Source organism: Paramisgurnus dabryanus, chromosome 7 (genome assembly GCF_030506205.2).
Source record: "Paramisgurnus dabryanus chromosome 7, PD_genome_1.1, whole genome shotgun sequence".
In the NCBI taxonomy this organism is placed as follows: domain Eukaryota; kingdom Metazoa; phylum Chordata; class Actinopteri; order Cypriniformes; family Cobitidae; genus Paramisgurnus; species Paramisgurnus dabryanus.
Genome location: NC_133343.1, coordinates 48,120,058 through 48,264,236, shown reverse-complemented (window position 1 = coordinate 48,264,236; position 144,179 = coordinate 48,120,058). Strand labels below are relative to the sequence as shown.

Here is a 144,179-nt window from a genome sequence, read left to right as displayed (position 1 = left end):
GTGTGAGACCAAAGTAATTTTCTTGTGGACTGAATAAAGTCTATGATTTGCATTTTTTTTACAACAACACCCAGCACCGTGTTTTATTATTGACGTGATTTTTATTTAAGCTTCTGTATAATTGTGAATTGGACTGGATTGAACTTGAAAGCGCGACGCGCATATCCGATAGCGCACGTGCACAGGCAGAACTTATACGACTTCATGTTCGCATCTTTTTGGCTTAATCGGACAAATGCTCATATTTCAAAATAGCTGTCTTTTTGATTTTTATAGTAAACATTTGGTTACTGTACGTCTTAAACGAATAAACATTGTATTGCATTTGATCTTACAATAAGCATAATCTGTCTCTGTCATTAAAGTTAATTAAATATAAAAAAAGAAAATGTTTGTATCTTCGTAAATAAAGATTAATCCACATTTACTTAAAACATTTTTTTTTTGCCAAACATCCTTTGTGTTGAGCTCTGCTATTTGAAATAAGTTTATCATGGAGTTTAGATTTCATGATCTTTTGCTTAAAGGGAAAGTTCACACAAATTTACAATTCTGAAAAATTTTGTTCTAAACCTGCATGAATTTTTTTTTTCTGATGAACACAAAAGAAGATATTTTGATAAATGATGGTAAGTACACAGCTGACTATAACCATTGACTTCCATAGTTGGAATAAAAACAACATGATGGAATTTAATGGATATACCATTAATTGTGTGCTTACCATCATTTATCAAAATATCTTATTTTGTGTTTATCAAAATAAAATATACTTATACAGGTTTAGAACATAAGAGTGAGTAAATGATGACAGAACTTTCATTTTTGGGTGAATCCCTTTAACAGAAATACAGCAGAAATTTTTAAAATTCACCCTTATTATGTTTAGATCAGGGGTGTCAAACATGCGGCCCGCGGGTGCACAACTCTGACCAAACTCTCTGCCCCTCACCAGGGGCTTCACGGGTGCTGCGAGCAAATCACTCCACCCACGTAGCAGTGCTTCGTCTTCTGAGAATATAGTTCCCAGTATGTATACTATTAAAAGATAGCTGTGTCTCATATGACCTTGTTTTTTGTACACGGTGTGACTATACAAAATCACAACACATAAATAAGAAAATATTCGCGTTATTTTGTCACTTATTGGGAGCAGTATGCTAGCTAAAGCCATTCACTTACAGTCTTTGTGCTAAGCTAAGCTAGCGGGGGCTCCGCACGCACGAAGATGAGAAAGGTATGTATGGACTTATCTAATCCTGGGGGATATGGTGAATAAGCTAAATTCCCAAAACCTGGGCGTGTTCCTTTAAAGGAATAGTCTACTCATTTTCAATATTAAAATATGTTATTACCTTAACTAAGAAGAGTTGATACATCCCTCTATCATCTGTGTGCGTGGACGTAAGCGCTGGAATGCGCTGCGACACTTCGATAGCATTTAGCTTAGCCCCATTCATGCAATGGTACCACTCAGAGATAAAGTTAGAAGTGACCAAACACATAAACGTTTTTCCTATTTAAGACGAGTAGTTATACGAGCAAGTTTGGTGGTACAAAATAAAACGTAGCGCTTTTCTAAGCGGATTTAATAGGGGAAATATATTGTATGGCGGAACAGCACTTTTGGGAGTACTTCAACTCGCCTGAAAAATCCGCTCCCCTTCTCCCTCTCATAATGGGAAAGGGAGGGTGTTACTGCGCCGAGTCGAAGTACTCCCAAAAGTGCTGTTCCGCCATACAATATAGTTCCTCTTTTAAATCCGCTTAGAAAAGCGCTACGTTTTCTTTTGTACCACCAAACTTGCTTGTATAACTACTCGTCTTAAATAGGAAAAACGTTGATGTGTTTGGTCACTTCTAACTTTATCCCTGAGTGGTACCATTGAATTAATGGGGCTAAGCTAAATGCTATCGAAGTGTCGCAGCGCGCTCCAGCGCTTACGTGCACACACACAGATGATAGAGGGATGTATTTGTCTGGAAAGAGCATCCAAGAAATACACAACTAACTGTCTCACAACTATGCAGATGTGTCCCAATATGAACAAAAAAATCTCTTTCAGTAGAGAGGTCACTACATTCACATACCTCACATTTAAATGTAACTGAATTCAAAGCAGTCTGTGTAGGTTGCGATGAATGCGCTTTATAGACATGGGTGTGGAGTCCAGTCCACGTCCTGAATGTGCATGGACAATTTACATATATGCATTGATATTGTTGGCCTCTCACATAATGATGATGTAGTTTATAATGTTTAAGTAATTTGTACCTTGTTCTCTCTCTGGTGGGACAATGTTTGCACTGCCACATACACGTCACTGAAAGAAAAAGAACAAACGGTTAGCATATTACTTTTTACGTGCTATATTTCTCCAATAATAATATCTGGTCCTCAAAGTCTCCCTCGTTTTAAAGGAAACTACAACGTTAACAGTCTTTAGTATGGGTATGTCAAATATTGCTTTAACTTAGGCTGCATCCAAATAACCACACTTGCGGTCTTTGCACTTGACCACTTACATGACGTATTTCCTGCATTTTGCCCAAGTGTTCTAGAAGGCGTTAAGATCACAAGTGTGCATGTAAAAATGATTCACCCAATAGGACACACTTACCAAGTGTTAAAATGTCAATCGAGGTAGTGTCAGCAATTTGCACCAAAACGTATTAGTTTTTAATTTAGAGGTCACTACATTCACATAAATCACATTTAAATGCATGCAGTAAGTAGGGGTGTGCCGGTTTCAGAATTGGTGATGACGGTTATGAGGTGAGTCAAATGTGACGGTCGTAACATAACCGTCGGTGGGGGAGCGTTTTGCTCGTTTAAATGCTCGTGGATTGACGCGAAAGTGTCGTTTTACCTAAAATCATGAATGTGATGCCAAGTGTGTTTTAAACAGTAATGACTTTGAGCAATTTAACGGAAAGCAATGAAATATTTAAAAACACACTGTTGCCAGAAGACTGCGCTGACACTCTCTACCCAGCATAAATTAATCCTCTATCTATTATCTATTATTTTAATAATCTTCAGAGAAACAGATGTGTGCCATGGGCTTTTTATGTCTATAATTGTGTCTATCTCTGTCACTACACAGACCAGAACAGCACAAAAACAATGTGGATTAAAAAGCGTCTTGAAGAGGTTTTGCTCATAAATGCATGTAAAATAAAGTAATGTGAACTTGAGATTTTTATACTGTTATTAAACTGCACAGTATGCGCTGCAAACGCAGTCGGTGTAAAAGCACAATGGCCACGCAGGAAAACACTCTCTGCATACGCGCTGCTCAGTGCTCACGCTTGCGATGTGAAACCGGCGTATGTATAAACTAGACACTGATAGGCTACTTGCTCTACGTTTATTTAAAATTAACAGCAAGACAACTAGCAGTGAATGTGCTTTCAGGAGAGTTAGTAGATTAGCATGAGAGGATTTGAACTTGAAAAGCGGAGTGTACCGACGCCTTTCCGCGGTTAAAACAACATTCCTTCTCATGGTCATTCATGTTTATTTGATGCTATAAATTAACAAGAAGGAAGAGATGATTTGAAAGGTGAGACTGTGTTTAATGTGTTTAATCTTAAAAGAAACCGAAAAGTAACCTGGTCTGTCCCGTATGTCAGCGCGTTGGCATGACTCGTACTCGCTCCCTCCCCTGGTAGTAACTCCTCCTTTATTTTTTGGTACATTATCGGAAATAATCGGTAAAGCTAATCTTTCTTTTAGAAATCTGATTAAACTAAAGACTCTTCGGAGATATAAAGGATGTAATACTACTCTACATGTACTCCAGATTAACATCAGAAATGCAAAAACAGCGAGTGTTATGTGAGCCTTAATGTTGTTTTAATGTTATAAAAGCAGTTACAGATGTTTTACAAAATACATAATGTTTGCACCAATTAAATGTGGAACACTTTCCGTTTTACTACCAAAATATGTAAAATCCATTTATTAACACACAGTTAAAAGTTTCCACGACATCTCGCGAGGTTTGGGCAAAAGTTTCATATTATATATATATATATATATATATATATATATATTCAGAAGATGATGCATGACGGGATACCCTTAGCCTTGAATACCGCTTCGAAGCGGTACTGTGGGTTTAGTGTGCGATGAGGGCACTGCATTTTGTCAGTTTTAAGACATGGGACAGTCCTGCGCACTTACTTCATGTCGCGTGAACGCGCTCTCCAGTGGCCAAGACCGCAAGTGTGGGTATTTGGGCGCAACCTTACTCGTTCACATGCGTATTAATAATGAAACCGTGTATTTGCGCCTGCACGGCAGATTAACAACACTGGACCATATACGACCAAATTTTGATACCATCAAACCGCCTCCCTGTTTTACCCCGGTATACGGTTTTACCGCCAAAATTATAAAATTTTGACGTAAGGCTCAGACAGCGTCACCAAACTGTTGGCTTGTGTCTAAACCCTTCAGAAACTAAATACCAAACACTAAAACTGAAAGAATAACAAAATAACATGCACAACAATATTAACTTTGTTTTATTAGCAACAAATATAACAGGAAAAAGTGCAAATACAACTGTCAAACAGAATTAAATTAACATAAACATCCAGAAATAAATTAAATTAAAATACACCGCCCGAAAAACTGTAATAACAAAGAGCAGCTTATGAAAAAATTGCAGATAGACCAACACAGCATAAACATCCGTATTATAAAATTATTGCAAAGCAATAGTCCAAAACAAAAACTAGGAACGAATGGCAAGTGGCATCAAATCTAGTCAAGATTTTTCGCTAGAAAAACCAGCATGTTTACTTTGTCTGGCTTTAAAAGGGCACGTTGTGGACCGACAACTTTACCTGCGGTGCTGAAAACCCGCTCCGATGGTGTGCTTGTGGCACAGACGCACAGGTACTTTCGTGCCACTCGCGACATCTGAGGAAAACGCCAGGCAGCATTTTTCCACCAGAGAAGTGGGTCCTCGTCTCCTTGAGTAACTGGCTCCAAACAGTAGGCTGTTATTTCAGCTTCGACTCAGTCCTCTACAGTGCCTGTGCCGACGGGACCTGCCATTGCATCGGGGTTTTTTTGCAGCATACTTCCCAGAGTCATCTTTTTTCATGGGGGTTCGGGTTGCGCCTCTTCCTCTTCCACTCTGATGGCCACTGGACCTGCTGCCTCTAAGCTCACGATCTCAGCCTGTAATTCAGCCTTGGTCTCAGCCAATGAGTTGTCATCCGTCTCGTATCCTCCACGGTAACGAGGGTCGAGGAAAGTGCATTTTCGCATTATTTTGCGCACTGAATCGGATTCATACTTGGCCTCCAGCTTTGTTAGAATTCCAGTTTTTATGGACTTTGTTAGCTGGAGGTCATTTTCGGACACAGCCAAACATTGTCCCTGCAGAGCTGTAGTATGGGGAGGATACAGGAACTGGTCACATAATTTTCTCCTGACAAAATATCTGTGAAATCACCGACGGGTTTTAGTGCCTCGTGAACAGCTTTTAAGACGTCAGTGTCCTGCCAGGTCAGGGACAGGTTGCTCCTTCTGTCATCAGACAGGACGTGTCTGATCGCTTGGGCCTGCTCGAGGATGCGCTCCACCATTGCCAGTTTGGAGCCCCAGCGAGTTGCGCAGTCCTGCCGATGGATGGATGAATTAATGAATGAATAAACGATTAAATGAATGAATAGGCTTAAATAAACTAATTTATTCGTTTAACGAATGAATGAATTAATTGGCCTAAACGAATGAATAAGCCTAAATAAACGAATGAATGAATAAATAGGCCTAAATAAACGAATTAATGCATAAATAAGTCCATTAATGTATATTATTCCATTTGGTCAAATTTTCATGCCCTTCCTTTTTTTAAATCCCTTATGCACATCAAGCCTGCATTTATTTGAAAAAAAAACAACAGAAAAAAATAAAATTTAAAAAAAATGTTTTTCTATTTTAATATAGCCTACTTTTAATTATAATTTATTTATATGATGAAAGCGTATACACTACCGGTCAAAAGTTTGGGGACACTCACTCATTCTTTATTTATATTTTTCCCGTATTACAGAATAATAATTAACTCGTCAAAATTACGGCATAACACAAATGTAGCTGTGAGAATTATGTTGGTGACTAAAAGCATAAAAATAAATCAAAACTCTGTTATATGTTATTATCGGATTAATTTAAAAGAGTATAGAATGAGTTAATATTTAATCTGGGCTCTTATTGGCTGCTTTTTCTTCAATATTCAATGTAAGCCATCTATTTAAAAAATGTTATTTTAAAATAAAATTTTAGTTTTCTAATAACAGAAATTAATCTGTTTGGCACAGGTATATTTTTGTCTACAAAAGTAATTTCAAGCATTTAATAAACCTTCAGATTAAGTGATTTTTAAGCTCATAGTTAACATTTTAGTCAAGTGACCCTAAACTTTTGAACGGTAGTGTATATATTCCCTTTTTACATTCAAGCACCTGCCCCTGAGGAATTCTCTGAACGTTTTATGCTTACCGTTATGAGACTATGTTCTGGGAGCAGGGCCGGATTATCCAATGGGCATTATGGGCACATGCCCAGGGGCCCACGCGCAGTCAGGGCCCAAGCGACGGGAGAAAATAAAATGTAAAATCTAATTGTTAATTATTTAGATTAATTTTTTAAGCGCAAATAATCCCGCGCTGAATCGAGCGGACTGTGGGTGGCAGTAGTCTTCATAGTTTAAGTTCGGAATGAGTGAGAAAAGCAGCAGTGCACATCAGTTGATTTATCAGACAATCCATTACTTTTCTTAATTTATCCTGAATATGTGAATGTCCTGTAAATGACGCGAATCAGTGCTGCTCTGACAGCCTGGTAAAGTAATCATTTGTATAAGAAATCATTTGTACTGCGTATGTGTCGAACGGAGCCGTCCGCGCTTGTCCGTGGTTTGGAAGCTGCGCGGGAATGCGCGCGCGACAAAGACAGACGGGGAAAGTTTGTCGTATTTGCCCAGATTGCCCTTGCTCCTCTGCATCTGTGCGCAACAATGAAAAACACATCGCCAACAGACAGACAGGTAGGCAGGAGCTCTTCACACAGGTCGTATTCCAGCTGTGTTTTTCTTGACTTGTGGGGAAGTCAGTGGAGATCAAATGACATAACTACCAGTACCTCAGTTTTACAGCTCATTATCCAAAAGACAATAAGTTGTCTTGCTAACATGACTCATAATACATTTTCTAAAGTGTAGATTAGGGCTGTCACTTTTGAGAAAAATCAAAGTCGAACGGATTTCGAATATCATGCAATGTATCCGAATATATTCGAATATCTAGGCGCCGCCCCCCCCCACACGCATCAAAAATCCACCGTAATGGAGATTCAATCACAAAATTATTAACAGTGACAGTCATACACAGGGTTGTCTGGATTACTTTTTAACCTAATGTTTGAAACCGCAGGTTAACAACTTATGAATAACAAACTTATATATATATATATATATATATATATATAAATGATTTAGAACAGTTACAAACAATAACGTGACAACTTAAATAGCAGCAGGAGTATATAGGCAGACGCAAACAGATTTCGCGCCCGCAGATTTCGGCAGAAAACTCCGCGGAATTCCGCGGATTTAATGCCCATCATTGACAAGCACACATATCTCGCGCTTGAGCGTGTTTGTGACCAGAACTGTCATTGACAACAAGCACACATACAAAGCCTATCCCGCGCGTTTGTGAGCCGTCATTCACAAGTACATTAACCCTGCGCGTGCTGTTTGCTTGCCTGTTTTCAATGATAGAGAGCACAAACCCTTTGATACTTGAGATGAAATTAAATTTACCGCTGAGTTAAGCAGTTCTCACTTGACTCTGTCGTCTATGTGACGCGCGACAGTCAGCACATGATCATTTAAAATCCGTTTACAAGACAAATGCTGTTGTTGTTTAATATAAAGTTTACATTGCGTTGTAAAAATGATAAAATTATCTTCATACATGCTAATTTCATAATGCGAACGTATTAACACAAGCTTTTTATTCTGCTATAATATTTAACACTATAAACAATGTCATTTTATATACAAACTATAATTCTATCTTGACATGCACATGAGGTTCATTTTAGTCCAATTTGATTCCCTCTCTTGCGCACAGTTGCCGTCGTCGGTCTCACTCTCAGCCTCCTTCCTATTACGAGGTGTTACTGTAAAAAATGCGCTACACATGGCATAAAAAAAACGGATGGTTTATTTATAGTTCGAATACGGATATTTCACGTCATGTTCGAATGCATATTCGAATATCGAATAAAAAGTGACAGCCCTAGTGTAGATAAGCTAGTAACAGGTTTTAGTTTAAAGTTCAATACTTTTTGAAACTTTGTTTCAGTTGCTTTATTTTTATTTTGTCAATCTATCTGTATTTCCCCCCCACTTTTTTGCAGCATTTTTCCTGTGAAATTAACAATATAGCAGCAACCCTCCTTTTTTAGTTTAGTGTATAGATGTGTTATTTTAACACCAAAAGAATTTAAAAAATGTACTACCACGTGCAAAATAAACAAACACATTATTAATGAAACTGTACCCTCTCCTTGGCGCAGCATTTATTCTAAATATATGTGAAACTAGTAGAACAGAAAACATCCACATTGTTGGCAGTATCATTTGCTGTCTTCTGTTCTTGTGATGAACAGTTTGTGTGAACTGATTATTTTGTATTTTGTTGAAATCTGTTGAGTATGAAACTGTTGGGTGTGTGAAGGAATTAAAATAAGGAAGTCAATATATTTAATCTTTTGTTTAAAAAAGAATTAGTCCTAAGAGTAATGCCCTTTTGTCACTTGAGCATCTGCCCCCTGTGCAGATCTCTGTGCAGGTCCCTGCCTGCAACAAAAATATCTACATGTATTGATATTGTCCTACAGGTAGTGATCACCAGCTGTTATGTGTCAGTGTAAATCCTGTAAAAGTAGAGGTGTTTCTAACAAAAAGAACCATATAATATATACATATATATATATATATATATATTATAATTTGATTGTGTGCATGGGGGGCCTGTCTGGGAGTCCCAAGTCCACTTGCTTCTTGTGAAGTTCATGCTTACGTTGCCAGCTGTGTGAAAAAGCCCCGACAATATTACGGCATAGTCCGAGGGCGCGGTCTGTTTTTTGCCTCTGATCATGCAATGCATTTGTGACAGCCAAGTTTAGATTGTGACCGAAGCAGTTAAGCCACGGCCAATGCAGGGACCTGATTGCGGCAGAAATGTTAGCAGCGTTGTCAGTGGTTATGGCTGAAAGTTTTTTTCGTCAAGTCCCCATTCCTGAAGTGCAGCTCTGAGCGCAGCAGCAAGATTGTCCGCCGTATGACTCTCAGGAAAATATGTAGTTTGGAGGCATTTGGATTCAAGTTTCCAGTCAGGTGTAATTGTGTGGACAGTCAGGGACATATATGGTGTCATGTTGTGTCAAGGAATAACTGTCTGCCGCTGACAGCGGCACTTGAACATTGTCTTTAACTTTACTATATAAATGTGGGACGGCTGTTTGTGAGAAGTATTTCCGTCCAGGCAGCTCTTACGGGGCATCTAGGACCTTTACCATGTCCTTAAAGGACTTTTTTTCCACTGTGTGGAAAGAGACCATTTCCTTCGCCAAGTATTTTGTCACTGCATCAGTACAGGTTTTCCAACGGACACTGTCCCTTTTGTACTTTGTTGTTTTCGTGAAGGCCCCCATTATCGTCGGCTGCGTGCTGGCGGTGTATGAAGATGTTGTTGGTCCTGCATCGGGAGGCTTTGAAATTGTTGCACTGGGTGAACTCTGGTCCATCCTCGCAGCAGTGAGTGGATGGTGGTTTCATATATGCGACCTTAGGTTCGAGGTATTTCCATCTCTCGCCGTCACCTTTTTATTGCACAATTTGCAAATTGCCTCGTGAGTATTTAGGGCCTCTCCCTTCTCGTTCGGTCGAAACCCGAAATACTGCCAAATTGCAGAAGTTGTGTTTTTTTTGGAGACGAGGTCACTTGGTGCGCGACTCGCCATCTTTCCCCTGCTCTCTTTCTCATCCACGCTGTCACGTGATGACAACCATGCATACGCGTTTTTAGGCATTGAATAAATTATATTTAATATTTAATCCTTGTCTGCTATATAAGTGAATTTTTATGACGGTATGACGGTATTGAAACTGTCACCGTTGCTATTTTTAGATCCCGCGTTATACGATATTACCGTAATACCGCCCAAGCCTACAATTGATTAATCTCTGTGTCCCTGCTTCCCTCTAGGACCTACATTACAGTTCAAGATTTTTTAACTTGTAAATAATTAAGCAAATCACGATTTTCTTACCGCAAGCTTGTCTCTCCACTTCACATCTCAAAACAAACCCCCCGCACTTGTCAATCACCTCTCTCGAACAACCACTCAAATTCCATCAAACCCCAGTGAGGGCGGTACTTAACTCACACGAACCAATAGAACAATAAAACACCTAACTTGTTGGTTGTATGCCACGTTTTCCACATGTACATTTCAATCAAACTTGTAATATGCACAAACTAAATAAAACCGAATACATTCAGATAATCAATGATTAAAAAGTTATATTAACTCCATAAATACATTAACTTACCATGTATTTCATGAGGTACACCTCTCAAAGCATGGGGACAGAACTTGTTCGAAATTGACTTACCTGTAGAAATAAAATAATTGAAATAAATACATTTCGGATTAATTTTTGGCTACAAAAAGATAAACACTTTTAAAATGTTAAAACATAAGCAATATTTATGTTGGAAATAAGCATTTAAGTATCAGTAGTTACACATAACAGACGTTACTCAACTTAGTCCAGAAGATCTTTTTTTTTATGAAAAAACAACCCAATACTATATCAACGCAAATAGAGATAATGAATTCCACAACTGACCAGTGAAAATGTATTATCAAGGAAACGAAAAAAAACAACACACACAAATTATATTAGGTCTAGAAAAAACAATTGCACTGAGAAACGTTTCACAAGGGCCAATGACTATATCACTCACCAAGATAAATTAAATTAACGATATTAATATATGTATTACTTACACGTGGATGATGGAGGATGGGAAACATGCAGCTAGTCATCCGTGTCTGTTGTATCCGACTCCTGAATCAAAGTCAGCGTCACGTCCACGCTTCAAGGGAGCCGTGCAATGCATTCTGGTAGCATCGCGAGAAGCGGAGCATCGATTCGCCCGCTCATTCTCATGTTAGTTGAATTAGATTAATCAAACTACCCATATTCAAATGAGTAGCGGCCGTCTCGTTTCCCGCCTCTCAAAATCTGACGAAAATCTTTCAAACTGACCTTTGTGGATCTGAAATGATGACAGATTCAGCAACTGCGTGGCCTATTTTTCGTCTAAAATGTCTTTAAAAACACGTTTCGATGAACCATTTTCGTAAAATACGATATTGTATACTCCGAACGAGCCGCCATTATGCTTTTGAAATTCAGGAGAGTACCTGGACCCACGTGACGCGTTCGTCCAATCAGCTGCCGGTCAAGGACGTAGTATAGACGGTCGTTGTTTTGATTAATCCACTTCTCATTGCATTGATCTGTATGTTAATAATTCATCTGATTTTACTTTTAATCACGTTTTACAGACAAGAATGAATCATTTAAAGAAGATAAACACCATTCATTCATGTAATTTAAGCAAACTCCTAATTTGCAAATCCAACACATGCCCAAGTTTATTTTTTGAGTGTATGGCACCTCCAACCCAAAATAGAGGAGGTAATTTCCAACGTAACCCAAGGGGACGTGGTAGGGGGATGCCACAGGGCAGAGGACAAAATAATCAAGGAACTTTTCAAAATAATGGTTTAGGGTGCTGGAGATGTGGGGAAATGGGTCATTTGAGAAGGGATTGCCCCCAAAACCTATATTCGCAATAGGGGTGTTCGGAGAGTCCCATTACACAACAGGTGGCTTTATCAAAAAATGACTGGAAAGAACCAAAATTAATTTGCAAAATAAACGGGGTACAAATTGAGTGTTTAATTGATACTGGGGCTACATGTAGCTCCATAGACCCAAAATTGGTTCCTGGGGTTATAGCCTCACCATCATCTGTTAGAACAGTGGGATTCTCTGGAAAATCTATGGAAATGAGTCTGTCAGAACCAAATTAAATGCCACAATCAAAACTACTGCTCAGGGGTTAACTTTACAATGCCTTAACCAAATTTCCAGTAAAGAAATGACCCCTCTCACCAGCCCTGAGGTGTATTGGATAGGGAAATTAGGCAAAATGCTTGAGGTTGCTAGAGTAAAGACTAAAGATTTTCAGGGAAGAAAACCAAGATTTGAGGGACATTGTACAATGAAATATTGCATGGGGGACAAAATAAAGAATATGAACAAAGGTTTAAGTTAGGAGAAGAGGTTAAAGTGGAAAGTGATGGAATATTAATATGTGATGCAGGAGTGGCTGTTAGGATTAACAGTCAGAGACTGAAGCATTTTGAAATGTCAGGAAGTCATCCTCACGTAACCGTGTGGGTGTGGGGAGAACATAGGGCCAGGGACCTGGGACCCTATGTAAAGAAGTCTTATTCTGCAAAATGGGTAGAAGGAGACGATGGAATGTTGGAAGACAGGGAACTAGGTTGGTATTTAGTGCCATTAGTTATGGCAGAGGTAGGCACACAGCAAAAGCAGATAATAATGCAAGACAACAGTACAAAAGAGCAAGTCATTGAAATGCTGCCAAAAAGTTTGTGGGCTGAAGGAGAGTTTGATGTGGGGTTGATGACAAATGTGCAACCTGTGGTTATTGAGATTAAAGCAGGAAGCAAGAAACCATACAGAAAGCAGTACAGAATGTCAGAGGAGGCAAGAGAAGGAATAAGACCAGTAATTTAAGGCTTGTTGGCTGCAGACGTTTTGACAGAGAGTCAGTCGGAATGTAATACGCCCATCTTGCCTGTGAAAAAACCTAATGGGAAGTGGAGATTAGTGCATGATCTGAGAGCAGTGAATGAGATAATCAAGCCTGTTGAAGCAGTGGTACCAAATCCTTGTTATTTTGAATAACATTGATCCTAGTAAAAAAATGGTTTAGTACTATTGATTTAACTTCAGCATTTTTTACTATTCCTTTAAGCAGTGCAAGCAAAGACCTGTTTGCGTTTACATTTGAAGGAAGGAAATACAGTTACAACCGTTTGCCACAAGGGCTCGGTTTGTCACCTCATATATTTTACCAACTACTGCAGGACAACCTGGTAATAAATAAAGATGACAGAGGTGTGTGTTTACAATATGTTGATGACATTTTGGTAGCGCACGATACCAAAGATGGTTGCATAGAACTGACCAAAGCTGTACTTGAGGAGCTAGATAGGCTAGGAATGAAAGTGTCAAAGGAAAAACTTATGGTAGCAGAGTCAAGTGTGCAATACCTATGGGGAGTAATTTCTGAGGGACAAAAAGAGATTTGTGACAAACATCACAGAACTATGCTTAACTATCCAAGGCCAAACACAGTTAAACAAATGATGGCTTTTTTAGGGGCCACATGCTATTGCAGTGAATTTATACCAGAATATGCCAACAAAGTGAAATCACTAAGAGAAATGATGAAAGCTACAGGAGTAAAAAATCTCTCTGGGGTGCTGGTCTGGTCTGAAAAAGAACACAGAGATTTTGAGGAAGTGAAGAAGGCTGTAGCAATGGTAGGGAAATTAGGGATGCCCGACTATGGAAAAACATTTCTAGTGGATGTGGCAGTGTTTAAAGGAGAGTTGGCAACAGCAGTTTTACACCAAAAACAAGGCACTGTAGACAGACCTTTAGCCTGGTATTCCACATATTTAGAGGATATGCTGGATTCAAGTGTGTGTGAAAAGGGACTAGAAGCATTGCATTGGGCATACAAAAAGGCTTCTCAAATTGCTTTAAGTGCTGACATAGAGTTGAGGTCAACTCATGAAGGTGTAGGCATTTTGGAGCAGGAAAGATTTAATTTGTCACCCAGCAGGCGGATGAGATACTGGATGCTGTTGGAAAAGGGTAATCTTAAAGTCAGAACAATAAAGACAAAAAATGCAGCAGAAACATTGTTGTATTGCAGAGAGGGCACACCGCATAGCTGTATGACAGAAGGCCTCAAAGATATGAAGCTTAGACCAAATTTAGGATATGAGGAAGATCCCAGTTATAAACATCTGTTTGTAGATGGCTCATGTTACAAAAATGAAATGGGTCACAGCTGCATGGGCTACAGTGTGATTTTAGGTGACACAGCAGATGACACCTTTAAAGTTTTGAGGAGGGTAAAAGTTTCAGACGGACATATGTCTGCCCAACGTGCAGAATTATTGGCTTTGATTGAGGCATGTGAAATAGGAAAGGGTTTAGAAATTAATGTATACACTGATTCTGCTTATAGTCATGGAGTCACACAGTATTTTGGTGGAATATGGAGGGAAAATGGATTCAAAAGAAGCAATGGTCACCCAATCAAACATTTAAAAGAAATAACAAAGTTGTTTGATGTGATAAAACTGCCTTCTAAAGTGAATATCATTAAATGCACTGCACACACAAAAGGTGACACATTCATAGAGAAAGGAAACCACAGAGCAGATCAGGAAGCGAAACTTGCAGCTGCTGTCACAGACACAGATACAGCAGCTACAAATATGATTCTCACAAGATCAGGCAGAGAGACGAATAATGAACAACTAACAATCACAGCTGATATTTCTCTTGCAGATATCAAAGAAGTGCAGGATGTTGCATCCCACATTGAAAAAATTGAATGGCAGAACAGAGGAGTAATTAATACACAGGGACTATGGACGACAGAACAACAGCAGTTAGTCATTCCATGTAAACTGAAGAAAATGGTAATGCTAAACGCACACGGTAGTGAACATTGTGCGAGGGGGGAGATGATAGACAGAATTTTGAGACAACAAGGCTTTTGGTTTTCTAACATGCAGGCTAAAGTTAGCCAGTTTTTGTCAGAATGCAGTATATGTATGACTAGGAATGTGAAGTCGTCAGTGCACCCTGTGCGCCTATATCCAAGTGTGGAAGGGCAATTCGTACATCTAGTCATGGATTTTGTGGATATGATTCATCCAGTGAAGGGTCGGAGGTATTTATTAGTTTTTGTGTGCAAATTCTCTCGTTGGACCGAAGCATTTCCCGTTAGGAAGCAGAGTGCAGAGGCAGTGGCCGATGCATTAATGAGGGATGTGATCCCAAGATTTGGTCTTCCTAAGGTGTTGCAGTCTGACAATGGTCCTGGATTCCAAGCTAACCTACTGAAAAAGGCATTGAATAGAGTAGGGATTACTCAGAAATTTGGCTCTGTGTATCACCCACAGTCTCAAGGAGCAGTGGAGAGACAAAATGCCATCCCCTTAAGGGAAAAATAATAAATATATGCGCGCACACAAAGCTAAATTGGGTACTAGCTTTGCAAATAGCACTCATGGCCATGAGATCTAGTACAAATAGAGAAAGACGTCTAACCCCCCATGAAATGGTGACAGGAAGACCGATGTTTAGAGCTAAACAAAAAGATTTTAGCCTAGAACATACAGAGGATTTAAAAACTGAACTGAATGAATATATTTGTGCACTGATGAGAAATCACAAAGCTATTTTACAGATTGAAAGCAGACCAAGGCTGACCCCAGGAGAAGAAGAAACTCTCTCACCTTTTCCTGTGGGAACGTGTGTATACATCAAAGTTTACCAACGTAAGTGGGATGACCCGATACGGGAAGGCCCGTATGAGGTTACTGAAGCCAGTCCCACTGCAGTAAAGGTAAAGGGATCCAATTTGTGGTACCACAACACCCACTGTATACGGGCCCCAGGTGCTGCCCCTGAATCAGGTGAGACCACTACACCTGCAAACCAATAAACGTACTTAACAAATGAGCTCTGAGGCTTTCTTCATAGACCCAAGTGTTTGGCAGTTTTCTGTTACCCCATATGATGATGGTGAGATCCGGGGAGTATTGCCAGTGAAAAAACGAATCCAGTGTGAAAGAGCATTTAAGGAGGACCCAAGTATCATTGCCGTAGGTTGCACACACATAAAACAATATCCAAAGAGATACCCTCACTGCAATGATGTGCTATATTTGTTCTTTCACCCAGAACATTTTCCTACAGGTGGAGGAGACCCAAAGTGACTGGTAAAAAACAGAAATTAAGATTTATTCCTAAACCTTTTGAGTACAGAGCGTGGAAAGGGTGGGGGCTGTCCACCCATACCAAAGCATTAGCGAGGGCAGAAGGCCTGGGTGGTCAGCAAGATAAATGTGGGAACATACCAAGAAAAATGAAATGTATTGCTATTATTGTTTTGTGTTTCTGTGTGGTTGCCATATTCATTAGCATGATGACAGAAGACAGGATGCAGAAAGGGGAAAGCCCCACAGTCAGGGCCGGCGTCAAGGGGGGGCATTCGCGGGCAGTGCCCCTCCAAACAGGTTGTTGTGCCCCCCTACAAAGTTTTTATTAATTGAATATATATCACAGTGTTTCCCACAGGATTTTGAGATACTGCGGGGGCGATGACGTCACACGCTGATTAGCATATATGTGACGTCATTGTGTCGTGTTTTACTCTTTGATCTGTCATATTATATTGCATTTTAACACAACTAGGTTGCTATTTTTACATAGTTTCTGTTCTGTTGTCTATAAAATAGTGACTAAACAGGACCCAGTAACGACCCACGACTCAGTAACTCTTTGTTGAATCCAATCAGCTCTTTCTTAAACTGCTGCTAAAAACGCGACCTTATCTGAAAAAAATCATCATACGTTTACATTGAGGCTGTACTGGTGTTGCTCTTCTCATCAGTGTTGTTGTGTTATGAGCGCTTTTTTATTTGAAATACGAGTGGTATTTTATTGTATAGCGCAGACAAATTGTTGCAAATTCAGAAATATGAGAGAATACACAGTTGCTGTTACTACAGAACACGTGCATGGGCATGCCACATAATAGGTAGGGAGAGAGCTCGGACACAGACTCACATCAGAACGGGTATATGTGGGAAACACTATGCTAACCTTTTGTTAAGTCACTCTCATGATGAACTTAATCAGCCACCGACTTCTCTGTCAGTAACATCCGTGACTGTTGACGTTTACGCGAAAAAGAGAAAGTACACGGAGGAACACAGAGTTAAATACTTTTCACTGTTATGTGAGAGAGGCGTGCAGGCTCAGCAAAGAGAGGGGAGGGGGAGGGGGACGGGGGCGCGCGCTGTTGCGCTGCACACAACAAGAGAGGGAGGATGGAGGTGCGCTGAGCGCTCGCTGCAATGAATTAAGCCGTTTTAAATAGTAAAATTAAAATGGAAATGGAAATCATGAAAAATCTATTTGTGGCGGCCAGTGTTGATTCTGTGGCGGCCCGCCACAGATAAATGAATATATGGGAAACACTGTATCCAGAATAATTAAAATAAATTAAACATTGAATGTTTCATGACTTGTAATGTAATAAAATGAGGAAAATATAGTTGATATATGTTTTCTTTAATTAAAATAGCCCAGTTTCTCTGATTGGATGTATTGCCGCGTCTCACCCGTCTTACGTCTTTAGCATATTTGTGACTTGATACTAGCAACGTGTTTTTTCGCGGCATTTTATGGATCGTGTAAAATACGGATATTAGAACATTTAGAACGAACCAGCACCGCCTGCTTCATCTGACTTCATGCAAACACAGACTGGCTCAAACTCAGAGATTAGAGGTCGAGGTGGAATTTACAAATCTACTGGACACTGTTTTAAGGAAGTTAAATGTTCGTGCACGCCGTCTTCAGCTATTCTAAAGGTAAGTTAGCGTTGTTTTAAATTACGTAAGCTTAAATGTGAAGTGTGGATATAGACCATTAACAGCATTACGACGTGATTATGGTAAAGCGGCTTTTTTCAAGTTAGGACGCGGTGTGCGCTGCGCTATGCGCCCCATTCATTTCAATGGCTTGTGCCGCGCGAGGGCGGTTTGTTGTTGCGTCGAGCAAAGCGCGAGCGCAGCGGAGCTCAGCTTGCGCTCACGCCGCGGTCGAAGTTCCATAGTTTTGAGCATCGTTTGTGGTCTTTTGCACTTTATACGGGAAATGAGCTGACAGTCTGTACCAGTTGTATGAGTGTGTGCTTGCACTGTTTTTGTTGTTTTAATGTCTTGTTTTTGCAAGTTATTGTTGCTATTGCGTGCCCCCCTTTGGAAGCCAAATGCCCCCCTGTTAGTTATGGTCTGGCGCTGGCTCTGCCCACAGTAGTGAAAGACAATGAGTCAGACATAAAGATGAACATGCAGTTAAACAACACAATCAAAGAGATGGAAGCTAAAGTGAAAATAGATACGGGTGTTGTCATTAGGAAAAAAAGATCATTAACCAGGACCGAAAGGGGGGACCCACTATTAATAATTACAGAAGGGGAAACTATAGTATTTCAGGTAGATTTCTGTCGTGGAGTGAATTGTGTAGGATGGGATCAAACAGCATTAGTATAGAGTGTCAAATATATATGTGAAACTACTCAAACACAACGTAGCGGGACAATAGAAACTACAGAGAAGGATCTAAAAAGTAAATGCACAGGTGGAGGGAAGACAGGAGTAGAATGGTCAACCTCAAATAGATTATGGAGAAAAATATCCACAGCCTACTGGAAAAATAAGAATGGTAAGATTCTTATTAATAGAATGACCATTATCAAAGGCAAAACTAATTCAAACTGTAAAAAAGGAGAATGCAACCCATTAATAATTACCATAAAAGATGCTGACATAAAAGATACAGGGAAATATGTGTTGGGAGCATATCTGACAGGATCTGATCCTCTAGGACAGGGGTCCCCAACCTTTTTTCACCACGGACCGGTTTCAGCTTTAAAAAAATTTTGCGGACCGGGGATGAGATTGGGGGGGGGGCTTGGGGTCGCTGAGTTGCTGTTCAAACGTGCTGAAAATCCTCCTTTTCGAAATTTACCTTTTAAACGGAAGTAAAGCTAACAACCATGCATGAGGAAAATTAATAATTGCTTTATTTAGGCTATAGTATATTTTCTATAGACGTGTAAAACCATATTTTGGCGGATTGTTTTTTACTTTCATTGTTTTTAATAGTTTGCCTGCCCTTTTAGTCTTAATAATTAATGGAACCTAAACGAACTTGTCTTGCTGTTCTCGAAGGCAGCTCGAATCTTGGTCGGGCTCGAGACCCAATTCCAAGTAACAGAAGAGAAGAAAAATGCAGTGAAGGAGGAGAGATGCCAGAAGAATTGCGGCTGGGCACGGAGACTCACCATGAATAATGATGATTGACAAGTTTAGGTTCTGTGAGGATTAGCAGGACAGATGAACCCAAGAGCAGACGATGTCGGGGAAAAACAGAAAACACTTTATTTATTTACAAAACACAAAGACCCACTAGGGGGTATGAAACATGAAACACGAAATACTTGACAGATAACACTTCACTTGACTGGGTAACTAGACTCTTAATATACACGCAACACGAGAACTCGACACAACACAACACAATGATCCTGCACAGAACTAAAGATACACTGACATTAAATAGAATAAACCAAACAAGATAACGAGCAGGGAACAGGTGATGGGAATAAGGAATAATTAACAATAAGCAGGCGGACGAGGGGGCGGGGACAAATGACAAGACACCGGGGGCACATGCCAAACACCAAAAACAAGGCATGAACCTCCACACAAGGCCAGGGACTGCCAGAACTCTGCCACCATGACAAAATACAAATTTAACAAGACTTCAAGGCAGAGTCCTGACAGGTTCCTTTCAAACCTACGTTAAAAGTGTAGCCGTTAAAATATTATTAGCCTAATAGTTTATTTTTATCATGGTGCTACGATTGATGGATAATTCTGAAGTTGTTATAAAGAAGAATAAAATAATTACTTTTCAGTCATTTGCGCTGTCACACATTTGAACGTCTCCGCATATGTACATCATTGCAACGTACATTTGCAAATGATTCATAAAGTCATACCTCCGCAATTCTTTGATCGATTGTGTTTTAGAAGTACTGTATGCTCAAACTCTAATGACAGCAATGTGATCACTGATGCGCTGGTAGAGAGAGGCGGAGAAAAAGAGAGAGAGCGCGGCTCTGTTCAAAAGTGGAAATGATTGATGTTATTTGAAGTCGGCTCTTACAGTACAAAATACCCGATTAAGCTATTACGTGGCTATTATACACATTTTTACGGGGCGTTCTTGCGACCCGGTGGCAACTTGTCCACGACCCAGTACTGGGCCGCGACCCGGTGGTTGGGGACCTCTGCTCTAGGATATTTCTGGATTAATGTAAACACGAAAGAAAATAGATCACAATATAGTGTTGGTGAAGGCATGGGAGCCAGGAGGGCCCGTAGTGCAAATCCTTAATGTCACCACAGTATCAGAAAAGTTAGCTATTGAAACAGGATTCATTGATAAAAATGAGTGGTTTGAGTGGGTGATGTATACTGCACGGCCGACAGGAGTATCTAATTGTGTGGCTTGTGCAACCGCAAGGCCAAGTCTAGCCACTTCCCCATTTAGGTTAAACACTAGAAATGACAGGCAAGGCCTGCAGTGTATGATTAAGGCATTTAAGGGGGTAAATGATAATAACTGTACTACTGTGTATAATTTGTTTCCCAAAACTGGACTAGCACTTCCACCCAATGTACATGCATATAAGGGCAATTATGTGTGTTTCTTGAGAACTACAGGTGACAAAGATGTAAACAATTTTGAAGAAGGGTGGTGTCAACACAAGATTGATGTAACAAAAGGAAGTGACTCATTCAAAGCTGACACTAACACTACACTAAGCCCTTAGCTCCTCGTGGGTGCATAGGCCATTGACAAATATCCTCCATTTCACTCTGTTTATAGCTTTTCGCTCAAGCTCTCCCCAGTTGAGCCCACACTTTAACATTTCTGCCTCTACACTTCTTCTCCAGTTGTTCCTGGGGCGACCTTGTTTCCTTTTCCCTTGGGGGTTCCATTTCAGGGCTTGTCGAGTGATGTTTGTGGCAGGCTGTCTTATGGTGTGTCCAATCCAACTCCACTACCTCTTTTGGATTTGTAAGTCTATGGGGTCTTGGCTTGTCCTTTTCCATAGGTCCACATTGCTGACTTTGTCTTTCCACCAGATGTTTAATATCCTTCTGAGGCAGGTGTTGATGAATGTTTGTAGCCTGTGTGTTGTGCGTTTTGTTGTTCTCCATGTTTCGGATCCGTACAGCATTACCTGTTTTACGTTGGAGTTGAAGATGCATATCTTAGTATTGGTGGAGATGTTTTTTGAGCTCAAGATCTTTCTGAGCATGTTAAACACCACTCTGGCCTTGTTAATCCTGCTTCTGATATCTGCCTCTGTCCCTCCGTTGGTGTCCACTACACTGCCTAGGTAGGTGAAGGCTTCTACCTCCTTTAGGGGAGTGCTGTTCATGTAAATGGGATGTCTATTTTTAGAGTGGATCTTAATCACTTGTGTTTTTGTTCTATTAGGAGTGAGCCCAAGTTTTATTGCAGTTTGTGAAAGTTTGTCTGTCTTCTCTTGCATTTGTGTCTGTGTATGTGAGAGGAGAACTATATCATCCGCAAATTACAGATCATCCAGCTGCTCCCACATTGTCCACTGAATTCCATTTCTCTTCCCCTCAGTTGTTTCCCTCATGGTCCAATCAATTGCAAGAAGGAAGAGGAATGGTGAGAGAAGACATCCCTGTTTGACACCCTTCTTGACCTCGAAGCAGGGCCGGGTCTACGGGGGGGCTGATTTTCCTTCTGCCCCTCAAAAAATGTCCAGCCAACCATAAAATAACGGAGTCTATTTAAACAAAAAGCGTCCTCTGTTGGCAAACGCTAGTGTCTACGGCTTCCGCCAACTATTGTCTAATTAGCTTATTCAACCTTTACAGGTCTTTTCAGCAGTATTTAACTCACAGCAAAAGTACTACTGTTCTCTATGACGGTAACTAAAAAAAAACGCATCTTTAAAATATATATCAGAAACAATGCAATTTAGGATTACATAAACGTAATAACACAAGCCATATTAAAATGAAACTTATTTTTATAGTAAAACATGCCCAAACTAGCCCCTTATCCTTTCTTAGACTCACCACATTATTTATTCATGCAAATACAACAGCCAATGGCAAGTCTCCAGCAGCATTTAATATGTTCGTTTTAGACGTAGTTCTGTTTATTCAAATTGGAATATGCAGTTTGGTTGTGGCATACTATATAGTAGATATAAATGATGTAAGATGGTTATACAGTAAATATACAGCATTGTAACAGCTAAGCATCGTGTGCAGTTTTAAGCAAATTTTTGCGGTTCTGTCATCGTCATTCATCAGCTCATTCAGCTCGCGTTTGAAAAAACTTCACACGCAAAAATCTACAGACTTTTAAGTTCAGGAGGAGCTGTCACTCCGCAAGGTCGTTGTAAGGTAAACGTTGTATTTTATAATGTTGTGTTGTGTTAGTAGTAGTTGTCTAATTTGCTGTGTTATGAACAAAGCAGTGTGATTTATCTTTGGTCTCGTCGCAAATCACACTTACAGTATTTTAGGGCTTGTGCTTTTGTCTGGTGCTGTTAAAGGATAACCTTTGACGAACTTGTCATGCATGTCAAATTGTTTTCATGATGTTTCAAAATAGATTATTGTGTTGTGCTTTGTTGTGATATTTGAGGTTGCTGCAGCTGTCACGGTGGGTAAATACACTGCTCTCTCTGTGTCTCGTGTATGGTGTTTACTCACCTGTGATGTCATGTGCTCGTTATCCCGATTCCCTTCACCTGTGTTGATTGTCTCACTCCAGCTGCTCATCATTACAGACTCTCCATATAAACTCACTCTGCTCTCTGTTCCTCGTCAGATCCTCACTCTTTGTTTGGCCTCCGTGTCTTTGGATTGTTTGTACAGCGCGTGTGGATTGTTTCGTGTCGTCTTCGTGTTGGATGTTCCGGTCTCTATTCAGGATTATTTTCCACTTCAGACCTACACCACCAACGACCACCACAACCACCATCACCCGCTTTACCACCGTAGTCCTTCGTGCACCATTACCATCATCTGGACATTGTGTTTGCTTAAATCCTTGTGTTTGTCTACATTATATAAATAAACCTGTGTTATTTTCCTGCATCTGCTTCCAGCGTGTTCTATCGTTACAGAAGGATCTGACCAGAAATGGAAGCAGCGGGAAATTACTCCCCATCTCCTCTCGAGGAATTTCTCCAGCGGGCGGTTCAGAGGATGGACCTTCAGGATAAGGTTATAGAGGAGATGGGTCGAGCAGTCCAAGTAATGGTGACGAAGGTGTCCGAGCTGACCCTACAACAACAACAACAACTACCTCCCACTGCGCCTCCCACACCCCCAGCTACATCTTCTTCACCAGAGGGCGCCTCCCAGTCGGAGCCCAGACTTCCCATTCCGGATAAATACGCGGGTGAGCCGAGTTTTTGCCGCACATTTTTGTCTCACTGCTCTCTCCACTTTGCTTTACAACCCAGAACCTTTTCCAGCGAGCAAACCAAGGTGGCGTTCGTGCTCTCTCTCCTGACTGGGAAGGCTGCCCTCTGGGGGACGGCGGTGTGGGAGAACCGTGACAACTGCTGTTCTTCGTTCTCCGCCCTATCTGACGAGATGAAGAGGGTTTTTGATCGCTCCGTCGCCGGGAAGGAAGCCGCGAGACGCCTCTCAGAGCTCCGTCAGGAGGATAAGACTGTGTCGGATTACGCGATCGAGTTTCGCACCCTGGCGGCGGAGTGTAGGTGGAACGAAGAAGCGCAGTGGGACCATTTCCTGCATGGGCTGGCTGACCGCATCCAGCAAGAGATCCATGTGGTGGACTTACCCACGTCCCTGAATGCTCTCATCGACCTGGCCATCAGGGTCGACGCCCGACTCAGCCAAGCAGCACGCCGGAGAGCTACCACGCCGTTACCCGTAAGACTGGATCATCTCCAAACCAGCCAGAGCGGTGCGGTCAGCCCCTCCAATGATCTCGAGCCCATGCAGGTGGGTCGAGCTCGGCTTTCCCGGGAGGAGAAGCTCCGGCGGAGGTCCCTTGGACTGTGCTTATACTGCGGTAAAGCCGGGCATCAGATCCATCAGTGCCCGGTAAAAGACCAAGCCCGATAGTAAATCCGAGGCTACTATCGGGCGGGATCTCCTCCATGAAGACCTCATCAACATCTACGCTCCTCCCGGTGAAACTACGGTGGTGCACTCATTCTCACGACTGTCACGCACTTTTGGATTCGGGAGCTGAGGGGAGTTTCATCGATCACGCCACGGCACGTAAGCTTCAGATACCACTCACTCAGCTTACTCACCAGATTGCACCGTTTGCACTTAATGGACACAAGCTTCCTACCATCACCCACATCACGGAACCGGTCTCCCTCATCACATCGGGCAATCACCATGAGAACATTTCTTTCTACGTCACTGACTCCCCTCTCTCACCCATTGTTCTCGGACACACCTGGCTTCATCAGCATAATCCGAAGATCGACTGGCGTCTTGGGACTGTTATCAGCTGGAGTGAGGGGTGTCACAAGTCTTGTCTTTTGTCTGCGTGTCTAACCGTTTCTGAGTCTGTGTTTCAGGGGGAAGCAGTGGATTTATCTAACGTGCCCGCAGAGTACCATGACCTGAAGGAGGTGTTCAGTAAGTCGCGGGCTGATTCTCTACCTCCTCACCGTCCCTATGACTGTGCTATAGAGTTACTTCCCGGTACTTTTCCGCCTAAAGGCAAGTTATACTCTTTATCTGTTCCTGAGATGAAGGCCATGGAGAAATATATTTCTGATTCTCTAGCAACGGGGTTCATTCGTCCTTCCTCTTCTCCAGCGGGGGCGGGGTTCTTTTTTGTGGGGAAGAAGGATGGATCCTTGCGACCTTGCATTGATAACCGAGGGTTGAACAACATTACGGTAAAGAATACGTATCCTTTGCCGTTAATGTCTTCAGCTTTCGAGAGGTTGCAAGGAGTGTCCGTCTTCACTAAATTGGACTTACGTAATGCTTATCATTTGGTCCGCATCAGGGAGGGGGATGAATGGAAGACTGCTTTTAACACCCCTCGTGGCCATTTTGAGTACTGCGTCATGCCTTTCGGATTGACGAACTCGCCAGCGGTCTTCCAAGCACTCGTTAATGACGTGTTGCGAGACATGATAGATCAGTTCATATATGTCTACCTGGATGACATATTGATTTTTTCGTCGTCTCTCCAGGAACATGTGCAACACGTACGACGAGTGCTTCTGCGGTTGCTAGAGAATGGGCTTTTTGTCAAGGCGGAGAAATGCGTTTTTCATGCACAGTCTGTTTCTTTTTTAGGGCACATCATTTCGACTGAGGGTGTCCGCATGGATCCTGATAAGGTTAAGGCTGTGGTGAATTGGCCATCCCCAGATTCTCGCAAGACCCTGCAGAGATTTCTGGGGTTCGCCAATTTCTATAGGCGTTTCATTCGCAATTTCAGCCAACTAGCCGCTCCTCTGACTGCCTTGACCTCCCCTAGTACTGCGTTCAGGTGGTCAGACGCAGCCGAGGCTGCGTTTGCCAAAATCAAGAGCTGCTTTGTTTCAGCTCCCATTCTCGTGTCCCCTGATCGCACACGTCAGTTCATAGTGGAGGTCGATGCATCAGAGGTGGGGGTAGGAGCAGTGCTTTCCCAGCGCACACCCTCAGACGGAAAGGTTCATCCCTGCGCGTTTTTGTCTCATCGGTTATTTCCGGCGGAAAGTAATTATGACATTGGTAACAGAGAGTTATTGGCAGTCAAACTGGCTTTGGAGGAATGGCGCCACTGGTTAGAAGGTTCGGGTGTACCTTTTATCGTTTGGACCGACCACAAGAACCTCGAATACATTAAAACTGCCAAAAGACTTAACTCCAGGCAGGCTCGGTGGGTTTTATTTTTCGGACGTTTCGATTTTACTCTTTCATACCGTCCGGGTTCCAAAAACATCAAACCCGATGCTTTGTCTCGACTTTTTGAGCGTTCCGATCGCACTTCTACTCCCGAGCGTATTTTACCGGAGACTCTATTCATCTCCGCGCTCACATGGGAGGTCGAATCGAGGGTTTTGACAGCCTTAGAAGGGGTAACGCCCCCGTCTCGTTGCCCACCGAACCGCTTATTTGTGCCGGAGAAGTTACGGTCCAACGTAATCCAGTGGGGTCATTGTTCCAAGGTAGCTTGTCATCCAGGGGTGAGTCGCACTAAGTTTTTAGTCAAACAACGATTCTGGTGGCCAGGTATGGCTCGTGACATTCACGATTTTGTTTTGGCTTGCTCGGTCTGCGCCACTGGTAAGACTTCCAATCGCCCTCCTGACGGGTTACTTTTACCGCTGCCAGTCCCTTCGAGACCCTGGTCCCACATTGCGCTAGATGTTATTACCGCCCTCCCACCCTCCCTGGGGAATACGGTGATTTTAACCGTAGTGGACCGATTCTCGAAGGCGACTCATTTCATCCCCTTGCCCAAATTACCATCAGCCAAGGAGACAGCGGTTACTGTCGTAGACCACGTCTTCCGGTTACATGGCCTTCCGACAGACGTGGTCTCCGACAGGGGTCCCCAATTTGTGTCAAAATTTTGGAGAGAATTTTGTAAGTTGTTAGGAGCGACTGTTAGTCTGTCCTCCGGGTTTCATCCCCAGAGCAATGGTCAGACTGAGCGAGCCAACCAAGATGTTGAAAGAGTGTTACGATGTTTGGCCTCCAAGAATCCTTCGTCCTGGAGCCAACATCTCTCTATGGTGGAGTACGCACACAATTCGTTGCCAGTGTCATCTACGGGCCTATCTCCGTTTGAATGTAGTCTAGGTTACCAGCCACCTAATTTTCCCAGTATGGAATCCGAGATTGCGGTTCAATTCAATTCAATTCAATTCAATTTTATTTATATAGCGCTTTTCACAAAAGTCAATTGTTTCAAAGCAGCTTTACATAAATAGAAGCAGTGAAAAGCACAGAAAACGACAGATAGCACAACAAAATACATGATAGCATGAGCAGTTAAATTTGCTGCGGCTATGACTCAATATTATAATTGCACGTATTACTAAAGCAACGTATAGAAGAGGAAGCTAGGTAAAGCCCAAAAAGGCTGCCTCCCCGGGGTGAAAAACCCCCTAGGAGAAAAAAAAAACCCCGGGCTTTTATCCGAGGAAAAATAAGTCCTAGGAGGGAAAAACCCTTGGGAGAACGGAAATGGAGATTTAGCGGAGATTAAGCGGTTCTGCCGGTGATCGTTGGTCAGGTATCAGCTGGGCATAACGTTGAAGGACAGCCAGTAGATCAGAGGTGTGCCAACTTTCACATCTACCGGGACTGGGTCTGTTTGTCTCGTCCTCGGGTCGAGGACGAGACAGGGAGAGAAAAACAAAATCGTATTAGCGTAGCGGCCATTCATATGTATTGAAGTGTCACACAGTGATGTGGTTTAACTCAGCTTAGTTCCAGACAGACTAAATATTGCGGCATAATTATGTTATCCACAGTTGAGGATTTAGCAAATTGGGGGCCCAATGCGAGGGTATATATGGTAAATAAGGGTCACCTTCCGATCTTTAAGAGAAAATGAAACCTGACGACCCGTTTGACTAAGGCCTAAAGCCCCACTGTCGTCGTTAATGCAGGTTCAGTGGCAAACGGGTCTATATTGTATACCATTTACAGGACCAGGAGAAAACGCCAAAAACATCGCAACCCGACCATACGTGTTAACCCGTTTGACTAAGGCCGGAAGCCCCACTGTCGTCGTTAATGCAGGTTCAGTGGCAAACGGGTCTGTATGGCATACTATTCATAAGACTTACGATAGCGCCAAAATCGCAACCCGACCATACGTGCCAACCCGTTTGACTAAGGCTGGAGGCCCCACTGTCGTCGTTAATGCAGGTTCAGTGGCAAACGGGTCTGTATGGCATACTATTCACAAGACACACGAAAGCGCGAAAAACGCAACCCGACCATACATACCAACCCGTTTGACTAAGGCTGGAGGCCCCACTGTCGTCGTTAATGCAGGTTCAGTGGCAAACGGGTCAGTATGGCATACTATTCATAAGACTTACGATAGCGACAAAATCGCAACCCGACCATACGTGCCAACCCGTTTGACTAAGGCTGGAGGCCCCACTGTCGTCGTTAATGCAGGTTCAGTGGCAAACGGGTATGTATGGCATACTATTCACAAGACACACGAAAGCGCGAAAAACGCAACCCGACCATACATACCAACCCGTTTGACTAAGGCTGGAGGCCCCACTGTCGTCGTTAATGCAGGTTCAGTGGCAAACGGGTCTGTATGGCATACTATTCACAAGACACACGAAAGCACCAAAATCGCAACCCGACCATACGTGCCAAACCGTTTGACTAAGGCCGGAAGCCCCACTGTCGTCGTTAATGCAGGTTCAGTGGCAAACGGTGGCAAACTATTTAATGCAATTCATTTTAAGTGTTCATGCAGAAAAGGTTTTTATTTATTTATTTGGTTGGTCTGTGTTATGACCGTGAGTGCTTTGTTCCGTGCAAATAACTATTGCGAGTTAAGAACCTTTACTAGACAAATTATGCGAATGCTTTGTTGAAGAGAAAAGTTTTAAGTCTAGATTTAAAATGATCGACTGTGTCTGATTCTCGGACATCGGTTGGTAAATCATTCCAGAGCTTAGGGGCTAAGTAGGAAAAGGATCTTCCACTTTTAGACACTTTTGATAGTCTAGGGATAATCAATAGGCCAGAATTTTGCGACCGTAGTGTGCGTGATGGATTGTATTCTGATAGTAATTCTCTAAGATATGAGGGTGCTAAGCCATTTAAAGCTTTGTAGGTTATTAGTGATATTGTAAATTGTATGCGATATTTAACTGGTAGCCAGTGTAAAGATGCCAGAATTGGGCTTATGTGGTCATACTTCTTAGATCGAGTAAGTACCCTTGCAGAAGCGTTTTGAACTAGCTGAAGCTTGTTGACCTGATTTGAATGGCATCCCCCGAGTAGCGAGTTACAATAGTCTATTCTAGAGGTCATAAAAGCATGAATAAGCTTCTCTGCGTCAGATGTAGACAGTATATGGCGTATTTTTGAGATATTTCTAAGATGGAAGAATGCTGTGCGGCAGACGTTGGCGATATGACTATCAAAGGATAAGTTGCTGTCGAACATCACACCTAAGTTCCTAACCGTGGAAGAAGGCACCACAGTACAGCCATCTATGTGCAATTTGTAATCTGACATATTATGTTTGTAGCGATTTGGTTCAATAATAAGTACCTCTGTCTTATTGGAGTTGAGCTTAAGAAAGTTATGTGCCATCCAGTCACTAACATCGCTAATGCAGTCTTTTAGCCTAGAAAACGTGTGTGTTTCGCTGGGATGCGAGGAGATGTAAAGCTGGGTATCATCCGCATAGCAGTGAAAACTTATGTTATGTTTCCTGATAATGTCTCCTAGGGGTAACATGTATAACGAGAACAGGATAGGACCTAAAACTGATCCCTGCGGTACACCGTATTTAACCAGGGAGTGATATGACTCTTCCTCATTTACATAAACAAAGTGATAGCGATTGGTTAGATATGACCTAAACCAGGCTAGCGCCTGACCACTGATACCAACATAGTTTTCTAGTCTATTGAGTAGGATTCTGTGGTCTATTGTGTCAAATGCTGCACTAAGGTCTAGTAATATAAGAATTGAGATTTCACCACGATCGGATGTTAATAGGAGGTCATTTGTAACTCTAAGCAACGCTGTCTCTGTGCTATGGTGGGGCCTGAATCCTGATTGGAACTTTTCATATGTACTATTATTTGTCAAGAATATGCGTAACTGGCTTGCCACTACCTTTTCTAATATTTTCGAAAGAAAAGGGAGATTTGAGATTGGTCTAAAGTTATTAAGTTCTCCTTGGTCAAGCTGTGGTTTTTTAATCAGCGGTTTAATAACTGCTAGTTTGAAAGCTGTTGGAACGTATCCTATTTCTAGCGATGAGTTAAAGATATTTAGAACCGGGGTTGACACTACAGGGAATACTTCTTTAAGTAGTTTTGTGGGAACGGGGTCTAATATACAGGACGATGATTTGGATGATGTGACTAGTTTAGAGAGCTCATCTATTGTAGTAGGTTTAAATGAATCAAGATGTTCGTATGGTAGTCTAGTGTTAAGTGAACTAATGGGTAGAGTGGTGGCTGCCTGGGTAGCTACGATGTTTTCCCTAATAGCCGAAATTTTGTTAGAAAAGAAGTTCATGAAGTCGTTACTATTGTGTTGAAGTTTACTATTGGTTTCTGTTTGTTCTTTGTTTCTAATCAGTTTCGCAACTGTGCTAAAGAGGAAACGAGGGTTATTATGATTCTCATTTATAAGCTTGCTAAGATATGTAGATCTGGCGGTTTTAATAGCCTGTCTGTAGTGTTTAACACTCTGTTTCCATGCTGCGCGCCATACTTCTAACTTTGTGCTTCTATAATTTCTTTCCATTTTTCTAGCTGCCTTTTTAAGGGCTGCTGTGTGATGGTCATACCATGGAGCTGGCGGTTTTTCTTTGAATCTCTTTTTTCGAATGGGAGCAACGGCATCCAATGTGTTAGAACAGACATTGTTTAGGTTTTCTATTTCAATATCTAGATCGTCACAGTTATCTGCTACATGTTTCATTTGGGACAGGTCTGGAAGAGTGCTAATAAAGCTATCTTTAGTGGTGGAAATTATTGTTCTGGCTAGTCGGTAGCATGTTGTAGATTGAGTGATCCTATCTAGAAGTACAGTGTATGACACAAGGTAATGGTCAGAAACTGCATCACTCTGAGGTGATATTTCGACGTCATTAATATTGAGTCCGAGTGACAGAATTAAGTCTAATGTGTGATTACGAGTATGCATTGGCCCTGTCACGTTTTGTCTAATATTGAGAGAATTTAGAACATCTATAAACGCACGTCCTAATGCGTCTTTTGGGTTGTCCACATGGACATTAAAATCACCAACAATAAGAGCTTTATCTACAGTGACTACAAGCTCAGATAGGAAATCTGCTATTTCATTAAGGAAATCTGCATGGTGGCCCGGTGGTCTATAGATTGTCGCTAAAGCAAAAGAAAGCGGTTTGTGGTTACGATCAGTTATTTCCATATTTAACAACATTACTTCAAATGATTTAAATTTTAGCTCAGATTTTTGGTTTACTTTAAACATTCTGTTGTATATTGTAGCTACACCACCCCCTCTCCCCTTTAATCGAGGTTCGTGTTTATAATAATAGTCTTGTGGGGTGGATTCATTTAAACTAATGTAGTCGTCTGCTTTAAGCCAGGTTTCTGTTAAACAGAGTACATCTAAGTTTTGGTCTGTAATTATTTCATTGACAATAGGTTCTTTATTGGTAAGCGATCTAATGTTAAGAAGGCCGAATTTTAAGATTCGAGATTCATCTGTTAATGTATTGTTTTCTAATTTGATTTGAATCAGATTTGTACCAGATGTAACAAGCGGTGCCCTGTATTTATTTGTTCGGGGAACAGATACAGTTGAAATGTGCTGATATTTCGGTAAGATTGACTCGAAGTGCTGGGATATAAGTGGTCTTGACATATCACGGCAGCTAACAGATGGACGGTTAAGCCGATCCGTCTGTTTCCTGACCTGGGCCCTGGATAGTCAGACTATATCAGAATTAAGACTATTGATCAGATTTTTAGTGAGTATAGCACTTCCTTTCGATGACGGATGAAGGCCATCTCGGGTTAGGAGGAATGGTCTTCCCCAGAAATGCTTCCAATTGTCTATAAACCCTACGTTATGCTGAGGGCACCACTTTGACATCCATCCATTGAGAGACACTAATCTACTATGTGTTTCATCTCCCCGGTAGGCGGGGAGGGGACCAGAGCATATTACATTGTCTGACATTGTTTTTGCAATTTCACACATCTCCTTAATATTATCTTTGGTGATTTCCGACTGGCGGAGCCTAGTGTCATTCGTGCCGGCGTGAATAACAATCTTAGAAAACTTCCGCTTAGCATTAGCCAGCACTTTAAGTTTGGATCTAATGTCAGACGTTCTGGCTCCCGGTATACAGTCGACTATGGTGTTTGGTGCCTCAATGTTAGTGTTCCTGAGTATAGAATCTCCAATGACCAGGGCACTTTTAAAAGGTGTTTCAGCTGGTATAGTCCTTAGGGGATCGAATCTGTTAGAAATTGTCGTTACGTTATGGGTCTTAGAAGGACGCCTTATATGACTATGCCGCCTAACAGTCACCCAGTTTGACCGCCGACTTGACTCTGATGACGGAACCGAGCCATGTGTATTTTGATAAACACTATGCGCGCTCGATACAGTATTTGTAATATTTATATTAGCATCTGATGTCGGAACCGAGCCATTAGTCTTTTCGCTCGATAGATTATTTGCGACAGTAACATTAGCGGTTTTGCTATCCTCAACTAGCGTTCGGATGCGCGATTCTAGTTCAGCAACCTTCTCAGTTAACCTTAATACTTCAATACACTTAGTGCATGTAAACCCCTCTATGCTAACAGCAGAAGCTAAACTATACATGTGGCAAGTAGTACATGTTACAATAACAAGCGGAGTCTTACCGCTTTCATGCTGGGCGATGGCGTCTTCGTTTACCCGAACGCGGTCCCCGGAGCTGCATCGCGTGGGGTGTTCGGGTGTGACACGCCTCGGTCGCCTGCGAACGTCTGGGGTCAGGGTGATGTTTGGCTTGCTGAATCTGCGAAGGCCGGGCAGCGGTTCCTCCACAGCTTCCCGATCGCTTTCATGTCGTTCACGGTCCGTGAAGCTGCATCGCGTGGAATGCATGTTTGTTGCTCGCTTGTGGACGTCGGAAGGCAGGGTGAAGTGGGCGCTGTACCTCGCCTTGGATCTGCTAAAACCGGGAAACAACTCCTCCACAGCTTCCCGCTCAGGTGAGGATAGGTCAGAAAAGCATATATCAGATGAATCCGCCATTAGATCGGAAAATGCTAGCTTCAGCCTCCACCGTGAGGATGCTAGCGGGCTATATGCTAACTGTTTATTAGTGATAAATAGTTTCACGTGGTAGTACTGCTCAATAATCGTCACGGTAAAGTATTCCTATGTAAAACTAATAAGTTATATTATATAAATAGGAATAAGATGGTAAAAAAAGCTTTTAGATGATGAACTCGACGGAGCTACGATGCACGATCTGTTCAGCGTGACGTCACCACTGATGTGAGCTCACGCCTATGTCCAGAGGTGTCACCGCACCTGGACTAGAGCTCGTGAGGCTCTACTCCGGGTGGGGGCGCGCACCAAGGCTAAAGCCGATCGCCACCGGTCTAAGCCTCCCGTATACGTCGTCGGTCAAAAAGTGTGGCTTTCTACTCAGAACATTCCGATGCGTTCCGTCTCGAACAAACTTGCTCCCAAATTTATTGGCCCATTCGCTGTTGCCAAGATTATTAACCCGGTAACAGTTCGCCTTAACCTCCCTCCTGCGTACAGGAGAATTCATCCTGCGTTTCACATTTCTAAGATTAAACCAGTTTTTCGTTCACGACTTAACCCGCCAGTCCCGGTTCCCCCCCCGCCTCGTCTCGTAGCAGGGGAACCCACCTATTCGGTGAATCATATTCTGGACTCTAGGCGGAGGGGACGCGGATTTCAGTACTTGGTGGACTGGGAAGGTTACGGTCCGGAGGAGAGAAGTTGGGTGCCTGCTCGGGACATACTGGATCACTCCCTTATTGATGATTACCATCAACAGGTACAGCAGGCTAGGAACGTCAGGTGACGTCCTAGGGGAGGGGGTACTGTCACGGTGGGTAAATACACTGCTCTCTCTGTGTCTCGTGTATGGTGTTTACTCACCTGTGATGTCATGTGCTCGTTATCCCGATTCCCTTCACCTGTGTTGATTGTCTCACTCCAGCTGCTCATCATTACAGACTCTCCATATAAACTCACTCTGCTCTCTGTTCCTCGTCAGATCCTCACTCTTTGTTTGGCCTCCGTGTCTTTGGATTGTTTGTACAGCGCGTGTGGATTGTTTCGTGTCGTCTTCGTGTTGGATGTTCCGGTCTCTATTCAGGATTATTTTCCACTTCAGACCTACACCACCAACGACCACCACAACCACCATCACCCGCTTTACCACCGTAGTCCTTCGTGCACCATTACCATCATCTGGACATTGTGTTTGCTTAAATCCTTGTGTTTGTCTACATTATATAAATAAACCTGTGTTATTTTCCTGCATCTGCTTCCAGCGTGTTCTATCGTTACAGCAGCAGCATGATAGGGTCAAGAATTAATGAACATATTTCTTATCACATATGACAATGAAAATGCATTATTTTAAATGAAGAAAATGTTTGAGAAGTGGAAATAAAGTCCTAACAAGTGTTTATTTAGAATAAAGGCATATGTTGGATAGGGTAGGTATAAGAATGGCTTTAATTTATCTAAAAGTGAAATAATAGATTAAATGCAGTGTACACATTAATAAAAAATAGCTAAATGTACAGCTTTGCATTCATATCACCTGCTTGCCTGATTTCATTAACTGTGACTTAGTGTGTAAAACTACATTAAGTGTAATCATTATAACATAAATCATTATAAATCTAATCGCATCTAAGGACATATTAATGGCCCTTTATTATAAAACATATGCTAAATAATATCGGATTGAAACATCCATAATTTTAGTGTATGAATCATTTTAGTCGAGAAATGGCTGCCCACCCAAAAATCCTGACTGCCCCCCCAGTCCAGCAAGCCTAGTACCGGGCCTGCCTCGAAGCTTTGGGAAAGCTGGCCTGCATGCATAACTTTACATACAGTGCCATCATACGAGTTCTTAATAAGGTTTATGATCTTGGTGGGGATTCCATAGTATTCCATTAGTTGCCATAGTGTTGTCCGGTCTAAGCTATCAAATGCTTTTTCAAAGTCAATGAAGTTCATACGTGTTCCATTCAATAGACTGTTCAATGATAATGCGTAGTGTTGCTATGTGATCTGTGCATGAGCGGTCTTTCCTGAATCCTGCTTGCTGGTCCCGGAGCTTCTTGTCTACAAATTCCTGAAGGCGATTGAGGATGACCCGATTAAAGACCTTACTGGGCACTGAAAGTAATGTAATCCCTCTGTAGTTGTTGCACTTCCTTAGGTCACCCTTTTTTGGTAGTTTCACTATGTGCCCCTCTGCCCATTCTGTGGGTGTCTTCTCCTCCTCCCAAATTCTCCCAAAGAGGCTGTAGAGCATGTCTGTAGATGTATTTATATCAGTTTTAAGGGCTTCAGGTGGAATATTGTCAGGGCCAGCAGCCTTGCTGGTTTTCAGTTGTTTGATTGCTGCTCTTATTTCAATTTTAGTTGGTCTGTCACACTTGATGTTTAATAGTATCCTGGTTATAGGAATGTGTGGCCTTTCTGCTAGTGGTGGTCTGTTAAGAACCTCTTGGAAGTGCTCTACCCATCTGTTGAGCTGCTCTTCCGTGGTTGAAAGCAAAGCTGAGTGGTTTGTTAACCATAACACAAGCAGGGCTGATGTGTGATGGTTGTGTGGAGATATGAAACTGAGACCAAATTTAAAAATAAATTGGAAGGGAACATGTACTCTTGTACAACTAATTATGCCATTTCAGATGTTTACTATACCAGACTGGGAGCAAATTGCAACAGAAACAAGTAAGAGAGTAAAGAGAAATTTATCAGGTGGATCATTTGATAACAGACTATACATTGATGCTATTGGGGTACCAAGAGGGGTTCCAGATGAATACAAAGCTAGAAATCAAATTGCTGCAGGGTTTGAGTCAATCATTTTTTGGTGGTCAACCATAAACAAAAATGTAGACTGGATTAATTATTTATATTACAATCAACAAAGTTTTGTGAACTATACAAGAGACGTCGTAAAAGGAATAGCCGAGCAATTGGGTCCGACTTCACTTATGGCACAACAAAACCGCCTGGTGCTATAGACATGTTGCTAGCGGAGAAAGGAGGCGTGTGCAAGATGGTGCTTGGGTTTTGCTGTACGTTCATTCCTAATAATACCGCGCCCGATGGCAGTATAACTCACGCCCTAGAAGGGTTGACCGCACTATCAAATGAACTGGCTGAAAACTCTGGGGTAGATGATCCTTTCACTTCCATGTTAGAAAAGTGGTTTGGTAAATGGAGTGGGTTGATTTCATCTATGTTGTTGTCAATAGGTGTAATGATTGCTATTTTGGCTTTGTGTGGATGTTGTTGCATACCATGTATAAGGGGTCTCATCGAGAAAACAATTGATAAAGGTATGACCAAAATAATGTACCAACGGGTCAAACAGGAGGAAATTGAGAATAAAATTGAGGAGCAAAATGAGGATGATAGTTATGTGTGAGGGCCCTACAAATGAGGAGGTGCTAGTGGAACCTCGCCCCTCACACGACCCTCTACGGCTAAAGTGGGCTGCCTGGGTTGAAGAGGATTTGCATGCTTACACAATTTTACACATACACATATAGGAATGTAATTAACAATGTTTAGCTCACTAGTGATTTGCATAAAATACTCACAATGAGATTACACAAATGTTAATTCATGATATAGAAATGTTTATACTGGCCAGCCTGCAAGCTTTGATATTTTGATGTTTCATTTTATCTTTAAGGATGTTTTTTTTAAATCTATGTTTTTTGATGTGTGGTTTTTCACTTTTAATAGATAAGAGTAATGCAAGAATGCAGGGGCCTGTGCCCTATTAATGGACACAAGTAGAGAAGCTTTGTAACCGGAGGAGGTACAACATCCTTTCGGGAGACAGGAGTTAGTTGCTTGCAAACATATGATTGTACTATTGCATTAATAAGGTAGTGTTGAAAACTTGAGTTTCCAAAGGGGGGGAGAATGTGAGAGAATTTGGAAGATTCATATTGCATTTATATTCTGTATTTGTTTTATTATCATATGGTTTTATATACTGAGTGTTTTCATATTTTAAAAGTTGAATATTAATGTGTCTTCTGTCACCTGAATAGAATTGTTTTGCTGTTAAGTTTTGGTTAATCAAAAGGACACTGAGTCCATTGCCCTTTTGAACTAAGTTCATTGCAAGTGCATCGTTAAGTTTCCAAGAAAAGTGCAGTTGCATTGAAACAAAAATAACTTACTCTGTAGCAACGAAGCAAACCTAATTGCTGATTGGTGGAAACTAAAAGGTTGAAAACTAAAAACCTGACAATTGGTCAGCTCAAATTAGCAAAAGTGACAGACACGGAATTAGTAGCTGATGCTATGGAAAACACCGAGTCTGGTTTTTAAAAGGTGATAAAAAACAGGAAATCTGTGCGTTGCAAGCTTGCAGTGAAACTATAAGAATAGGAGTTGTGGTTTTGGAGAGGGCAGTTCAGCTGTCATATCTGTTTGATGATCATCAGGCTGAGCCAGTATTGTGTTTATGCTGTCTAGATACAATTCTTTAATAAAACAAATTATTTTACATATCTCTCTACTGCATCCATTATTCCATCTGGAAAATCCACGACAAAACGAGCTGCTTTGTGTACGTTGTTGATGTGTGTGTGCTGTTGTTAGCAGCCAACTCACCGTGAGTGCACCGAGGAGAACGGCGGATGTGGATTTACATCGGGGTGAAGAGGAAAGCATCTGGCCTACGGAGGAAAACAAAGGAAAAGGATCGTCAACATTGTGAGTACTCAGCATCTAAATTAATGTGCTATTGTGAAATGCTGTTTCAACGTGCATTGTGAGCCTTAGTGGGCGAGACTACGGCCCCACCACGGAGTAAGGCGGTGGGCGAGCCGGGGCATAAAAATTCGGAGAGGATTAAAGGGCCACAGCAGCGACGCTTGTACCGCCAGCCTGCAATACCATTTTCCATCAGCCCGAAGACAGTCGGAAGAAGTGGGGCTGCGACTTTATTGATTCACGTAGAAGAGTGGCGAGTGCTGTGGGTGAGTCTGAGACTTTGTTGTGAGGATACACTTTAAACTTATTGCAGTGATGCTGTGTGGTGTTTGCAGTAGCCCCCTTTACTGAACTTGTCGTGAGACAACGAGAGGCCGTGAGGCTGGCAATTTACTTACTGTATATGCTGTGTGTGTGACTCTTGCATTGGAGCTTCAGCGGAGTACTGGCTCTGTCACCCTTGGACGTGGCCGATTCGGTGGAACGGTGGTGAAGCATCTTGGAACATCAGATTACTGAGTAAAGCACCCTTTTACGGAGTACGTTGTGTGGATGTTGCACTGTTGTGTACAGGGAAGCATAGATCGATACCACCTGTCACCGAGCCTCTACAAAGGTGCGCCCCTGTCCAGTTCTCGGGAGTCGAAGTGAACAAGAGGAGAGGGCAGCGTTCGGCTCGGCGTGGCAGTGTTGGATTTCCCCCGCTGACAGTATCATCGGCGTGTGGGAAGGACGTACCGCGACGCTTCGCCATCATAAAGGTTGGAGAAATATTTATCTACCGACTGAGTGCAAAGACCGTAAGTCCACCATCCCCGCATTGGGGCCACCATTCAAAGTATTCGTTGAATCATGGAATGTGAATATTGTCTGAAGAAACCTAAGAGATAGTGTGACTAAGACAATTACCCTGTTACAGTGATGAAGAGTTACCAGTGACCAAGTGTGAGCCCCAGTGTTGAGATTAACCCCCTGTGTTACAGCTACCAGCCTACAGCGGGAGAAAGAGAACCAGAGCCTGTTACTGTGAGATACTTACCTGTGGGCGGCCACCCGTGAGTAGTGTGAGCCCCAGTGTTGAGATTAACCCCCTGTGTTACAGCTACAAGCCTACAGCAGGAGAAAGAGAACCAGAGCCTGTTACTGTGAGATACTTATCTGTGTGCGGCCACCCGTAAGTAGTGTGAGCCCCATTGTTGAGATTAACCCCCTGTGTTACAGCTACAAGCCTACAGCGGGAGAAAGAGAACCAGAGCCTGTTACTGTGAGATACTTATCTGTGTGTGGCCACCCGTGAGTAGTGTGAGCCCCAGTGTTGAGATGAACCCCCTGTGTTACAGCTACAAGCCTACAGTGGGAGAAAGAGAACCAGAGCCTGTTACTGTGAGATACTTACCTGTGTGCAGCCACCCGTGAGTAGTGTAAGCCCCAGTGTTGAGATTAACCCCTGTGTTGCAGCTACACGCCTACAGCAGGAGAGAGAGAATCAGAGCCTGTTACTGTGAGATACTTATCTGTGTGCGGCCACCCGGGAGTAGTGTGAGCCCCAGTGTTTGGATCAACCCCCTGTGCTATAGCTATCAACCTAAAGCAGGAGAAAGAGAGAGTAGCAGAGCCTGCGATCAGGAGATACTCGCCTGTGTGGTTACCAGTAAGTAGTGGGAGCCCTGGTATTTGAACATTGAACTGTTTGGTGTTTCTTTCTGCCTCCAGGAGAAAAGGAGGGCGCCACGGGATCAACAAAACAAGGCGGAAGAGCCTTACCTGCTTGCCTTCCCCCTCCCCCTCAGTGTCTTGGATCCCGGACACCTGGCCCCTTGGTCCCCTCCCCCCTTTTTACGTATCACAGCCCACCTGGAGGGCAGAACAGAGGCCTTTTAGTTTTAATCTTCCCCTTTCCCACCCCTATACCTCTTTTTAAATAATTTAAATAAAGTTATATTTTTTATACTTACCTGTACTTGTGTTGTCTGGTCATTGGGTTGGCTTTGGGACCTCCTCGAGGTGGAAACTAGAGGAAGGGGTGCGGCTTGTTAGATCAGTGGTCCGCCCCGACCTGTGACAGATTTTGGGGTATTCGGCAGGATTCCACCTCGAGTTGAGCGACCAAGGTCTCCCAATGGCCGACAACGAAGTGCCTGAGGCCCCACCCTAAGCCATGCCAGTAGGCAACCCCTGGATGCAGAAATATGGAGGAGCAGAATCTGAGGTATGCCTGTCAGAGTGGAAAGCCCAACTTGAATATTACGCTGACCTCCAAGGATTAAATGCTGCCCAACGGTTACAGTTTGTATTGAACTCGCTAGAAGTGGAAGCACGGCGAGAAGTCCAGGCCGACCCGGAAGCCGTCCGAGCCACCGCCCAAATGATCTTGCAGTTCCTCTCCGAGCAATATGGCAATCACACCCCTGTTGCTGTCCTCCGTGCACAGTTCTTTAACTGTAAGCAAGGCCCCCGTCAACCCATTCGAGCATACGCACTGCGGCTACGGGAGCAGTTTACTCGACTGCAGGGTCGGCAAGATCATGGATTAGGAGATGGAGAAACCCTGTTACGAGACCAGTTCCTGCTAGGGATGAAAGAAGGCCCTGTGAGACAAAGTATAAGAGTACAGTTTCGGAGAGATCACGAGCTCACCTTCGAAGAGTTGAACCAGGAGGCAGTGGCGTTGGAGAGGGACGAGGCTGAGGTGAGAAAGCCCCCGGTGTGTGCGGCCGTGAGTGAAAGCTAAAGTGAAAATAGATACGAGTGTTGTCATTAGGAAAAAAAAGATCATTAACCAGGACCGAAAGGGGGGACCCACTATTAATAATTACAGAAGGGGAAACTATAGTATTTCAGGTAGATTTCTGTCGTGTAGTGAATTGTGTAGGATGGGATCAAACAGCATTAGTATGGAGTGTCAAATATATATGTGAAACTACTCAAACACAACGTAGCCGGACAATAGAAACTACAGAGAAGGATCTAAAAAATAAATGCACAGGTGGATGGAAGACAGGAGTAGAATGGTCAACCTCAAATAGATCATGGAGAAAAATATCCACAGCCTACTGGAAAAATAAGAATGGTAAGAGTCTTATTGATAGAATGACCATTATCAAAGGCAAAACTAATTCAAACTGTAAAAAAGGAGAATGCAACCCATTAATAATTACCATACAAGATGCTGACATAAAAGATACAGGGAAATATGTGTTGGGAGCATATCTGACAGGATCTGATCCTCTAGGATATTTCTGGATTAATGTAAACACGAAAGAAAATAGATCACAATATAGTGTTGGTGAAGGCAGTGAGTCATGGGAGCCAGGAGGGCCCGTAGTGCAAATCCTTAATGTCACCACAGTATCAGAAAAGTTAGCTATTGAAACAGGATTCATTGATAAAAATTAGTGGTTTGAGTGGGTGATGTATACTGCACGGCAGACAGGAGTATCTAATTGTGTGGCTTGTGCAACCGCAAGGCCAAGTCTAGCCACTTCCCCATTTAGGTTAAACACTAGAAATGACAGGCAAGGCCTGCAGTGTATGATTAAGGCATTTAAGGGGGTAAATGATAATAACTGTACTACTGTGTATAATTTGTTTCCAAAAACTGGACTAGCACTTCCACCCAATGTACATGCATATAAGGGCAATTATACGTGTTTCTTGAGAACTACAGGTGACAAAGATGTAAACAATTTTGAAGAAGGATGGTGTCAACACAAGATTGATGTAACAAAAGGAAGTGACTCATTCAAAGCTGAGTGGTTTGTTAACCATAACACAAGCAGGGCTGATGTGTGGTGGCTGTGTGGAGATATGAAACTGAGACCAAATTTAAAAATAAATTGGAAGGGAACATGTACTCTTGTACAACTAATTATGCCATTTCAGATGTTTACTATACCAGAGTGGGAGCAAATTGCAACAGAAACAAGTAAGAGAGTAAAGAGAAATTTACCAGGTGGATCATTTGATAACAGAGTATACATTGATGCTATTGGGGTACCAAGAGGGGTTGCAGATGAATACAAAGCTAGAAATCAAATTGCTGCAGGGTTTGAGTCAATCATTTTTTGGTGGTCAACCATAAACAAAAATGTAGACTGGATTAATTATTTATATTACAATCAACAAAGTTTTGTGAACTATACAAGAGACGCCGTAAAAGGAATAGCCGAGCAATTGGGTCCGACTTCACTTATGGCACAACAAAACCGCCTGGCGCTAAACATGTTGCTAGCGGAGAAAGGAGGCATCTGCAAGATGGTGCTTGGGTTTTGCTGTGCGTTCATTCCTAATAATACTGCGCCCGATGGCAGTATAACTCACGCCCTAGAAGGGTTGACCCCCCATATCATATGAACTGGCTGAAAACTCTATGGTAGATGATCCTTTCACTTCCATGTTAGAAAAGTGGTTTGGTAAATGGAGCACCTTGAAGGGCGCGAATGGCCTAGACATCCCCTACATCGGCTATCGGCTGGCAGACCTAGAAATCCATGGAGTGGTTGTCCCTCAGAAGGGAGTGATTATCGTCCAGGACCACTGTCTAGGTACACACAGGGCCCTGTTGGGAATGAATGTCCTCTCGGAGTGCTGGGAGAAATTGTTCCAAACCAGGCCCGTCCAAAGGATACCGCCGGCCGAGCAATCCAAGTGGGAACGAGTGGTGGCTGACTGCCGCCGGGTGCACATGACCAAGGTCCGGAGGGACTGTGAAGAGGTAGGCCGAGTGGCCTGTCGATATGCGCTATCTGTGCCGGCCCGGAGCGAGGCCGTTGTATGGGCGAGGGTCCCGCCACGAGAAGGGAGCCCCGAAGACTGGGTGTTAGTAGAGCCTCATGTGGATTGCCAGCAGGTAGAAGTGGCCCGGGGTCTGGCAGTGGTCCGACGAGGACGGGTCCCCGTAAGGATCCGAAATGAGATCCCCTACGCTGTATACTTGTATCGACACCAAAGATTGGCCCGGTTGACGACGGTCGCACCCCAGCAAGTGCGTGAAGGGAGAGACGTGAGTTTCCGGCATGTGTGTCCCACAGTCGTTGAGGTGGCTCTCACCCAGGCCGAGTCGCCACCCAGGGTTATGGAAGGAGGTATGCCTGGCCATCTTGCGGGTGAGTCCCTACAAGGGGAAGAGCTAGAACAAACACAGAAATTGCAGGCATTATTGAAGAGATGGCAGCATGTATTTTCAGCCCACGATGAGGATTATGGGTGCACCAAAGTGGTGGAACATAACATCCATTTACATCATTTACATCTCCTCGCATCCCAGCGAAACACACACGTTTTCTAAGCTAAAAGAAAACAGTCTTTTTTTCTAAGCTAAAAGACTGCATTAGCGATGTTAGTGACTGGATGGCACATAACTTTCTTAAGCTCAACTCCAATAAGACAGAGGTACTTATTATTGAACCAAATCGCTACAAACATAATATGTCAGATTACAAATTGCACATAGATGGCTGTACTGTGGTGCCATCTTCCACGGTTAGGAACTTAGGTGTGATGTTCGACAGCAACTTATCCTTTGATAGTCATATCGCCAACGTCTGCCGCACAGCATTCTTCCATCTTAGAAATATCTCAAAAATACGCCATATACTGTCTACATCTGACGCAGAGAAGCTTATTCATGCTTTTATGACCTCTAGAATAGACTATTGTAACTCGCTACTCGGGAGATGCCATTCAAATCAGGTCAACAAGCTTCAGCTAGTTCAAAACGCTTCTGCAAGGGTACTTACTCGCCCTAAGAAGTATGACCACATAAGCCCAATTCTGGCATCTTTACACTGGCTACCAGTTAAATATCGCATCCAATTTAAAATATCACTAATCACCTACAAAGCTTTAAATGGCTTAGCACCCTCATATCTTAGAGAATTACTATCAGAATACAATCCATCACGCACACTACGGTCGCAAAATTCTGGCCTATTGATTATCCCTAGACTATCAAAAGTGTCTAAAAGTGGAAGATCCTTTTCCTACTTAGCCCCTAAGCTCTGGAATGATTTACCAACCGATGTCCGAGAATCAGACACAGTCGATCATTTTAAATCTAGGCTTAAAACTTTTCTCTTCAACAAAGCATTCGCATAATTTGTCTAGTAAAGGTTCTTAACTCACAATAGTTATTTTCACGGAACAAAGCACTCACGGTCATAACACAGACCAACCAAATAAATAAATAAAAACCTTTTCTGCATGAACACTTAAAATGAATTGCATTAAATAGTTTGCCACCGTTTGCCACTGAACCTGCATTAACGACGACAGTGGGGCTTCCGGCCTTAGTCAAACGGTTTGGCACGTATGGTTGGGTTGCGATGTTGGTGCTTTCGTGTGTCTTGTGAATAGTATGCCATACATACCCGTTTGCCACTGAACCTGCATTAACGACGACAGTGGGGCCTCCAGTCTTAGTCAAACGGGTTGGTATGTATGGTCGGGTTGCGTTTTTCGCGCTTTCGTGTGTCTTGTGAATAGTATGCCATACAGACCCGTTTGCCACTGAACCTGCATTAACGACGACAGTGGGGCCTCCAGCCTTAGTCAAATGGGTTGGTATGTATGGGCGAGTTGCGTTTTTCGCGCTTTCGTGTGTCTTGTGAATAGTATGCCATACATACCCGTTTGCCACTGAACCTGCATTAACGACGACAGTGGGGCCTTCAGCCTTAGTCAAACGGGTTGGGACGTATGGTCGGGTTGCGATTTTGGCGCTATCGTAAGTCTCATGAATAGTATGCCATACAGACCCGTTTGCCACTGAACCTGCATTAACGACGACAGTGGGGCCTCCAGCCTTAGTCAAACGGGTTGGTATGTATGGTCGGGTTGCGTTTTTCGCGCTTTCGTGTGTCTTGTGAATAGTATGCCATACAGACCCGTTTGCCACTGAACCTGCATTAACGACGACAGTGGGGCCTCCAGCCTTAGTCAAACGGGTTGGTATGTATGGGCGGGTTGCGTTTTTCACGCTTTCTGGGGGCTTGTGAATAGTATGCCATACAGTCCCGTTTGCCACTGAACCTGCATTAACGACGACAGTGGGGCTTCCGGCCTTAGTCAAACGGGTTAGCACGTATGGTCGGGTTGCGATGTTTTTTGGCGTTTTCTCCTGGTCCTGTAAATGGTATACAATATAGACCCGTTTGCCACTGAACCTGCATTAACGACGACAGTGGGGCTTTAGGCCTTAGTCAAACGGGTCGTGAGGTTTCATTTTCTCTTAAAGATCGGAAGGTGACCCTTATTTACCATATATACCCTCGCATTGGGCCCCCAATTTGCTAAATCCACACTGTATACTGAGGTGCGTACATTACTACAGGGCATGCTTGACCAAGGTATTGTACGAGAGAGTAGCAGCCCATGGGCTGCACCCATAGTGCTGGTCCAAAAGAAGACAGGGGCATGGAGATTCTGTGTTGATTATCGTAAATTGAATCATGTGACAAAGAAAGATGCTTTCCCTCTACCCAGGATTGGAGATTCTCTGGCTAGCCTTACCCAGTCGGCATGGTATTCTACCTTGGACTTGGCGAGCGGGTATTGGCAGGTGCAGGTGGCTGAAGTGGACCGAGAGAAGACCGCATTCACGACCCCTTTCGGATTATTCGAGTGGGATCGGATGCCCTTCGGCCTTTGCAACGCTCCCGCCACCTTCCAACGCCTGATGCAGCGGTGTCTGGGAGGTCAGTTAATGGAGTCAGTGTTGGTCTATCTAGATGATGTGATTGTCTACTCCCCAGATTTTGAATCCCACCTTCAGCACCTGGAAAGGGTTTTTCAAGCCATGGAGAAGTACGGGCTAAAGTTACAGCCGGACAAGTGCCACCTGCTGCGTCGAGAGGTCAAGTTCTTGGGTCATGTAGTCAGCGCCGCCAGAGTGTCAGTGGACCCAGAAAAGGTGTCCGCGGTAAGGGACTGGGTTGCCCCGAAGACGGTGAGACAAGTTCGTTCCTTCCTGGGCTTTGTGGGGTATTACAGGCACTTCATAAATAACTTCTCAAAAATTGCCAAGCCCCTAAACCAGCTACTGGCCGGTACAGGCCGCCCTCGGGGTCGTGGGTCCCCCGCTATAGAGTGGAGCCCGGACTGTGAAGCTGCATTTCGGGTGCTTAAACAAGAGCTGTTGCAGGCTCCCATGCTAGCGTATGCTGACTTTACGAAACGATTTGTTCTGTACACAGATGCCAGCAACCTCGGCCTAGGGGCGGTATTGGCCCAGCAGCAGGACGGAGCAGAGAGGGTCATCGCTTATGCTAGCCGGAGCCTCCACCCGGCTGAAAGGAATGACGCCAACTACAGTTCCTTCAAATTAGAGCTGCTAGCGTTGAAATGGGCACTGAGTGAGAAGTTCAAAGATTACCTCTGGGGCACTAAGGTAACTGTAATTACTGATAACAACCCACTTGTACATCTACAGACGGCGAAATTAGGGGCCGTGGAACAGCGCTGGGTGGCCCAGCTGGCAAATTTCGACAATCAGTTACAGTATCGGCCGGGGCGAGAGCACACCAACGCCGACGTGCTGTCAAGACTCCCCGAAGAGGATGGCCCTGGGGAGACGAGCAGAGCAGGAATGGGAGGAGACGGAAGAGGATGTATGGTGGGCGTGGTGGATGTACCAGGAGGCCAGCAGGAGGCGGTGCCCGTGAGTTGGAGATGGGACCCCCGCCGCTGGAAGGAACGACAGCTACAGAGTCAGGAGGTGAGCCAGGTCTGTAAGTGGCTGGAACAGGGCCGATGGCCAACGCGGGAGGAGAGACGAGCCCAGACCGACATGGGACGGAAGCTGTTGGGGCAGTGGGACAAACTGCGGTTACGAGAAGGAGTGCTGTGTAGGAGCAGCAGAGACCCGGGACTGGGCGAGGAAGTCTGCCAGATTGTGGTACCAGAAGATCAGGTACGTGCACTAATTATGGCATATCATGACCAGCTAGGACATTTCTATTGGCCAGGGTTAGAGGCATCAGTGAACGCCTTTATTCAGGCATGTCCTCGGTGCACATTGTTCAAGTCTAGGCGAGAGGCCAGAGCACCAATGGTCCCCATACATGCAAAGGCCCCCCTTCATATCATGGCAATGGATTTTCTGACATTGGGTCGACCTATGGACCGTAATCAAAATATTTTTGTGGTCACTGACCTGTTCACGAAATATGCTTGGGCTGTCCCCACTCTAGATCAGAAGGCGAAAACCACGGCCCTATGGAGGACCGTTTTCCAGACGTTTGGATGCCCGGAGTTCTTACACTTGGATCAGGGGGCAAATTTCAAGTCGCGGGTGATCAAAGAGCTGTGTCAGATATATGGCTGTACCAAGACCCACACCACGTCATATCATCCCCAAGGAAATGGAAGTTGCGAGAGATTCAACCAGACCCTGTTGGGGTTGCTGGGGACCCTGGACCAACGACGGCAAGACGAGTGGGTGAGTGCCTTACCTAACCTCCTTCAGGCATACAATAACAGTGTGCATAGCACCACGGGGTACGCCCCTACTTACCTGATGTTTGGCAGACACGTAAGGATGCCCACGGACCTGATGCTGGGGGTGACAGCAGGAGAGGAAAACGGGAGCTTGTCCGAGGGGGTGGGACGGAACCACCAGCGCCTACATTTTGCTTACGAGCAGGTGACGAAGCGGATACAGACAACCGGAGCCAAGAACAAGAGGTTGTACGACCAAACGGCCTGTGATGCCCCCCTGCTACCAGGAGAGAGGGTTCTGGTAAGGGATAACCGGCGACAAGGAAAAGGGAAGTTAAGCGATCGCTGGGAGAACACCCCGTATGTGGTCCACACGCAGCAACGACCAGGACAGCTGGTGTACAAGATCCTGCCGGAAGGGAGGCCGGGGCCCGACCGAGTGGTCCATCGCAATAGGATCCGCCCATGTCCAAACTACCCCAGACCAGTAGGGGAAGCCCCCAAGGAACCAGCGCCAGCAGCCCCCTGGGTCGAATGGTGGGCTGTGATCCCGGGAGGTCCAGCAGCTGCACCAGTTCAGGAGGCTCCGAGGGCACTAGAGGACGTTGTGCCAGCTCGAGCCGAGCCTGACTCTCCCCCGAGACGGTCGCAGAGAGAGAACTGGGGCCGGCCCCCTGCCCGTTACGGTGAGTGGATAGCCAGGAGGCGTTCTCGATACTAGAACGCTTTTGTGGGGTAGGATGTCACCTGGTGACGATTTCAAGGGGCGGACCTGTTTGATAGGGAAGATTAGTTCCGCCCGGGAGGTTTCCCACCCGGACGATGAAACGGAAACACCGGAACTTCCGGTAAGCGCCGCGAGGCGAATCAAGCGTAATCTAACACAGGTGTGAGTAATGAACATAGCGATCAGTGATTGGGGGATACATAGAAGAAGAGGGATATATAAAGGAGCTGTAAAGACAAAGAAGCAGTTCAGTTTGTCAGTTGCTCAGTGGGCCGTTCTTTCCGTTGTTGTTGTTGCTCTGCTTTGCAGTCCGGTCAGCGCAGGAGTTCGCTGTGAAGTCGAAAACGGCTGGGATTACGTTGCTGGTTCGCTCTGGTGTCGTCGAAGGGAAGAACTGGGCTGAGTCACGCTGGTAAGAGAAGGATTTTACAGTTGCTGGAATTAAGAGTGAGAGGAAGAGAAAGACACAGGCTGAGTATATGATGCATTGAAGGCTCTGTGGGAAACGAGCCGCTTTGTGTACGTTGTTGATGTGTGTGTGCTGTTGTAAGCAGCCGACTCACCGTGAGTGCACCAAGGAGAACGGCGGATGTGGATTTACATCGGGGTGAAGAGGAAAGCATCTGCCCTACGGAGGTAAACAAAGGAAAAGGATCGTCAATATTGTGAGTACTCAGCATCTAAATTAATGTGCTATTGTGAAATGCTGTTTCAAAGTTCATTGTGAGCCTTAGTGGGCGAGACAACGGCCCCACCACGAAGTAAGATGGTGGGCGAGCCGGGGCATAACAATTCGGAGAGGATTAAAGGGCCACAGCAGCGACGCTTGTACCGCCAGCCTGCAATACCATTTTCCATCAGCCCGAAGACAGTCGGATGAAGTGGGGCTGCGACTTTATTGATTCACGTAGAAGAGTGACGAGTGCTGTGGGTGAGTCTGAGACTTGGTTGTGAGGATACACTTTAAACTTATTGCAGTGATGCTGTGTGGTGTTTGCAGTAGCCCCCTTTACTGAACTTGTCGTGAGACAACGAGAGGCCGTGAGGCTCGCAATTTACTTACTGTATATGCTGTGTGTGTGACTCTTGCGTTGGAGCTTCAGCGAAGTACTGGCTCTGTCACCCTTGGACGTGGCCGATTCGGTGGAACAGTGGTGAAGCATCTTGGAACATCAGATTACTGTGAGTAAAGCACCCTTTTACGGAGTACGTTGTGTGGATGTTGCACTGTTGTGTACAGGGAAGCATAGATCGATACCACCTGTCACGGAGCCTCTACAAAGGTGCGCCCCTGTCCAGTTCTCGGGAGTCGAAGTGAACAAGAGGAGAGGGCAGCGTTCAGCTCGGCGTGGCAGTGTTGGATTTCCCCCGCTGACAGTATCATCGGCGTGTGGGAAGGACGTACCGCGACACTTCGCCATCATAAAGGTTGGAAAAATATTTATCCACCGACTGAGGCAAACACCGTAAGTCCACCATCCCCGCATCGGGGCCACCGTTGAAATATTCGTTGAATGCATGGAATGTGAATATTGTCTGAAGAAACCTAAGAGATAGTGTGACTAAGACAATTACCCTGCTACAGTGGTGAAGAGTTACCAGTGTTGACCAAGTGTAAGCCCCAGTGTTGAGATTAACCCCCTGTGTTACAGCTACCAGCCTACAGCGGGGGAAAGAGAACCAGAGCCTGTTACTGTAAGATACTTACCTGTGTGCGGCCACCCGTGAGTAGTGTGAGCCCCAGTGTTGAGATTAACCCCCTGTGTTACAGCTACAAGCCTACAGCGGGAGAAAGAGAACCAGAGCCTGTTACTGTGAGATACTTATCTGTGTGCGGCCACCCATGAGTATTGTGAGCCTCAGTGTTGAGATTAACCCCCTGTGTTACAGCTACAAGCCCACAGCGGGAGAAAGAGAACCAGATCCTGTTACTGTGAGATACTTACCTGTGGGCGGCCACTAGGGATGGGCACACCTTTCAATCTATTACATAACAGAGCGAGGCCAGAGACAAACGTGCTCATAATCGGGAGTAATATGGAATAATGTGTGCATCTTTGAATAACGTCTCGGTTACGTATGTAACCCTCGTTCCCTGAAGGAAGGGAACGGAGACGTCACGTCGTGACCGACGAATTGGGAACTGCTCCGCGGGTGACCTATCTACTTCGAGAAACTATAAAAACGCCAATGAACTTGGCATGCAGGTATTTGCATAATGCCGGCGCCGCCCCGCCAGGTGCGTATATAAGCCGCAGGTGCACAATACCAAATTAGCTATATTATTGCTGAGAAGCCGAGCAACAGTGCCCGGCCTGAAAACAGCAACGGAACAGCAAACTGTGGCGACGGGACGTGACGTCTCCTTTCCCTTCCTTCAGGGAACCAGGGTTACATACGTAACCGAGACGTTCCCTTTCAGTCGGTCACTCTGACCTGTTCCCTAACCCACGATAGTGAAGCAGCGAACTGGGGAAGCGTCTAAACTGATCGGAGCTAGAACACTGCGGAAGCCATCCCCTAAGAAGGTTGAATGAATGACAAACATATATGAAACAACCGAAGGTTGCTCATAAAAAGTCTCTGAACAAAACATAGTATGCAGAGAGATGCAGAGCAGGCTCTGCTAAGGAAAAACGTGGAGGATTAGAACCCCACGGAGTATACACACAAATGAACCCCACGTAGGGGACAAATGTGGACGCCGAGCCTACACAGGTTTACAGAGAATACATCAGTGATAGGTTGACAGCGGATGCTCCGCAACATCGGCTATCATGGCGGTGGAGGAGAGACAAAAACAGTTTTTGAAACGTTTTTTGCCCGACGGCCTTCCATAATGGTGCAAATGTACAGCACCAAAATAGAGGCTCCAAGCCGACACACGAGCCGACCCTCGGCATTCTTAACTAGTTAGTAGAAAGAACCCGAGTGGAAACCGGCTCGACACGAACACTATAGAATCTAGTGAACGTATTAGGTGTCGCCCAGCCTGCAGCTCTACAAATATCTGTTAGCGAGGAACCGCAAGCCAGTGCCCAAGATGATGCCACACTGCGTGTAGAGTGAGCACGTAAATTAAATGGACAAGGCACATTCTGCTTTTGATATGCAAGGGCTATAGTATCCACAATCCAATGGGACATCCTCTGCTTGGTGACAGCTTTCCCTTTCTGCTGACCACCGTAACACACAAAGAGCTGATCTGAGGTCCTAAAACTTTGCGTCCTGTCTATATACACACGTAGTGCACGAACAGGGCATAACAAAGCCATGGCTGGGTCTGCCTCCTCCAAAGGCAGCGCTTGCAGGTTCACCACCTGATCTCTGAAAGGAGTGGTGGGAACTTTGGGCACAAAGCCGGGCCGGGGTCTCAGTGTTACGCTGGATGCAGCCGGCCCGAACTGAAGGCACGAATCGTCGACCGAAAATGCATGAATATCCCCTATCCTCTTAACAGAAGCCAAAGCAAGGAGAGTTAATGTTTTCATAGTAAGAAATTTAACACTCACACTATGCAGAGGCTCAAATGGGGCTTCCTGGAGTGATTTCAGCACCAAGGACAGGTCCCAAGGAGGAATAGAGGGAGGACGCGAAGGATTCAGTCTTCGAGCGCCTCTAAGAAATCTAATGACCAGGTCGTGCTGACCCACTGTCCTACCGTTTACGGGTGAATGGTGAGCTGATATCGCAGCGATATCGACTTTAATAGTGGATGGTGACAGCCTATTCTCCAAACGACGCTGGAGATACAAAAGCACAACACTTATCGGGCATTCTCGGGGGTTTTCACTTTGGGAAGAACACCAGTCGACAAACAGGTTCCATTTAAGCGCGTAAGCCTGTCTCGTAGATGGCGCTCGCGCAGCAGCAATAGTGTTAGATACCTCTTGCGGTAAATCACTCACATCCTCCGTGCCCCGTCCAGAGACCACACATGGAGGTTCCACAGGTCGGTGCGCGGGTGCCATAATGTGCCCTCTTGTTGAGAAAGAAGGTCCTTCCTCAGGGGAATCTTCCAAGGAGGGGCTGTCGCGAGGAGAGAGTTCTGGAAACCAACTCCTGGTTGTCCAATACGGTGCCACCAACAGCACGCTCTCCTCGTCCTCCCGGATTTTGCATAGGGTTTGCGCAATGAGGCTCACCGGAGGGAACGCGTATTTGCGCATGTTTCGCGGCCAGCTGTGTGCCAATGCATCCACGCCGAGCGAGTCGTCGGCTAGTGAATAGAATAGGCGACAATGGGTCGTTTCTGGGGAAGCAAACAGAACTATCTGCGCTTTGCCGAAACGTCTCCAAATCTGCTGAACCCCAATGGGGTGGAGCCGCCATTCGCCGGGATGCGCAGCCCGAGAGAGCGCATCCGCCTCTACGTTGAGCGTGCCCGGGATGTAAATGGCACGAAGAGACCTCAAATTCTTCTGACTCCAAGTGAGGAGATGACGGGCGAGATGCGACAGGTGACGCGAGCGTAAACCGCCTTGACGATTGATGTACGCCACGGTCGCAGTGTTGTCTGTGCAAACTAATACATCTTTCCCCCGTAATTCGTTGCTGAAACGGACGAGCGCAAGATATACAGCCCACATTTCCCGGCAGTTTATGTGCCAATGCAGCTGGGGTGTCGTCCAGACCCCCGAAGCCGCAAGCCCATCGTACGTGGCCCCCCACCCCGTGTCTGAAGCATCTGTGGATACTATTGCATGCCTGGAGACCTGTCTCAGAGGCACACCGGCTCGGAGAAACGCACGGTCTGACCACGGAGTGAAAGTGCGACGACACGCAGGTGTAATGATAACACAGTGAATGCCGCGCAGCCACGCTCTCCTCGGGACTCGGTCGTGTAGCCAATGCTGAAGCGGTCGCATATGCAGCAGTCCGAGTGGTGTCACAGCTGCAGCTGCTGCCATATGCCCCAAAAGCTTCTGAAAATGTTTCAGCGGGACCGCGCTCTTGCTCTTGAATGTATTCAGGCAAGTCAGAATCGACTGTACACGCGCTTCTGTTAAACGAGCTGTCAAATCGACCGAGTCCAGTTCCATCCCGAGAAAAGAGATTCTCTGCACGGGGCAAAGCTTGCTCTTTTCCCAGTTGACCCGAAGACCCAAACGAGCGAGGTGTTCTAGAGTTAAATCTCTGTGCTCGCACAGCGTCTGACGTGTTTGAGCTATTATGAGCCAATTGTCTAGATACGCGAGAATACGCACATCTTTCTCTCTCAGGGGTTTTAAAGCCCCCTCCACTACTTTGGTGAATACACGGGGCGACAGAGAGAGCCCGAATGGGAGGACTTTGTACTGGTATGCTCGCCCCTCGAACGCAAAGCGGAGAAACGGCCTGTGCCGGGGGAGAATCGATACGTGAAAGTACGCGTCCTTCAGGTCGATGGATGCGAACCAAACGAATGCATGGAAATATGCGTTTGGCCGTCAGCATCTTGAACGGCATTCTGTGAAGTGCACGGTTCAGTGAACGCAGGTCCAGGATCGGTCGCAAGCCGCCGCTTTTCTTGGGTACAATAAAGTAAGGGCTGTAAAACCCCGACCTCATCTCGGCTGGAGGGACCGGCTCGATCGCGTCCTTCGCCAATAGGACACCGATCTCCGCACGGAGGACGTGCGCATCGGCAGCTCTCACCGCAGTGAAACGAACGTCGGAGAATTTGGGGGGACGCCGGGCAAATTGGATCGCATAGCCGAGACGAATCGTGCGTAAAAGCCAACGCGGCGGGCTGGGAAGCTGTACCCACGCCCCCAGACACCGTGCGAGAGGGACTAAAGGCACGATCGGTGTACCCGCGGCGGGCGCAACGGAGGTGATCGCCGGTGTGTGCGTATTGGCCGCACCGACAGCAGTGTTGTGTGTGAACACACTCACCTGTGTCCGTTGCTGGGTGGGTGAGTAAGGGAGGCTCTGACACCTCACACCACTCGATGCACCCTCTGGCGAAGGAAGACGATGGGTTATGAGCCCATAGTTGTCTCCTACCGTCTGAGAAGTTGGAGAGCGCGGAGGGGTTATGAGCCCGTGCGTTGCTCTTGTTCTCCTCTGATGAGTCGGAGAACGAGGGGGGGTTATGAGCCCGCTGAAGACCTAGAGATGGAAGTGGAATTCGCTCTTTTTGTGAAATTGTGGGTGCCGACTGAAAAGTCGGCGGAACAGAAAAATGAAACAAAAGATTCCCCAACCGGCCCTCCTCCGGTGGGGGGAGTGGTGCCTTCACCATCTCCCAAAGAGCGATCCCCTCCATCTCTAGGTCGCCCGTCTCAGGGCCGCTTCGATCTCCTCTTTCCACCCTTCGAAGCGGGCTGAGCGGGCGGGGCGGGCTGCTGACGACCGGTTTCTCGCTTCTTAGAAGAGCCTCGGCGAGGAGCAGGCTGAGGTGCCGACGTGGACGGGGCAGGCGCAGGACGCTTCCGACGTGGCATGATCTGAGCGATGGCCTCAGTCTGCTTCTTGGCCGCGGAGAATTGCTGGGCAAACTCCTCGACCGTCTCGCCGAACAGGCCGGTCTGGGAAACCGGAGCATTCAGGAGCCGGGTCTTATCAGCATCCTTCATGTCCGCCAGACACAGCCAGAGATGGCGTTCCTGGACTACCAGGACGCCAGATCAGTAGCCGCACGCAGTTCGGAGAACTCCGCCGAGTCGTGACCTCCCGCATGCAGGTCCCTCAGAGCCTTAGCCTGGTGAACCTGCAGCAATGCCATGGCATGCAGGGCAGAGGCTGCCTCCCCACAAGCCTTGTAAGCAGCACTGGACACCGCCGAAGACTGCTTACAGGCCCGTGAGGGGAGAGTAGGCTGGGCCCGCCAGGAGGAAGCGACACCGGCCGGACACAACTGCATCGCGACCGGCCGCTCCACTGACGGGATACCAGTGTACCCTCTGGCATCTCCACCCTCGAGAGAGGTGAGGGGCGAGGGCTGATACGGCCAGTTCCGGGCAGAAAACGGGGTTTTCCACGACCGTGTCAGCTCCTCATGCACCTCGGGGAAGAAGGGCACCGGGGGCAAGGACTGAGAAGCCCTGGCACCCCCAAAGTACCAATCATCGAGGCGGGACGGTTCAGGTGGGGGAGGTTCAGTCCACTCCAAGCCGACCGCCGCCGCCGCCCGAGCGAGCATGGCTGCCATCTCGGGGTCGAACCCAGGACCCGCAACCCGACCCGAAGGCGGGAGCGGATCTGGATCGACGTCCGAGGCTGACAACCCCCCCTCCGACGTTACGGTGGACATCGCATCCGGTGGAGGCTCGACAGAGCGCGAAGACACCGTAGAACACGGGCCGCTCGTCTCCATCGGGACCTCCGCTGGCAACGGATCAGGGCGCTGGGAGCTGCTGGACGAACCAGCGAACCGACCCAGCACCGTTATACGGAGGTCATCCTTCGCAAGTTTGGTAGCTGCGCCCTTAGCAGCACCAGACTTGGAAGGCGGGCGCCGTTCCCGGAGAAACGACACCCGTCTCCGCAAATCCGCCATAGTCATGCCCTCACAGATGGAGCATGAACTATCACGCAACGCTGCCTCTGCGTGCTGGAGCCCCAGACACGAAAGACAACGCTCGTGGCCATCCCGGGGAGCGATGAACACACCGCATCCAGAAACTGAGCACGGGCGGAATGCCATCTTTAAAAAGACGCACCCGACCGTGACACGAAAGAGTGGCTGTCTTTAAAAAGACACAAAGCTCAAACGTGCTGCTCTTTTAGAAATCACTCTTTGTGCAAGCTGGGAAACACACAGGAGAGGCAACGCACTCACTCGAACTCAAATCCTAAGAGAAAGAGATAGTGAGAGAAAAAAAGGGTGGAGAAACACTGCGAGCCTCCGCTGAGGTGTCTTCGCCCAACCAAATTCATCAAGCTGAGATTTTCCTCCAAGAGCAGGGATCTACGAAGATCAAAACGCTTCTCGAGAGCAGATGTCTGCCGGCTTCGAAGCAATAAAAGCTAATTTGGTATTGTGCACCTGCGGCTTATATACGCACCTGGCGGGGCGGCGCCGGCATTATGCAAATACCTGCATGCCAAGTTCATTGGCGTTTTTATAGTTTCTCGAAGTAGATAGGTCACCCGCGGAGCGGTTCCCAATTCGTCGGTCACGACGTGACGTCGTAGTGACCGACTGAAAGGGAACTGTAAGTATACATTTCTTTTAAATATATTTTGTCATATAAAGTTTTCAGACATGGCCTAATAATGCTTTTTTCACTTTAATTGCTCATTTAGACTTATTGTGCGTGTGACAGCGTTTTTGACGCATTTACCTCAGAGATTATTTTAGCAATATTGCTTTTTTCCGGTAATAATAATACAATTTATATTTCAATCCTGTTTCATTGTCTGTTTATTCATTTCATTATGCTGTTATGTTAATGTGAGGATATTTATTTGCCATATAAAACGTGCCGTTATATGAATACTTTTGTATAATATTCAAATATATGCGGAATAATGTGTGCATCTTTGAATTCATACAGTTGCCTATTTTTTGTCATAAAGTTTTGAAAAATAATAACATTGTGAGGATTTATTTCCATATGAGACGCTTTTTGTCGTTGAATACTCTCGTTTATTATTTGGAAATCATATACATAGGAAATATATAATGTGGAAGGGTAGACTTGCAAAGTTACTCTGCTTATTTTTATTTATGATATATGTGGAGATAAATAAAGCATTGCAAAACTGCTGATTTGATCCATTCAGATCCTGACCACCAGGCTAGAGATTTTAAACATCCTTAATCCACATTTACTAGTCTGTCAAATAATATCTAAAATATATTGTTTTGTGAAAAAAAATGATGCTTTGTTCTATTGTTTATGCGGAAAAGTGTTCACAGAAAGTGTCAATCACATGAACGTTTTATATGCAGAATAAGCGGTCAGCAGCGCACTGCAACGGGTGCTTGACGGATTCGCCGCACACATACGCAAACGCACTGCATACGCAGTATTTGTGAAACAGGAGTTAGATAAAAAAAATGCATTCAATTAATTGATAACAAATTAACGTGATCGACGAAATTCTTAACAATCAATTATCGATCGTCGATTAATTATGCCCATCCCTAGCGGCCACCCGTGAGTAGTGTGAGCCCCAGTGTTGAGATTAACCAGAGGTGGGTAGAGTACCCAAAATCTGTACTCAAGTAAAAGTACAAGTACTTATACAAATTTGAACTCCAGTAAAAGTAAAAGTATCAAATCTAATTATTTACTTGAGTAAGAGTAAAAAAGTATTAGATGAAAAAACTACTCAAGTAGTTAGTTACTCGTTACTTCCGATCTGATAGAGAAGTAGCGCAAAAGCACTGATTTTCAGACTACTTGGATGGTTTTCACATACCTCTCCTTAAAAGTCTCATTGTTCTGCTTATATACAAGTAAAGCAGCCTATCTCAGTCCTGCAATGGGTACATTTTCACATAACATGACACAGATGTTTTCTGAAGGTTAACTGTGTATTAATTTTCATGTTCACAACACAAACTTGTGAGCGTCTGCCTTTAAACATGCAAACAGTAAACAAAAAATAACGTGTGTGTCTGTTTGTTATCATGTTTCTTATATGAATTGGTTATTTTCATTGCCATTAAAGTGCAATTACTGAACATAAACACGAGCTTAATAAAAATTATCATTTTAGAATTTCATATGGAACTTATCTGTTTGTGCAAATCAACTCTACATGTATTATAATATATAATACATGTTTCTTTAAAATCAAACTTTATTCTTTTATTTTTATTCATTCATTCTTTAGGAAGGATTTAAATAAAATACAATCCCGTTTTTCTTTGAATGTATTTTCTACACATTAGTGAGGTGTCCGGATTTGTGTATAAATGCAAGACGTCCTTACATTATGCTGTTCAGTTTGTTTAGTTGTGGGGTAATGATTTGGAAATGTGCAGATGAACGTGCTGTTTGTATGGTTTAACTTACACTAGGTTTTGTCATCGCTTGCACAAGAGTGCATATGGCAAAAGATCTCGGACAGTGTGTGAAATGACCATTAATAGTGTTCAAATAGACATTACTGACACTTACTTCAGGTTGGATCTTGAATTCCTGTACACTGAGATGTCAGCTCGTTCATTGAACAAAGCATGCATTGCATTATGAAACGATTCTTTTTGACCTCTTGGAGTGAAAACATAGACCGAACTTGAAGCCACGCATGATCTGCCTCCGATATCTCGCACAACGCACACGCGCCCTCATCTGCTTCTCCTATAATCATCTATGCGTGATTGCGTGCTAAAGGGTGACGCAGCCTGTCTCGCAAAACTTTCGAACACACCCTATAAAGTTTAAATATATATATATATATATATAAATTAATTATTACCATTTGAAAGTAGCGCAGTAACGCCACCAAATGTAGCGAAGTAAAAGTACAGTTTTTTCACTAGAAATGTACTTGAGTAAGAGTAAAAAGTACCCATCCTTAAATTTACTCTAAAAGTACTAGTTACCCAAAAAATGTACTCAAGTAAATGTAACGAAGTAAATGTAATTCGTTACTACCCACCTCTGAGATTAACCCCCTGTGTTACAGCTATAAGCCTACAGCGGGAGAAAGAGAACCAGAGCCTGTTACTGTGAGATACTTATCTGTGTGCGGCCACCCGTGAGTAGTGTGAGCCCCAGTGTTGAGATTAACCCCCTGTGTTACAGCAACAAGCCTACAGCGGGAGAAAGAGAACCAGAGCCTTTTACTGTGAGATACTTATCTGTGTGCGGCCACCCGTGAGTAGTATGAGCCCCAGTGTTGAGATCAACCCCCTGTGCTATAGCTATCAACCTAAAGCAATAGAAAGAGAGAGAAGCAGAGCCTGCGACCAGGAGATACTCGCCTATGTGGTTACCAGTGAGTAGTGTGAGCCCTGGTATATGAACATTGAACTGTTTGGTGTTTCTTTCTGCCTCCAGGAGAAAAGGAGGGCGCCACGGGATCAACACAACAAGGCGGAAGAGCCTTACCTGCTTGCCTTCCCCCTCCCCCTCAGTGTCTTGGATCCCGGACACCTGGCCCCTTGGTTCCCTCCCCCCTTTTTACGTATCACGGCCCACCTGGAGGGCAGAACAGAGGCCTTTTAGTTTTAATCTTCCCCTTTCCCACCCCTATACCTCTTAATTTAATTAAAGTTATATTTTTTATACTTACCTGTACTTGTGTTGTCTGGTCATTGGGTTGGCTTTGGGACCTCCTAAAGGTGGAAACTAGAGGAAGGGAAGTGGCTTGTTAGATCAGTGGTCCGCCCCGACCTGTGACAATTATAATATTATAATATGCCTAAAACAGTTGTCCTTGGGTTTCATGTTACGAGACAGTCGACCTTTGAAATGTAATGAAGCCCGCAGCAGACAGTTTGCCGTGGAGCGCGCCCTAATTTAAATGTAACAATGTCACAAAAGTGGTATCACGTTTTTATGTGTGGGCACGTATTGCAAGAGGTCGCTGATTGACACGTGAGTGAAACGTATCACAAGGGTCAGCAGATTCACTCTCCCCACCACCATTCTGTAAGTTACATCCTCAAAGGTAAGTAATGAATACGCATTCTATCAGCATGCTAACGGAACCCGATTAATAAAGTTGCTTAGTGCTGTAACCCATAAGCCATAATTCGTTAATTATTTATCACCAACATTATATTCACCACCGCATTTAACGTTAGCTGCAATTGGCAGCAATCTGCTAATCGAGGTCAGAGTGATATGATAAGTTGAAAACTTTCTTGATTTCAAATTCACATCACTGCAGCAGAATCAAAATGATGTACGTACAATAAAACTTATAGCGGTAAAATCATATAAGTTACACGCAAATTTGTTTTTATTGTTGCATTGAATCTGTAGTAGGGCTGAGCGATATAGAATAAAGGCATATATAGCTGATTTTTCACACGTCTATTATTAATGGCCCGCGGTAAATCTCACTGCCACCACTCACTCATACTCCCACAATGCACTGTAACAGCTGGCACAGGCTCAAGGGCAGGAATGTAGTCATTTGAGCGCAAAATAAACTAATATATATATATATATGTCGTGCTGTATCGTGTTTGAAAATATGAAACACACATGAAGTGTTGATGACATTACTGTTCATGCTTAGGCCAAATTACAAACATTTTTTGTAACACTTTAATAATGCAGTTAAGTGTTTGCAGTCACTTTGGTTGTTAAATGATTGTTTTATATTCTACTTGTAAGATGCCATGAGGGTCAACTATAACAACATGCGCGAGCTGCAAAGCAGCTATTGGTGTGGCCACCAAGACCTGCAAATATTGCCAGTCAGTACAGCCAAGAAAGCAAAGACTGGCAAAAAAAACTTCTGAAATTTGAGGCCAGGAAGGAGACGTGGTTGAAAAACAAAAACAAAAACCAAACCACCTCTCATGTTATTGACGAGGCATCTGTTTTGGTATGTGTTTAACATCTGTAGTTATTATTTAAATAATTACAGCACACAATGTTTCAGACATTTATAATTGCTTATATTTGTATATATAATACATATCTTTATTTTCAGGTCGAAAAGTTAAACACATTGGGGTACAAGGCCATAGTCTTCATTGGAAAAAAAATGAAGAAGCAAAAAACTTGGTCCGCACAAGTCATCCAGCCAAAATGGCAGCTGTCAGAGAATTCTCAAAAATGCCTTGATAGAATGAAGGCTCTATTCGAACTGTTAGTTTATGGTAAGTGTGTGTGATTATTTAAAATCTTATACATCTCTTATATCTTATTTATGTATGTATGTATGTATGTATAAATATATAAACAGAAGAGTACAAAAGAGAAATGGACTAAACCTTTAACTTAAAGAGCACAGTCACTGCTAGAAAACGGGGACATTTGTTCTTATTACAAAAGGTGACTAATTTCTTATTTTTGTATCATTGAGGTTTTACTAACCTTGCACACCTTTTGCGCAATCAACTGAAAGGAAGCTTCACGTCATCAACCAAGCATGGCGAACGAAGTGCGCGATAGACGTGTAAGGTATTACTTTATTTCATATTGTTTAATAATTTAATATCGCTAAAATAACACACATTACACTAGCTGTTTACAAGAGATTCCTGCGATTAACCTGATTGACTTTAATCGTATTGCAAGACAGACTGTCTTACCTAACAGTAAGAAGGAGAAGTTTTTTTTTAAAGTTAAATCAACAACTTTGAGAGTACATTAAGTACTCATGCTAAATCCTCGTCTCGGTTTCTGACCAGTTAATAATCTTTGTATTATTTATCTATGTACCGCTCTTAGTCACAAATCCAAGGCCAGAGGGCTATTTCATAAAACTAGATTACAGAATAAGCCAGGCTTATTTTGTTAAGGCTGGCTTATTGCTGGTGGATTTCGTTTCATAAAACAAACTTGAACTAGTTCAACCCCGGTTACTATGGAAACTTATGCTTGCAAACTAGCCTGGTCCGGGGCAGGCTAACTGTCAGGGTAAGCCTCACTTGTTGCTTAACTAGACTTTCACTAACACTGGACTGTAAATGCAATGATATTACAGCTGACTCTTTGACATTTTATTTGACTTTATTAACCACTATTAATCGAACAATTTAAGAAAATCAACTTGTATATTAAACTTGATAAATTCTGTTACAATAATAATTAATAAAATATAGACATGTGTTTCATAATATGGTATGTTATAGGCCTATCAAATGTTGAATATAAATGAAAATCTTAACTACCACAAAATAAGAATAATAGTCACAGCAGTAAAATTTGAATCTAAATTTAAGATGTATCTAAATCTACAATCAATTGCAATGTAGGCCTATTGATGAAATATATATATATATATATATATATATATATATAATTCAGATTGTCTGTCATACAGAAAAGAGATTTAATTTAAATATACAACACACACAAGTCAAGTACAGTCAATGAATATTTTTATGGTTGGTGTGCATAAAAATGCACACTATTTTAAAGATCTACAGTATTTGTATCTTTCTCTAGTTGTAAAATTTTTCTTGAAATGTAAAAAATTATTTATGGTGTCTGCATGTCTGAAGGAACACAATAATGATGTGATGGTATGCTCTTGGCATTTAGTTGTAATGAGTTAAAACTCTTTTTTGCCTGTGATCCCAGAGAAGATTGTTTGTGTCCTGCAGACAATAATTGTTCACCACACAAGTAGGCTTGTACTGTAGACTTACAGTATAAATGTGTTTATCTTAGGCCTCTCTTCAACTAATCCTCACCCTGAAACCATTAATGAAACTCTGTTTATCAATCAACACCTAACACTACATTGTTAAAAAAGTTCTTTAGAAATGACAGTATTACTGTCAGCTGTTTGCCAGTAACTTACTGTGGATTTAAATGTACAGTCTTGTTCAAAATAATAGCAGTACAATGTGAATAACCAGAATAATCAAGGTTTTTAGTATATTTTTATTGCTACGTGGCAAACAAGTTACCAGTAGGTTCAGTAGATTCTCAGAAAACAAATGAGACCCAGCATTCATGATATGCACGCTCTTAAGGCTGTGCAATTGGGCAATTAGTTGAAAGGGGTGTGTTCAAAAAAATAGCAGTGTCTACCTTAGACTGTACAAACTCAAAACTATTTTGTACAAAAAAAAAATTTATGGGATTTAGCAATCCTGTGAATCACTAAACTAATATTTAGTTGTATGACCACAGTTTTTTAAAACTGCTTGACATCTGTGTGGCATGGAGTCAACCAACTTGTGGCACCTCTCAGCTGTTATTCCACTCCATGATTCTTTAACAATTCATTCACATTTCTTGGTTTTGCTTCAGAAACAGCATTTTTGATATCACCCCACAAGTTCTCAATTGGATTAAGGTCTGGAGATTGGGCTGGCCACTCCATAAAATTAATTTTGTTGGTTTGGAACCAAGACTTTGCCCGTTTACTAGTGTGTTTTGGGTCATTGTCTTGTTGAAACAACCACTTCAAGGGCATGTCCTCTTCAGCATAGGGCAACATGACCTCTTCAAGTATTTTAACATATGCAAACTGATCCATGATCCCTGGTATGCGATAAATAGGCCCAACACCATAGTAGGAGAAACATGCCCATATCATGCTCCATGCTTCACTGTCTTCACTGTGTACTGTGGCTTGAATTCAGAGTGTGGGGGTCGTCTCACAAACTGCCTGTGGCCCTTGGACCCAAAAAGAAAAATGTTATTCTCATCAGTCCACAAAATGTTCCTCCATTTCTCTTTAGGCCAGTTGATGTGTTCTTTGGCAAATTGTAACCTCTTCTGCACATGCCTTTTTTTTAACAGAGGGACTTTGCGGGGGATTCTTGAAAATAGATTAGCTTCACACAGACGTCTTCTAACTGTCACAGTACTTACAGGTAACTCCAGACTGTCTTTGATCATCCTGGAGGTGATCATTGGCTGAGCCTTTGCCATTCTGGTTATTCTTCTATCCATTTTGATGGTTGTCTTCCGTTTTCTTCCACGTCTCTCTGGTTTTGCTCTCCATTGTAAGGCATTGGAGATCATTTTAGCTGAACAGCCTATCATTTTTTGCACCTCTTTATAGGTTTTCCCCTCTCCAATCAACTATTTAATCAAAGTACCCTGTTCTTCTGAACATTGTCTTGAACGACCCATTTTCCTCAGCTTTCAAATGCATGTTCAACAAGTGTTGGCTTCATCCTTAAATAGGGGCCACCTGATTCACACCGGTTTCTTCACAAAATTGATGACCTCAGTGTTTGAATGCCACACTGCTATTTTTTTGAACACACCCCTTTCAACTAATTGCCCAATTGCACAGCCTTAAGAGCATGCATATCATGAATGCTGGGTCTCATTTGTTTTCTGAGAATCTACTGAACCTACTGGTAACTTGTTTGCCACGTAGCAATAAAAAATATACTAAAAACCTTGATTATTCTGGTTAGTCACATTGTACTGCTATTATTTTGAACAAGACTGTATGTTATTTACTGGCAACAGTTTGTTCAAAGTTAAATGAACATTAAACATTAACAAGTCTTTTTATATACAGAATAAAACTATAAAATAACAGCCTCATGCAAAGCATTCTGGGAACCAAAATATGAAGGAAATAACAGAAAAAGGTTGATTAGGATTTCTGGTTCCCAGAATGCTTTGCATGAGGCTGTTATTTTAAAGTTTTATTCTGTAAAGATAAAGACGTGTTAATGTTTAATGTTCATTTATCTTTGAACAAACTGTTGCCAGTTAATAACATGCATGCATAACTACAGCTAATATTTTAACAGTGTGATAATAAAACCAGTGGTTTAAAATCTCTCATACTCCCAGGGCTTAACATGATAGACTTGTGGCTCTATAACGCACTCATAATTTGCCATCAAAAATATTTTGAGTAATAATGACTGGTCAAGAATATGTATAACATATATAATTTTACACAATCAGTACTTGTACTCCTGTAAATTCAGAAATGCAGATGCTGTCCACCCACCATGCTCTCAGTGACCCCATTTTTTTCTTTCAAGAACAACAGTTCATCTGCAGGAGTAAGGCTGTGCTGCTGATAGATGCCAGTGCTCTCCTCACTGCCAGTCAACATCTAAAATTATGAGATTAGCATAAGATTATGCTTAAAGCTGTAGTCTACGATGTTGAAAATCGGTTGAGAAAGCCTGAGACGGTTAGTAAGTTTTAAAAAACTCATCCTGCCCCTCTGTGCTACCTGATCCCTCCCACCGCAAAACGAACTGAACAACGTCACTCATTCAAGCTTTGATCACCGGTAGTAAACATCAGATCAGAGATTTACCAAGCAGTAAACACATAAAGCCTTGAAGGAATGAACAATTACAATTATGATTGCAATTGACGTTATTTACATTCACAACAACGTTTGGCATACGTTTCCCCTCCTGAGCTTCAAGAAATGACTTTGTAAATATAATTACTTTGACCCGTGATACGCGATGCTAAACGGCTAACATTCCAATGCCGACCGGCAGCATGAGCATGTTGTTGCCAGACTGATAAAAAGATTTATGTAACACCACACACAATCTTTGTAAATATAATTACTTTGACCCGTGATACGTGATGCTAAACGGCTAACATTCCAATGCCGACCGGCAGCATGAGCATGTTGTTGCCAGACTGATAAAAAGATTTATGTAACACCACACACAATCTTTGTAAATATAATTACTTTGACCCGTGATATGCGATGTTAAACGGCTAAAATTCCAATGCTGACCGGCAGCATGAGCATGTTGTTACCAGACTGATAAAAAGATTTATGTAACACCACACACAATCTTTGTAAATATAATTACTTTGACCCGTGATACGCGATGCTAAACGGCTTACATTCCAATGCCGACCGGCAGCATGAGCATGTTGTTGCCAGACTGATAAAAAGATTTATGTAACACCACACACAATCTTTGTAAATATAATTACTTTGACCCGTGATACGCGATGCTAAACGGCTAACATTCCAATGCCGACCGGCAGCATGTTGTCAGACTGATAAAAATATATTTATGTAACCTCACACAATAAAAGTATAAATAGACGCGTACCTGTTCAACAAAAAGTCCGCCGTGTCGGCGTCGGTTTTCAGCCCCAAATCTCCCTGAAGCTTCCTCCAACGGTCAATTGCGGACCCTTTATTGATTCTACTTAGAGTCCGGCGTTTTTCACACTTTTTTTACCTCTGCTCTTTCCTCTACAGACTTCCCTTTTCTTCTAACCTTTACTGTAGGGCAAGAAGCTTGCTGCTGTCGGTTATTTTTTTTCCATTAGTGAGATGTTGCTGCTTCGCTAGCTAACATACACTGACACAAATTTGTCGCAGGCACGAGAGGGGCGGGGTGGTGTGCGATGGGGTGGAGACGCGATCGCGAGGTGGATTTTCAAGTGTACGGGGATTTGATGAGAGCAGTTAACCAATGTAAGCTGTCCAGCCGGACAGTTTACATTGGTCAATTTATCTGCTGCCGTACACCCAATAGACTGAATGGATTTTTTTTAATCTTTTTTCTCTTCATATTGTTAGGATTTTACTGTAGAACCATAACCAGCATCTAAACGAGTTTATTAATAATGAACAATCTTTGAAATCGTAGACCATAGCTTTAAATCAACTACACTTCTTATGAACAATATATTTACGTTTTATTTTCACCTGTTACTTTTTTGTCCACTCAAGTTGCTTTTGAAATGTACCCCTAAATAAAAAAACTTTACATTTAAGTTACATTTAAAGTTAAATGTATTAAAATCATTCATCTGCTAAGTATTTATTATATAGGTTACTTAGTAGCCTACATACTGTCTTTTAAAAGTTAAGATCTGTGTTATATTTAAAAAGTACAGTATATAAAAAACTGCAGAAAAAGTGGAAGCAAAATAGAGCCACATGAGCATTGATGGAGATTGAACCCGGGTTGCCGAATGCGCTGTTGAGAGCACTGACCACTAGGCTGTCATTTCTGACGTTATTTCGGACATTTTATGTGATCTATTTAAAATATGACAATATATTTTAATTTAGTTGCTGCATGAAAGGATTTAATCGATAAGGACTTTCAAGCTATTTCATGGGTTTAATTATTGAAGCAGTATTATGAAGAATTTACTAATGACTGAAAATTATAAGTTTTTATCCCAAATTGCCGCTTTCTCTTTAACTTTGATCGATTTGATCCATGCTTGACCTCTAGGGCTGCTCAAGAACAGCGTGCACGCGCAATTATCTTGACTAGGGAAATCTGGATCAAATTAGTTGGATTGCGTAAACTTCATTTACCTTTTTTGAAACCGCTTAAGCCTCGCCCCATTTGTTAGGTTAGTTCAAGTCAGGTTTGTAACTTTAATCCTCGCTTTTCCAAGCGAGTTTTATGTAATAGCCCTCAGGTTCTCCAAACTGATGTTTTATTTCTCCAACAAGGAAACATAAACAACGTAGAACTACACAAACACAAGACAACATACCACCGTCAATCATACATTCATAAACCCAAACACAATGTCAATCATTATTAAAATAACCGAAATAAAGCATAACATACCACTTTACCGGCTTGTAAACCAAAAGAGGATGTCACAATTCATTGTTGAGTTGACCATAAACAATATAAACCTTTGTACACATGACATGAGACACAGTGAAGCATGCAGCACCTCAAACAGGTAGCTTACCCTCTGTAGGCTCACCAGCTAATTCATTAGATTCACTAGTGATGTGACATCTGAAGCGAAGCTCCAGAGCTTGTGTCGAGCAAAAAGGGGCGTTGTTCCAGATGAAGCCCCGATTCGAGGCTTGTATCGTTTCCGTGAAAATCACATGACGATGACAAACGAGGCATCGTTTTCTGTTGAATACGTCATTGCTTCACTCTGAGTATCGCCTTCGGATACAAATGGTTCGAAACTCGCGCCTCTTGACGAGGGTTTTGCAGTACGTTTGCATTGGTGTTGAGGTTTTGGTTGTACGTAGTGGCGAGTTTTTAGTGAGTTTGTAGTATAGTTATCATTATATATCATAGCCTTTATTATATATTATATTACACTTAGTTTAGACTATTATTAGAGTAAATTATACATAGCCTAGGAAAGTAGATTATTAGTAAATTAGCATATATCTAGTTCTAATACGTATAATACGTAATTATTTTGCTATATATTAGCCTATATTAGTAGTAGTTTTATTATTATATATAGCATTGCTGTTATTATTATTATTATTATTATAAGACTAGACTGTATTAGGGATGGCCTAGGAGGACTGAGGATCCATTGGGATATTGAAACAAACAGAAGCTCCAATATCCCAATTTATATAAGCTGGCACTGACCTTATGTTGCCCAGCATCATCAGTGCCCTGTGAAAGGGTGTTTCCTAAGGTCTGAGAGGAGCTTTCTAAAAAGAGAAACCGCTTCAATCCAAATTCTGTAAAAAACTTTTGTTTTAAATAAAAACCAGTAAACACTTTTCCGTGTTGCAGTTTGCTGTTTCACACTTCCAGTCCCATAAGCATTGCACTATTGCACCCCTCAGTTCAATAAGCATTGCACTATTGCATTCCCAGAAAGCACTGCACTCATAATAATTTATTTACACTCATTCCGGGCTTTCACGGTTATCAATAACCCAAAGAACCACTGAACAGTTGAACACAAAGTTGTGTATGTATGAGTTGTGTGTACATAGTTTAACACTAGCAGAGTAAAATACTTTATTTAATACACAGGCAATAGATAAAGCCCAGACCATTACAATTTAGTTGCTCAGAATGAATAGATTTGTGTGCAATACATTGCTTTCCACAGCAGGTGTCACTAGAGAGCACACTGTTCACGAGGCTTTGGGTAACTGAACCTTTTGGCAAACTAATGGGCTGGAAAGCCTCAGTGGTTCAGGAAGCCTCATTTGGCCATCACTAAGATTCACCAAACATTTAACAGGAAGTGACATAGATGCATCATGGGAGATTGAGTCCATCCAATACATTCCAATGTGTGACAGATGCATCATGGGAAATTAAGTCCATCCAATACAAATCATCATCAACTTCATATAAATATGTACATTACAAAAATATATAAAATCAGAAATTATTACTTTAATTGTGCAAAATATGCAAGGCTAGGTGTAAACCATTAAACTTCTGTAGCTGCAGCCACAATCTATTTAGGGTAACACTTTATTTCGATAGTCCACTTTAGACATTTTACTAATTATAAGTAACTTTGCAACTACTTATCAACTACCAATCTTTAGAGAATTAGTAGACTGTCTGCTTAATATCTACTAACACTTTATTGTGATGATATCTCAACAGACTTTCAACTGACTATGTATCTTTGCAGGTGCATGTCAACTTATTCCACTAACCCAAACCTCTTCCCTAACCCCAACTCTTACAGTCTACTAATACACTAATGACAGTTAGTTGACGTATAGTTGCAAATTATTGAAAGTTAGTTGACATGTAGTTGCAAAGTTGTTTATAGTTAGTAGAATATCTAAACTGGACTATCAAAATAAAGTGTAACCCTATTTGGTTAAATAGTAAACACTTACAATATAGTCTTTATGTTATGCCTAAAGTGTTTGTTTTTGCAATGTACGTACAGGAATGAGATTGACTATGATAGTTTTTCAGTAAGGATCAGGTCACTGCATGAGAGATCAGGGTGAGGGCGACTTGTTTCAGGTCGATGAGAAAGTCAAACAACATAAACTGAGTGTATATGAAAACACAAAAGACAGCTAAAATACATTTTAAGCAGATGTTTTTGTGGGTTATACATCTGTGCATAGACAGGCTAAATCTGTTCATAAGTGCTTCAGTTTAATGACAGTAGCCTAGTAAATAGAGTTTACATGTGTCATATTTAGAATCAGTTTACATAAAACATTGATTCTTAATTCTTGATATTGTTTAATGTTATTTATTCACTGTATTAAAGGACTCTCACTCTTGTTGTGTAATACTGTCACAGAGCAGTTGTTCTTGTGTTGCTGGGACAGCACACTGTTGCACTACTCGATCAGAGCTTGGCATCAGTGAAGTTCACAGCTGTACTGAAACGGAGGAGAGCTGACACAAACCCAGAACAATGGTAATTTTTAGGATAGGATTTGACCTTTTTCATTTCAGGAGTACCTCTTAAAAGAGTGTCACCTGTAAGCTGCCTGACCTCACAGTCCTCCAAGTAGCAGAGGCATTTAAGGACTTTGCCAGTGCTGTAGCCCCTTCGGTCACCACTATCAGGATGTCACATGTCAATTCTTTGGTGGATTTTGGCTTTGGCAGAGTTTAGTATTGAAGTGTGCTGTCATACCAGCAGCAACAACACGCAACCTTAATCGCTATCAAGATGCCCCATAACTACAACCTCTGCAACTATTTGGCTACAGCCTTGACACATCTGTTTGCTTGTTAGTTATTTATATTTACATGTTTACATTTCTGAAGTGTAGGCAGGTATTTACAGTATATTACATACATAACTGCAATGTAAATGTTCAAAGTCATTTAGTTTTACATTCATGCAGTGCATGCAACACTGTATGAAAATTATTTACAGTATATTTAAATACATTACTGCATGGTAAATGTTCAAAGCCACATGTTTACATTCCTGCAGTGCATGCAACACTGAATAAAAGTTACTTACAGTATATTTACATTCATTACTGCATTGCAAATGTTCAAAGTAGGGCTGTCACTTTTCGTTCGAAAATCGATTGCACAATCGATCGGACCAACCAAAAAAAGTTTCGAAAACGAAAATAGGCAATCGATTTTAACCAAATATGTACACTATTAATTTTAAAATAATTAAACAGTTAAAAATATAGATGTAACAAAACTCACAAACAAGCAGAAAAAGAAAATAAATATTCCGAAAGTGCAGTAGGTGTGCGAAAGCTAGACAGAAAATACCCAGCAATTTTACGCACCTATAGTTTCACGCTTTCAATCGCTGCATCTAGTGTTTTGCAAAGAAAATGGAGGACAACGTCAATAAACCTGTGCAACACGAGAGAGCGTTGAAATTGTGACGTTACAGGAGATGAAGGAGTTATGACAAGGAGCCACCCTTGCGAGCTGACAGCAACCCGCTTTTGTGATGGAAGATTGGCAGTACGAAATACGCAGCTGGCAACGAAGTACCCGAGTTTCCCTGGGACATCAGTGCGGTCGGAGTGCATCTTCTCAACAGATGGACATATAGCAGTGTTTCCGCTATATACATTCAACCGTGGCGGCCCGCCACTCCTAAAACATCCCTGCCACGCCTGCGGTTGTGGATAGAAGGGATACAGCAAACGAAATCTCGTTATATGAGCACTGTTTTATCCTAATCCTTCAACCAAACCCAACTCTAAACACAAAATTTCACACGATTGTAGGATGTATTTGTATCTAATTTAGCCAGAACCGCTGTTTTCATCCTAATAATCCTACCTCCAAATCTAATCCTTAACTTTTCGGCATTTGCTGTATACCTTCTAGACAAAACCCACAGCGGCAGCTCGCAAAAAAGCAACTGAAATGTCCGCTCTGCCAGACTGGCTGTCTAGAAATAAATTGCTTTCTGGATTCGCGTTGTTCACTCATTTATAAATAAATCTTCTAAAATATAATAATTTCCTCCATGGGTTTAGTTTCATGCACAAATAGATTTAAATCAACAGAGGATGATTAAGCTACGTCTCTGTTTTGAGAAATAATAATAAAATAAATAAGCCTATACGAAATATGTTGCACTTAAATAATTATTAAATTATTAAATTGACAAAACGAATAAAAAAGTTTCTGTTCTTTTTTTGTGACGCGCTCTAAAGCAGCAGAAAGCACGTCATGTTTTTAATGATTATAAATAAGCACAAGGTTTTCTCCTTATTGTGAGTTTACACAAATAAAAATACATCATTTGAAGTTTCGAATGTTGTTTTACTTTTATCTTTATGACTATAAATTTAGGGTAATTTAACCCAGCGGGCATATGACCGACCTTCAACGTTGAAATTTGGTTGAAATTAGGTCAGTTGTTTGTTCAACGTTGAAACAACGTTGAAACAACGGTGAATGGTAAACGGTTGAAAAAGGTTAATAAAATGCTTAAAAATCAACGTTGAAATTTGGTTGAAATAACGTCAGTTGTTTGTTCAACGTTGATTCAACGTTGAAACAACGTTGAAACAACAGTGAAGTAAATGGTTGCAGAGAGACAATAAAATAATGTTTTATAATATGTGAATCATTCAGAAAAAAAATTTAAAAACTCATTTTATAAAATTGATGAAATTATAAAAAAATGTAACAAATAATTGAATATACAGGTATCGAGGTAATCTCGCGAGATTACACGAGACTGGACTGTTTTAACGGCTGTCTGCGAGATCTTGCGTAGCACCTTAACGTTGTATGCCACCCGCCAAACATAAGAAGAAGAAGAAGAAGAGATCTTGCATATCACATGAGAAAATGCTTCAGAGAAAGAAGAGGTAAGGAAATATAAGTCAATGTAAACGTATAACGTTATTTTATTCACATATACAAAGTGGTATGACAAAAAAGCACGATGCCAAAGCGGGGTTTTTTCTGTTAGTTGCGAATGTATTCGTTATAGTAGTTACTTTACTAGTCCACGGGATGTTCCCGCCGAAATCGGACTTCGTTATTATGAATATTAATAAATTAATATGAGGTGTGGTGTTATCAACTTAACCACTTGGTTTTTGCTTCAGAAAAGCAACTAGTTATAAATGTAGGGGCTTTTTTGGACAACTTCGGTGAAAAAGTGTTGATTTCGTAGTTCAGTCAGCGTAACTTATATCCGAGAGGTCTTACAGGCGCCACAGACACCTATCAGCCTTTTGTAAGGAGGAGCAGCTCGAGTGCGGTGCGGTCCGGTCAGTGTTAAGCTGCTTAGTTTCTTAAATTCATATTACTGATAAAGTGTTAAAACTTAGATGAGATGTTGGTTTTATGGCTCACGAATTCGCAATAACGGATACGTTTAGCAGTTCGTGTTAATGACATTAATCCAAACTTATTGATGACGTGATAACATGGGCGTCGAATCCAATATTAATCATGCTGAGGTTTTCTCGACGGGGTAATGTGTATAAATGCAGTTATAAAATTAAAAGGGACAAGATAGTCGACGTGACCCTCATGTTTCCATGGCAATCAGTCAATTACATGTTACGCTTATGATCGCACCTGCGGTCATTCGCGCAGTATCCATGATTTTAAGCGGCATGAAACACTTAAATTAACTCCTTTGTACGAAAATATCATGTCGTGTAAGTTTGCATGTTCTATTCGAATTGAAATACATTGTAACGGTGTAATTTTGCTTACTTGTTGAGTAGTTAGCAAGTTTTAATGGAAATAGAAAATAATGGTTATCTAGACAAATGTGCTCTTGTTTTTAGTATATTTTTATAATTCTTTTGTAATGTCTTCGTTATCAGAGCTCTTCAAATTAGAATAGTGATGATGATCTTGTCAATGCTGAGATTTTCATGCATCAACAGCCACTACATCTGGATCAGGTAATGTTGTGTTAACCCTGCTATTCTACAGTATATACTTAAATGCAGTATGCAAGTGTATGTATTCATGTTCTGATAAAAGTCATTATAGAATTCTCTTCCAATATTGCACTAATTTTACTTTTTTATATTTTGTCAAGATTGAACAAGAAACAGACAGCAAGGGTTGTCAGATCAGAAACAGAATGACACACAAGAAACTTCACAGGTGAGAATTGAGAGTGGCTTTTTAAAAACACCTGCTACTTGTTTCTCAAGACTGGTTTATCATTGTCATTAGGAAAATATAAGAAACTAATTTAGGATACAATGGTTACTTTTCAGCACAGCAATTAATTTCTTTTCTATGCCACTATTCCTTCTACAGTATGCAGGCCTACATATTTCAAACACTTTGTTTTCAGTATACAGAGACAAAAGTTAATCCAGTGTTCAGAGTGGATGGTGATGCAAGTTTTATAGAGGCTTCATATTGACAGAAAAAAATGGGTCTTTGTGGTGGTGTACATGACAGCATTTATTTGTTCTTATCTTTATGTATTATGGCTTTAATCATAATTTTTTTAATTGTCAATGAGCTACCACCTACCCTGGTAATGCACCACCAAGATACCATGTTGTAATAGAAATTCGTAATTTACCATTTCTTTTTTGTGAAGCGTCTCCCCTAAAACCTTACAATGCATTTAATATTTGTTTTGTAACCAAATCAAATTCTACTAATCCTAATAATTAAGATGCAGTGTTTTGTATTTCACAATTTATGTTTTCTTTTTAAAAGGGGCTATGACTTGTTTTTATTTTATTATGTGTTTTAAATTGTAGGCAGATCAACATGCAATTTGAAGACGTGTGATAAAATACAGAGAGGTGAAGTAGTGTGTCTTTTCAGATCCCCATATCATTCCTTCTTAAAAGGTAATGAATAGTGTTGACAAAAAATGTAAACATTCTTAATTTATTTAAAAGTTGTACTTGGGCCACAGTTTTCTGTATTTCTTACCACAAGATTACATTTATATTTCTATACTAATGAAATTTGTTTTTCTTTTTCCAAACTTTATCAAATGCAATGATCGCTAAGATGAACCTGAAGAGGAGATTTGGGAAGATGCTGTTTCGTAAGTCTCTTTGCCAGATCACCTGTGGTAAGTTTGTAAAACATATATTAAAAATAGGATTAGAACATCTCCTAATCAAAAGTTTTTGATCAGGTCAGGATGTCTGCTAACAAGATGCCTTGCTGGTCTGGGCGAGTTTAAAGGCTTACACAGACAATCCAGAAGTTCTGAAGTCCATCTTCGATTTCATTGGTAAGGGACTACACAAAAGGCTGTTTGACCCAAACATAAAGCAACCTGTCAGTGTTTGCTTTGTTAAGCATCTCATTTGGGGATGTTGAAAATATAAAGTTAATATCACTTAAGCGTTCAGTATTGGATTCATTTGTAACCACATCGATCAGAAGCACCATTCACTACCATAGTATTCTTTTATCCTACTATGTAAGTCAATGGTGCTTCTGGTCAGTTTGGTTGCAGACATTCCTTAAAAAATCTTTGTGTTCATCAGGACGATTTAAGGTGTAGAAACATCTCTGCAACCTCAGTTGTTGCAAAGGGTCTGATTATGTATAATGTAAATATGATATGTTTTCTTTTTTCATACATTTGCAAAAGTTTCTAAAATCCTGTTGTTACTTTGTAAAAATATCTAAACAATTACAGTATCATGCAACAACATAAAATTGAAAGTGAAAGGTGTATGATTTCTGAATGCACTGTAGATTATATTAATTGAACCTCATTGTCATCTTCGTAAACACAACAGCTTTGTTCTTTCATCAGATGGCTATGCAATGTTTCAAGTCAGACTATCAAAGAAAACGCATCTTGCCCTGATGTGCAATAACAAGATTTTTTTGTACATGGGCTAAAATGCAGCATTTTTTGAAAATTAAATATCTTGTTTTTTTCCCTCCTTAGATGCTGTCATCGTATTAAGTACAGCATGAGCCAGAATAGATGGGGGGTGGTGGCCATAAGAAGACTGTCAACTAAACCAACAACAAAATTCATATTTGCAGTTTTTCTATTCAGATTAATAAAATGACTTTTAAACATGATTTTGTTTCATATTTTATGACTTTATTATATATTTAGAAAATTCCACTTATGCACTACTAACTGGAAACCTAACTGTTTGTAAGAGTTTTTTTTTTTTTCCATAAAAAATATTTTAACAGCTGCTTTCATGTTTATTTGGAAAGGGTAGGCACCTGCCATCTTATTTGTCCACATTTAAACTTTACCTTCCTTAAGTGTTTAGTTTTATGAATGGGGTTGTACTGTAAGTTATGCATAGCAAGTTGCATTCATATGATAATTGCACTAAAAATGACACGTTTACAGTAAATAATTTAGTGAGTATTGCAGTGTAAAGTAAAAATCTATATTTAGTGTTAAAAACAACAAGGAAATAGAAGGTTGAAATTGCGTCATGATATCAACCATAATTCACCTATGTTGAAAGTGTGACGTTGAAACAACGTCGTGATTTCAACGTTGAAATTTTTTGCAAAACCGAAAGGTAATCCAACGTTGATTCAACGTTGGTACCTGACGTTGATTCAACGTTGAATCAACGTTGAAATGCCGACTGGGAAGCTGCAAGGTCATCACGCATATGATGTTCACCCGCGCATATCTAAGTTACACCAACACAGCGCAGGGCTGCGAGAAAAGACATTATTAAACTTTTGATTTAACATATTACGAGTTTTTTGGACATTCATTTGGAATCACTGTACTCATATTATCAACTTATCTGGCCATTAGTTATTCAGAATAGGCTATAAGCGCGCACTGCTGACCGCTCAGCTGTCAGTAAATCTTCTGTGCTTTAGATCGACACTCACAAAGTTTCACATTAAATTATAAGATATTTGTCCAAAAACAAAAGGCTAAATACTGAATACTACTTATATGCAACTGCAAGACATTAATAGTCGAATCTGTTTGTAAGGAAACTTACATTATTCCCGTGGAAGAGAAGAACGTTGGAAATAGAAACTTGAGGCAGACGGTGAGACTGTTTTATCTGTTTTCAGACGAAACAGCAGGGTCGGGGTACCCGCGGATGAACCGCATAATATTTGATCTAACGGGTGTAATAATAGACTATTCGGGTGTCATTTGTGTTGTAGATGCAGGTCGGGACTCAATAGACAAGAGTAAAATGCGGGTCTAACATTCAAGACCAAAATTCGACTCGTTTTTAAATGTCCCGTGCTTATTTGTGTTTAAGATCTGTCTGAAGACCGTTAAAGGTTTATATTTAACTGCGCGATTTGCGTTGTGACCGGCTCGGGGTCACAGTCTTTGTCAAATGGTACGAGTGTGAAATAAAATTGCTGCTGATGTCGGATAACTGGTCCAGTCAGGTGTTCGGTCAATCACAGCGGTGCGGATTATCAAACAGGACTGCATGACTTTGTAACAGCTCTGTAACGCTAAACACGTATGGAAGCATATGGGTAGCATAATTCAATTTAGAATGTAATATGCAATATGACAATGCAATATGTAAAATCACAATGCATTTCTGTATTTAAGTTTACATTTTCCATGCATGTATGTGCAATCCTTGGTGCAAAATAGAAATGAAAATGTAATTCATTTTCCATTTTCTACAGCCCTGTTTTAAATACATATTTTAATGCTATAGAAGTTGCAAAATTGAAATGGAAATGTATTGCCCGAACTGATATAATGTGTTTCACATTGTCAAGCAAAAACTGTAGCAAAATTATCATTTAAATGTAAATTTCCCTAAATGCATTTACATTTACGGGTGGGAAACTTGGGATTGCATTTTCATTGTCAAAAAGCGCGATGGATGTAGCAAAATTCTACACGGATTTAAAAATGCATTCCGAGCCAAAAGCATTGACATTCCAATATACTTTTTCGACACCATCAAAATGCATTATCAGAAATGGACTGGCATTTGAATAATTGCTCATTCAAACTGGGTAGCAAAATGGTGATTTAAATGTATTTAGTTTGAAATGCATTGACACTCACAGTCAAGACGTCGAAACATTACATTTCCATGAAACCCCCGCGATGGCTGCAGCAAAATTCAATGTGGATTTGAAAATGCATTTCGGCCGACCACGCCCCCGCCGGTCAATCGTCGCGTAGGGGAGGGGCTTGCGTTGCCTTTCTCAATGTATTTCAATATTAGGCGCCAAACATAGAAAGAAGCATGGAGAAGTCTGTGCCACAGCTGCTCCGAGAAGCTGCCCAAGCGTTAGAGAGGCAAAGTGGGAATTCAGAAAAGCCGTCATCAAGCCAGAACACGACTCCTCCAGATCGAAGTGGTGGGCCACGAGGTAAGTTTGTTGGGGGTTATTAAGTTAGCTTTAATTCGTAAGGGGCTCAGCGTTTTCAAGTGACACTTTTCGTGATACTTCAGACTATTTTAACATGTTTTCTAAAAGTTCCAAATGAAAAATCTAACTAAGTGATGTTTTGGACAAGTATTGGTCATTTCAGCAGACTGCAGTACAAGTCGTTTTAGCAGGTCACGTTTAGTGATAACTTCTGTTGACCGGCGGATGACGTCAAAGTTTCGCGAGAGCGATTTAAAAGCAGACTCCTCTGTATGGTTTTGAGAATCACTCTCGCGGTACTTTGACGTCATCCGACTGTTGATTCTTGCTGCGCCGCATGAAGTCGAACAAGCCTTATGTTTTATAAATTGCTCTCGCGGTGTTTTGACGATATAAGCTTATAGGTTCGCCGTGTTGTGGATTTTTGTAGTGATTATGAAAAATAATTTTCAGCAGAAGGTTCCATTGCCAAAAGATGACTTTATTGCATACAACAATAAGGCCGAGTTGGTGGCCAGGCAACTAAAGAGTCGTTTTCAGAATGCAACCTAATATACAGTTCTCTAAAAGTTGAAACCCCTCCCATGTAGTTGTTTTTAGCATGTTTTTATGTTTGACAGGTGTTGTGACTTCATTCCTTCCAAATGTCAGCCTATGCATTTTTAGCTCCAGTATGCTCTCAGTTACCATATTTTAAACCCTGCATACATTGCAGTCTTTAAGACTGCTAGTCTTCAGCTTACAAGCATGAGACATACATACTTGCAAACCACATTTGAATCTGAATACCATGTTCACCAAAGATATAGTTCTGAATTAAAAAATCTTCTTCATTCCACCCTTTGAGACTTTCACAAGTCTCACCCAAAGTGCAACTTCATAATCCAGTTCAATTAAGTTAAGCTAATTAAATGGCCCAACTAAGCCATCTTTCCCTTACCAATGACTAAATCATGCTGCCGCACTTTGGTGGAGTGTGGAGCAAACATCTTCTCTTGGAGAAGTAAAAGAACCTACTCCTTCAATTAATAAACCTTTATGATCATGGAATATACTTCATTATGTCATTGTTGCTGTAAAATCAGAACTCATAAAAACATCCCTATTCATCATAAGAGTGGAAATTAGTCTCATACCTTTTCAATACTTAATATTTTCATTATCTTTTTCTGATGTAATATTACCATTTTCTAACTTTTGCAAAACCCATTTTGATGCACTTTGTAATTTCCTATATGAAGTAACTTTTCATCTTGATATTTCCATTAACATTTGTTTCAAAATAGGGAGTACACATTAAAATAACAATCCATCCAATTAAAATCACAAATCCTTATCCTCTGATAATTTGCATCCTTTACCTTATACCTTTGATAATATTCATCCTTTAACCTATACCTTTAATCATTTGCATCATTTAACCTATGAATCATTTGACATACCAAAATATATCTTTGATAATTTGACAAACCAATCTCCCCATTTCACAAATTCCACATTAAGATTCTTTCTTCCTGTATTAGTTGCAGTTTCTATCCTAAACTCTTAAACTTATTGATAGCTTCAATGAATATCTATGTTGTATTTTTAGCATAACATTAATCTCCATACAATAAAACTATACCCCTTTGTAGTATCTCATTGTTTTTCTAAAATTGTTAAAACATCATTAGTTAAATTGACCTTTGTTGATTATAGTAAATATTATTTATTAATTCTATATTAAATCAATATTTATTCTAACCCTGATTTGATCTCATCTCTTGCTTAAATACTAACGTGTATATATGGGAATACCAAACCAATTTAGGGATAAGCTATTTTAGTTTTATCATTTATTTTCTCAGTATTTTGTTCAAACTTAAAACCATGATGATTTCTTGAATTAACCTTAATCTAGTACATATATATTTCTTCTCCAATTGCAAAACCACCATAAGTTATCATTTCCCATCAAATCAAAATTAAACCAAAAGAATTCTGCTAACATTACTGTTTGATCTTCATATGTCCACTGCTATGATTTCATTTTTTCATTTCCTATACTATATAATAGCATTCTCCACCCTTTCCATACCTAACATGCTCTTGATAATAGCTCTTGAAATTTTATATTTGATTTATTCAAGATCTATGTTATAGAATATTCCCTTTAAATATCTCACATCTTTAGTTCCATAAGGTTTACTGTAACAGTCATATTCCTTAGTTTCTATGTTATTTCTATCTCTATTTTGCCTTTTTTTTCCTATTTTAATGCTTTTTTAACTTTCCCAATATTGAAACTATTTACCAAAATATGCCCTATAAAATTGATATTTAAACCAGAATTTGTTAATTTGTTACATTGAACACCCCTATAATATCATGTTGACTTTTGATTATTATTACCTTTCATAATTCAGAGCATAATAAGCAATTGTTCATACCAATTTCTCTTAGATTTGAAAGTTACCCATTTGTACTATTCATTATGTTTTTTGTTGTTTCCCATAAAATTTCCAAAATATATTTTTTCCTTCCGTTGTTGTCCTTTTTCTTCTTTAGATGTCCTTGTCTCCTTGTTGTTTTGGTTTCTTTAGTATTCAATCTAGATTTTGTTCCTCCTGAGATTATTGTAGAATAAATTCTCACTGGTGTTACTGGTCCTCGCTGAAGTGTTACTGATCCTTGCTGATAGGTGAAAAGTTAATTGAAGAGAAGTTTGATTATTGACTGCAGTTATGTGAATTTACCATATGTTGCTGATAATTGTCAAACTGGTTATTAGCTTTATTTTTCAATTTCCATGGCTAATTCCTTGAACTTTTCCTTGTGTGTCCTTTACACATTATCAGCAACTTTGTCTCTGTGTATTGCTTTTGAACTCCACTGCTTTGCACTCATTGGTTGTTGCTCCTGAAAGTCTCTTCTCATTTACAAATTTTTCTTAACTTTGTTGTTGTTGCTTGATATGCCCTGAGTGGTCATTACTTCGTTCTTTTATCTCTTTGTAGGCTTGAATTGCTTTTAATTTTTCTATTGTTGTCTTCTGTATCATGTCTTTTATTATTTTCTTTTCCTCAGTTCTCCTCTTCATTATTGTGTTTAAGTTTTCCTTTTCTCCCCAGCTCTCCTCTTCAGTATCGTGTTTTTGGTTCTCTCCCCAGCTCTCCTCTTCAGTATCGTGTTTTTGTTGTCCTCTTCTCCGACTGGTATTTTAGGAACTCTGTGCAATGGCTCAGATGACATCAGATGTGCTCCTTCCCCCTTGGCCTGCTGTTAGAGCTGCTCTCCTTGGTCCTTGTTTTATGTCACTCTCTCCTGAAGACCCTCAGATATACTAGATTCCATGGCACAATATGGCATTTTATCTCCATCTCCTCATCAGGCTCCTTTACTTTTTCCTGCACACAAATAGCTTATGCATACAGTTAGTTTTATCACATAAGATCTCATCTTTATTTGTAATTGTTCCAAAAGCTCCATCTGCAGTCGTTCCAGAGGAAGTCCTTTTTGGGGATGAATTTTTGTTATATAGTATTGCGCAGACATTGGTATTGGCATTGGTCGACCAATAAGCATTCCATGCAGTGTTAGTTTGCAGTCTTTCACTCGTTATTGCAAAAGACAAAGCATCCAGTCAGTTCAGTTTCATGCTTTCACATTTTTTGCTGAGTTTGACGTTGAAGGGATGGTATACTTTTTATGATTAAGGATGGTAAACACATCTTAGTCTTTTCTTTGTTCTTTATTGTTGCAGTATTCACTTAGTTTTTTGTTTTTTAAATGAATGCTGATCCATTATATAAAATGATTCCTAATAGTATTTCAAATCTAGGGATTACTTCTTCTAGCATTATTTTTTTTTATCATTACTCTTGGCACAAACTTTACCTGTCGAACAGAAATTTAACCAGTATTGAATTCAGATATGGAGACCATTTCTCAAATATGGAGAATAATACCCATTTTTTTTTTAATCTTTAATTTGTTCTTTAATACCTGTTTTTAATTTGAAATTAAAACCACCCATCTGGAAAGGTAACATTTTACTGTACAATAGAATGATTTATCCCCAATGTGTACATTAGATGTCTTGAATCTTTTGTATTTTTTTTTCCTTCTATCTTCTAAGTAAGGCTTTTGTATTAACACTATAGAAGCACTTCTTCTGTATGGCATTCTGAGGCTTCTTTAACTTCCAAATCTGCTGTGTTGTTACCATTAATAAAATTATCATTCATTTTTATATAAGTTTAATCTTTTATGATTGCCAATTACTTTGATAATATTGTAGCAGAAATTAACCCCACTTGTCCAGTACATTGAATATATATTCCCTCATTATTTTGAAAGCCTCTTTGTTCCTATACCAAATTGTATATTGTTTAATTTCATAAAAACATACAAATATTTCTTCTTTTTGAATATTTAAATATATATAGCAAAGATCAATTACAATATTTGTCATCTGGGAAACATTTGTTAGCAATGTGGATCTGGATATCAACTGGTTAGTCTTACAATGTCATTAATTGGATACTTCAATTAGTACTTTGTTCTCTACATCTTTTAACAATTAATACATCTTCTTTATCTTGCATGTTGTTATCATCTGTATTTATTCTTTGCATTTACAAATTATTTTTACTTTAGCACATAAGTCTAATGTTATTCCTAAGCATAATGGATTTATCCCCCTGGCTTTGTATAGCTTTTTGTTTTCATCATATCCCATAAATCCTTTGCTTCCCAGATTTTTTCCAGTATACAAGAGACCTGTGGAAATAAATCAGTTACATTAAGCCATTATTCTGTTAATTCATTTTCAACTATACTCTTAACTACTTCTTATTTACCTTCCTGTGATGGTATGCCAATTTCTTGTCCTTTTTTTTTTATTTTTTCCACTTTTTAAGTTGAATATCTTTCTCATGATCATATTATAATACACTGAAGTTCCCACTTTGATAACTTTGCATTAAAAATGTGTGCTTTAATACATTTCCCCCTTATTCATTGTTTGTTGTACATCACTATTTATTACACTAATATACATTTGCTTTGATTCAGTTAATATCACTTTAATATACTTACTTGTACCCTTCTGGAGAACACTAAATCCAATGGCTTAATTCAAATTATGCATATCTTCCTAACCAGTAAACAGGAGTGTGATTTTGATATGAGAATAGATATGGTCATGGTTTTGTTTATTGTTTATAGACATACATTGAATTAGCAATACTTGTCCAGAGAATCATATTCTTAACAAATCTTACAACTGGACCATAAACTGGACTTTGAAAGGCTGCTGTCACCCTCCCCCCTTCACTCACAGAGCTGGTACATGGATATAGCGAAAGTCTCTCTTGGCGTGGCCAGGCTTTTTGTAGTCCTCAGCATGTTTTCTTTGTCTCTCCCAGTTCAAGTTGTTTTCTTTCTGGGATGGTGATGCTGCAAAGTCATTTATGATGGGTACAGGATTCTGGCTTTTTGGAGGAATTGCTGAAAGTAGCTGAATACAAGAGTCATCACTGTTATTCACTTTGCATTTCAAAACAGTGTGGTCATTCTAGGGTCTCCTTCTGGATTTCCCTCAGTCTCTTTTTTTATTGTCTCTGAACAAAACTGGATTCTCTGTGTCTCCAAATTTTCTCTCTGTGCTTTTAGAGTCCAAGCAGTGGCTGCCACACTGCTATGATATGTTCAAAAATAGTCCCTCCTCATGTAACGTTAGTCCACAGGTCAGAGGTTTGGAGGATTTCTTTCATTTCTCCATTGCCACAACTTAGTCCTTTTCCCAGCCCCATGAATGCCTGAGGGTAAGTGATCAGCCTCACAAGGTCCTTAATACCTTTATTAAATCAAGAAATTGTAAGGCCAATGGCCTAAGCCGTCCTTTTTTTTCCATATCCACATTTCTCCATCAGATGACACCTCCTCTTTACTCTCCCACTCTACTCTCTTCCAATTTTGCTTCATTAATTCTTTTTAATGTTTTTCTTATTTTTATTTCTTATTTTATTTATATCTTCCTACCTCATCTTCTTTTTCACATATTTGTGTAAACAATGCCTCTTGTCTTTTTACTCTACACACTTATACTCTTTCTGATAATACTTTAAATTTCTTTCATTAAGGATATTTCCTCATTTGTAAGATTCACTCCCAAACCCGTTTAATTTTCCTATTCTATAACTACTGATCATTTCATTTACATTTTACCTATACTTCCCACAGTGCCCTTGAGTACTGGAAATCAACCTTCTACAGTATGCATGATAAATATAGATTAACATTTAACACTTTCTTTTGTTCCATTATCAACTTCCTTTAACATTCTATCATATATATCTCCTTTATTCATTAATTATGCCAATGCTTTTTTCTTCAAATCCATCCTTCTTCTCTTTCTTTGATTGACTATAGATTTATTTACAATATCCATTTCTTTACACATTGCCACATCAAATGTTTCCTTCATGACAATTTCTTGGACACATTATTTATCAGATCACTGCCCAATAGATATTTCCACAAGAATAACAGCTATGACTTTACACTACATCTGCTAATTCTACATTTTATCCTTTCTATCTTGTTCAGCAATTTTTTAGCTCCATTAGACAATTAACAAATAAAAACACTTTAGCAATATTCCAGTAGTCTTTTATACATAAACGTCAAGCTTACCATCTTCTCTCCCTTATTACTTTTTCTACACTGCAAATGTTTTTCAAGCAGTTCCTTACTTAATTAATGTTTCTTTTTCAATTCACTTTTTTCTATTTGTCAAGTAACACTATTTTTTCCCTTTACAATAGTATTAAACACAAATATTTTTTCATTGGATTAAGATATAAAATATAGATGTAAAAACCTCCTTTCAACCTATATATACCATTTACCTATAATTTTAATCTCTTATTACTTTATTATATAAATAATATATTATTATTATTATTTTACTTATATTAACCAGTATTTCACTTCACTGCTAGCTCCTTCATCCACAGCACTCAGTCAGGCCTGCACTCACTCTATTTATAACATACACCCAGTCATTCACACTTTAAACATGACACCACATGTTTTTCACTGTTGAGGATCCTTTCCACTTTTACTCACAAGTCAAACTTTTTATCATGCATTAGGGCGGTATCCACAGAATAATATTTTATCCGTTCAGACCTATATAAAATATATAAAGAGCTGTTTCATAAAAATTAATTCTGCCCGTGCAGACCCCTGTCCACTTTATAACACTTTTGTTTCATGCTCTATTTATTTATGTTTTATTTTTTATATCATCTTTATCCATACACTGTAAAATATGCAGCATTAATGTCAAATTAACATATATGTTTGTTACCTTAACATAACAAAATAAAACATGAATGGCTTGCAAAACCAAAGTACTTTTCCTTTTGCTATCATTATTTTACAGTGTATCTGCTTATTCCATAAGCATTTTTAATAGTCTGTTCCAGTCTACCTGTATCCGTCAAGGCCCTCTTACAGAGTAAACACAGATTATGTAATTTTATCTTATTTTTTTCATACACTGTAAATAAAATGCAATATTGATGTCAAATCAACATATATCACTACTTAACCCATTAAGGCAAAACATGGATTGGCTTGCACCATCACACAACTTTGTCTTAATGCTATCAGTCATTTATAGTGTATCAGCTTACACCATAAGCATTTTTAACAATCTGTTCCAGTCTATCTGTATCCATCAAGGCCCTTTTACAGAATAAACACAGATTATTTAATTTTATCCTATTTTCTTTTCCATACACTGTAAATGATATATTGTATTAATGTCAAATCAACATCTACATAGTTACTTAAACTAACAAAGTGCAACATGTATTGGCTTCCAAAACCAAATCACTTTCATTTTTATACAATTATGCATTTACAGTGTATCCGCTTATTACATCTATCAAAGCCCTCTTGCAATAAGCATTTTTATAATCTGTTACAGTCCATTTGTATCCGTCGAGGCCCTCTTACAAATAAACACAGATTAATTTTATTTCTGTTTAATGCTATCTTCGAAGCCCACTTAGCTATTAAACTATTATCTGTTCCAGGTTAATGCTGTCCAATCAAAGGCCCTCTCAGCAAAACCACAGATTATCCACCTGAGCTCAGGAATTTTTTCCTCTTTATCATTTCAAACAAATCACACCATGCAATCCTTGGAAGTGGAACCCTTTTTAACTGTATTAATCTTAGTTCTTATATTGGAAGAGCATTGTGAAAGTCTTTCCACCATGAGCCAACCCAGATGAGCAACACAACAGTAAACCAGTAAATAAGCAGAAACTGCTTACCTGGTCCTGTGTATGCCGCTCATCCAAACTTAGCCCACAACGGTCATCCACCTCCATGCTCCTTTCCAATCCCATCCTCGTCGCCAAATGTTGTGGATTTTTGTAGTGATTATGAAAAATAATTTTCAGCAGAAGGTTCCATTGCCAAAAGATGACTTTATTGCATACAACAATAAGGCCGAGTTGGTGGCCAGGCAACTAAAGAGTCTTTTTCAGAATGCAACCTAATATACAGTTCTCTAAAAGTTGAAACCCCTCCCATGTAGTTGTTTTTAGCATGTTTTTATGTTTGACAGGTGTTGTGACTTCATTCCTTCCAAATGTCAGCCTATGCATTTTTAGCTCCAGTATGCTCTCAGTTACCATATTTTAAACCCTGCATACATTGCAGTCTTTAAGACTGCTAGTCTTCAGCTTACAAGCATGAGACATACATACTTGCAAACCACATTTGAATCTGAATACCATGTTCACCAAAGATATAGTTCTGAATTAAAAAATCTTCTTCAGCCGTGATTTCAGTGAGATGTGATCCTGAATCAACGTTTTAATCAAAGATACCCAAACCTACCCTTAACTCAAACCCTAACCATTTTTAAACCCTTAAATGAGGATGAATAGTTTGAGTATTTCTTAAAAGCCCCCCTAACCCAATCCTAAATCTAAATTTAGCATACACACTAATCCTAATCCTGCAATCTGATTGGTTAATGAAAATATTGATCCAGGACCAACAATGGCATTGATCCAGGATCACATCCTACTTGGTGAAATCACATTCACCAAGCTGATAGATCCGCTCATCCTCACACAAAGTTGAACATAATTTCTGCTGCTCTGACTGTGTTGCTTGACAACCACTCAGTTACACTTTTTGTCGTAAGAGCCATGTTTTGTCAGTATCATTACATTTTTGTGGATGTGTGTCTCATATTTTTGGCCAAAACAAGCACATCTCATAGCCCTGTTGTTCCTTAAAGGGATAGTTCACCCAAAAATGAAAATTCTGTCATCATTTACGCACTCTCTAGTTGTTACAATCCCGCATAAATTTCTTTGTTCTGAAGAACACAAAGGAAGATATTTTGAGAAATGTTAAAAACCTTCCAAAAACCTTTTAAAAATCATAGGAAAAAAGAATAGTATGGAAGTAAATGGGGTCCACGAACAGTTTGATTACAAACATTCCTCAAAATATCTTCCTCCTTGTTTATCAGAACAAAGACATTTAGGTTTGTAATAACATGAGAGTGAGTAAATGATAACAGAATTTTCATTTTTGGGTGAACTATCCCTAGATCCAAGTACTTTAGAATTTTTTATGATTTTATACAACCTTTACAATTATATGGAATATTACTTGGATCACACTTTTATAGGACAACAAGGGTACTATAAATGTTTGTTTTGGACATAATATATGAGATGGCACAACCTTTGTTTGCATAGTAAACTGTCTGTATTAAAGTAGCAACTTTTAAGAGATACTGATCATATTTTATGACCATTTTATTTCAGCTGAAGTGTTAAGATTATTTGCACCATATTCTTCACGGAGCCGAGTGGCAAGACGTCCTAGTATTGCCGGACCATCAGCGAAGAAACCAAAAAGTGTTTCCTACACCCATCGTTTTTTTTGCTTATCCAAAAGAAAGGAGTTTGAGGTGCCAACTCCCTCAGTGAAAAACAAATTGGAGAAGGCAGGTCTGGGAGAAAGGCGGATAACATTTCCAGGTAACTGTAGATTGGGTTTTTGCAACCGCACTCCACAGTTTAGATAAAGAGTTTTGAATCATTAAAACACTGTCTCATAATCCACCCCAAATCTTTGTTTCAGACAAATACTGCACTCCACAGGAATTTTCAGAGCATCTTATACAACATTTTCATTGCTTGAAAGAGTGTGGCGGTTTTCAGCTGTTACGATCCAAAGGGACAACGCGTTCGAAAACGTTAGAAACCATTCCTTGTCCAGATGGTGGTTATTCCCCCGAATACCTTCTCAGTGAGTCTGTAATGATTGGACAGGCTCTTATCTACATCAGGCCTCTCCAGAAAGATATAGATCTGCAGGTAGATAAAGTTATGCTGGCTTGAGAAACTATAACGATAACTATTAGCGCACACACCACCAGACGATAACAATAACTTTATGCTAATTAGCTTGTGAGGCGCAGTACTTGCATTTGCTAATATTGCATATTTCCTTTTATTAAAATAATTTGTACTGGTCATTACATGTATAAATATGATGTTCTTATTGCATTGCACCGGCTATAACCAGCATGTGTCCTTAACACATTGCGTTTTGCATATCTCTAAACAGTGAATCTAGTTTGTATAATCTAATATCTTATCTTTTGGTGTAGTCATAGTAGTAGAATAAAAAACGTCATAGCTACTGCCATTAAATTTTATTCATACCATGGGTCTGTATGCATTATTTTCTTATAATTCAATGGCCCTTCAATAATTATTCCTTACTTATATAGTGCTATCTACATAAAGTTTGTTTATAAACTTTTACCTTATCTAGTTTTACAGTTGTACTTGTTTTTAAATTGTTTCTACTTTTCTGAAATCAACATTTCTTTATAATGTAAGACAATTCTTCTTTCTGCTATTTCATGTGTTTTTCAAATTTCTTACAATGGTTAAGGTTCTTGAGGATGAACAGCCAACATGTTCTGGACCACTGACAGAATGCTTGTACTGCTCTGAGATGTATAGCCTGTCAGAAATTCAAGATCATATTGATGTTTGTGAGAAGTAGGTGACATTTTAAAATATTAAGATATTGCTTTACATTGAAATAGGCAAAGTTTGCACTCACAATACATTTAACCGTACTGTAGTGTGATTGTTTCCATTAGTGTTGCATTGTGATATAAGTGTACATTAGCGTGAATTTTTTTAGGAAACATATTGACGCCAGACTTGACAAGCAAATGCTGTTGAGGAAGTGACATTAAATTTGATGACACTTATTTTACTGATGTACTGTGGTTATGGTTATACCAGGCTGTGTGAGTCAGCCAAAGTGAGAACTGATGAAACAGGCAGTACAAGACAACAAGAAAAGGCAGCAACCCTGTCAGAAGACAATGTTGAAAGGGAGGAAAGTGCCTCAACATCTATTGTCTCAGCCAGTACCAGCCCATCAGCAAAGCCTGCCACTGAAGGTTTCTCCATCTAAACCACCACAACAATAAGCCAGAATTCCTGTACAGATGTGGCCTTTAAAAACGCGCGTTTTCTCCCGCGGCATTCGCCAAATCGTCTCGCGGAGTCACGCAGAATTCTGCAAGTGTTTTCGGGGGGGCTACTTTCCCTTTTCCCTTAATGTGTTTCGCTTCACAGAAAATCCACCAGGTGGCGCATAAAAAACTACATTTTTATATGCGTTGTCATTGCGGTTGTTTCCAGAAGTTAATAAGGGCATTGCTGAATATTTAACATTTCTATTAAAACAGCAAAGTGACGTCAACCAATTCTTGCCAGCATAACAGCGCATACATATATAAAGATGACTGTACGTGCAATGGGCATTTATACTAAGTGCAACAAAGAATTTAGTGTGAGCCTAATACACTTAACTCTATTTACAATGAATATCTTAATTATTTGTGTTGTCGAATTTTGACACCGTTTCATTGTTTGTTCATAATATTAATAATTATGTCAGTTTTTCTAAAAGTATTAATATTTTAAAGAGATTCATGTGGTATAAAAATACATGTTTTAAAGTTAAAAATGTTGTAAAAATATATTAGTATTATTGTTCTTAATATATTAAGAACAATAATATGACACATGTATATTGCGCTAAATTGCTTTACATATGGAAAGAGGAATTCTTCTCAACCACCACCAATAAAGTTTAAAAAATATTCTTTAAAGGGGTCATCGGATGGCAGTTTTAAACAAATTGGTATGCTTTACTAGTGCCTTCGTGAAATGTCTGTATCATACTTTGTTAAAAATTCCTTTTTAGTTTTGTAAAAAATACACTTCATGGCTATATTAAACCCCGCCCAGTTCAAAGCAACCCGTTTTGGTGTATTTCTCTTTAAATGATAATGAGTGACCGCTCACCCCACCCTCCCTTCCGTCCTGTGTGTCAACACAACACACGTGCTCTGGCGAAAGTATGGCAGCGGGAGGCTTTGAAAACACGTTGGTTCAACCGTATCAATTTGAGCCGGAGTCAGACCAAGAACAGGAGGAATCTGAAGTAGTGCAACAATTAAGGATGGAACAGGATGTTTCTGAATGGTGAGTTAATTTTTTTTATCTTTACTGTACCTTTTAATGTAATGTTGGTGAAACGAACGCAATGCGTTTCACGATAGGTCTGTGATGCAGTTAGTAAAACTATTTATAGTTATAAAAAAACAGGCTATGATGTTAACTTGTGTTTGTAAATAATACCAACGTTACTGTGCACGAAGTACTGCCGGTTACTTGAACATGACGTGAAGTGTATGTGCATGAACGATATGTCGAGAATGCAGCTAATGGTCATACAAACTGGTTATTAGCGTAGACTTATAAATAAAACGAACGTTACGGCGCACTGTTGAATTGTGAATTTTTGTTGTTACGTTATGTCAGGACATTAATAACGGGTATAGGAGGGGTTAAAGAATAGCCTTGTTTGTTCTAATGCCTCTTCACTACCGTCCGTTTTTTTATTGAATTGCATCAGCATGTTCAGTTAACGTTAGTTGTTCCTTCTGTTAAAGGTGTCTATGTGGCAATTGTACTAAAATGCCTACAGAGGCCGAGAATATATGCTGCAGGGAGATACCACAGGTAGTGTCATTTTAATTAATTGATTTGCTGTCACGCAATCATCTTTATTAATACCACGTCACTTACCGTTTCTCGTTGTCAAGGTCGTAAGACGATTACAACAGCTGCAAACTCAACCTGAATGTATGGTTTCTCACCCTGGCCTGGAACCAGTGTGTTTAAATGTATTCTCACTACAGAATGCATTTAACATCTATAGGGCAGACTACGGGCATTTAGGTCTAAGAGGCATAGAGGCGTAAGTTTTATATACTGCACTGGTTTCCTTAGTTTTTAATATAAATGATAAATCTTAAACTTTTATGTTACAAAAACAGTCATTTAATTCAAAATGCAAAGTACTAAAAGCACACAAAACTGTTGTTGTAAAAAGTTTTATTGTACAAAATTTTTTGGTAAAGACATTTGTTGCTGTGTTTGAGTCGGTACAGGTTCTTGGCGTACCGAAGCTTCGTCAGCTGGTGTTGGGGATTTCTGGGACGGAGGATCAGGGTGGTGCTACCCTCATGTGTGGTCTCAAGAATAAGGACAGAGTTCCCTGATGGCCAGACAAGGTATGTGGGGTTCAGACCTGCCCTCGATTAAACCTCGAGACATAGCTGGCTATTAGTTCCAGCTTGTCTGGTTTGTCAAACTGGGCTGTGAGGTCCTCAGGAATCGAGATCTTCAGCACCTCATCCACATACGGGGCCGGGTCCACAACTACCTCTTCAAATATAAGGTCCAACAGGCTGTCCAAGTAATCTTTAAAAAATATTGTAATTACCTTTTATTTTATAGTAACTGTATAGCAATGATGCACACTTCACTTTGTTATTTAAAGTATAAAAAAAAAATGTTTGGTTATCTTAAAATTTTAAATTTGTATTTTAAATAAAACATGTTGAAACTCACGAAAGGTTGGTTCCTCTTTCACTGGCTTTGCAGAAAATAGTCCTTTTTTGTATTTAGGACAATTAACTTGGAATACTGGTTCACCTGCTGCTGTTGTTGCTTGAGGACGCCCAGTGTTTTCATTAAAATGCAGTGCTGCCAGGTAGAGTCTGTAAAGGAACAAAATGTAACTTACATTAGGTTACGTGTGTCTGTGTGTGTCAGGGCTGCACGATAAGTCACATGCGATTGTCATGCGCATATCATCAGGAAAGCAGGTACCTTGATTAGTATCCTTGATTAAAGTGCAGCATTTTATACATATGTCACCTGCTTTCAGATGGAGCAGCATTAACTACACAGAGCTGTAGTTCACTGAAAAGCTAAGGCAATATTGCATTCAGAATCGTATAGATTCGTCCACGACTATGAATGCGATATTTCACAGCTACTCTTTTTTTAGTAAATGCTGCTCCATGTGAAAGCAGGTGACAGCGATTTACTACTAATAAAGGAACCACCTTTACTGACAAGATGCGTGTGACAATAGCATGCCATTAATCGTGCATCCCTAGTGTGTATGCGTGTGTATTAGGGCTGTGCAAAACAATCGCCTGCGATTCTCATGCATGTTTCATCAGTAAAGCCGGTTCGGTGATTAGCATTAAATCGCCGTCATGATGGGGATTTAATACTAATCACCAAACCGGCTTTACTGATGAAACACGCATGAGAATCGCAGGCGATTTTTTGCACAGCCCTAGTGTGAATATATTCCTTTACAATCAAGTTACCTGCATAACATCCCAAGAAAAGGAAAGACAACATTTTTTGGCGCAAAACGCAGAATAACGCTATGAAACGCCTCCAAAGATGAGGTCTGATGGTGAGGGCTCAGCTTTGCAATGTCTTTCAGAATCCTCTTGTTGGTCAGGACCTTCTCCAGTCTACAAAAGGCAGGTGTTCCTGGTGAGGAAATGAGAAACTCAACTATAAATTTAAAGTTCTAAAAACACGTTAAAAATAACTACAAGAAAAATAGATGCTTGTGACAAATACGTACACACATGCTTTACACTGAAAGTGCAAAAAGGGTAAGCAAACCTGCTTTCAGCCACTTCGTCTTGTCCTTTGAAGTGCGTTGTGGATGCAAACACTTTGGAAAAACTGGATCTTCATGTGTGTGTATGTCTTGTATGTGGTTCAGAATTGAAGTCCATTTGGCAACTCTCTCTTGGCCTGAGGAAGAAGAGGCTGCTGTCCAGTATATGTGGTTTTTTATACTAGGCACCCATTTCTGAAGTTTCTCACAGTCTTTGCTCTGAGAAATCTTCAGAATTTTCTTGGACAGTCCTAAAAATAACAACAAGAAGTGCTTCAGACATACACATAGATATAGTATGTATTGAATGGCAAAATAAATAAAAATAACAGTCTTTGCTAGAGTAGTCCATACAATGAGGGATGTTTATTTAGAAATAACCAGTCAATGATCCTATGAACTTCATGAAGCACATACATCCCATACCTTTTTCTATGTGCCATACATCATAATAGTGTGTAATGTTCGCCTCTCGCAGGAATTTTTGGACTTGAGGATGCCGGTCTGTTACTATGCTGTCAAATGTGACCGCATGTGCCCTTAACATGTCAAGGCTCCTCTTCAGACCTTCTTTCTCCATGTTATTGCTTCCTCTGACTTCATTACTCTAAGGACAAAAGAAAGTATACATGAGCATGGTTGACCTGTCTTGTTATTTGTCATTGCTTGCCTATATACACCAATCAGCCATAACATTATGACCACCTGCTTAGTATTGTGTAGGTTCCTGTTTCCACCAAAACAGCCCTGACTCCTCAAGGCATGGACTCCACTTTACCTTTCTATAACAATCAGCATTCACTTTTCAAGCTATTTCAGCAACAGTACCTCATCTGTCGGAATGGACAACATGGGCCAGCCTTCACTCCTAACGCGCATCCATGACCCTTGGCTGCCCATGACCCTGTCGCCGGTTCACCACTTTTCCTTCATTGGACCACGTTTGATAGGTACTGACTGATGTACCAGTAACAGGGTCATGGGCGGCAAAGGGTCACTGATGCAAGTGGGGAGCGATGGCTGGACCGTGTTGTCCAATCCAAAAGATGAGCTAATCTAACTGAAAATGCTGAAAAAGTGAATTCTGTGTTAGAAAGGTCTAGTGGTGTCTATGCCTTGACTGGTCAGGGCAGTTTTGGTGGCAAAACAGGGACCTACACAATATTACACAGGTGGTCGTAATGTTATGACTGATCTGTGTATATTATGCGGCTGGTAAAGGAAGAGTTCACCCAAAAATGAAAGTTCTGTCATAATGTCCTTACTCTCATGTTGTTACAAACCCGCATTAATCTGTTCGTCCACCCCATTCACTTCTATTGTAGGAAAAAAGAATACTACGGAACTAAATGGGGTACACAAACGGTTTGGTTACAAACACTAGTCAAAATATATTCATGTGTGTTCATCAGAACAAATACATTTATACAGGTTTGTAAGAACATGAGAGTGAGTAAATGATGACATTTTTAATTTTTGGGTGAACTATCCTTTTAAACAGGATGAGAATTTTCCATTAATTTACATTACTACATTAGTTTTAAACAGTCTATGTTATTACACTCACCTGAACAAGTTGCAAATCAATAATAGTGCTAGTCCTTAGGTCCATCACCGTGTAACTGCCAAACTTTGCAGAATGTCCTTTAAAGATAAACATACTTTAATTGGTTTTACAATCCATGTGTCATTTTATGATGTCTTGCCTTCATAGCAATCTCTATTATAAGACATGTGGTCAGGGTTACCTGGTGAGTCAGCCCTCATGTCACCTCCTAGGACAATGTTCTGCTGTTGACTGAGCTGCTGCAACATGCCATCCTGTGCTGTCTTCCAGCTATGTACAATTGCAGGCTCAATGTACATCCTGGCATGTCTTCGGAAAGTGTCATAGTGGGGCATTTTCAGTTGCATTGCCCGGAAGATCTGATTCAGAAAGAAAGGAGTCTTTTATTTATTTTGTCTTCAGACTCAGTACGTTCATTTTCATCCATACATGTAGTTCGTCATGTTAAAAATCAAAGTATATTATTTGCTATACAGGAATATCATTATCACACACCTTTTCAAGTTTGAAGAAAGATGCACCAGTGGCATATACTGCAACAGACAGCTGGAGATTACCTACAGGAGTGCTTCCAATAACTGGCTGGCTATTCCATTTCCTAGAAAACTCACAGTGTGGGCACTGCTGTAACACAGAGAGGAATGTGCCAACCCTTCTTGTCTGCACATCTGAAACCCGCTGACATATAGGGCACTTCTCAAAGAGCTCCAGCAGACAGTTTTCATACACAATGTATGTTGCTGTCTTATGCGCCGGCTTGGAAGATTCCAATCTATTTAGATAATAAAGAATTATTAGAATAGCAGCCAACTTCCACACTACAACATCCTAAATTGTTGTTCACAAATTGTTTTTACCAAATACAATACACTCACGTCACATCCGCAGGCTCTGTCAAAGTTGAAATAGAGTCTGCAGGATCATATGTAGAATCCAGTGGTTCTTCAATGGTACTACATGATATGCCTTCCAAAGGGTCCTGCTGCTGCTGCTCCTCCTCCAGCTCCAAGCGAGGTCTCTTACTAACCCTCTTTATTGGTGTTGAGGACATCAGCGGATATGCAGTGTGAACACCAACGTCAGGGCAGAACTGTGTCTGTATGCCTAAAGTAAAATAATACTAGACATTTAAATACAAATAAATAATGTGACAAAAATATAAGTGATAATTCACCCAAAAATGAAAATTCTGTCATAATTTTCTCACTGTCATGTTGTTACAGACCTGTATAAAGATATTTTGAGAAATGTTTGTAACCAAAACATGAGCCCCATTCACTTCCATAGTATTTTTTTATACTATGGAAGTGAATGGGGCTCATGATTGCTTTTTTTTACAAACATTCCTCAAAATATCTTTAAGCATGTTCACAGAACAAATACATTTATACAGGTCTGTAACAACATGAGAGTGAGAAAATGATGACAGAATTTTCATTTCTGGGTGAACTATCCCTTTAATACCACTTACAATTTAGAAAATTCACATGAACAGGAATAAAACGTAACTGGGTCACCAAACCTTTGCTCTGGTAGTGAGGTCGTAGAGTTGTTATTGACAGCTGAGTGCTAACTGTTCTAACAGGTGGTGTGTCTGTCTGGCAGGCCACATGACGCACCTTGGCCAATTCTTCACATGTGCACGCCTTCACATGAGAAGTAATTACAATTAGTAATACATATATGTATTGTTTTTTAATAAAGTATTGCAAAGGACAACTCACTCAATGCGTTCTTATATATGTTTTACCCAGAAAAGCTACCCAATTCAAAATTTAAAATGTAGTTGTATAATTCCCAAGAATATAACAGCCATAACACTGCTTACATCCAGCACTGTAATATCATACTAATGCACATATTAACAGAAACACATACATAGAGACAAACTACAAGTAACTGTTTGCAAATAACAGATAAGAGCACATAAAACATGTTTGCACGTAACGTTTAGTGAGTTTGCTCCCTTCACAATCATATGTTATTATCTAGGGCTGTGCAAAAAGTCACCTGCGATTCTTATGCGTGTTTGATCAGTAAAGCCGGATTCGGTGGTTAGTATTAAATCGGCATCACCTGGTTTCAGATGGAGCTGCAATTACTACACAGAACCATGTTTCACAGAGAATATAGGCAAAATCGCTTTCATAATCGAGGAAAATCGACTCCGATAATCTATGCGACTTTGCCTAAATCCTCTGTAAACTACGGCTCGGTGTATTAAATGCCGCTCCATCTGAAAGCATGTGATTGCGATTTACTTCTAAACACCGAACCGGCTTTACTGATGAGATATGCATGACAATCGGAGGAGATTTTTTTGCCCTAACCCTCATACGCCGGTCTTTGGTATTATACTGTTATGTCAATTAATACTGTTTATAGTAGCAACTGCCAAACACTTTATCCAAATAATCAATAAAGCACATGTAGTGAAAACATTCTCTCGTCAATAAAGACTAAACGCTGCTACCTCAGATATCGGCATTTGTTAGTTTAACCAAAAGAAACATGTAACAAAAAGAACAACTTACATTTTCTAGATGAATTGATGGCACAGCTCCGACTTTTAAATATAGCCTTGCTGCGAGTCCAGCTTCAAATTGGCCCAGGTTGATGAAGCAGTCCGGCGTGAAGTGTTTGGCACACACAAGCACATTTTTCCCCAATGTTTCAGGAATATTTCCTTTGTATATAAACTCGACCCATTTTGACTTAACGTCATCTGAGGATGGTAGTCGATGAAGCGACGCATTTGAGCCACTGCATCCAAACACGGAGCACGTCGCACGCCACGATCTCTTCATTGTTTGTTGCAAACACTAACTGTACCTTCATTAGCTTGGCTATGCCACCTGCAAAACGTAAGGCGGGGGCGCGGTCTGCACTCATATGAGGGACTCCAAATATGGCTCGGGGTGGTTTTATTCAAATAGGTAGTTGCCTACGTAGGTACCAACACGATTTTGAAACAGCTTGCTGAATGGCACATTTTCAGACTCGGAAAGCATATAAAACACTGTCTGCGTGTTTTATTTTCAGCTTTACGGAGTTGGCAGACATGGCAAGGACACAACTACATGCATAAAAAGCTAAAAAAAGTGCAATTTTCATCCGATGACCCCTTTAAAAACGGCGTTTAAACCCACGCAGAGCGAACAAGAAAACATGGGCCTACATACTGTACAGTGGGCATATGATATCTTTATTTAGTTTTACATATTTAAAACTTTAATAATACCTTTCTTGCGCATATAGGCAGTCAGTGTTATGATTTTTTTTTATCCTTTCAGCCGTTATTCATAACAGTAAAAATATTCAGTGGCTTTGTAAATATATTACTAAAATAATGGATTAAAGTAACTTTATAAAATCTCTTAATGTCACTTATGTATTTTTTAGTTGGTCAAAACAAAATAAATGGCTAGAAATAGAACAGACATTTTAATTTAAAATGTACATATATTATAGGCGTATATTATAGGTCCTTCCAGATATCTTATCTCAGACGTTCGCAGTCAACACTTTTAAAACTTATTTATATAAAATCTAATTTATAAATTAAAAAACAAAGTTTTAAGTTAAGACAATAATAAATATATTTATTTTTATTGAAAGAAAAACGTAGAAAATGTTATTATGGGTATAGTTGATGCAAATAAAGTGTGCAGTATACAAAAAATGCAAACAAATTATTTCTAAAAGTGGCAAGATTTTAAAAAGATAAAGGTGGTATAAAGAAAGACGTGAGAAAAGTAGAGGTATGCAAAAGAGCACAGTTTAGTTATTGTTAATTAAAGCTGTTTTATACACCTTTGTTTGAATTGACAAGCATTTTATTCGCCACTTTCAACACAATTTGTGATTGATTTACCGATTTATTACAGAAAATTGTTGTCAGAAGCAAAGCTATTGTACAAAGCATCTTTATGTTTTAAAGTTAAAAATGTTGTAAAAAATATATTAGTATTATTTTATATTAAGAATAACAATGATACATTTATATTGCGCTAAAATGCAATATACATTATTCTGCAATATAAATTATTCTCAACCACCACCAATAAAGTTTAAACATTATTCTTTAGAAAAAAAACGGCGTTTAAACCCGTGTTGCGTGGAGCGAACAAGAAAACATATGCTTACATGCTCAATCGGCATATGATTTCTTTTTTATTTAGTTTTACAGTTTTAAAAGTGGCAAAAAAGTTCTTAAAATCTAATGAATACCGGTTTTGTAAAATGTATATAACTGCAGATGCGTGCGTGGGATCCGGGCAAGTATCCTTTTCCGCCAGACCTTGACGCATGGTCGCGGAAAAGCGAGAAATATATTTTTTTTAAGTAAAAATATTTTGCACAATTGATATATTACTTATGAATATTTTAGGAAATTATTTTTGACACACGTAGGTTATTACGTGTATTTTGGATTTTAATTTCATTACTGTCTGTGCCTATCCGTGGCCTCATCCGAGCGCACTTTCTTTGTCTTGCGTCTTAAATTGAGAAACCAATAAATAAAACGACAAAAAAAGATGCCCCGTTTAAGTGAATGGGGAGGACTTGCGTATCATATGCACGCCAAAGTGGAATTTGGCGTATGTATTGCACGAGTTTTACACTTCGTGCTATTTATACGCAACCTCAGGAGACTGGGTTGGAAAAGACTCACACACCTTTCCCTGATGCATGCCCACACAGAAATACTGAACTCCCTGGACATTCGTCCCCTAGCTCATGAGAGACTTTGGAATTTCTATTATACAACCGGCGCAATGCGCGACGCGAGTTTTTTCTGCGCGAGTAAAGAGCGCATTGATAATATGCGTATTAACGGAATGACAACGCGGGTTTGTTTATTACATACATGGATGCGCAGCAGCACAAAAACGCTTTTTAATATGAAAAATTAAAGGATTAAAATGTAACAGATTATTATTGAGTCTCTTAGACATAAATGATGACCAATTATGAGACGTTAGAAGGCTTAAATAGCTGCTTCATCTGTAGCTAAGTAAATAAATGCTTTGCTTTAAACAAATGCATCTACTTTTAAATGTTTTTTTTTTAAATGCTACCCAACGGATTTATTGTATATAATGACTCTGCACCTGTAGAAAAAAACATTCCGCTGTCCAAGTGCTGAAATGGCTCTCCACACGTTTGTAAATTCTTTATCTTTTGTTTGTAACAAATAGAGTATTTTTACAGTACAAACCTTATATAAAGCCTATTCTAAAAATGTAATTATACACCATGTATTTCTTTATAAAAGTATACAATATCAGAACTAAACCCATCATTATTTTTGTTCAAATTATGAATTATTTATAAGTTTAAAAAAGACAGTAATAGTACTATTTAGTAAAAAAAAGATCTATATAAAAATATACTAGGTATGTTAATGTGAGAATATTTTACATCTGTCGTGTGATTCTAACTTAAAAACGAAAGTAAAATATGTTCGTCCGCATGGACATTGAAAATTGTGAAGTTTAATTAATATTATATGTTGTTATTATATGTTGTATGTAAATTGTAACGAAAGTAATTCCCCCTGGGATAAGTATTTTTGCTTCTGATTAATAGCGCATATTCATCTGAGAACTGATGATATCTGTGTGTTTCAGACCCTGGCTGTGTGCCCTGAAGTGTATATGACAATAAAGTAGTAAATCTCAATGTATTTATTTTTAAAATGTATTTTAAATAGGTCTATAGGCTCATAGGTTTTTTGGTTAAAAAATTCACAGCACCCCCTGTTCAAAATGACTTTCAGCGGCCCTGCCTTGACGCTTTGTGTGTTCGACTTTAAATGGTGCGGCGCTGACTGGTCGGCGTATGACATCAGAGTACCGCGAGAGCAAAGGTAAAGTCGGACCATTTGTAACATTTCGACTTGCTCTCGCGGTACTTTGATGTCTTCGTTGCCGAACTGTCTGCGCAGCGCCACATAGAAACGCCCTTTGACTCTTTAAGGCAAAGTACCAGCAACATGAGAAGTGGTGGCACGCAAAAGAAAGTGAAGGTACGCAGTACGCTAAAATATAAAGCGTCTGTACTGCGAGCACTGGTATAATTATTTACATCGTGTGTTGCTCTTTCACCATTGTGCACCCGCGCACTCGCTCTGTAGTTTGTATCTCGCGCTCCGGCTTCGATAAACAATGCCCGTTTCTCAATACCAAGTAGGGGAGAGTGGGGCAAAGTGAGCCAGTGGGTAAGTTGACCCAACCCCTTTATCTAGGCAACCATACAGATTTGTAGCCGTGTGACCACAAATACAGGTAGCAACCATAATTTATATGTTAAAGAGAAGGACAAATTAAAGAGTTATGATTAAAGTATGATTTTTTTAACAAAAAAACAGTTTTTATCCTATCAAAGTAAAATTTATACATACCGGGTATAAAGGCTGTTATGTTAAAGTAGATTTATCCAAGTCTAAATATTGATACCATAAATATTTGTGATAGGCTATGTATAAAACCATGTGAATGATTTAGCTAAAGATTAGCCTGAATTACTAAGCTATGCAGTTTCCCAGAACGGTGGCTGTGGGGCAAAGTAAACCAGATGGGGTAAACTGAACCAGGGGTTCAACCCCACCATGAGGCACTGTAACCATTGAATATGTTTCATTAAAAAAAATTCTGTGTAGTTTCGCACAACTGATTTGTTCATTTTTAAACATTTTAGAAAACATATCATGCTAAGACATTACCATATTAATTAATTTTTATGCATTTGGCGTTTTGCAGGTCTACACTGAAAAAACAAACATACCACTCAGAAACGTCCATTGACAATCTCCAAACAATAAGTTGTTCCTCAAAATCTGTATTTTCATCTGATACAGACTCAAACATGAGTGGATGACATCAGAGTACCGCGAGAGCGATTTAAAACCAACCTCCTCCGCTTTATTTCTCGCGGTACTCTGATGTCATCTGCTTGTCGGTTCTTGTGGCGCTGCGTAAAGTTGACCACACCTAAAAAATGTACTGCTAAACTCGACAGAAATGCTCTACCAGCACCTCCTTTATTAATTTGTATAGCAGGAAAAGTTCTATTTTACTTCTCAGCGTGATAAATAGCTTACAAGGTTTGGTGTGTGAGCGTGTGAACTGACAGAAATGCGTCTGTCTCATGGTGATTGCGTGGGACTTAAGAGCCTAGGTTATATCAACATATGTCAAATTAAGTTACCTGATATCCACTTAATTTTATAAGTTATAAACATTCATTTAAAATAACATACAGCGTATGTATTAGGCCTATTTGCTTAAATTACATTTTAACAAAGAAACTGCAAGGGTTGATATTAAAACCCAACACGCTGGTGAAAACTGGATAAACCGGTTTTCTTTGATGAGGTGATCGATTAGCATTGGGGGTTGGCAAAGAATTGGCAGACCTAGGGGTGGGTGGTTTTTAATTTCTTGACTCTCTGTCACTGGTAGCTGCTAAAACAAGCAGCTAAACCATGTACAATTAATTACATTTTGGAATTAACTTCCTTCATGTCTTTTTATTTATACACTGTAAAAAATATTTTCTGAATTTTTAAGTAAAGTTAGCATTAAATATGTTTTACAAACAATTGGTTTACAAACTCTGGGATGTTTGTGATTATCATCATTCAGAAAAGTGGTGCTTGTGTTTAGACTCGTGTTTTACGTGATTAAATCAGGAAGATTACATTAGTTTCTTTTCAGTGTAGAACAGTTTGTAATCAAAATGCAAAAATATAGTATATTTATAAACATCACTGAAACAAAGAGTGAATTAAAATTAAAAAAGTAATAAAGTTAAAGCTGCTGATAATTTTGTTTATATTTACTAGCATTTTCTGAGTGAAAAATGTTTAGATTTTGTTAAGTAGCCTAAATCCTACTCCAATTTATTTCAGTGTAGGTTTCTCATTTTTATCAGCTTTCTTTTGCTTTTCAAAGGGCCGTCTACCTTTGCTACCGCCAGTGCTTTAATGTGGGCCGGTAGGCGCCAGTACTCAGTACCGCCACTTCCAAATATAGCTCTTGAGCGTACCACCGCCTCTCCCTGCGCCCAGAACGTACTTCTAGCGTATAAGAACGCTCATTTGCACATCTGTTTAAATCAGAGGCTTAATTTAATTATTTGGCTGCGCTGCCGCTTTTCAAAGCGCCCTTCACAATGCAAGCTACCTAATTCGTCCCACCGAGAGCAGAGACTACATTACCCATACACCTTTGAGTTTTACAAGTTAAAAGCGCATGCGTAGCTTTTGCTGCTGTCAATAGGCTTGTTCGACTTCATGCGGCGCCCCGAGAATCGACAGCCAGAAGACGTCACAGTATCGCGAGAGCGAGGCGAAATATGATTTCTTGAATCATTCTCGCCGTACTCTGACGTCATCCGGCTGTCGGCTCCTGCGGCGCCGCACGAAGTCGAACAAGCATACCGTTAATAACGTGGTTTGGAGAGGTGTGTGAAACGCGCAACCATAGCTGCTCTGTTAAAATGAAAATACAATGAATACTTAATATGCCCTCCTGGTTTTAGACTCTGAGGAGTAAAAGAACAAGGTCAGAATCAGAGGACTCTCGCTGGCTGACATCCCAACAAGCCAGAATGATATCGCTGCAGGTCAGATGCAAGCTTTTTCCAATACCCTTCTGTAGGTACGTGACAATCTCTGCTGTCGCGGCTGTCAGCTTGGTTCCCCTCGACGCAACTTCGGATTTCCTCAGACGATGTGCAGTGTAAAAACATTATTGAAATTGTATTATACATACTTGCTAAACTACAAGTGAACGAAATTTCAATGAATTTGAACGACGCGCACAGGAGTTTTACCACACGCAAAATGGAAAACAATGGGACAAAATAAAGTGATGACTTTCGAGTTTCAAATGGCCAATATTCTGTTATTCTTGAACCCATAGACATGGTCTTGGTGTCCAGAGAGTATCTTTGCCCGACAGCGACAATATGTTATTAAAAATAAATCACATCATTATGGATATATATATGTTTGAATATATATGTTTGAGAATGCTTATCAGTACTTTTTTGTTTCTTAAACTTTAAAGATGAATATTCTCCTTTAGAGATGGGCAATTTTCAGCAATAGCACATTATATTCAAATTTTTGAGCTCATAAAAAATATTTTTTCGCTTATTTAAATGACTTTTTTATGTTTTTATGCACGTTTAGTTTTGGTGCAATTTCATCAAAAGCTTGTAATTAGGAAATACACACAACATGCTTAACGTGTATTTTCTATATGTTAAAAATGTTGTAAAAATTGCGTATTCTTATATAATAAGAATAACAATATGATATATTTATATTGCGCTCAAAATGATTTAGAAATGGAAAAAGGAATTCTTCTCAACTACCACCAATAAAGTTTTAAAATTCTTCTTTAGAAAAACGGCATTTAAACCCACGTGCACCGAACAAGAAAACGTATGCTTACATACAGTCCGTGTATGATATCTTTTTTATTTAGTTTTACATATTTTTATTTATATGCATTTAATAATGGTCTACCGTAAGGTCATAATGTACACACTGTTAAAAATGATTCAGTGGCTTTGTAAATATCTCTAAAATAAATGATTAAAGTAACTTAATAAAATCTCTTAATGCAGTTATGCGATTTTTTTAGTTGGAAAACAAATTACTAAAAATAGAACAGATATTTTGTGTAAAATGTACATATATATTTGATGTATACACCTTAATAATATAAGTATTACATTAACAGATTATTTTAGTCAATATATTTAAAAAGGTCAGAGTAATATATTTAAGTTTTTAAAACTGTAATAATTGCATATTTCAAATTATTATTATTTATATTTGACATCAAAAATGTGTAAGTTTTACGCCTAACTTGAAGTATGATTTACTTATATTTTCACATTGATATTAATTGAGTAAATGTAGGCAAAAAATTAATTAATAATAAGTAGAAAAAATGTCAATTTTAAACAATCACATAGCCAACGGTTTTTAATCAGCAACAAAGAAACTGCGCATTTTGCCGATGACAAACACATCAGAAACTCCTCGAATTTATGAATATTTACACTCACAATATGATTTTATTTCCTTAGTACAAAAGTATAACATATTATACAAATTCTCAGTGAAATGTATTAAACACCAATGCATACTTTTATCGTGTTTCATACCATGTAAAGGGAAACATAATAATATAAAAAGTAGCCTACTGTTCAGTAATGCAGAAAAGCTCACCACAACCATGTTAAAGCTATTAAAACGTTCAGATGCAAAAATGAACTAAATGTAAAATTAGATAAACTAGTTAATGATATTGAGTAAATGCGCTCGGTCTCTTCAAAGGTCTTCGCGAATTATTTTGTTATAAGACTCGATTATCATACATCACATCTCTTCTACTGTAAGTACACGGAAAAAATAAGACAAATGATGCGCGTTTGAGTCGGATTTTTATGAAGAATATGTGACTGGCAAAAGAAAACTTCGCCAACAAAATGTTTGCCAAAAAGCATGCATTTGTATGACATCAAAGTCTATCGCCTAAACATCGATAATCCGTGTCATGTTACTTCAATATCATACAGTATACGCTCAGCATGAAGTCGAGCACACACATTGTCGTCAGTATGGCCTACAAGAAACACGCCTGCCCTCTACAGGTTTTTATATTTCCTGCGTCCCCCACCGAACCCCCCTTTTGCGGGATCTCGCAGAATTTCGGAAGTCTCCGCGGCATTCTGGTCTCAGAGACGCGCATTTTTAAAGGCCACATCTGTATACTAGTTTTTATATCGTACAAAAGATATTTATCACAAAGTATAAAAAACAGTTAATCTGTCAGGGATACACAATTAAAATTGTTTTGAAGTTTCTCTCTTATATTATTTTTTTGTTGACATTTTCATAGAATGGAAGACAGAGCCTGACCTGGAAACAGCTGCCCAGATGTTTCGAAGACAGATCCTAAAAAATGCAGAGTACAAACCAGACCTAGTTGTTACACTAGATCTGCACTCCTGTGAAGAGGATCGTGAGCGAGATATGTTAGCTTTCTATAAACGTCCAAATGTTGATTGGTCTAGTCCATTTACTGTAAAACTTAAAGGTATGTTTATATAGTTACAATGATCAGTATTGCAGCTAAAACTAACTGATTTTCTGCCTTTGAGAATTACTACATATGTAATCTGTTTTACAACAGGAGATGCAGCATTAGGGGATGGAGTAACACGGCACTTTTTCACATTGGTAATGGAGAAACTCCACAATGGATTTGAGCTTAACATTGGTGAGTAATAGTTCCAACACTACTGCAGAAGATCTAGCTATAGAGTTAAGGAGAATATGTGTCAATATACTTAAACATTTTAAATAGACTTTAAATAAACTATTTTTTCACTTCAGTTTGAGTTAAAAATATTGTGAAATGGAGTATTTAAATCCATTGAAAATTAGAGTTTTAGACTTACTATTGATTGAACTAAACTTACTACAAGTTACAAGAAACTATTATTGAAGTAATCGATTTGTATAGAATTACAGGCAAAGCCTTTAGTCACACCACTAGGTTGTCATGTTTGCAAAGCCTCCGGGCAGGTATTACAGTCATGCAAGGCTAAGTCCTATCTAGGTGAATGGGGAAGACAGACATCTCTAAAACATGCAAAAACCAATATACACAGGTTGTCAAGCACCTCCTAACTTTATAAAGGGAGTGCAGAATTATTAGGCAAGTTGTATTTTTGAGGATTACTTTTGTTATTGTACAACTACAGTGCTCTTGGTCAATTCAAAATGTTAACAAACCCTCAAACCTGAACATTTAAGTAGTAAAAGTGAAATTTTGGCTTTCTTAAGAGAATATTTAATTGACTTTTTAAACTGGTTCAAGTATATAGGGCTTAATACCTCTACTGACCATTACTGAGATCTTGCTTCATGTGAGATTTCTGTGGCTGGAAAGGGTGTGTGAGCAAGCTCATTTTCATTTTAAATGACATACAATAACAATGCATTTTTGCTTGCACCAAAAAAGTAGCACGTTTTACCAGCTATAATAAATTATCTGTGGGGTAATTTGATCTAAACCTTCTCACACACTCTGGGGACACCAAAGACCTATTTTACATGTTGTAAACAGGGCCATAAGAGGCCACCTTTAACTGTAAAGGGACTTCTGTCACCACAGTGACCATATTGTGTGTTGCATTGTCCCTATTCATAGTAATAAATGAGTGCTCAATCTTATTATATCCAGTATCTTTGAAATGGGTATCCATTCGTAGGAGTACCTTTTCCCCTGAATGTGATGTTTTATTAACAGTTAAGTGTTGTATTTGTTGAATATTTTTCAGATAGTTGTGGTAAAACACTGTTCTTCAATGGAGTTGATGATCACAAGGTTCCTTCTACATCTAGAGCACTTTTGGATGGTGACCTATTCAGAGTCGTGGGAAGAATGATTGGACATTCATTTATTAATGGAGGTCCACTGTATTCTGGAATTAGTCCCGTCTTTTTCCCCCTTTTAAGTAACAAGAAGGATGAAACTCCAATTCTGGAGTTGAAGGACTGTCCTGATACAGATGTGATGGAAGTTGTATCTCTTGTATGTATATTGTTTATCCTTTTTAAAATTCATAAAACACCAAATACATTTTAAGTCATACTTTGTTTCAATCATAGCTGGAAAGTCAGAATCAATTAAATCAAAATGAAATGGACAGCATCAACAACTTGGCCATCGGCTGGGATCTGCCAACAGTCAGAAAAACCAACAAAAGGTGGTTGGCAGAAACCATTCTACACCATGGGGTATGTTATTTGTTGCCATTATAGAAGAATCTGTCAGGCACAAGAAAACAGAAGAGATCCCAATGCAGTAAACAGAAGGTTTTATTAACAAATAACGTGGGTAAACAGACAATAGCGCGTCTGGGCATAAAGCCACACCAGGGCAGACGGCTGAGGCGGGGAGCACACACAAGCACCGGGGAGGAGAGCCACACACGTTCGGGCTCCGGCCAGACAGCGAACGGTGGGAGAGAGTATATGTGGGGGCCAGCCACAAAAGGCCAGGAACAGGGAGACAAAACCGGCTACAGGCACTCGAGGCAGATGGGAAGATGAGATCCTGCGGTGAGCAGTGAGAGAGAGAGCGTTAGTGGTGCTGAAGGGAGAAGCCGTGCAGCTTCAGTGCTGAAGGACCCTCCTACTGGACAGCGGCAATGCCGCGGCGAGTGTGCGCTGCTGTAAGCACAAAAGGCAGTCAATAAAACAGGCAGGCAGTTAGCAGGCAGAAGGAGAGTGGTCCATAACTGGTGAGTGAGAAACAGTCTCTGAGAGCCGTTGAGTAATCAGAGTCCACAGAAAAACTCCCGGGTAGCAGAGAGCACAGACTGGGGTAGGAGCGATAATTCCACAACAAGAAACAGACACAAAACACGACTAGGAACTAGCGTAGCTAGAAATGGCGAGAACATACACTGTGACAGACGAGTATAAAGACAAACGGACTTGCAAAGACACACTAGACACACAGGGATTAAATACACAGATCAGACGAGAGGATAACAAGCAACAGGTGAGGAAGACGAGAGGAGGCAATCACACTGAACAGGAACACCTGTGAGGGAAGCACACGTGAACCTGTAAAACACATACAAACACAAGACAACCACAATACCAACAAGACAAAACCATAAATATATTTATATATATATAAATATATATATGCATGAAAACAGAACACTAGACTAAACAAGACATAAAAACAAAGACTGGAAAATGCAAGGGAGCGGGGAAAAATAACACACAATGACAAGAGAATACAAGGGAGCGGGGAAAAGTCACAAGACACGGGAAAAACGTGGTCTGATATGACAATACCAAAACCACGTTCTCCCACACAAAACATTGTACTGTCAGGACCCTGCCATACACAACTAGATATAATTACCAAACCAGATTATGGCAGAGTCCTCACAGAATCTTCTTAATTACAGCAAAGCCTTAACAACTACATAAGATACAATAGGTGTTTAGGTTGAAAGCTATATCTTATTTGTCATGCATTACATATGCCATATTACACATGACTTGTTTCTAGGTTGTTGGTCGGCGTGAAAAACAGATTTCACAGATGCGGAGAGGACTCAAAGAGACTGGTGTATTGAGAATGATTAAAGAACGACCCGATTTAATTGGAGTACTGTTTCCTCGATCTTCTGCGCTAGTGCTGGAACCAGAGGTAAATCATTCTTCCATGGTTTCATAAACAAGGTTTAAGGCTAGTCCTAGACTAAAACACATGTTTGAGCTGTCTCAACAGAAAATAAGTTGCACTGACAGATCTTAAATTATGCCAATTTCATCTTTATTAAAAGGGATAGTTTACCCGAAAATTCTGTCATTTGCTCACTTTCATGTTGTTACAAACCAGCATAAATGTCTATGTTCTGATGAGCACAAAGGAACATATTTTGAGGAATGTTTGTAACCAAACCGTTTATGGACCCCATTTACTTCCATAGTATTCTTTTTTTCCTATGATGGAAGTCAATGGGGTCCACAAACGGGGTTTGTTTAAAAACATTCCTCAAAATATCTTCCTTTGTGTTCATCTGAACAAAGACATGCTGGCTTGTAACAACATGAGAGTGAGTAAATGACAGAATTTTCATTAACTTTCATTTCAACTATCCCTTTAAATGCCTAGTCCTGGCTTTAGCTAAGCTTTGTCTGTGAAACCTGGCCTATATGACTTCAACTTTATTCCAGTAAATAAAATGTGCTTTGAAAGGCTTAAACTACATTACACAAGTGAGTTAAAAGGAATATTGCATTTATTACTCTTTTTAGTTAGAGTATCATTGTTTCTCTTAGTCAGTTTGTCAAACACACAGTTATATTTCTGTTGTGGCTATCACATTGAGTGAGATGGTGCTTATTGTGTGCCTCATTGTCTGTGCATACATCATTGTACGTTTTGGCATTGACTTGTCGATTATGTAGTCTTCTGTATTAAATTAAAATGATGGGCCAATTAGTGGATGAAGTTTAAAGGTGAAATATATTTAGTTTTTGCTGACCTGTGTTTAGAATTGTATTTAATGCTCTGGTTTGCATTAGATGATACTTAGGAGAATTATCTGGCCAGAACCTGACAGTGACCAAGATGAAGCCCATTTCAACTTGGAACAATCCTGTGATGTTACAGCCTTCTTACGTGAATATATTCAAACAGGTAAAAATTAGATGTGGGGTTTTTTTAAATTCATGATTACCTATGTAGAAGTGATGTAATTGAAAATATTATATTGACCCAACTGTTGCAGGATCACCTGCAGAACTTTGTGAGCTGGTTAAGTTCTGGACAGGCTGGGCTGTTCTCCCTCAACACCTGTACGTTGAAGTATCGCCTGACCTCTCATTTCCAGTCGCTTCAACCTGCCTCACAACATTAAAACTTCCTTTAAAATGCAAAACCTTCCTTGGATTTACCCAAGCTATGAGAGCAGCCGTTTCATCCACAAAGTTTGGCTTTGGACTGGTCTGAGTTGTTATATTTAACGATGTGTTCGTGTTAAGGTATTAGCATGTTTGAACAAAAGAAAAATGACATGTTTGTTGACAATTCAGTTTATTACTTTCAATTTTACATAAATTTTAACAATTGCTACGTAAAATGGTAGCGGTATTCTTAATTTCTCATGTTGATAATGCATGTTCTTAAAAGAAGAAAAGTTCTCTTGCATATGGAAAATCAAGTGTAACTTATTGATTTTCAACCCACTTTTGTATTGTTCCAGCATTGCTATAGAGGTTAAGGAAAGTTAAAATTAAATTCTTAGAACAACTTTCTCCAAAGGCCTGTTGTAGGTCTGGCATTTTGTATGTGACATGAAAATAAAAAGTCATAAAAGGAATGTTAGTTGATGGTGTCAGTCTGTATATTAACAACTATAAAATCTAATCTCTAAGAATCTCTGTCAGTTGTTCTACTGTGGAACTGTAAACATTCACTGAGTTATTGAGGGAAACGTCCCATTTGGGTAAGCTTGCAATCTCCTCTGCAGTGAGATCTCGTTGCAACTGGACATCTGGGATTACAACACTGTCTGCATCTTCCATGGCATGCGGTCCATTCCAGTCAATGCCGTAGTCATCATTCACCTTAAAAATATAAAGACAAACATTTATAGACCATTTTGACGAACCTAATTGTGACTGTAATTATGTGGGAAACTATAAAATATAAATGGCGTCCTTTATTATAAATACTGTAAATGTAAAAGAAAAGTGTTTTCCCAATGAATATTTTTATATTTGCCATAAGGTTATTTGGTTTAAATGTGGACACATACACTCTCTGGATCATCCTCAGCATGTCTATTTAGCAGCCAAAGTTGATAAGGAGACCGGCTGTTCTCTGTTCTCAGTCTGTGAAAGTTCCATGCATCTTTGAAAGTGTTCAGTTGATGCTGTAATTGGGGGAGAAATGTCCAGTGTAGTGCAAAAAGGTGGATCTCATAGGATTCAACATTCCATTTTCTTCAAAATGGTAAAACAGTGTGTGGAACAAATCAAGGACTTGTGTGTACACATCCCGCCAAAGACGTTCAATCCTAAAAAGCCAAAAAACAATAGATAAACAATCCATATCCTTTTTAATATAGACCCTGTCTGTCCTGTGTTCATTTAAATTTTAACTTTAACAAGGTGGAGTTGAAGAGCATCATAATTACTGTGAGAGTTTTTACTGTCAGTTGTAGGGGAAATGTAAGCTTTTAACTACATTTTAACTTTAAAGGAAAACACTGTTTTTCAACATTTTACTATGTTTTTACCTCAACGTATTAATGCATACCTAACTTTTTTCAATGCATGCACTTTTAATCTTTGTACAGCGCCTCATGAATGTGTTATGATTTAGCTAAACCGCATTCATTATTTTAGCATCCAAACAAAAGTTTTATTTTGTGCCACCAGACTTACTCGTGTAACTACTCATATAACAGTCTTTATATAGGGAAAACATGGTGTTTGTTGGCTTCTAAATTCATCCCTGTTTGGATCCATAGGAATTAATGAAGCTAGGCTAAATTATAACACATTCACGAAACACTGTGGTAAGATTAAAAGTGCACGCATTGAAAAAAGATAGGGATGTATTAATTAATCTAAGTTGAGGTAAGAACATAGTAAAATATTGAAAAATGGTGATGTTTTCCTTTATTTTGGGCGGGCAGCTGTGGCCTAATGGTTAATTTTATTTACACAACATGCAACAGCCAGTGCTACAGTCTCTCTCTCACACTGCTAAAATATGTGTATATATGTTTACAATTATTCTCGTCTGTTACCACAGCCATATTTTACTGGCCGGCACTATTTTTTAATTATTTGAATGCAACAACAATAAAATACACAATTTTGCATGTCTTCCACGCTAGGTTGTACACATGCTCTTTATGTGGCTAAAAAAAAACTTGCTATGGGTAAAAATGACAATTGAGCTTATTGTCTCTTGATTATCTTAAATCATAGAAGTAATTTTTTTTTACCGTTGATTATGAACACTTCTTCCTGTAATGTGAGAATTGCGGTTTTCACCACGATTCTGTATCATGAACTGTGCCACCTCAACGTTTTCTCCTCCTTTATCAGAGCGAACACGAGAAGGCAATCCATATTGCCTAACAGCACCAAGAAACGCATCCAGCACAGTAGTGGCACTGTTGTTGGTAGCAGCATTCAGAAAGACAATAAGACGACTAAAACCATCAATGCCTCCGTGAATCACGAATCGCCAGCTGATTTGAGACAAGAGAAAACAACACAAATCGTGAACTAGATTTTTGACTAGAAAATTTCCATGACTTTCTTGATAGCTTTTTGCTAAACTCAGTTTTGGTTACATAATGGTCAATGGAAAATGTATATCTACCAAGTTATTGAAAAAAAATAACCCAGACAGGGTGATCAGGGCCCCTACACGAAGCAGAGGGGTCTTGCATAATTCTAAATTAGTTTATTTCTGATAAGAACTGGCGCCAGCATTAAAGATAAAAGTGATGTGAATGTCAAGAACGAAAACCAATATTGTGACCTCTGCATTTAACCCATCCCAGTGAATAGTGAACAAGCAGAGCAAACTGTAAACACACACATGGAGCAGAGGGCAGCTATCACTGCAGCAGCCAGGGAGCAACGGTGGGTAACATGCGTTGATGAAGGGCTCACAACCAGACAGTTGTGAGACTCTAACCTTTGGGTTACAAGCTGTAACTATTAGGCAATGACTTCCAAGCACCAGAACAGTCAGGCACAAGAATCGTTTTCCCTCAACCTATAGTGAGAGTCTGAGCAATTTAAGCTCCCATAACTTTGTATATACAACTAATATACACTGACTGTGAATTTCTACATAAGACAGAAAATCGTGCATCTGAAAAAACATCCTGAAATGTAGAAAAACATTGTAAATATCACCTGGAAATAATATAGCTGTACAAAAAACTAATATTTATATTCATAAAAACAAGTTCTGTATTTCTATTACTGTACCATATATTATTTAAATATATTTTCTACTTTATATCGTTTTATCTCTTTTTGCTGTGTAAATCCTAAAAACCACTGTAAAATGTGTACCTCATGTTTGTCTGTATTCACCCTGGAAGCTCCTGTCACAACAAACCTCAAGAATGTTGTAACTGACCAGAATAAAGTAGTATAGAGCACTGTGTAATTAAGCATTTTAAATATTTTGTTCCATATAATTTAGGAAACAGCATGACACTTCAAATATCTTTTGAAAGAAATAAAAAAAACTAGGTGGTAGATAAGTGTTGCATCAAATGATTAAAATAATTACCGTATCAATTTATGATTTCCATCTATATGCCACATTGAATTCGGACCAGGAACGGAGTACTGTCTGCGATGAAGCGTGCGGTTTGCCAGGGCTCGAAGCTGCGTTCCCTCTGGGTCCACTCTTTGTAAGGATTCACGTACCCTATAAACTTCAGATGATGAGATGATTGCATTTATTTGCCTTGAATAAATAGGGGTTGGATGAAATCTCTGTTGCTTAATGTAATATACAATATTTAAAAAAAAGAGATTTACTGAGATCAATAAAACAGAAGTCGCTAATTGAACAGCTCAAATGCAAAAGCCCTCCTTCAAAAATTAGGTGATTTTAACCGAAAGCTCTCAGAACGTATTATAGGTTAATCAAATTCTTTCGCTTTAAATCCACAAGTCATTCAGAAATACTGGTTTGTTTGGCAGAATCCATAAAGAGTCTATTAATAATACTCATTTACAAAAACAAGCATTTGAACTCCTCAATTTTTGACATTTTAACATCATCATGCATTATCTTTTCTAACTACAAGGTCTTTAGTTAAGTTTATAAATTAAGAAAAACATTTGTTACAATTTTCTTACAATGTATTTTTCAAATCCCATTGGCTTGTTTGTTCTTCAGAACCTAAACAGAGAATTTTTTTAATACTGTTAAGGATTTGGTTGTTTACAACAATAGTGGATGGATTGTGACTGGATAGTGTATTGCAGTGGTTCCCAACCTTTTTCACTTCAAGGCCCCCTCGTTGCCCACAACAATGCAAAAATTTTAATGCTTGTTTATATTTAACAATTTTAAATCATCATGAGGCCCCCTTGAAAATCTGCTGAGGCCCCCCCTGTGTGCCCTGACCGCCTGGTTGGGAAACACTGGTGTATTGGATTGTAGTGAATTGGCTTTATTGAACTTTCAAAAGGACACAAACACATCTGTGTGACTCATGTTTTTGTTCAAACTATAAATGTCTAATGTATAGTAATCAAAATTAAACTATTCAAAGGCTAGTGCAGCCTTTTTTAACTGCAGTCCCCTGACCCTTCTCCAAAAATGTTTTAGACGTCTCCCTATAAAAATGCCTGATTCAACTCATCAGCTTGTTGGTGTGTAAATAAGGAAAACAGGATTATTCTACTTCAGCAGCAGATCGGTATGCTTTCAAATCGTTCTTGTGATACTGCAATGTCATGCACTGTTTGTTTTGCGCACCCACATGAATAAGCGCAAGAATTTAATGCCAGAGGACTGTTTGGTTGAAGTTTCCATTGTTTATATAAAGAGACAACAAAAAAGTTTTGGGATGGGGTTGCAAGGACTGGAGTTGATAAACAATGATCTAGTGCACCTATAGACAATCTAAGTCTGCCATAGGTCTTACAGGTCAAACTTACACTGAATCAAATGTCCACGTGCTTGGAGAAAAGCCCTCATCATACGATATCCACACCGTGGGTGCTCCCTTTGAATTTCCATGACCAAACTGTCCAGTTCTGTGTTGTCAATACGAGAGTACACATCTTGACCTCTGTAGATAAGGTAAACAACAATTGAAAAGAATCTTGTAAATACCCTATAAACAGGCATTTGTGAAGATTCTCAATTATTTAAGTCACATCACAATGTAAGGTTATGGAATCTTTCTCTAACAAAATTCTGAAGCATACTGCAATATTTAGTATAGTTTATCAAATTACTATACCGCATCTTACAAATGTGAGAACACCCCTCAGTTTTCAGCAACCATTTAAGTATATCTTCTCATGGAATTCTTGCTAATAAAAATAAAGAAATACTCAAAATAATAAACTGAAATGCACAAATTAAACATGGATTTCAAATAAGCAACATTCTTGTTTTTAAGCATCTGTTAATAGCAAATCATATTGTATTCTTTCAATTCCCGTGAGCACAGTCTTTTTTAGTTTTTAAAAACAAACTTTAACCACGTATTCCTAATGTTATGTTCTGAGCCTCCGAGTTAAGGTTATCCATCATCCGTTTTTATAACATATGGGTGGCGAACGTCGGTCCTGGAGAGCCGCAGTCCTGCAGAGTTTAGCTCCAGCTCTAATCAAACACACCTGAACAGGTAATCAAGGTCTAAAGAGTTACTAGAAACCTTCAGACAGGTGAGGTTTAATCAGGGTTGGAGCTAAAAACTGCAGGGCTGCGGCTCTCCAGGACCGATGTTCGCCACCTGTTATAACAGATCACTGCATCAAAATAAAAGTCTCTTAGGAAAAATGTATTTAAAAGTCATTGGTTTCATTTGGCAATCTTTAAAGACACTGATGGTTGAGACACTGCATGGTTTGCTTTGACCCTGGCCCACACGTGTCACGCTAGGGCTGCACGATAAATCGCATGTGATTGTCACGCGCATCTGGTCAGTAATGCCGGTTCCTTGATTAGTAGTAAATCACCATCAGCTGTTTTCAGATGAAGCGGCATTTACTACACACAGCCGTAGTTCCCTGACAATCGGGGCAATTTCGCATTAATTATTGCAGACGTATGGCCTGCAATATGGCCCAGCTTGTCAGGGTACTACGGCTCTGTGTAGTAAATGTGGCTCCATCTGAAAACAGCTGATGCCGATTTACTACTAATCAAGGAACCGGCATTACTGACAAGATGTGCGTGGTATCGCGTGCGATTTATCGTGCAGCCCTGTCATGCGAAGCTGTGGGTGGGGCTACAAAAGTATTCAATAGGTGTGTTCGACTTCATGCAACGCTGCGCAGACCGATCGGCGGCTGACTTGAAGCAGTGCATTCCGGTTAGTAATTTTGTCCGACTTCAGCTGGCGCTCCAGTAGGGGTGGCACGGTCCATGAAAAAAATCCGAACCGTTCGGTTCGCTTGTCTCGGTTCGGAGCGCGTGTGTACCGCACGTTTCAACGGTTCATGGCATGCGCAATGTAGTCTCATGCCCTTTATGTGACCTCAGATAGCGTATTTCCCTTTCGCGCGAAAGAAGAGGTGACTGGTTTGGAGTATAAGTACTGCAGGTTATGTTACGTGTAGAAATGGCAAGTGGGAGAGAAAAGGAAGTCTGCCCGCAGTTGGAGGATGCGCCAGCGTCGTATAAGTTTGGTGTGTGGAAACATATTTTTATTTCATGTTACCTATGATGACAGCGGAAATAAAACAATAGATTGAACTGCAGTCTATGGGTTGAATGTGCTGGAACAGCTACAGGAGACCGCCTTCTCTCCGACCATTTATCTAATCTGAGGTACTGTTTTACGTCTTTAGCGCTATTTTTAGCCTTTCATTGATAAAATTAAAGCTGCTGATTTCCGCGTAGTTTCATTTTGCTAGCGTGTGAAAGTTGCGCGATCTTATTTCAGAAATTTCCCCTCAAAGTAATCAGGACAGAAGTAGTCAAAAGTGGACAAAAGAGACGGATTTAAATATTACAAGTGTAAAGGTTATGTTTCTCTCTCGTCCACATACGCTCTGCAGTATTAAAGCAGCCTCTCAGTGATAAATCTAAGAGCTAAACTGAAGTTGGCATTTTAATAAATGCAAGTTATCTTTGTGTGCTAAAAATCCAGATAAAGTTCATGTAGATGGAAATACACATTCTCTTTTTTGCCAAATAAATGAAAAGCATGTTGAAATCATCAATGTCTTCCCTTTTGCTGTTTCAAAATCTCACCTGGCTTTCCTCAGGGATGGTCCCAATAATGTGCTTAAAGTCAAATTCAGTTTGTGCATGATTACATGATATAACTTTTTTTTAATACTGTATCCTAAATTATGGATAATTAATACATTAATAAGATAATACATTTCTGGAGTGTTAAAAATTTAAAGAAAAAATAACAACAAGAACCGTACTGAACCGAGAACCGTGACCATAGAACCGTGATACGAACCGAACCGAGGGTTTTGTGAACCGTGCCACCCCTACGCTCCAGGCACGTGACTGTGTCATATGGTTTTTAAGTACCGCGAGAGCGTTTCAAGAGTAGCCGGCTAGCTCAGCCGGTGCAGCTTCTCCAGAGCGGCTGCACGGAGTTGTGATGACGTAACAGCTTTACGTGATTGGTCGCCTCACTGATGACAACGATCACGTGCGTTTCAAGTTTATTCCAACCTTTAGTTCCACTAATAAACATTATAAATTCATGTTTTAAAACAGGAAAAAACACTTTAATATGCTTAAATATGTTATATTGTGTCGTGTAATAAAATAAAAATGAAAATAACAAACTCTATTGGTATTTTAATAATATAGGCTTGTTTCTCGTTATTTTCAGGTATACAGTATGAACAGCAATTAAAATATTCGATATAAAATGTTTCTGGTTGCAACTTTTTATTAAAAGGTTTGTTTTTATCAAATTCAGCATCTAATTCACTTAATTTGCGATTAAAAACAAGGAAACACGGCGCACACGTCACTACAGCAAGCAGCAGGTGTCCGGCTTGAAGGCTCCGTCTTCAGTTCCTCCCTCGACTGCAAGCGGCAAACCTCGCCGATCGGTCTGCGCAGCGCCGGATGATCTCGAACACACCTATTATATTTTGGGTTTGGGGAGGTGTTTAAATTGTAATCTGACGTCATATTTCAGCACATTCCTGAATCGACTGTTTTAAGGGCTTGGTGCCAAAAACTGTTATTTTTCAGTAAGGAGGACGTTTTCAGTTCTCGAGCTTGCAGGATGTTCATTTAAGTATGATGACCTATTACATAACAGAATATCAAGTTAAAATTCAATTTTTGATTCACTGCCCCTTTAAATTTTTGCTTAGCGCACAGTTGTGATCCATGCTCGTCGTCTCCCCTCGTCTTTAGCAAACCGAAACTTTTTCCTTTTTTGTCTAAGTATTTGTTTCAGAGATCAGTTTAAGCACTAGCCAGACTGATAAATAAACACAGAAAGGATGTTCACTTTGGGACAGCTGCATAACGCGACAACGCACGTAAACCGTCTAATGTTACAGCAAATATATAAAGTATACACTTTGTTTACATATGGGTAACGTACAAATGTAAAAAAAATTTCAAAAAAATGACATTGTTGCTTAACGTTACCTCAGTTCGTACAGTTTCATTCTTCGAAGCACTGTCCATCGACTCACACCATACAAGGTCGCAATGTCTTTAACTGTTAAACCATAAGTAAGATATCCCTCTATGGCTTCGCCAGGGATTTCCACGGACGGTCTTCCCACTCCCCTAACCCGAGCTAATGATAACCGTTCCGCCGCCATTCTTAAGCGGTCAGATGCCAAATTGGTGTCAACATCTGATAAGGCAGACAACTCTCCGAGACGTTCTAATAAAGTAGTAGTTATATCGCGTGTAGATTCGTAATATTCTTCGGAAACATTGCCATTTATTTCTGCTTGCTCCACTTCATTTGCCAATGAATGTAACGCTGCAATAAGCTCTGCGGCCGCATCCACCATTTCTCCAACACCTCAAAGTCAATACACGACACGTGACAGGATGCTGTATGACGCGACGATTGACCGGCGGGGGGGTGGTCGGCCGAAATGCATTTTCAAATCCACATTGAATTTTGCTACAGCCATCGCGGGGGTTTCATGGAAATGTAATGTTTCGACGTCTTGACTGTGAGTGTCAATGCATTTCAAACTAAATACATTTAAATCACCATTTTGCTACCCAGTTTGAATGAGCAATTATTCAAATGCCAGTCCATTTCTGATAATGCATTTTGATGGTGTCGAAAAAGTATATTGGAATGTCAATGCTTTTGGCTCGGAATGCATTTTTAAATCCGTGTAGAATTTTGCTACATCCATCGCGCTTTTTGACAATGAAAATGCAATCCCAAGTTTCCCACCCGTAAATGTAAATTGTTACGGGAAAATGGTATTGTCTCTTTAAGAATGTGGGGCTTGTAGTGCAGACCGTGCTGAACTCTGGGTAATGTAGTCGGGGAGCGCTGTGTTCGCATGTGCGTTGTTGATAGTGATACACAGAGGGAAAATACGAGCTGTTTTCATGCTTATTTCAATTTTATTTGCAAGTTTTGCCCTGCCACCCGGGTGTTCAGATGATGTTAACCTGATAAGAAAACGATGGAGACTGTTTCGTTGGAAATAAAAATGTGCTTCGGAACAACGTTGTCTGCTCATCACTGCGTGTAAACAAACCCGAGTGAACTGTTACAACTACCGTCACGATAGCCGAGGCGGATGATAAAAAGGCAACATTGGGGGCACCGTCCGGGATCTCGCAGGTGGTGAGTTATATGGACATTTTTGATCGTCAAGACGAAGTTGTTCTGTCATATAGTGAAAAGATGAAGAAATTCTTCCATGTAAATACGAGTGGCTACGTGAGTCCTACAATGTCAACAGAGCATGACAAGAAACGAACGCCGATTTCATTTGTGGACTGGCTAAATGAACTGGATGCTCAAACATTAAACACTGTTAATAAAAATCCATTTAAGCAGGATTATAAACACACAGCATGCACGCAGCCAGTTGCAGTCACAATGCCCTCACATTCTTATAATCCATCTGGATCACAACAAACAGTAAGAGAAACTAACCCTTTTAAAAGTGTGATGGAAAATGAGGTTATACAGGATAGTGGATTTGACACACTTTGCTATGCGAGCACGCCAGCAAACTCAAACTTCCAACATGCTGGAAGCAAAGAGCAAACAGATAAACTTACATTTCAAGACACACCAAAAATGTATCACAAACTCTGCCAACATGCTACCTCTGCAGCTCAGCATTATGTACATGATGTTGAAAGTGATGGTGTGTATTTAAATGATGATGAACATTGTCTCCCTAAGCATAGACCCAGAATGTGTAGAAAGAAAAATCACCAGATGTTCTGTGATCTGTCATCAGACAGTGAGGGGGAATGCAGTACATTAAAAGAGAGAATTCCCACGCTTCGACCAGGTCAGTTTGATGGCTCCACTTCATGGAGAGAGTTTCTAAACCGCTTTGAAGATTGCGCCAGAGCTAATCACTGGTCTGATAGAACAATGACTGTGCAGATGAGGTTTTGTTTAGTAGGTGCAGCAGGAGCTGTGATTCACAAAAACCCCAGATCAGGTCGATGGAATTACGCTCGCATAGTGGAGGAAATGGAAGCTGCTTATGGCCCATCATCAGAACATGCTGCTGCTATTGGAATAGAGCTGAGACAGAGGGTTCGCAGAGCAGGTGAGCCACTTCATGTGCTAAGAGATGACATATATGAAAAAGTCTCCATTGTCTATGCAGATCGTACTGAGAAGGAGCAGGATTCTATCAGTGTTGAGGTGTTTACTAATGCTATGGGAGATGCTGATATTGTACAGAGACTGTTGGAAGAGCATCCGCGCACACTGGCTCGCGCCTATGAGATTGCACACAGGTATGAAACCACACGCCGCACAGCCGCTAGTGTAACACAACTCATGCAGTCTGCAGTAAGATATACAGAACGTAGAACTAGAGCGGCTGCAATCTGGGAATGCCCTGAACAAAATGAAAATGAAGAGGAAAATTCAGTTCATTCACACACAGACTGGAGACCAAAACACCCGAGACCACAGTTAAAGCCCCGACCACAAAAACTCTCTAAGCGAGGGAAAATTAATTGGGAAGAAATTATCTGTCACAATTGCCAGGGCATTGGCCATATGAGACGGGACTGTCCTTCACCTAGGCTTAACCTGCAGCACATAACTCCAGCCTTACCACAGCATTCAGAAACTCAACCGACATCTGAAGTTCTCAGAGTAAAAGGCAGTGGCCCTGAAATGTGTATATATGCACTGCTGTATAACATGGAAATATGTGCTCTTTTGGATAGCGGCGCTCGGAGAAACGTATTACCTCGCCGTTGCTACGAGACCATTACAGCTGATGTCAGACCACCACTTCAGCTATCAACCATACAGGCCCTGCAGGGAATAAGCTCTATGAATGTTGATGTTCTCGGTGAAGTCGACGTCCCCGTACAGATAGGAACTCACACAGTCAGTGTCAACTTTATTGTTGTAGATGTAATGGAGGACACAGAGGCCATTCTTGGACATCCGTTCCTAGAACAAGCCAGAGCACGTCTTGACTTTGGCCGTCAGAAAATCATACTTTTTGGCGAGCAAATACCTTACTTCACTCCAAAGAATAAACCTAAAGTGCACGTAGTGCGGATAACACGCACAACTGTTCTGGAAGCGGGACGTGAATATATCGTGCCGGGCAATGCACATTTCAGACAACACGTGAGGGGCGATGTGCTGCTGAGTCCAACCAAAGGCTTCATGGAAAGGCATCAGGTGCTTGTGGCGAGGATCGTAGTCGAGGCCCAGTCAGATAATCAGATTCCCATCAGGCTTTATAACCCCGGCCCTGCGAATGTGAAGGTAAAAAAGGGAGTCGTTGCTGGTGTTCTACAGCCAGCAGAGGTAATGCAGGCTACCACCTCATCAGTGTCGCCTGCAGGCCTTCTCCGCACGACTGTCCCGAGTCATTTACAGTCGCTTTATGCAGAGAGCACAACAGATCTGAAGGGGACAGAACAGCACGATCTGGCGGAGCTTCTCATCGCCTATGGTGATGTTTTCTCCTGTGGGCCAACAGACCTTGGTCATACAAACGTGGTCCAGCACGACATTCAGACCCGGCCGGGTCCACCTATAAAACAGCCCTCTCGTAGAATGGCGTTTGAGAAGCAGAGAGATGCTGACCGACAGATTCAGCAGAATCTTGATGCTGGTGTAGCCTCTCCTAGCAACAGCAGCTGGGCTTCACCAATCGTAATGGTGCAAAAGAAAGACCAAACATATCGGCTATGTGTGGACTATCGAGCTCTAAACGAGCGCACAATTAAAGACGCCTACCCACTCCCACGAATTCAGGACACGCTGGACACATTATCAACAGCAAAATGGTTCAGCACCCTGGATTTAACGTCAGGTTATTGGCAGGTGGAGCTAACTCCAGAGGCTAAGCGAGTCGCTGCATTCTGTAGCAGGAAGGGACTATTTGAATGGAACGTCATGCCCTTTGGGCTTTGCAACGCCCCAGCGACGTTTCAACGCCTAATGGATCGTGTCCTAGCTGGAATGCAGTGGGAAACATGCTTAGTCTATCTGGATGATATTATAGTGTTGGGAAGGGATGTGAAGGAAATGCTCCAACGGCTGGCGCAGGTTTTTGAAAGGCTACGCCAAGCTAACTTAAAACTCAAACCTTCCAAGTGTTGTCTCTTCCGCCGCCAAGTAGCCTACCTAGGACACATCGTTTCAGAGCAGGGCATTGCCACCGATCCACAGAAGGTACAGAAAATTAAAGAATGGCCACAACCCACAGGGGTCAATGAGGTTCGACAGTTTGTAGGTCTTGCATCATATTACAGACGATTTGTTAAAGACTTTGCAACAATCGCTAAACCCCTTCACAACCTCCTAAAGAAAAATGCCAGGTTTCACTGGGCCTCTGAACACCAAAAAGCTTTTGACAGGCTTAAAGAGCTACTCACCACTGCTCCTGTGTTGAGCTACCCCATGGATAGCGGTGACTTAATTCTTGACACTGATGCCAGCAACTTTGGAATTGGGGCGGTGCTATCTCAACTCCAGCATGGAGAAGAGCGGGTGCTAGCATACGGTAGCCGAAGTTTAACACCAACAGAGAGAAATTATTGCACCACCAGGAGAGAGCTTTTGGCTGTTGTGGAGTTCACATCACGTTTTCGCCAGTACCTTCTCGGCAGACCTTTTGTCGTACGCACAGACCATAGCAGCCTACAGTGGCTTATGAGAATGAAAGAACCAGAGGGGCAATTAGCACGGTGGCTAGAGAAGCTGGGAGAATACGACTTTAAGGTGGTGCATCGTCCTGGGCGCCATCACGAGAATGCAGACGTGCTGTCGAGAAGGCCTTGCCGCTCAACCTGCCCTTGCAATCTAAAAGAGCCCTATTCTGTTAATCCACCGCTCTGCCACCAGGCCGTGCAATGCAACTTGGGCAGTAGCCCTGAAGACCATACACCTGTATCCTCGACCCCGCAGTTTTGTCCAGTGGGGGTAATACAACCCATCAGTACCGTCGGTGCCGCTCTGTCTTTCGGGTGGACTCCTGAAGAGTTGCGCTCTGCCCAGGCTACTGATGCAGACCTAGCACCTATTAAAAGGTGGATGGAGGAAGGAGAAGAACGCCCCTCCTGGGAAAAGGTGTCGCCCTATGGACCAGCGACAAAAGCATACTGGAGCCAGTGGAAACGACTGTATCTAAAAGATAATATCCTAGTACGCCGGTTCTATCTCATGGAAGGCCCTGAATTCTATCCGCAAATCATTTTGCCACGAGTTTTTCATAAAAATGTCATGCACCATATGCACGATGGACCTGTGGGCGGACATTTTGGAGTGGAACGAACACTGTCCAGGTTACAGACCAGATACTACTGGTATAAGATGCGGGAAGATGTGACGCTCTGGTGTCGAACCTGCACCAGTTGTGCAGCCAAAGCTCGACCAACAAAAAAACCTCAAGCACCAATGGGCACAGTAAGAGTGGGGGCTCCCATGGAAAGGATCGCTGCTGATCTGATGGGTCCTATGAATGAGACGGAGCGTTTTAACCGTTACATTCTTGTTGTACAGGATTATTTCACCAAGTGGGTGGAAGCCTACCCCCTTCCTGATGACCGGGCTGTCACTGTAGCCGAAACCATAGTGGCAGAATGGGTGTGTCGCTATGGAGCACCAATGACACTGCATAGTGACCAAGGGTCTAACTTTGAGTCTGAGGTTTTTCAAGCTATGTGCAACTTGCTGGAAATTGAAAAGACGCGGACGACACCTTTTCGCCCGCAATCTGACGGGCAAGTCGAACGGTTTAATGCCACCCTTCAAAAGATCCTGGCTACTACTTCGGAACGTTGTCACTGGGAATGGGATCTCATGATTCCCTATGCCATGATGGCTTACCGAGCTACTCGCCACAGTGCAACGGGGTTTACACCAAACATGATGCTCTTTGGTCGAGAGTTAACAGAACCCATTGACCTTGTAGCAGGAATGCCCCCAAATGAAGTCTCTGGTCAGACGCCCCCTCAATATGTTGCCCATCTGAAGGAAAGGCTGGAGCTGGCACACCAAATTGCCAGAGATGCACTGGGTCACTCTGTGGAGCGTGCTAAAAAGCAGTATGATAAGACAGCTGCCAGGACACAATATAAGATTGGTGATGCTGTGTGGTACCTTATAAAGGGAACTAAACGAGTGAAGAACAGGATCAGAAAGTTTCTTCCATCATATGAGGGTCCTTACTTCGTCCTGGGGCACCTGGACGATCTGGTGTACCGGATTCAGAAAAGTCCAAAAGCCAAAGTGAAAGTTGTCCATCATGATAAGCTCAAACCATACCATTCCCGGCAGCCACTGGAGAACAGCTGGGTGTTCAAAGACTCAGAATACTGGCAGCCTCTAGAAGTTTCCCCTCCCAGTTTGGAAAATGATCCCAACAGTCTTGACCTGAACCTAAACAGTCTCTTCTCTGGGGAACTTTTGGACAGCAGTAGCCAGGATGAAACATTCACTCTTGATAAAACCTGTTGTCTGCCGACAACAACACCTGAGATTGAGGATGTTCAGTGCAGTGGGGGTAGCATGGTGCCACAAATTATAACAGGGACTGTTTACGGCCAAGCGGGGGGAAGGCCGCAACGAATTAAGAGACCACCAAAGCGGCTTGGTGAATGGACTAACTGAGCTAAATAATTGAAAAGAAAGGAAAGATACTCTTTGTTTACAATGCACAGTTCTATTGTTAAAAAAAAAAAAAGACTGAAGCATATGAATGTTGTTCAAACAAACCTGTCAAATGTTGAATGTGTTCTTATGTTACCCGGGTGGTTCTAGTTGTTATGTACTAATCTAAGAGAATAAGCTGAATTTGTAAACTTGCACTATTTTCTTGGTATACGTTGCAGTGACTTTCATGCATTGTATTGTTGTTGACTCTTTTTTTTTCAGGTAAATACACACCTAAAGAACCAGAGCTTCTTCCTCATGGAATTAAAAGCACTGTACCCACAGCGGATTAATGCACTTTAAAATGGACTGTGTAAAAGGGACTTTGTTTTTGCGCCCCCCCCCAGAAGGCACCATGCTAACTCCCCACCTTATGGACTGTTTGCCCACCTTGTTGGGTTTAATTGTTTTTCAAAAGGAAAAGAAAAATTTCAATATGGAGTTCGTGGAATATATGCTTCATATAAGGAATTATACTTATAAGGACTAAAGGGGGAAGATAATGTGTTGAATGCATTTCTACCTGTTATTTGCACTGTGAAACTGTTATAAAAATGTTCTTGTGAAAATGCAATGTTTGTGTAAGCCAGTCATGTAGTGGTACTGGAGTGGTGTTAAAATTTAATCACCATCCAGAGTGGGGGTAGTGTTACGGGAAAATGGTATTGTCTCTTTAAGAATGTGGGGCTTGTAGTGCAGACCGTGCTGAACTCTGGGTAATGTAGTCGGGGAGCGCTGTGTTCGCATGTGCGTTGTTGATAGTGATACACAGAGGGAAAATACGAGCTGTTTTCATGCTTATTTCAATTTTATTTGCAAGTTTTGCCCTGCCACCCGGGTGTTCAGATGATGTTAACCTGATAAGAAAACGATGGAGACTTTTTCGTTGGAAATAAAAAAAATGTGCTTCGGAACAACGTTGTCTGCTCATCACTGCGTGTAAACAAACCCGAGTGAACTGTTACAACTACCGTCACGATAGCCGAGGCGGATGATAAAAAGGCAACAAAATGCATTTAGGGAAATTTACATTTAAATGATAATTTTGCTACAGTTTTTGCTTGACAATGTGAAACACATTATATCAGTTCGGGCAATACATTTCCATTTCAATTTTGCAACTTCTATAGCATTAAAATATGTATTTAAAACAGGGCTGTAGAAAATGGAAAATGTAAATTAAAGTATTACATTTTCATTTCTATTTTGCACCAAGGATTGCACATACATGCATGGAAAATGTAAACTTAAATACAGAAATGCATTGTGATTTTACATATTGCATTGTCATATTGCATATTACATTCTTAATTGAATTATGCTACCCATATGCTTCCATAAACACGAGGACGAACTTGCAATGCACACTACATTAAAACTACAATGAAATATCCGAACTATACGTAAGTAGCTATGTAACGTTTTTTTTTTAAGAAAATACAGTTTAGATCAAAACATAGAAAAGCAATATGCTATAAATATAAGGAAAAGTAAATGACAGCATGAAAATTATAAAAAAAATACATGTTAGTTTACTGTAGCCTATATTCTACATTTTAAAAAAATAATGTAGGCCTACATTTATAATCATCATGGGCGCCCCCTGCCGCCACAGCTGAAAAAAAATCCTAGAGGAAACACTGTAGTGAATGAAAAGCGCTCTGCTCTTGACCCCTAAAATGTTGATCAACTTGTTTTCCTGACCAATAATTTGTAATGGCCCTATTCTTTTTGCGCATTTCATTATGCCTGCCTAGTGCCGCCTAAGTGTCGGTTACGTTTAATAAAAAAATGCACAGCATGTTCTCAACTTCAAGTAAGTCTATTTAAAGTTTCATTTTTGAAGAGTTGTTTGAAATGGATCGAATCATTATTTAAAATAATTTTTGAATTGCCTAAATCATAAAAGCAGCCGGTTGAAGCCCGCAGTAATTTTTTTCATTTATGGCAGCAGTCCACTCTGCATATTTTTTTAGAGAATGTTGCACTACTGTTGCTGTTTTTTATTCTGCACGAAACTTAATGACAATGAATAAGAAATATTGCTGACTTGTGCGTTTCAGGCGCTCTCTTTACATTTGTCTGTTATTTGGCGTTGAAAATGGAAACGTCTTTTTTAGACATGGAAAATCGATTTTGCAATCGATTCAATGAACACTTATATATTAAAAATCGAAAATGATTTTTTCACAAATGTGACAGCCCTAGTTCAAAGTCATTTATATTTACATGTTTACATTCATGCAGTGCAGGCAACCCTGTATTAAAGTTATTTACACTATATTTAAATACATTACTGCATTGCAGATGTGTGAAGTCATTTATATTTACATGTTTACATTCATGTAGTGCAGGCAACCCTGTATTAAAGTTATTTACACTATATTTAAATACATTACTGCATTGCAAATGTGTGAAGTCATTTATATTTGCATGTTTACATTCATGTAGTGCAGGCAACCCTGTATTAAAGTTATTTACACTATATTTAAATACATTACTGCATTGCAAATGTTCAAAGTCATTTACATTATATGTTTACATTCGTGCAGTGCAGGCAACACTGTATTAAAGTTATTTACAGTATATTTAAATTAGGGGTGGGCCGTTATCGGCGTTAACGTGCTGCTTTAACGTGAGACTCCTATCGCGCGATAACAAAAGTATCGCCGTTAATCTATTCTCGAAATTGGGTTGGGAGCTGGGTCTATATTACGCAAGCTATGATGAGTTTCACCTTGATATTTTAGCGCGGATGTATACTTAGCCGAATTGCACTCTAGGGGGCGAGAATGAGTCTTCGAACCTGTGTGTATGCCTCATCAAACGTGACGTGCAAACATGGATGCAGCAACGAAGCCGCCGGGTTTGCTTCAGGGAAAATTTATTTTTAAAAAGCTTCCCAATGGAAACTTCGACATAACTAAGGTTGTTTGCACATTGTGCAATGTGGAATTAGTTTACTGTAGGAGTTCTTCCAGTCTCAAGTACCACCTAAACGCAAAGCATCCCTTTGCTAATGTGGACGATGCCGGGCCAAGCACTGATGTAGCGCAGGTGAAGAGTCGACGTCGTCAAACTACCATGTTTAAGTGCAACCGTGGCAAGCTCGTAAGCGCAGCTCTTTCAGCCAAGCTAACCACTCTCCTCGCTCAGTGGATTGCCACCAGCTGCAGACCCATAAGCGTGGTTGAAGATGATGGGCTCGAGGCGACCACAGGTGACCCATCTTACAAACTACCTGTGAGGCGAACTATTATTAGGAGAATTCATGACCAGCACGCCGCAGAGAAAGCCGCAAAAGATGAAAAGATTGTAGAGGCGAGGTGTGTAGCATTGACTGGCGACCATTGGACATCGGTTAACAACGACAACTACCTCGGTGTTACTGTACACCTCATCGATGCCAGCTGGGAACTTCACTCCTTCGCTTTAGGTAGGCGACGCTATTTAATTTTAAATTAGATAATTTAATTATTTAGCCTATTAATTACCACGACACCACAAATTACCACAACATTATGTTTGCATCTTGATGCTTGCTAGTTGTTTACTACTAGCAGTGAACTTATTCTGATCTACTTTGTCCGTTAGGTGTGATGAAAACAGAGGAGCGTCACTTTGCAGAAGCATGTGCCAGGCAGTTTCTAGATGTCGCTAATCAGTAGGGGATAGCTGACAAAATCAGCACTATTGGAACAGACAGTGCTCCTAATATGGTGGCAGCAGGGAGGATACTGCCATTCGAGCATTTTCCCTGTGTTGCGCATGTTGTAAAGAGAGCTATTGTAATGTCACTTCGGGAAGGTGGTTTTGATGGTGTACTTGCTAAGTGCTGTAAAGTGGTCGGACATTTCAAACATAGTCCGGCCAACACAGACGAGCTGAATGTCCAGCAAGCCTCCCTTGGACAAGTTCAGGAGCCACTCGTGCAAGATGTTCCAACACGGTGGAATTCCACCCTCGAGATGATCAAATCGAGATGACCCTCCCAACAGATGCTGAATATGAGAAGTTGACAAACCTAGAGAAACTGCTGGAGCCATGCAGGTATGGTCTACAAAGATAGCGTGTTCATGAATTGGCATACAAGTTCTTTTAAATGTCAGGTTGTATTTAAGAAACACGTGTATGGAAGAAAAATAATGACAAAAGTTTTTGAATTAAAATAGCCTGTTGAATTGTACTACCTGAAAAAAAATGCATTGTATTAACCATACTTGAATTTTAATGCATTGTATTTTTATGTTTTTGAATTAAAACAGCCTGTTGAATTGTACTACCTGAAAAAAAAATGCATTGTATTAACCATACTTGAATTTTAATGCATAGTATTTTTATGTTTTTGAATTAAAATAGCCTGTTGAATTGTACTACCTGAAAAAAAATGCATTGTATTAACCATACTTGAATTTTAATGCAATGTATTTTTAGGTTTTGCATTTTTAAGAGCTGAAATTCAACATGCGTGTATATTTTCTGTATTAAAAATTCAATAGTCCACATTCACCTTTTAGATTTCACTTTAAATATTCGGTCTGTTTAAAAATACAACGTAAAATATTCAGCAGGCAATTTTCAGTCCATTTACATTCAAGTCCAAAAATTCAAGTCCAAAAATTCAGTCGTACAGATTTCAACATTTAACATCCGGGAACTGCAGGAAAAGCAGTAGAGTACCGAGTATAATCTCATCGGCTGTTAATCGATCTGACCAGCAGGTGGTGCACGTGTTCGCCAAGACTTTGTACATGTAAGATGATTTATCCACTGTAGCAGTGATGAATGTTGGCTTTTATGTTCAGTTTTAGTAAAACAACTGTAATACACTCATACAGAGAGTGTATTGTTTGGTTATGTTATTGACAGGATACTAAACGGTTTTTAAATGCCATATAAATTAAATAGAGCCTGCTATTGGCTTCGTTTCTCAAAAGCTAAGTTGATTGTAGATTTTATTGGTGGCAATCTACCTTCTTCTTATGCCTACGAGAAACGAACACGGTTTTGTAATTCGTCATCTCATTTTATAAACCATACTCAGATTATTAAACTGTTCAATTTACAAATCGTGCACGCGGATTAATAAACCATACGCACAATTAAACAATCTGTGCTCTCAGATTTGCAATCCGTATCCACAAATTCTTAAACAATTAATAAATAGTGCACACGCTTTAGCAATGGTATTGCAAACTGAGTCCACTAACGCAGAGGTCCCCAACCACCGGGTAGTGGACAAGTTGCCACCTGTCGCAAGAACATCCTGAAAAAATGTGTATAATAGCTACGTTATAGTTTAATCAGATGTTTTGTCCTTTACGAGCCAACTTCAAATAACACATCAATCCACTTCTATACAGGGTCGCGCTCCCTCTTTTTCTTTGTCTCTCTCTCTCTCAATTTTAATTTTCAATTTAAAGAATTTTATTGGCATGATTGTGTCACTTACAATATTGCCAAAGCATTATACATAAAACGAGAAACATACAATAACACAATATTAACAAACATTAAGGTGCAATTAAGCTAAGGTGCTGTGTGATGGATGAAGTAGGCTACTACTGCAAAATAAAATAGAATCAGAGTATATTTACAATATAAAGTAGACTTTGAAATATAAACATATGAAGTATACAAGTGTACATTTATGGAGGCACATGGGAGGTAAAATAAAAGTACTGTACAAGATCAGGGCTGTAGATTATTTCTGATGGTGTGTAACTGGTAAATGAATTTAGCAGCAGCTGATGGGTGTCTGTCTTCCCCCAGTAACATCTTCATTTGATCTGAATCTGAAGAGTTATGAAACTCTGGTATGAGCTTTGAGATTTTGTCAAAGTGTTTTTCTCTAAGCTCTTTATATTTACCACAGTAAAGGAGAAAGTGTGTCTCTGTCTCGATCTCGTCACTGTCACAATGGACACAGATTCGCTCTTCTTTTGGGAGCCATGTTTGTCTATGTCGGCCTTTCTCTATTGCCAGACTGTGATCACTGAGTCTGTATTTAGTGAGGATTCGTCTCTGCTTTACATCTCTAACTGTAGAGAGATAATCTGACAGACTGTATTTTCTGTTAAGTGCCCGATAACATTCTAGTTTACTTTGGTTTTTACTTTCATTATCCCAATGATCCAAATATAAAGTTTGACTTTCTTTAATGATTTGGTTTATTGTGATTTGTTTGCGTTCATTAGTGCTGGTCTGGAGTTTTAGAGCCAGTTGACAGATGGGACTGGTTTTAGGTCTCTTTTCTTGGGTTTTAAGGGCTTCATATTGAAGTGTGTTCGGGGGACTTGAGTTTAAGTGTGACCAGAATTTAAGGGAGCGTTTTTGGATGTGTATAATTAGGGGATATCTGCCTAATTCAGCCCTGCACGCATTAGTAGGTGTTCTTCTCTGAACTCTTAATAAAATTTTTCTACAGAATTCAGCATGCAGGGATTCCATTGGATATTTGTCCCATTTGGAGTAATCTGTTAGGCATTGTGGACCCCAAACCTCACAACCATATAGAGCTATGGGCATTATTACACTATCAAATATTTTACACCAAACTCTCTCTCTCTCTTTCTCTCTCTCTCTCTCTCTACCAGCGCCTCGGCGATCACATTGCTGTCATTAGAGTTCAAGCATACAGTACTTCTAAAACACAATAGATCAAAGAATTGCAAAGGTATGACTTTATGAATAAATGAAGACGTTCATTTGATATCGAAAATGAAACTAATTGCAGGCTTTTGAAAAACTTAAAAAATTACCCTTAAACTCTTAATTAATTATACTTAAACTCTTTTACTGCAGTAATATCCTTCTGTTCTGTTACTTGAACTTGGGGCTCGAGCCAGACCAAGATTCGAGCTGCCTTCGAGAACAGCAAGCCAAGTTCGTTTACCATTATTTATTAAGACTAAATGGGCAGGCAAACTCGTGAAAAAATTAAAGTAAAGAACAGTGGCGGATGCAAAACGTGACATATGGGTGGGCATGGATTAAGTCCGGGTGGGGCTGAATCTATGGGTGTCACTTTTGAATCAGTGGCGGATGCAGAACGTGACATATGGGTGGGCATGGATTAAGTCCGGGTGGACCTGAATCTATGGGTGTCACTTTTGAATAAGAAACTATAACAAGTCTATAAAATTCGTCAAAACTTCAGGAATCGTAAGCAAGCGTATTGATGAGAACACTAATTTAACAGCATACACACACACCCGAACTGCACCTCACATTTTTGACATTATTGATATACTTTAAATTGTAATGCAACATGACATTAATTAAGCCTTTTTGGTAAAACAAATTATTGGGCTGTCATATAGCCTACAAAAAAAGAACCTGCACACAGTGACAAGAAATATAAATGAACACAAAAAACTTAATACTTTTTAAAATAGCCTATTAAAACTGTTTAAATAAATTAAGCTATCAAATGCTTAAAATGAAGCTTCACTCTGAGCGAACACATACCTTGACGAAGGCTATTTGCCGATACGTTGGTTATAATAAATAATTTTTGCAAGTGAGTGTGCAGTCACTATTTTGTGTTATAAAATGAAGCTTCTAACATCATATTCTCTTCATACAAATCACTAAAAATATATTTTCGTTTTCACATATTTAAGTTAACTTACTAAATAAATAAAGAAAAAGGGAATTGATAGAATAAAGTTTGACTCTGAGGTTAAACGAAATGACAAATAAATAAACATTTAATATACTTTTTGATGACCATAAGAGCAAGCGGGTAGCCTACTCGTAAAGAGCGGAGCCGAGGAGCGCGCATATCAGACGTGAACACGAAAGGAATAATGGGTTTAGTTATGCTTTCACTTCATTTCCTGACAGTTTCACTTGTGGTGGATAGGGTTAGGTTAGGGTTAGTGGGGATAGTAATAACTAACAAGATGACACCGAATTACATAAAATACAATTACCTAACTAAATCTGAGAGAATGCAAACCCATTACAATATTTTTTCCTCCGCCCGACGGGCAGGGCGCAGATACATTTTTGTAGCCCGACAGGAATTCGCCATAGCCCCGGGACGTCGGGGTAGCGATTTTGCGAGCCCTGCATAGGTTTGTTTTGTAGAAAGACTTTCTTTACAGTGAATTTCGTTTTGTATAAATTGTATCTTAATATTAATCGATGTTTAATCAAACAATTGCCTCTATTTAATAAATAAGAAGCAAACCAAGAACGTCTGTGGTGTGGATTATAGTGAACCCACTATATTTCCGCAGCCTATTCTTTCTGCTTTTAATAGGCCTACATTTCTTAAATTAATATCTCAATTACACAGTAGGCTTAGGTTGTTGTGATAGGCTATTTGTTGCTTAAAAGCAATAGGCTATATTGTATAAAGTGTAGCAATAAACGTGGCGTGACTTATAGTGCTGATTTAGAGAGCTGGTAGGCTATATCAAACAACATCACTGTGATCAGATGCTTTCTTTCTATTTTTTACCCCACTGTCATAGTTGTTGTGTGTTCATGTTATTGAGAAGAAAGCGCGCAGCACATATTTATAACGTGTTGTTATTCAAAATACGTTTTCCACTTGCTTGCAAAAAAAGTTCTCGGGAATATTTTTCTCATTATAGAACTATAATGTAACGCAACATTCAACTTCTTTATAATAATTTTTAAATAGTTATCAGGCTTACTTATAATTTTAATGTTTTTAACATAAATGCAATAGATAAAATACACCATATGAAGTAGTATCCATGTCTAACTATACAGAGTAGTATTTTTTTACATTTCTGATTGGGCGGGCCAGCTGTCAATGTAAATAACTTTCCAGTTAGGAAAGTACAAGCTTTACATGGTATAAACTTCATTAATTCCTGAAAGCAGGAATAAAAGCATGGAAGCAATTTCTAAAATGAGGGTGGGGCTACAAATCCGTTAGTGCAGGGGTCCCCAACCTTAAAAAAATTCGCAACCGGGGGGGGGGGGGGGTGTTGTTCGGGAGACGGTTGTAGGGTCGCTAAGTTGCTGTTAGAAGTTCTGAAAACCCTCCTTTGCGAAATGTGTAACAAAGTAAAGAACAAAAAACCATGCCTTTGGGAACATTAATAATTGCTTTATTTATAGAATATTTTCTATAGATGTGTAAAACCATATTTTGGCGGATTGTGTTTCTTTACTTTAATTTTTTCACGAGTTTGCCTGCCCATTTAGTCTTAATAAATAACGGTAAACGAACTTGGCTTGCTGTTCTCGAAGGCAGCTCGAATCTTGGTCTGGCTCGAGCCCCAAGTTCAAGTAACAGAACAGAAGGATAATGTGCAGTGAAGGAGGAGATGAGGAGGAGAGATGCCAGAAGAATTGCGGTTGGGCGCGGAGGCACGGGACTCGCGTTTATGCTTTTTGATGTTTGACACATGACTGTTTAGGTTCCTTTCAAACTTACATTAAAAGTGTATCTGTTAAAATATTATTTCTGCAGTAAAAGAGTTTAAGTATAATTAATTTAGAGTTTAAGGGTAATTTTTTAAGTTTTTCAAAAGCCTGCAATTAGTTTCATTTGCGATATCAAATGAACGTCTTCACTTATTCATAAAGTCATACCTTTGCAATTCTTTGATCGATTGTGTTTTAGAAGTACTGTATGCTTCAACTCTAATGACAGCAATGTGATCGCCGATGCGCTGGTAGAGAGAGAGAGAGAAACAAAAAAAAAGAGGGAGCGCGACCCTGTATAGAAGTGGATTGATATGTTATTTGAAGTTGGCTCGTAAAGGACAAAACACCTGATTAAACTATAACGTAGCTATTATACACATTTTTTCAGGATGTTCTTGTGACCGGTGGCAACTTGTCCACGACCCGGTGGTTGGGGACCTCTGCGTTAGTGGACTCAGTTTGCAAAACCATTGCGAAAGCGTGTGCACTGTTTATTAATTGTTTATGAATTTGTGGATACGGATTGCAAATCTGAGAGCACAGATTGTTTAATTGTGCGTATGGTTTATTAATCCGCGCGCACGATTTGTAAATTGAACAGTTTAATAATCTGAGTATGGTTTATAAAATGAGGTGACGAATTACAAAACCGTGTTCGTTTCTCGTAGGCATAAGAAGAAGGTAGATTGCCACCAATAAAATCTACAATCAACTTAGCTTTTGAGAAACGAAGCCAATAGCAGGCTCTATTTAATTTATATATTAAAAACCGTTTAGTATCCTGTCAATAACATAACCAAACAATACACTCTCTGTATAAGTGTATTACAGTTGTTTTACTAAAACTGAACATAAAAGCCAACATACATCACTGCTGCAGTGGATAAATCATCTTACATGTACAAAGTCTTGGCGAACACGTGCACCACCTGCTGGTCAGATCGATTAACAGCCGATGAGATTATACTCGGTACTCTACTGCTTTTCCTGCAGTTCCCGGATGTTAAATGTTGAAATCTGTACGACTGAATTTTTAGACGCGAATTTTTGGACGCGAATTTAAATGGACTGAAAATTGCCTGCTGAATATTTTACGTTGTAGTTTTAAACAGACCGAATATTTTAAAGTGAAATCTAAAAGGTGAATGTGGACTTTTGAATTTTTAATACAGAAAATATACACGCATGTTGAATTTCAGCCCTTAAAAATGCAAAACCTAAAAATACAATGCATTAAAATTCAAGCACGGTTAATACAATGCATTTTTTTCAGGTAGTACAATTCAACAGGCTGTTTAATTTCAAAAACATAAAAATACAATGCATTAAAATTCAAGTATGGTTAACACATTGCTTTTTTTCAGGTAGTACAATTCAACAGGCTATTTTAATTCAAAAACTTTTGTCATTATTTTTCTTCCATACACGTGCCCTTAAATTTAATGTGATTAAGAACTTTAAAAATGTGTAATCTGAGTTAAATGAATCAGTCACTAATTATTTATTGCTGTGTGTGTGTGTGTGTGTGTGTGTGTGTGTGTGTGTGTGTGTGTGTGTGTGTGTGTGTCTGTCTGTCTGTTTGCTGTCTGTCTGTCTGTCTATCTAGGTACATCACTGAGCTCCTTGGTGGGGATAAGTATGTATCCTGCTCTGTGGTTCTTCCTGCCCTGTCCTACCTCCAGCACACAATGAAGATCTCAGACGATGATCCTGCCTATATTGTGCGATTTAAGGCTGCCTTTACCAAGGACCTCAACCAGCGGAGGGAGAAAATAAACCTGGAATGGCTTAAGGTATGTCAGACTGACCAGAAGATAACTGCATTGTTTGACCATTATAGATTGTCAAGCCAGTAGATCGGTCAATGAATAGATTAATTAATCATAAAGAAATATGGAGGTTGGATTTGGAAAGTGAAATTTTCATCAATACAATAATAATTTTTATTCATAAAAGGTGGCGACTGCTCTAGATCCATGATTTAAGGACCTCAAGTGCTTGCCCAGAGCAGAGAGGGAGCCAGTGTGGGCAAAGCTAAGTGAGTTGGTGAAGGAAGAAGAACCTGCTTTGCAGCCACTCAGGGAGGAGAACCCTGAGCCACCCAAGAAGAAAACCGCCCTGCTACTGATAGGATCAGACTCAGAATCAGATGAGGAGACACCAGAAGACAGTACTGTGGAGAGGTACAAGGTAGAGCCCAGTGCCAGTCTAGATGAGTGTCCACTGAAGTGATGGTCGGAGCACACTGCTGTCTATGGTAAGATGGCCCACACTGCCCGTAAATACTTGGGGACTCCTGCCACAACTGTCCCGTGCGAGAGACTTTTTTCTTTAGCAGGCCATATTGTGCAGAAGAGGAGATCTAGTTTGTCACCAGAAAATGTGAACAAGCTGGTCTGCCTGAGTGACTGGTGGAAAAAGGAGAAATAGAGCTTGACTGATTGACACAAAGCTACTGACTGTAAACAGTTCATCATGACCTCGTATGTAGGCCTACTGTTCAAAATTCATGTTAAACTGAATAAACAGTTAGTAAACACAAGTACATCTTATTGAACATGATTTATTTTCATCTTGAGAAACCCATTCTCAAAGACTTACTTTTAGTCATTATTTGGGTATCACACATATTCTGAATGCCTTTTGCGGAATTCAAATGAGCCATTTTAATCTAGATTAATCTAGATTAATTTCAAGATTACAGTGAGATTAATCTAGATTAAAAAAATTAATCTATGCCCACCTCTAATTTAAATACATTACTGCATTGCAAATGTGTGAAGTAATTTATATTTCCATGTTTACATTCATGCAGTGCAGGCAACACTGAATGAAAGTAATTAACAGTATATTTAAATACATTACTGCATTGCAAATGTGTAAAGTCCTTTATATTTACATTCCTGTAGTGCAGGCAACAATGAATAAAAGTTGATTATATACATGTCAATATTATACCTGAACAAAACTAAATGCAATACTTGGTTCACTGGATAAGGCTCCTTTCTCAGCCAGCGACACACTTTAAGGGACAATAGCACGATCAAATCATCACTTTTAAAATGACTGCAGATCCTTGTATGAGATGTGATGTTAAATCCCTCACGTCGAATGTTGTGAATCCATGTTTTCATCCACAAAAACATTTGGAAACTCATACAGAGTTGAACTTTGAGGAGTCCTCACATAACTGGCCACAGCAATGTTCAGCTTAATTACTTTCTTTCTGCTGTAGATATTTAAACTTTCTGGAAGCCATTACTATAATGGTTAACTATATAATGCTATAAATATATTTTAGTTATAAATCGCTCTCAAATGAATTATATAAAAGCATTTTGCTGCTAGTACACTCAGATACGAAATGCGCTGGAAGATTCTTCCGGAAATACGTCAGGAGAACCAGATTGCGCAAAAGGTGTGCATTGCTGAGCTCTTTGAGTGCTGCGCTCTTGGCAGGTTATGATTGGTTGAATGGTAAGCTTGCAACTGATTGGCTAAAGAGTATGAGTGACCCACATTGGAGAAGCGCTGCCACCAAAGTCTCAAAATACACACACACGAATTCAAAGCAATTCACACACAAAACAGACAATTCGTACATTCACAGTCATGATAAACTCAAAATGTAAAACTTTTCGTACACAGTTCTACATTTGTGAATAGTTTTTTTTTCGTTTGTGAAACGTATTTTATGAATATGTATTTTTATATTGTGTATGTACATCGTTTTTTTGCGAATATATATATTTTTGTGTATGTGAATTAGATTCCATGCATGTGAAATTGTCTACGTATGTGTGAATCATGTTTTTTGCGTGAATTATTAATGAGATTAATCTATCTCGATACGGTTTCGGGTTTTTTATGGTCTGACTAGTTGCTAAACTCTTGAACAAATGCCTCATCGAAAATAACAAATGTTTTGGTTGCCTATAATCTATGTCTTGTTTTTTTTTGCTTGTTATATAAATAAACTACGTTTAAAGAACTTTGTTGTTATTTATTCTTAGCGGAGTTTACCGGAAGTTACGTGCGGACCACGACAGCCGCTTGTTTATGTTGTTACTGCTGAAACCGTCTATACCTCAATGTCACAAAACCTGTTGGCAATGAAAAAGGATCATTCAGTTTTTTAAGACTTTCAGTTTATGGGGACACTTCCTGTGGATTTCTGTCATTATAATCAATTTCTTAGTTCTGAGTATGTTTATATGTGTTTTTAGATTTATAAATTAGGTCCCTAATGTTCAAAATGAAAAACTTTATTGTTTGTTTAGAAAGATTCGCTCATTTTGAATGTCATGGGGCATGGGTATGCCTGTCACGGTAGGATAAGTCCATCGTGACTTTCTGTGTTGTGTTGTCGTATGACTGGAGTATGCGTGTGTGTGTCTGATCACTAATGATCTGAGTGAATGCAGGTGCGCGTGATTGCTTTGCTCCAGCTGGTGATAGTTACGGAGACGGCATATATACTCACTCATTCTCTCTTCTCACTGCCAGATGATTACGCTACATGTCTCGCTTGTGTTCTCGTGTTCGTGTGTTCCTGTGGTCTCGTCTTCGCGTGGAGGTTTGCCTGTTTGTGTATCCGGTTTCATCCGTTCACCTGACTTCACCCACGAGCACCAGGATCCGTCACCGCAGCCTTTGTCTGTCCCATCAGATCATCCGTATCATCTGTGTCATTTTCATAATAAACTGTGTTTCATTTCATTCCTGCATTTGCTTCCTGTTTATTCACATACAGTCATCACAGAATCATCTGGCCCATAATGGAAGCAGCAGGTAAAGGATCCCCGGCTCGGTTTGAAGAGTTCATCTCCGCTGCTATACATCGATTCACCACCCAGGACAGCCGGATTGAGGAACTGAGCCGGGGAATGAAGGACATGACAGACAAAGTGTCCGAGCTCACCCAGGCGATCCAACAGCTGACGCTACCCACTGCGCCACCCGCACCGTCTGTTCCTCCTACACCACCCGCGAGCGCGTCCCGTCAGGAACCTAAACTATCTACGCCAGAGAAATACGCAGGTGATCCAGAATGTTGTAGACCATTTCTATCTCAATGCTCTCTCCATTTCTTTCTTCAGCCCCAGACCTACAACACGGAAGAAAGTAAAGTAGGATTTGTGTTGTCCCTCCTGACGGGAAAGGCGGCGCGTTGGGGAACAGCGGTGTGGGAGAACGGCGATCCGTGTACCCAGAGCTTCGAGGCGCTGTCAGCGATGATGAGGAAGGTCTTTGATCGATCAGCAGTTGGAAGAGATGCGGCCAGGAAATTGGCCGATCTGCGTCAGGGTACACGGACCGTCTCTGATTTTGCCATTGACTTTCGTACGCTAGCAGCGGATACGCATTGGAACGAAGAGGCGCAGTGGGACATTTTCCTGCATGGGTTAACTGGCCGCATCCAGCGTGAACTTCAGCACGGGGAGATTCCTGCCTCTCTCAATGGTCTTATCGATGCGGCTATCCGTGCGGATATTCGACTGCGGAGTATTCCAGCTTACAACGACGAAGGGGTTGTTCACGCGGTTCTGGAAAGAAGACCGCCATTGAGAGAGAGTGCGGCCGGTCCCTCCATGTCCGATCCGGAGCCCATGCAGGTGGGTCGAGCTCGGCTTTCCCGGGAGGAGAGGATTCGCCGTCGAGCACTGGGGCTTTGCCTATATTGCGGAGAGGCCGGACACCTCCTCCATCGGTGTCCGGTAAAAGGCAACGCTCGGGAGTAGTGCTGGGGTTACTTTCGGGCGGAATCTCTTCAGCAAAGACCCCATTAACATCTACCCTCCTCCCGGCGAAGCTGCGGTGGCGCAACGTACATCTCACCTGTGATGCACTACTGGACTCGGGAGCCGAGGGGAATTTAATCGATCACCACTTTGCATGTAAGCTCCAGGTTCCGTTGACAGTTCTCTCCAAACCCATTTCACCCTTCGCACTAAATGGTAGTGAATTATCTGTCATCACTCACATCACGGACCCGGTCAACATCTGTATTTCTGGCAACCATTCTGAGACTTTGCAGTTCTATGTCACTATTTCCCCTCTGGCTCCCCTTGTACTTGGACATCCTTGGCTGCTGAAACACAACCCTTCTGTCAACTGGAGATTAGGAACTATCACCGGTTGGAGTGAAGCTTGTCATAAGTCTTGTCTTGTCTCTGCTTGTATACCTGTCTCTGCGTCTGTGTTTCAGGAGGAGACGGTGGACTTAACTAACGTGCCCGCTGAGTACCATGACCTGAAGGGAGTGTTCAGTAAGTCCCGGGCCGCTTCTCTACCTCCACACCGTCCCTATGACTGTGCCATAGATTTACTGCCAGGTACGTCTCCGCCTAAAGGCAAACTTTACTCTCTTTCTGTTCCTGAGATGGAGGCCATGGAGAAATATATTTCTGATTCTCTGGCAACCGGGTTCATCCGCCCTTCTTCATCTCCAGCAGGGGCGGGGTTCTTTTTTGTTGGTAAGAAGGATGGGTCCTTGCGTCCTTGTATTGATTACCGAGGGTTGAATAACATTACGGTAAAGAATACTTATCCTTTGCCGTTAATGTCTTCGGCCTTCGAGAGGTTGCAAGGAGCATCCGTCTTCACAAAACTGGATTTACGTAATGCTTATAATTTGGTCCGCATAAGGGAGGGGGATGAATGGAAAACTGCTTTTAACACCCCTCGTGGCCATTTTGAGTACTGTGTGATGCCTTTCGGATTATCTAACTCGCCAGCGGTTTTCCAAGCACTCGTTAATGACGTGTTGCGAGACATGGTCGATCAGTTTCTGTATGTCTACCTGGATGACATACTGATTTTTTCTACGTCTCTCCAGGAACATGTGCAACACGTACGACGAGTGCTTCTTAGGTTGCTAGAGAATGGGCTTTTTGTCAAGGCGGAGAAATGCGAATTTCATGCACAGTCTGTTTCCTTCCTAGGGCACATCATTTCGACTGAGGGTGTCTGTATGGATCCGGAGAAAGTTAAGGCTGTGGTGGATTGGCCATCCCCAGAGTCTCGCAAGGCCCTGCAGAGATTTCTGGGGTTCGCCAATTTTTACCGGCGTTTTATTCGCAATTTCAGCCAACTAGCCGCACCTCTGACCGCCTTGACCTCCCCTAGCACGGCGTTCAGGTGGTCGGATGCAGCCCAGACTGCATTCACTAAACTGAAAGGCTGCTTCGTTTCAGCCCCGATTCTCGTGGCCCCTGACCGTAAACGCCAGTTCATAGTGGAGGTCGATGCGTCAGATGTGGGGGTAGGAGCCGTGTTGTCCCAACGCACATCCTCAGACGGAAAGGTGCATCCCTGCGCGTTTTACTCTCATCGCTTATCGCCTGCTGAACGTAATTATGACATTGGTAATCGGGAGTTGTTGGCTGTTAAACTAGCACTGGAAGAATGGCGTCATTGGCTTGAGGGGTCGGGTGTGCCCTTTATAGTTTACACTGATCACAAGAATCTCGAATACATCAAATCTGCTAAACGTTTGAACTCTAGGCAGGCTCGGTGGGCTTTATTTTTCGGTCGTTTCGAGTTTACATTGTCCTACCGTCCAGGTTCTAAAAACACCAAACCTGATGCTTTGTCCCGCATTTTTGAGCGTCCCGATCGTATTTCCTCGGAAAGAGACTCTTTTACCGGAGACTCTATTCATCTCCGCGCTCTCATGGGAGATCGAATCGAAGGTAACTAAAGCCTTAGAAGGGGTAACGGCCCCAGCCCGTTGCCCACCGAACCTGTTATTTGTGCCAGAGGGACTGAGATCAGAGGTACTTAAATGGAGCCATAATTCCAGTATAGCTTGCCATCCAGGGGTCAGTCGAACCAAGTTTTTGGTTAAGCAAAGATTTTGGTGGCCAGGGATGGCTCGTGACACACACGATTTTGTATTGGCTTGTTCGGTTTGCGCTGTCGGTAAGGCGTCTAATCGTCCTCCTGACGGATTACTTAGACCGCTGCCAGTCCCTTCGAGACCCTGGTCCCATATTTCGCTCGATTTCATTACCGCCCTCCCACCCTCCCAGGGTAATACGGTGATTTTAACCGTAGTGGACCGATTCTCGAAGGCGGCTCATTTTATTCCCTTGCCCAAATTACCTTCAGCCAAGGAGACAGCGGTTACTATCGTTGATCACGTATTCCGGTTACATGGCCTCCCGACAGACGTGGTCTCCGATAGGGGTCCTCAATTTATATCTAAATTTTGGCGAGAGTTCTGCAGATTGCTAGGGGCTACGGTTAGTCTGTCTTCGGGGTTTCATCCTCAGACCAATGGTCAAACCGAACGAGCCAATCAGGATGTGGAAAGAGTGTTGCGATGTTTGGCCTCCAAGAATCCTTCCTCCTGGAGCCAACAACTCTCTATGGTGGAGTACACGCACAATTCATTACCAGTGTCAGCTACGGGCCTATCTCCGTTTAAGTGTAGTTTAGGGTACCAACCACCATTATTTCCCAGTCTGGAGTCCGAGGTCGCGGTCCCCTCCGCGCACGCTTTTGTCCAGAGGTGCCGTCGCACTTGGAGTAGGGCACGTGAGGTCATACTCCAAGTGAGACAACCCACCAAGGCTAAGGCCGATCGCCACCGGTCGAAGCCTCCCGTTTACGTCGTGGGTCAAAAAGTGTGGCTTTCTACTCAGAACATTCCGATGCGTTCCGTCTCGAATAAGTTGACTCCCAAATTTATCGGCCCGTTTTCTGTTGCTAAGATCATTAACCCAGTAACAGTCCGCCTTAATCTCCCTCCTGTGTACAGACGAATTCATCCGGTTTTCCATATTTCCAAAATCAAACCCGTGTTTAAATCTCGTCTTAATCCGCCAGTCCCGGTTCCCCCCCGCCTCGTATCGTAGATGGGGAACCAACCTATTCGATTAATCGTATTCTGGACTCTAGACGGAGGGGACGCGGATTTCAGTATTTGGTGGATTGGGAAGGTTACGGTCCGGAGGAGAGAAGTTGGGTTCCTGCTCGGGACATATTGGATCACTCCCTTATTGATGAATTCCATCACAGGACTAGGAGCCCGGGGACGTCAGGTGACGCCCGTGGGGGAGGGGGTACTGTCACGGTAGGATAAGTCCATCGTGACTTTCTGTGTTGTGTTGTCGTATGACTGGAGTATGCGTGTGTGTGTCTGATCACTAATGATCTGAGTGAATGCAGGTGCGCGTGATTGCTTTGCTCCAGCTGGTGATAGTTACGGAGACGGCATATATACTCACTCATTCTCTCTTCTCACTGCCAGATGATTACGCTACATGTCTCGCTTGTGTTCTCGTGTTCGTGTGTTCCTGTGGTCTCGTCTTCGCGTGGAGGTTTGCCTGTTTGTGTATCCGGTTTCATCCGTTCACCTGACTTCACCCACGAGCACCAGGATCCGTCACCGCAGCCTTTGTCTGTCCCATCAGATCATCCGTATCATCTGTGTCATTTTCATAATAAACTGTGTTTCATTTCATTCCTGCATTTGCTTCCTGTTTATTCACATACAGTCATCACAATGCCATGGACGCTAACATACCCCCATGGGTTTTGAACTTAGCGCTGATAACAATCTGGGAGGTCCTTTTCCTCTTTATCCCGAGGAACACAATGTCCATGATTTCCAAAACCTATTTTAAATGTGGACACAGCACTCGTAGCGCTTATAGTAGCGACAAACTGTATTAACTGACAATTGTTTCCAAGGTGTTCCTGAGCCCACATTAATATCCTTTACAATTCCCACCATCACATAGAGTCCCCATAAGGCTCAGTCATTCACAACCAAGGATTACTTGCATGTGAATTAATTCTGGGGATGCCCCTTTTATTCAATCATGTTTCCAGTGAACCTGTTCACCTGTGGAATGTTCCAAACATTCCCAGTCCTGATCATGTCCCAAGTTTTTGGGAGTATGTTGCAGGCCTCAAATTCAAAATG

At 40.7% G+C, this 144,179-nt stretch overlaps 2 protein-coding genes, 3 long non-coding RNA genes and 1 pseudogene across 7 annotated transcripts; 3 read left to right on the top strand and 3 right to left on the bottom strand.

The window, feature by feature from the left end:
- Window positions 1-2,058: 2,058 nt before the first annotated feature.
- On the bottom strand, window positions 2,059-11,733 carry LOC135735392 (uncharacterized). 2 transcript variants are annotated; one of them, XR_012337090.1, is made up of 4 exons: window positions 11,111-11,733; window positions 10,650-10,712; window positions 2,276-2,324; window positions 2,088-2,182 (listed from the first exon to the last, which is right to left on the bottom strand). It is a non-coding gene; the product is annotated as an uncharacterized lncRNA (long non-coding RNA). The 2 variants fall into 2 exon arrangements; XR_010527547.2 differs by having other exon boundaries at window positions 2,059-2,324.
- Window positions 11,734-72,158: 60,425 nt separating this feature from the next.
- On the top strand, window positions 72,159-75,200 carry LOC135735393 (uncharacterized). 2 transcript variants are annotated; one of them, XR_010527549.2, is made up of 7 exons: window positions 72,159-72,446; window positions 73,014-73,094; window positions 73,235-73,302; window positions 73,920-73,964; window positions 74,179-74,242; window positions 74,309-74,407; window positions 75,080-75,200. It is a non-coding gene; the product is annotated as an uncharacterized lncRNA (long non-coding RNA). The 2 variants fall into 2 exon arrangements; XR_010527548.2 differs by having other exon boundaries at window positions 73,920-74,012.
- Window positions 75,201-76,870: 1,670 nt separating this feature from the next.
- On the top strand, window positions 76,871-109,755 carry LOC135735394 (uncharacterized). The gene is made up of 12 exons (XM_065253850.2): window positions 76,871-77,490; window positions 87,342-87,557; window positions 87,661-87,896; window positions 88,483-88,592; window positions 88,845-89,005; window positions 105,106-105,303; window positions 105,400-105,486; window positions 106,553-106,806; window positions 106,884-107,012; window positions 108,307-108,447; window positions 109,329-109,443; window positions 109,535-109,755. Exons 1-12 carry the CDS (start codon window positions 77,364-77,366, stop codon window positions 109,753-109,755), a joined length of 1,995 nt encoding a protein of 664 aa, XP_065109922.1. The 5' UTR covers window positions 76,871-77,363.
- On the bottom strand, window positions 91,035-97,293 carry LOC135735406 (uncharacterized). Its single transcript, XM_065253855.2, has 11 exons — window positions 96,715-97,293; window positions 95,703-95,826; window positions 95,056-95,284; window positions 94,676-94,952; window positions 94,362-94,539; window positions 94,181-94,257; window positions 93,040-93,220; window positions 92,616-92,864; window positions 92,306-92,477; window positions 91,533-91,681; window positions 91,035-91,382 (listed from the first exon to the last, which is right to left on the bottom strand). Exons 1-11 carry the CDS (start codon window positions 96,985-96,987, stop codon window positions 91,204-91,206), a joined length of 2,088 nt encoding a protein of 695 aa, XP_065109927.1. The 5' UTR covers window positions 96,988-97,293; the 3' UTR covers window positions 91,035-91,203.
- Window positions 109,756-110,231: 476 nt separating the features above from the next.
- On the bottom strand, window positions 110,232-118,455 carry LOC135735395 (uncharacterized). The gene is made up of 7 exons (XR_010527550.1): window positions 118,117-118,455; window positions 114,462-114,595; window positions 113,655-113,697; window positions 113,077-113,224; window positions 111,764-112,012; window positions 110,564-110,824; window positions 110,232-110,372 (listed from the first exon to the last, which is right to left on the bottom strand). It is a non-coding gene; the product is annotated as an uncharacterized lncRNA (long non-coding RNA).
- A 9,217-nt stretch (window positions 118,456-127,672) lies between these two features.
- LOC141282436 (E3 SUMO-protein ligase ZBED1-like) lies at window positions 127,673-136,675 on the top strand (annotated as a pseudogene).
- Window positions 136,676-144,179: the final 7,504 nt, after the last annotated feature.

Bases quoted from the DNA above. Each gene is read 5' to 3' on its own strand.
- LOC135735394 (XM_065253850.2), top strand. From the start codon at position 77,364: ATGGAGAAGTCTGTGCCACAGCTGCTCCGAGAAGCTGCCCAAGCGTTA. The intron at 106,807-106,883 runs GTATGTATATTG...TTTCAATCATAG, and splicing joins TGATGGAAGTTGTATCTCTT to CTGGAAAGTCAGAATCAATT. The intron at 109,444-109,534 runs GTAAAAATTAGA...CAACTGTTGCAG, and splicing joins ACGTGAATATATTCAAACAG to GATCACCTGCAGAACTTTGT.
- LOC135735406 (XM_065253855.2), bottom strand. From the start codon at position 96,987: ATGAAGAGATCGTGGCGTGCGACGTGCTCCGTGTTTGGATGCAGTGGC. The intron at 95,827-96,714 runs GTAAGTTGTTCT...TCTCATGTGAAG, and splicing joins CATCAATTCATCTAGAAAAT to GCGTGCACATGTGAAGAATT. The intron at 91,682-92,305 runs GTAACTTGATTG...GTTCCTTTACAG, and splicing joins TTTCTTGGGATGTTATGCAG to ACTCTACCTGGCAGCACTGC.